We start from the raw sequence: 144,179 nt of genomic DNA on the forward strand, positions 1-144,179 counted from the left end.
TTTCAACACAGATAGGCTACTCCACTGACTGACACACACTGCTAATATGCCCAAAAGGTTTTACTTGGCTAGGTGCAGTAAAAAAATTGTATTACTTACACAGGTGGTGTAGCTTGCAACACAGATAGGCTACTCCACTGACTAGCACACACTGCTAATATGCCCAAAAGGTTTTACTTGGCTAGGTACAGTAAAAAATTTGTATTACATAAACAGGTGGTGTAGCTTGCAACACAGATAAGCTACTCCACTGACTGACACACACTGCTAATATGCCCAAAAGGTTTTACTTGGCTAGGTGCAGTAAAAAAATTGTATTACATACACAGGTGGTGTAGCTTGCAACACAGAGAGGCTACTCCACTGACGAACACACACTGCTAATATGCCCAAAAGGTTTTACTTGGCTAGGTGCAGTAAAAAAATTGTATTACATACACAGGTGTTGTAGCTTGCAACACAGATAGGCTACTCCACTGACTAACACACACTGCTAATATGCCCAAAACGTTTTACTTGGCTAGCTGCAGTAAAAAATTTGTATTGCATACACAGGTGTTGTAGCTTGCAAGACAGATAGGCTACTCCACTGACTAACACACACTGCTAATATGCCCAAAAGGTTTTACTTGGCTAGGTGCAGTAAAAAATGTGTATTACATACACAGGTGGTGTAGCTGGCAACACAGATAGGCTACTCCACTGACTGACACACACTGCTAATATGCCCAAAAGGTTTTAATTGGCCAGGTGCAGTAAAAAATTGTATTACATACACAGGTGGTGTAGCTTGCAACACAGATAGGCTACTCCACTGACTAGCACACACTGCTAATATGCCCAAAAGGTTTTACTTGGCTAGGTGCAGTAAAAAATGTGTATTACATACACAGGTGGTGTAGCTTGCAACACAGATAGGCTACTCCACTGACTGACACACACTGCTAATATGCCCAAAAGGTTTTACTTGGCTAGGTGCAGTAAAAAAATTGTATTACATACACAGGTGGTATAGCTTGCAACACAGAAAGGCTACTCCACTGACTGACACACACTGCTAATATGCCCAAAAGGTTTTACTTGGCTAGGTGCAGTAAAAAAATTGTATTAAAGACATAGGTGGTGTAGCTTGCAACACAGATAGGCTACACCACTGACTGACACACACTGCTAATATGCCCAAAAGGTTTTACTTGGCTAGGTGCAGTAAAAAATTTGTATTACATACACAGGTGGTGTAGCTTGCAACACAGATAGGCTACTCCACTGACTGACACACACTGCTAATATGCCCAAAAGGTTTTACTTGGCAAGGTGCAGTAAAAAAAATTGTTTTACATACACAGGTGGTGTAGCTTTCAACACAGATAGGCTACTCCACTGACTGACACACACTGCTAATATGCCCAAAAGGTTTTACTTGGCTAGGTGCAGTAAAAAATTTGTATTACATACACAGGTGGTGTAGCTTGCAACACAGATAGGCGACTGCACTAACACACACTGCTAATAAGCCCAAAAGGTTTTACTTGGCTAGGTGCAGTAAAAAATTTGTATTACATAAACAGGTGGTGTAGCTTGCAACACAGATAGGCTACTCCACTGATTAACACACACTGCTAATATGCCCAAAAGGTTTTACTTGGCTAGGTGCCGTAAAAAAATTGTATTACATACACAGGTGTTGTAGCTTGCAACACAGATAGGCTACTCCACTGACTAACACACACTGCTAATATGCCCAAAACGTTTTACTTGGCTAGGTGCAGTAAAAAATTTGTATTGCATACACAGTTGTTGTAGCTTGCAAGACAGATAGGCTACTCCACTGACTGACACACACTGCTAATATGCCCAAAATGTTTTACTTGGCTAGGTGCAGTAAAAAATTTGTATTACATACACATGTGGTGTAGCTTGCAACACAGATAGGCTACTCCACTGACTAACACACACTGCTAATATGCCCAAAAGGTTTTACTTGGCTAGGTGCAGTAAAAAATGTGTATTACATACACAGGTGGTGTAGCTGGCAACACAGATAGGCTACTCCACTGACTGACACACACTGCTAATATGCCCAAAAGGTTTTAATTGGCTAGGTGCAGTAAAAAAATTGTATTACATACACAGGTGGTGTAGCTTGCAACACAGATAGGCTACTCCACTGACTAACACACACTGCTAATATGCCCAAAAGGTTTTACTTGGCTAGGTGCAGTAAAAAAATTGTATTACATACACAGGTGGTGTAGCTTGCAACACTGATAGGCTACTCCACTGACTAGCACACACTGCTAATATGCCCAAAAGGTTTTACTTGGCTAGGTGCAGTAAAAAATTTGTATTACATACACAGGTGCTGTAGCTTGCAACACAGAGATGCTACTCCACAGACTGACACACACTGCTAATATGCCCAAAAGGTTTTACTTGGCTAGGTGCAGTAAAAAAATTGTATTACATACATAGGTGGTGTAGCTTGCAACACAGATAGGCTACTCCACTGACTGACACACACTGCTAATATGCCCAAAAGGTTTTACTTGGCTAGGTGCAGTAAAAAATCTGTATTACATACACAGGTGGTGTAGCTTGCAACACAGATAGGCTACTCCACTGACTGACACACACTGCTAATATGCCCAAAAGGTTTTACTTGGCAAGGTGCAGTAAAAAAAATTGTATTACATACACAGGTTGTGTAGCTTTCAACACAGATAGGCAACTCCACTGACTCACACACTGCTAATATGCCCAAAAGGTTTTACTTGGCTAGGTGCAGTAAAAAATTTGTATTACATACACAGGTGGTACAGCTTGCAACACAGAAAGGCTACTCCACTGACTAACACACACTGCTCATATGCCCAAAAGGTTTTACTTGGCTAGGTGCAGTAAAAACATTGTATTAAAGATATAGGTGGTGTAGCTTGCAACACAGATAGGCTACTCCACTGACTGACACACACTGCTAATATGCCCAAAATGTTTTACTTGGCTAGGTGCAGTAAAAAATTTGTATTACATAAACAGGTGGTGTAGCTTGCAACACAGATAGGCTACTCCACTGACTAACACACACTGCTAATATGCCCAAAAGGTTTTACTTGGCTAGGTGAGGTAAAAAATGTGTATTACATACACAGGTGGTGTAGCTGGCAACACAGATAGGCTACTCCACTGACTGACACACACTGCTAATATGCCCAAAAGGTTTTAATTGGCTAGGTGCAGTAAAAAAATTGTATTACATACACAGGTGGTATAGCTTGCAACACAGATAGGCTACTCCACTGACTAACACACACTGCTAATATGCCCAAAAGGTTTTACTTGGCTAGGTGCAGTAAAAAAATTGTATTACATACACAGGTGGTGTAGCTTGCAACACAGATAGGCTACTCCACTGACTAGCACACACTGCTAATATGCCCAAAAGGTTTTACTTGTCTAGGTGCAGTAAAAAATTTGTATTACATACACAGGTGGTGTAGCTTGCAACACAGAGATGCTACTCCACTGACTAACACACACTGCTAATATGCCCAAAAGGTTTTACTTGGCTAGGTGCAGTAAAAAAATTGTATTACATACACAGGTGTTGTAGCTTGCAACACAGATAGGCTACTCCACTGACTAACACACACTGCTAATATGCCCAAAACGTTTTACTTGGCTAGGTGCAGTAAAAAATTTGTATTGCATACACAGGTGGTGTAGCTTGCAAGACAGATAGGCTACTCCACTGACTGACACACACTGCTAATATGCCCAAAATGTTTTACTTGGCTAGGTGCAGTAAAAAATTTGTATTGCATACACAGGTGTTGTAGCTTGCAAGACAGATAGGCTACTCCACTGACTAACACACACTGCTAATATGCCCAAAAGGTTTTACTTGGCTAGGTGCAGTAAAAAATGTGTATTACATACACAGGTGGTGTAGCTGGCAACACAGATAGGCTACTCCACTGACTGACACACACTGCTAATATGCCCAAAAGGTTTTAATTGGCCAGGTGCAGTAAGAAATTGTATTACATACACAGGTGGTGTAGCTTGCAACACAGATAGGCTACTCCACTGACTAGCACACACTGCTAATATGCCCAAAAGGTTTTACTTGGCTAGGTGCAGTAAAAAATGTGTATTACATACACAGGTGGTGTAGCTTGCAACACAGATAGGCTACTCCACTGACTGACACACACTGCTAATATGCCCAAAAGGTTTTACTTGGCTAGGTGCAGTAAAAAAATTGTATTACATACATAGGTGGTGCAGCTTGCAACACAGATAGGCTACTCCACTGACTGACACACACTGCTAATATGCTCAAAAGGTTTTACTTGGCTAGGTGCAGTAAAAAATCTGTATTACATACACAGGTGGTGTAGTTTGCAACACAGATAGGCTACTCCACTGACTGACACACACTGCTAATATGCCCAAAAGGTTTTACTTGGCAAGGTGCAGTAAAAAAAATTGCATTACATACACAGGTTGTGTAGCTTTCAACACAGATAGGCAACTCCACTGACTCACACACTGCTAATATGCCCAAAAGGTTTTACTTGTCTAGGTGCAGTAAAAAATTTGTATTACATACACAGGTGGTATAGCTTGCAACACAGAAAGGCTACTCCACTGACTGACACACACTGCTAATATGCCCAAAAGGTTTTACTTGGCTAGGTGCAGTAAAAAAATTGTATTAAAGACATAGGTGGTGTAGCTTGCAACACAGATAGGCTACTCCACTGACTGACACACTCTGCTAATATGCCCAAAAGGTTTTACTTGGCTAGGTGCAGTAAAAAATTTGTATTACATACACAGGTGGTGTAGCTTGCAACACAGATAGGCTACTCCACTGACTGACACACACTGCTAATATGCCCAAAAGGTTTTACTTGGCAAGGTGCAGTAAAAAAAATTGTTTTACATACACAGGTGGTGTAGCTTTCAACACAGATAGGCTACTCCACTGACTGACACACACTGCTAATATGCCCAAAAGGTTTTACTTGGCTAGGTGCAGTAAAAAATTTGTATTACATACACAGGTGGTGTAGCTTGCAACACAGATAGGCGACTGCACTAACACACACTGCTAATAAGCCCAAAAGGTTTTACTTGGCTAGGTGCAGTAAAAAATTTGTTTTACATAAACAGGTGGTGTAGCTTGCAACACAGATAGGCTACTCCACTGACTAACACACACTGCTAATATGCCCAAAAGGTTTTACTTGGCTAGGTGCCGTAAAAAAATTGTATTACATACACAGGTGTTGTAGCTTGCAACACAGATAGGCTACTCCACTGACTAACACACACTGCTAATATGCCCAAAACGTTTTACTTGGCTAGGTGCAGTAAAAAATTTGTATTGCATACACAGTTGTTGTAGCTTGCAAGACAGATAGGCTACTCCACTGACTGACACACACTGCTAATATGCCCAAAATGTTTTACTTGGCTAGGTGCAGTAAAAAATTTGTATTACATACACATGTGGTGTAGCTTGCAACACAGATAGGCTACTCCACTGACTAACACACACTGCTAATATGCCCAAAAGGTTTTACTTGGCTAGGTGCAGTAAAAAATGTGTATTACATACACAGGTGGTGTAGCTGGCAACACAGATAGGCTACTCCACTGACTGACACACACTGCTAATATGCCCAAAAGGTTTTAATTGGCTAGGTGCAGTAAAAAAATTGTATTACATACACAGGTGGTGTAGCTTGCAACACAGATAGGCTACTCCACTGACTAACACACACTGCTAATATGCCCAAAAGGTTTTACTTGGCTAGGTGCAGTAAAAAAATTGTATTACATACACAGGTGGTGTAGCTTGCAACACTGATAGGCTACTCCACTGACTAGCACACACTGCTAATATGCCCAAAAGGTTTTACTTGGCTAGGTGCAGTAAAAAATTTGTATTACATACACAGGTGCTGTAGCTTGCAACACAGAGATGCTACTCCACAGACTGACACACACTGCTAATATGCCCAAAAGGTTTTACTTGGCTAGGTGCAGTAAAAAAATTGTATTACATACATAGGTGGTGTAGCTTGCAACACAGATAGGCTACTCCACTGACTGACACACACTGCTAATATGCCCAAAAGGTTTTACTTGGCTAGGTGCAGTAAAAAATGTGTATTACATACACAGGTGGTGTAGCTGGCAACACAGATAGGCTACTCCACTGACTGACAAACACTGCTAATATGCCCAAAAGGTTTTAATTGGCTAGGTGCAGTAAAAAAATTGTATTACATACAAAGGTGGTGTAGCTTGCAACACAGATAGGCTACTCCACTGACTAACACACACTGCTAATATGCCCAAAAGGTTTTACTTGGCTAGGTGCAGTAAAAAAATTGTATTACATACACAGGTGGTGTAGCTTGCAACACAGATAGGCTACTCCACTGACTAGCACACACTGCTAATATGCCCAAAAGGTTTTACTTAGCTAGGTGCAGTTAAAAATGTGTATTACATACACAGGTGGTGTAACTTGGAACACAGATAGGCTACTCCACTGACTGACACACACTGCTAATATGCCCAAAATGTTTTACTTGGCTAGGTGCAGTAAAAAATTTGTATTACATACACAGGTGGTGTAGCTTGCAACACAGATAGGCTACTCCACTGACTAACACACACTGCTAATATGCCCAAAAGGTTTTACTTGGCTAGGTGCAGAAAAAATTTGTATTACATACACAGGAGGTGTAGCGTGCAACACAGATAGGCTACTCCACTGACTGACACACACTGCTAATATGCCCAAAAGGTTTTAATTGGCTAGGTGCAGTAAAAAATTTGTACTACATACATAGGTGGTGTAGCTTGCAACACAGATAGGCTACTCCACTGACTAACACACACTGCTAATATGCCCAAAAGGTTTTACTTGGCTAGGTGCAGTAAAAAATGTGTATTACATACACAGGTGGTGTAGCTTGGAACACAGATAGGCTACTCTACTGACTGACACACACTGCTAATATGCCCAAAATGTTTTACTTGGCTAGGTGCAGTAAAAAATTTGTATTACATACACAGGTGGTGTAGCTTTCAACACAGATAGGCTACTCCACTGACTGACACACACTGCTAATATGCCCAAAAGGTTTTACTTGGCTAGGTGCAGTAAAAAAATTGTATTACTTACACAGGTGGTGTAGCTTGCAACACAGATAGGCTACTCCACTGACTAGCACACACTGCTAATATGCCCAAAAGGTTTTACTTGGCTAGGTACAGTAAAAAATTTGTATTACATAAACAGGTGGTGTAGCTTGCAACACAGATAAGCTACTCCACTGACTGACACACACTGCTAATATGCCCAAAAGGTTTTACTTGGCTAGGTGCAGTAAAAAAATTGTATTACATACACAGGTGGTGTAGCTTGCAACACAGAGAGGCTACTCCACTGACGAACACACACTGCTAATATGCCCAAAAGGTTTTACTTGGCTAGGTGCAGTAAAAAAATTGTATTACATACACAGGTGTTGTAGCTTGCAACACAGATAGGCTACTCCACTGACTAACACACACTGCTAATATGCCCAAAACGTTTTACTTGGCTAGCTGCAGTAAAAAATTTGTATTGCATACACAGGTGTTGTAGCTTGCAAGACAGATAGGCTACTCCACTGACTAACACACACTGCTAATATGCCCAAAAGGTTTTACTTGGCTAGGTGCAGTAAAAAATGTGTATTACATACACAGGTGGTGTAGCTGGCAACACAAATAGGCTACTCCACTGACTGACACACACTGCTAATATGCCCAAAAGGTTTTAATTGGCCAGGTGCAGTAAAAAATTGTATTACATACACAGGTGGTGTAGCTTGCAACACAGATAGGCTACTCCACTGACTAGCACACACTGCTAATATGCCCAAAAGGTTTTACTTGGCTAGGTGCAGTAAAAAATGTGTATTACATACACAGGTGGTGTAGCTTGCAACACAGATAGGCTACTCCACTGACTGACACACACTGCTAATATGCCCAAAAGGTTTTACTTGGCTAGGTGCAGTAAAAAAATTGTATTACATACACAGGTGGTATAGCTTGCAACACAGAAAGGCTACTCCACTGACTGACACACACTGCTAATATGCCCAAAAGGTTTTACTTGGCTAGGTGCAGTAAAAAAATTGTATTAAAGACATAGGTGGTGTAGCTTGCAACACAGATAGGCTACACCACTGACTGACACACACTGCTAATATGCCCAAAAGGTTTTACTTGGCTAGGTGCAGTAAAAAATTTGTATTACATACACAGGTGGTGTAGCTTGCAACACAGATAGGCTACTCCACTGACTGACACACACTGCTAATATGCCCAAAAGGTTTTACTTGGCAAGGTGCAGTAAAAAAAATTGTTTTACATACACAGGTGGTGTAGCTTTCAACACAGATAGGCTACTCCACTGACTGACACACACTGCTAATATGCCCAAAAGGTTTTACTTGGCTAGGTGCAGTAAAAAATTTGTATTACATACACAGGTGGTGTAGCTTGCAACACAGATAGGCGACTGCACTAACACACACTGCTAATAAGCCCAAAAGGTTTTACTTGGCTAGGTGCAGTAAAAAATTTGTATTACATAAACAGGTGGTGTAGCTTGCAACACAGATAGGCTACTCCACTGACTAACACACACTGCTAATATGCCCAAAAGGTTTTACTTGGCTAGGTGCCGTAAAAAAATTGTATTACATACACAGGTGTTGTAGCTTGCAACACAGATAGGCTACTCCACTGACTAACACACACTGCTAATATGCCCAAAACGTTTTACTTGGCTAGGTGCAGTAAAAAATTTGTATTGCATACACAGTTGTTGTAGCTTGCAAGACAGATAGGCTACTCCACTGACTGACACACACTGCTAATATGCCCAAAATGTTTTACTTGGCTAGGTGCAGTAAAAAATTTGTATTACATACACATGTGGTGTAGCTTGCAACACAGATAGGCTACTCCACTGACTAACACACACTGCTAATATGCCCAAAAGGTTTTACTTGGCTAGGTGCAGTAAAAAATGTGTATTACATACACAGGTGGTGTAGCTGGCAACACAGATAGGCTACTCCACTGACTGACACACACTGCTAATATGCCCAAAAGGTTTTAATTGGCTAGGTGCAGTAAAAAATTGTATTACATACACAGGTGGTGTAGCTTGCAACACAGATAGGCTACTCCACTGACTAACACACACTGCTAATATGCCCAAAAGGTTTTACTTGGCTAGGTGCAGTAAAAAAATTGTATTACATACACAGGTGGTGTAGCTTGCAACACTGATAGGCTACTCCACTGACTAGCACACACTGCTAATATGCCCAAAAGGTTTTACTTGGCTAGGTGCAGTAAAAAATTTGTATTACATACACAGGTGCTGTAGCTTGCAACACAGAGATGCTACTCCACAGACTGACACACACTGCTAATATGCCCAAAAGGTTTTACTTGGCTAGGTGCAGTAAAAAAATTGTATTACATACATAGGTGGTGTAGCTTGCAACACAGATAGGCTACTCCACTGACTGACACACACTGCTAATATGCCCAAAAGGTTTTACTTGGCTAGGTGCAGTAAAAAATCTGTATTACATACACAGGTGGTGTAGCTTGCAACACAGATAGGCTACTCCACTGACTGACACACACTGCTAATATGCCCAAAAGGTTTTACTTGGCAAGGTGCAGTAAAAAAAATTGTATTACATACACAGGTTGTGTAGCTTTCAACACAGATAGGCAACTCCACTGACTCACACACTGCTAATATGCCCAAAAGGTTTTACTTGGCTAGGTGCAGTAAAAAATTTGTATTACATACACAGGTGGTACAGCTTGCAACACAGAAAGGCTACTCCACTGACTAACACACACTGCTCATATGCCCAAAAGGTTTTACTTGGCTAGGTGCAGTAAAAACATTGTATTAAAGATATAGGTGGTGTAGCTTGCAACACAGATAGGCTACTCCACTGACTGACACACACTGCTAATATGCCCAAAATGTTTTACTTGGCTAGGTGCAGTAAAAAATTTGTATTACATAAACAGGTGGTGTAGCTTGCAACACAGATAGGCTACTCCACTGACTAACACACACTGCTAATATGCCCAAAAGGTTTTACTTGGCTAGGTGAGGTAAAAAATGTGTATTACATACACAGGTGGTGTAGCTGGCAACACAGATAGGCTACTCCACTGACTGACACACACTGCTAATATGCCCAAAAGGTTTTAATTGGCTAGGTGCAGTAAAAAAATTGTATTACATACACAGGTGGTATAGCTTGCAACACAGATAGGCTACTCCACTGACTAACACACACTGCTAATATGCCCAAAAGGTTTTACTTGGCTAGGTGCAGTAAAAAAATTGTATTACATACACAGGTGGTGTAGCTTGCAACACAGATAGGCTACTCCACTGACTAGCACACACTGCTAATATGCCCAAAAGGTTTTACTTGTCTAGGTGCAGTAAAAAATTTGTATTACATACACAGGTGGTGTAGCTTGCAACACAGAGATGCTACTCCACTGACTAACACACACTGCTAATATGCCCAAAAGGTTTTACTTGGCTAGGTGCAGTAAAAAAATTGTATTACATACACAGGTGTTGTAGCTTGCAACACAGATAGGCTACTCCACTGACTAACACACACTGCTAATATGCCCAAAACGTTTTACTTGGCTAGGTGCAGTAAAAAATTTGTATTGCATACACAGGTGGTGTAGCTTGCAAGACAGATAGGCTACTCCACTGACTGACACACACTGCTAATATGCCCAAAATGTTTTACTTGGCTAGGTGCAGTAAAAAATTTGTATTACATACACAGGTGGTGTAGCTTGCAACACAGATAGGCTACTCCACTGACTAACACACACTGCTAATATGCCCAAAAGGTTTTACTTGGCTAGGTGCAGTAAAAAATGTGTATTACATACACAGGTGGTGTAGCTGGCAACACAGATAGGCTACTCCACTGACTGACACACACTGCTAATATGCCCAAAAGGTTTTAATTGGCTAGGTGCAGTAAAAAAATTGTATTACATACAAAGGTGGTGTAGCTTGCAACACAGATAGGCTACTCCACTGACTAACACACACTGCTAATATGCCCAAAAGGTTTTACTTGGCTAGGTGCAGTAAAAAAATTGTATTACATACACAGGTGGTGTAGCTTGCAACACAGATAGGCTACTCCACTGACTAGCACACACTGCTAATATGCCCAAAAGGTTTTACTTAGCTAGGTGCAGTTAAAAATGTGTATTACATACACAGGTGGTGTAACTTGGAACACAGATAGGCTACTCCACTGACTGACACACACTGCTAATATGCCCAAAATGTTTTACTTGGCTAGGTGCAGTAAAAAATTTGTATTACATACACAGGTGGTGTAGCTTGCAACACAGATAGGCTACTCCACTGACTAACACACACTGCTAATATGCCCAAAAGGTTTTACTTGGCTAGGTGCAGAAAAAATTTGTATTACATACACAGGTGGTGTAGCGTGCAACACAGATAGGCTACTCCACTGACTGACACACACTGCTAATATGCCCAAAAGGTTTTAATTGGCTAGGTGCAGTAAAAAATTTGTACTGCATACATAGGTGGTGTAGCTTGCAACACAGATAGGCTACTCCACTGACTAACACACACTGCTAATATGCCCAAAAGGTTTTACTTGGCTAGGTGCAGTAAAAAATGTGTATTACATACACAGGTGGTGTAGCTTGGAACACAGATAGGCTACTCTACTGACTGACACACACTGCTAATATGCCCAAAATGTTTTACTTGGCTAGGTGCAGTAAAAAATTTGTATTACATACACAGGTGGTGTAGCTTTCAACACAGATAGGCTACTCCACTGACTGACACACACTGCTAATATGCCCAAAAGGTTTTACTTGGCTAGGTGCAGTAAAAAAATTGTATTACTTACACAGGTGGTGTAGCTTGCAACACAGATAGGCTACTCCACTGACTAGCACACACTGCTAATATGCCCAAAAGGTTTTACTTGGCTAGGTACAGTAAAAAATTTGTATTACATAAACAGGTGGTGTAGCTTGCAACACAGATAGGCTACTCCACTGACTGACACACACTGCTAATATGCCCAAAAGGTTTTACTTGGCTAGGTGCAGTAAAAAAATTGTATTACATACACAGGTGGTGTAGCTTGCAACACAGAGAGGCTACTCCACTGACGAACACACACTGCTAATATGCCCAAAAGGTTTTACTTGGCTAGGTGCAGTAAAAAAATTGTATTACATACACAGGTGTTGTAGCTTGCAACACAGATAGGCTACTCCACTGACTAACACACACTGCTAATATGCCCAAAACGTTTTACTTGGCTAGCTGCAGTAAAAAATTTGTATTGCATACACAGGTGTTGTAGCTTGCAAGACAGATAGGCTACTCCACTGACTAACACACACTGCTAATATGCCCAAAAGGTTTTAATTGGCCAGGTGCAGTAAAAAATTGTATTACATACACAGGTGGTGTAGCTTGCAACACAGATAGGCTACTCCACTGACTAGCACACACTGCTAATATGCCCAAAAGGTTTTACTTGGCTAGGTGCAGTAAAAAATGTGTATTTCATACACAGGTGGTGTAGCTTGCAACACAGATAGGCTACTCCACTGACTGACACACACTGCTAATATGCCCAAAAGGTTTTACTTGGCTAGGTGCAGTAAAAAAATTGTATTACATACATAGGTGGTGTAGCTTGCAACACAGATAGGCTACTCCACTGACTGACACACACTGCTAATATGCTCAAAAGGTTTTACTTGGCTAGGTGCAGTAAAAAATCTGTATTACATTCACAGGTGGTGTAGTTTGCAACACAGATAGGCTACTCCACTGACTGACACACACTGCTAATATGCCCAAAAGGTTTTACTTGGCAAGGTGCAGTAAAAAAAATTGTATTACATACACAGGTTGTGTAGCTTTCAACACAGATAGGCAACTCCACTGACTCACACACTGCTAATATGCCCAAAAGGTTTTACTTGTCTAGGTGCAGTAAAAAATTTGTATTACATACACAGGTGGTATAGCTTGCAACACAGAAAGGCTACTCCACTGACTGACACACACTGCTAATATGCCCAAAAGGTTTTACTTGGCTAGGTGCAGTAAAAAAATTGTATTAAAGACATAGGTGGTGTAGCTTGCAATACAGATAGGCTACTCCACTGACTGACACACACTGCTAATATGCCCAAAAGGTTTTACTTGGCTAGGTGCAGTAAAAAATTTGTATTACATACACAGGTGGTGTAGCTTGCAACACAGATAGGCTACTCCACTGACTGACACACACTGCTAATATGCCCAAAAGGATTTACTTGGCAAGGTGCAGTAAAAAAAATTGTTTTACATACACAGGTGGTGTAGCTTTCAACACAGATAGGCTACTCCACTGACTGACACACACTGCTAATATGCCCAAAAGGTTTTACTTGGCTAGGTGCAGTAAAAAATTTGTATTACATACACAGGTGGTGTAGCTTGCAACACAGATAGGCGACTGCACTAACACACACTGCTAATATGCCCAAAAGGTTTTACTTGGCTAGGTGCAGTAAAAAATTTGTATTACATAAACAGGTGGTGTAGCTTGCAACACAGATAGGCTACTCCACTGACTAACACACACTGCTAATATGCCCAAAAGGTTTTACTTGGCTAGGTGCCGTAAAAAAATTGTATTACATACACAGGTGTTGTAGCTTGCAACACAGATAGGCTACTCCACTGACTAACACACACTGCTAATATGCCCAAAACGTTTTACTTGGCTAGGTGCAGTAAAAAATTTGTATTGCATACACAGTTGTTGTAGCTTGCAAGACAGATAGGCTACTCCACTGACTGACACACACTGCTAATATGCCCAAAATGTTTTACTTGGCTAGGTGCAGTAAAAAATTTGTATTACATACACATGTGCTGTAGCTTGCAACACAGATAGGCTACTCCACTGACTAACACACACTGCTAATATGCCCAAAAGGTTTTACTTGGCTAGGTGCAGTAAAAAATGTGTATTACATACACAGGTGGTGTAGCTGGCAACACAGATAGGCTACTCCACTGACTGACACACACTGCTAATATGCCCAAAAGGTTTTAATTGGCTAGGTGCAGTAAAAAAATTGTATTACATACACAGGTGGTGTAGCTTGCAACACAGATAGGCTACTCCACTGACTAACACACACTGCTAATATGCCCAAAAGGTTTTACTTGGCTAGGTGCAGTAAAAAAATTGTATTACATACACAGGTGGTGTAGCTTGCAACACTGATAGGCTACTCCACTGACTAGCACACACTGCTAATATGCCCAAAAGGTTTTACTTGGCTAGGTGCAGTAAAAAATTTGTATTACATACACAGGTGCTGTAGCTTGCAACACAGAGATGCTACTCCACAGACTGACACACACTGCTAATATGCCCAAAAGGTTTTACTTGGCTAGGTGCAGTAAAAAAATTGTATTACATACATAGGTGGTGTAGCTTGCAACACAGATAGGCTACTCCACTGACTGACACACACTGCTAATATGCCCAAAAGGTTTTACTTGGCTAGGTGCAGTAAAAAATCTGTATTACATACACAGGTGGTGTAGCTTGCAACACAGATAGGCTACTCCACTGACTGACACACACTGCTAATATGCCCAAAAGGTTTTACTTGGCAAGGTGCAGTAAAAAAAATTGTATTACATACACAGGTTGTGTAGCTTTCAACACAGATAGGCAACTCCACTGACTCACACACTGCTAATATGCCCAAAAGGTTTTACTTGGCTAGGTGCAGTAAAAAATTTGTATTACATACACAGGTGGTACAGCTTGCAACACAGAAAGGCTACTCCACTGACTAACACACACTGCTCATATGCTCAAAAGGTTTTACTTGGCTAGGTGCAGTAAAAACATGGTATTAAAGATATAGGTGGTGTAGCTTGCAACACAGATAGGCTACTCCACTGACTGACACACACTGCTAATATGCCCAAAATGTTTTACTTGGCTAGGTGCAGTAAAAAATTTGTATTGCATAAACAGATGGTGTAGCTTGCAACACAGATAGGCTACTCCACTGACTAACACACACTGCTAATATGCCCAAAAGGTTTTACTTGGCTAGGTGCAGTAAAAAATGTGTATTACATACACAGGTGGTGTAGCTGGCAACACAGATAGGCTACTCCACTGACTGACACACACTGCTAATATGCCCAAAAGGTTTTAATTGGCTAGGTGCAGTAAAAAAATTGTATTATATACAAAGGTGGTGTAGCTTGCAACACAGATAGGCTACTCCACTGACTAACACACACTGCTAATATGCCCAAAAGGTTTTACTTGGCTAGGTGCAGTAAAAAAATTGTATTACATACACAGGTGGTGTAGCTTGCAACACAGATAGGCTACTCCACTGACTAGCACACACTGCTAATATGCCCAAAAGGTTTTACTTAGCTAGGTGCAGTTAAAAATGTGTATTACATACACAGGTGGTGTAACTTGGAACACAGATAGGCTACTCCACTGACTGACACACACTGCTAATATGCCCAAAATGTTTTACTTGGCTAGGTGCAGTAAAAAATTTGTATTACATACACAGGTGGTGTAGCTTGCAACACAGATAGGCTACTCCACTGACTAACACACACTGCTAATATGCCCAAAAGGTTTTACTTGGCTAGGTGCAGAAAAAATTTGTATTACATACACAGGTGGTGTAGCGTGCAACACAGAGATGCTACTCCACAGACTGACACACACTGCTAATATGCCCAAAAGGTTTTACTTGGCTAGGTGCAGTAAAAAATGTGTATTACATACACAGGTGGTGTAGCTTGGAACACAGATAGGCTACTCTACTGACTGACACACACTGCTAATATGCCCAAAATGTTTTACTTGGCTAGGTGCAGTAAAAAATTTGTATTACATACACAGGTGGTGTAGCTTTCAACACAGATAGGCTACTCCACTGACTGACACACACTGCTAATATGCCCAAAAGGTTTTACTTGGCTAAGTGCAGTAAAAAAATTGTATTACTTACACAGGTGGTGTAGCTTGCAACACAGATAGGCTACTCCACTGACTAGCACACACTGCTAATATGCCCAAAAGGTTTTACTTGGCTAGGTACAGTAAAAAATTTGTATTACATAAACAGGTGGTGTAGCTTGCAACACAGATAGGCTACTCCACTGACTGACACACACTGCTAATATGCCCAAAAGGTTTTACTTGGCTAGGTGCAGTAAAAAAATTGTATTACATACACAGGTGGTGTAGCTTGCAACACAGAGAGGCTACTCCACTGACGAACACACACTGCTAATATGCCCAAAAGGTTTTACTTGGCTAGGTGCAGTAAAAAAATTGTATTACATACACAGGTGTTGTAGCTTGCAACACAGATAGGCTACTCCACTGACTAACACACACTGCTAATATGCCCAAAACGTTTTACTTGGCTAGCTGCAGTAAAAAATTTGTATTGCATACACAGGTGTTGTAGCTTGCAAGACAGATAGGCTACTCCACTGACTAACACACACTGCTAATATGCCCAAAAGGTTTTACTTGGCTAGGTGCAGTAAAAAATGTGTATTACATATACAGGTGGTGTAGCTGGCAACACAGATAGGCTACTCCACTGACTGACACACACTGCTAATATGCCCAAAAGGTTTTAATTGGCCAGGTGCAGTAAAAAATTGTATTACATACACAGGTGGTGTAGCTGGCAACACAGATAGGCTACTCCACTGACTGACACACACTGCTAATATGCCCAAAAGGTTTTACTTGGCTAGGTGCAGTAAAAACTTTGTATTACATACACAGGTGGTGTAGCTTGCAACACAGATAGGCGACTGCACTAACACACACTGCTAATATGCCCAAAAGGTTTTACTTGGCTAGGTGCAGTAAAAAATTTGTATTACATAAACAGGTGGTGTAGCTTGCAACACAGATAGGCTACTCCACTGACTAACACACACTGCTAATATGCCCAAAAGGTTTTACTTGGCTAGGTGCAGTAAAAAAATTGTATTACATACACAGGTGTTGTAGCTTGCAACACAGATAGGCTACTCCACTGACTAACACACACTGCTAATATGCCCAAAACGTTTTACTTGGCTAGGTGCAGTAAAAAATTTGTATTGCATACACAGGTGTTGTAGCTTGCAACACAGATAGGCTACTCCACTGACTGACACACACTGCTAATATGCCCAAAATGTTTTACTTGGCTAGGTGCAGTAAAAAATTTGTATTATATACACATGTGGTGTAGCTTGCAACACAGATAGGCTACTCCACTGACTAACACACACTGCTAATATGCCCAAAAGGTTTTACTTGGCTAGGTGCAGTAAAAAATGTGTATTACATACACAGGTGGTGTAGCTGGCAACACAGATAGGCTACTCCACTGACTGACACACACTGCTAATATGCCCAAAAGGTTTTAATTGGCTAGGTGCAGTAAAAAAATTGTATTACATACACAGGTGGTGTAGCTTGCAACACAGATAGGCTACTCCACTGACTAACACACACTGCTAATATGCCCAAAAGGTTTTACTTGGCTAGGTGCAGTAAAAAAATTGTATTACATACACAGGTGGTGTAGCTTGCAACACTGATAGGCTACTCCACTGACTAGCACACACTGCTAATATGCCCAAAAGGTTTTACTTGGCTAGGTGCAGTAAAAAATTTGTATTACATACACAGGTGCTGTAGCTTGCAACACAGAGATGCTACTCCACAGACTGACACACACTGCTAATATGCCCAAAAGGTTTTACTTGGCTATGTGCAGTAAAAAAATTGTATTACATACATAGGTGGTGTAGCTTGCAACACAGATAGGCTACTCCACTGACTGACACACACTGCTAATATGCCCAAAAGGTTTTACTTGGCAAGGTGCAGTAAAAAAAATTGTATTACATACACAGGTTGTGTAGCTTTCAACACAGATAGGCAACTCCACTGACTCACACACTGCTAATATGCCCAAAAGGTTTTACTTGGCTAGGTGCAGTAAAAAATTTGTATTACATACACAGGTGGTACAGCTTGCAACACAGAAAGGCTACTCCACTGACTGACACACACTGCTAATATGCCCAAAAGGTTTTACTTGGCTAGGTGCAGTAAAAAAATTGTATTAAAGATATAGGTGGTGTAGCTTGCAACACAGATAGGCTACTCCACTGACTGACACATACTGCTAATATGCCCAAAATGTTTTACTTGGCTAGGTGCAGTAAAAAATTTGTATTACATAAACAGGTGGTGTAGCTTGCAACACAGATAGGCTACTCCACTGACTAACACACACTGCTAATATGCCCAAAAGGTTTTACTTGGCTAGGTGCAGTAAAAAAATTGTATTACATACACAGGTGGTGTAGCTTGCAACACAGATAGGCTACTCCACTGACTAGCACACACTGCTAATATGCCCAAAAGGTTTTACTTAGCTAGGTGCAGTTAAAAATGTGTATTACATACACAGGTGGTGTAACTTGGAACACAGATAGGCTACTCCACTGACTGACACACACTGCTAATATGCCCAAAATGTTTTACTTGGCTAGGTGCAGTAAAAAATTTGTATTACATACACAGGTGGTGTAGCTTGCAACACAGATAGGCTACTCCACTGACTAACACACACTGCTAATATGCCCAAAAGGTTTTACTTGGCTAGGTGCAGAAAAAATTTGTATTACATACACAGGTGGTGTAGCGTGCAACACAGAGATGCTACTCCACAGACTGACACACACTGCTAATATGCCCAAAAGGTTTTACTTGGCTAGGTGCAGTAAAAAATGTGTATTACATACACAGGTGGTGTAGCTTGGAACACAGATAGGCTACTCTACTGACTGACACACACTGCTAATATGCCCAAAATGTTTTACTTGGCTAGGTGCAGTAAAAAATTTGTATTACATACACAGGTGGTATAGCTTTCAACACAGATAGGCTACTCCACTGACTGACACACACTGCTAATATGCCCAAAAGGTTTTACTTGGCTAAGTGCAGTAAAAAAATTGCATTACTTACACAGGTGGTGTAGCTTGCAACACAGATAGGCTACTCCACTGACTAGCACACACTGCTAATATGCCCAAAAGGTTTTACTTGGCTAGGTACAGTAAAAAATTTGTATTACATAAACAGGTGGTGTAGCTTGCAACACAGATAGGCTACTCCACTGACTGACACACACTGCTAATATGCCCAAAAGGTTTTACTTGGCTAGGTGCAGTAAAAAAATTGTATTACATACACAGGTGGTGTAGCTTGCAACACAGAGAGGCTACTCCACTGACGAACACACACTGCTAATATGCCCAAAAGGTTTTACTTGGCTAGGTGCAGTAAAAAAATTGTATTACATACACAGGTGTTGTAGCTTGCAACACAGATAAGCTACTCCACTGACTAACACACACTGCTAATATGCCCAAAACGTTTAACTTGGCTAGCTGCAGTAAAAAATTTGTATTGCATACACAGGTGTTGTAGCTTGCAAGACAGATAGGCTACTCCACTGACTAACACACACTGCTAATATGCCCAAAAGGTTTTACTTGGCTAGGTGCAGTAAAAAATGTGTATTACATACACAGGTGGTGTAGCTGGCAACACAGATAGGCTACTCCACTGACTGACACACACTGCTAATATGCCCAAAAGGTTTTAATTGGCCAGGTGCAGTAAAAAATTGTATTACATACACAGGTGGTGTAGCTTGCAACACAGATAGGCTACTCCACTGACTAGCACACACTGCTAATATGCCCAAAAGGTTTTACTTGGCTAGGTGCAGTAAAAAATGTGTTTTACATACACAGGTGGTGTAGCTTGCAACACAGATAGGCTACTCCACTGACTGACACACACTGCTAATATGCCCAAAAGGTTTTACTTGGCTAGGTGCAGTAAAAAAATTGTATTACATACATAGGTGGTGTAGCTTGCAACACAGATAGGCTACTCCACTGACTGACACACACTGCTAATATGCTCAAAAGGTTTTACTTGGCTAGGTGCAGTAAAAAATCTGTATTACGTACACAGGTGGTGTAGTTTGCAACACAGATAGGCTACTCCACTGACTGACACACACTGCTAATATGCCCAAAAGGTTTTACTTGGCAAGGTGCAGTAAAAAAAATTGTATTACATACACAGGTTGTGTAGCTTTCAACACAGATAGGCAACTCCACTGACTCACACACTGCTAATATGCCCAAAAGGTTTTACTTGTCTAGGTGCAGTAAAAAATTTGTATTACATACACAGGTGGTGTAACTTGGAACACAGATAGGCTACTCCACTGACTGACACACACTGCTAATATGCCCAAAATGTTTTACTTGGCTAGGTGCAGTAAAAAATTTGTATTACATACACAGGTGGTGTAGCTTGCAACACAGATAGGCTACTCCACTGACTAACACACACTGCTAATATGCCCAAAAGGTTTTACTTGGCTAGGTGCAGAAAAAATTTGTATTACATACACAGGTGGTGTAGCGTGCAACACAGAGATGCTACTCCACAGACTGACACACACTGCTAATATGCCCAAAAGGTTTTACTTGGCTAGGTGCAGTAAAAAATGTGTATTACATACACAGGTGGTGTAGCTTGGAACACAGATAGGCTACTCTACTGACTGACACACACTGCTAATATGCCCAAAATGTTTTACTTGGCTAGGTGCAGTAAAAAATTTGTATTACATACACAGGTGGTGTAGCTTTCAACACAGATAGGCTACTCCACTGACTGACACACACTGCTAATATGCCCAAAAGGTTTTACTTGGCTAAGTGCAGTAAAAAAATTGTATTACTTACACATGTGGTGTAGCTTGCAACACAGATAGGCTACTCCACTGACTAGCACACACTGCTAATATGCCCAAAAGGTTTTACTTGGCTAGGTACAGTAAAAAATTTGTATTACATAAACAGGTGGTGTAGCTTGCACCACAGATAGGCTACTCCACTGACTGACACACACTGCTAATATGCCCAAAAGGTTTTACTTGGCTAGGTGCAGTAAAAAAATTGTATTACATACACAGGTGGTGTAGCTTGCAACACAGAGAGGCTACTCCACTGACGAACACACACTGCTAATATGCCCAAAAGGTTTTACTTGGCTAGGTGCAGTAAAAAAATTGTATTACATACACAGGTGTTGTAGCTTGCAACACAGATAGGCTACTCCACTGACTAACACACACTGCTAATATGCCCAAAACGTTTTACTTGGCTAGCTGCAGTAAAAAATTTGTATTGCATACACAGGTGTTGTAGCTTGCAAGACAGATAGGCTACTCCACTGACTAACACACACTGCTAATATGCCCAAAAGGTTTTACTTGGCTAGGTGCAGTAAAAAATGTGTATTACATACACAGGTGGTGTAGCTGGCAACACAGATAGGCTACTCCACTGACTGACACACACTGCTAATATGCCCAAAAGGTTTTAATTGGCCAGGTGCAGTAAAAAATTGTATTACATACACAGGTGGTGTAGCTGGCAACACAGATAGGCTACTCCACTGACTGACACACACTGCTAATATGCCCAAAAGGTTTTACTTGGCTAGGTGCAGTAAAAAATTTGTATTACATACACAGGTGGTGTAGCTTGCAACACAGATAGGCGACTGCACTAACACACACTGCTAATATGCCCAAAAGGTTTTACTTGGCTAGGTGCAGTAAAAAATTTGTATTACATAAACAGGTGGTGTAGCTTGCAACACAGATAGGCTACTCCACTGACTAACACACACTGCTAATATGCCCAAAAGGTTTTACTTGGCTAGGTGCAGTAAAAAAATTGTATTACATACACAGGTGTTGTAGCTTGCAACACAGATAGGCTACTCCACTGACTAACACACACTGCTAATATGCCCAAAACGTTTTACTTGGCTAGGTGCAGTAAAAAATTTGTATTGCATACACAGGTGTTGTAGCTTGCAACACAGATAGGCTACTCCACTGACTGACACACACTGCTAATATGCCCAAAATGTTTTACTTGGCTAGGTGCAGTAAAAAATTTGTATTATATACACATGTGGTGTAGCTTGCAACACAGATAGGCTACTCCACTGACTAACACACACTGCTAATATGCCCAAAAGGTTTTACTTCGCTAGGTGCAGTAAAAAATGTGTATTACATACACAGGTGGTGTAGCTGGCAACACAGATAGGCTACTCCACTGACTGACACACACTGCTAATATGCCCAAAAGGTTTTAATTGGCTAGGTGCAGTAAAAAAATTGTATTACATACACAGGTGGTGTAGCTTGCAACACAGATAGGCTACTCCACTGACTAACGCACACTGCTAATATGCCCAAAAGGTTTTACTTGGCAAGGTGCAGTAAAAAAAATTGTATTACATACACAGGTTGTGTAGCTTTCAACACAGATAGGCAACTCCACTGACTCACACACTGCTAATATGCCCAAAAGGTTTTACTTGGCTAGGTGCAGTAAAAAATTTGTATTACATACACAGGTGGTACAGCTTGCAACACAGAAAGGCTACTCCACTGACTGACACACACTGCTAATATGCCCAAAAGGTTTTACTTGGCTAGGTGCAGTAAAAAAATTGTATTAAAGATATAGGTGGTGTAGCTTGCAACACAGATAGGCTACTCCACTGACTGACACATACTGCTAATATGCCCAAAATGTTTTACTTGGCTAGGTGCAGTAAAAAATTTGTATTACATAAACAGGTGGTGTAGCTTGCAACACAGATAGGCTACTCCACTGACTAACACACACTGCTAATATGCCCAAAAGGTTTTACTTGGCTAGGTGCAGTAAAAAAATTGTATTACATACACAGGTGGTGTAGCTTGCAACACAGATAGGCTACTCCACTGACTAGCACACACTGCTAATATGCCCAAAAGGTTTTACTTAGCTAGGTGCAGTTAAAAATGTGTATTACATACACAGGTGGTGTAACTTGGAACACAGATAGGCTACTCCACTGACTGACACACACTGCTAATATGCCCAAAATGTTTTACTTGGCTAGGTGCAGTAAAAAATTTGTATTACATACACAGGTGGTGTAGCTTGCAACACAGATAGGCTACTCCACTGACTAACACACACTGCTAATATGCCCAAAAGGTTTTACTTGGCTAGGTGCAGAAAAAATTTGTATTACATACACAGGTGGTGTAGCGTGCAACACAGAGATGCTACTCCACAGACTGACACACACTGCTAATATGCCCAAAAGGTTTTACTTGGCTAGGTGCAGTAAAAAATGTGTATTACATACACAGGTGGTGTAGCTTGGAACACAGATAGGCTACTCTACTGACTGACACACACTGCTAATATGCCCAAAATGTTTTACTTGGCTAGGTGCAGTAAAAAATTTGTATTACATACACAGGTGGTGTAGCTTTCAACACAGATAGGCTACTCCACTGACTGACACACACTGCTAATATGCCCAAAAGGTTTTACTTGGCTAAGTGCAGTAAAAAAATTGTATTACTTACACAGGTGGTGTAGCTTGCAACACAGATAGGCTACTCCACTGACTAGCACACACTGCTAATATGCCCAAAAGGTTTTACTTGGCTAGGTACAGTAAAAAATTTGTATTACATAAACAGGTGGTGTAGCTTGCAACACAGATAGGCTACTCCACTGACTGACACACACTGCTAATATGCCCAAAAGGTTTTACTTGGCTAGGTGCAGTAAAAAAATTGTATTACATACACAGGTGGTGTAGCTTGCAACACAGAGAGGCTACTCCACTGACGAACACACACTGCTAATATGCCCAAAAGGTTTTACTTGGCTAGGTGCAGTAAAAAAATTGTATTACATACACAGGTGTTGTAGCTTGCAACACAGATAAGCTACTCCACTGACTAACACACACTGCTAATATGCCCAAAACGTTTTACTTGGCTAGCTGCAGTAAAAAATTTGTATTGCATACACAGGTGTTGTAGCTTGCAAGACAGATAGGCTACTCCACTGACTAACACACACTGCTAATATGCCCAAAAGGTTTTACTTGGCTAGGTGCAGTAAAAAATGTGTATTACATACACAGGTGGTGTAGCTGGCAACACAGATAGGCTACTCCACTGACTGACACACACTGCTAATATGCCCAAAAGGTTTTAATTGGCCAGGTGCAGTAAAAAATTGTATTACATACACAGGTGGTGTAGCTTGCAACACAGATAGGCTACTCCACTGACTAGCACACACTGCTAATATGCCCAAAAGGTTTTACTTGGCTAGGTGCAGTAAAAAATGTGTATTACATACACAGGTGGTGTAGCTTGCAACACAGATAGGCTACTCCACTGACTGACACACACTGCTAATATGCCCAAAAGGTTTTACTTGGCTAGGTGCAGTAAAAAAATTGTATTACATACATAGGTGGTGTAGCTTGCAACACAGATAGGCTACTCCACTGACTGACACACACTGCTAATATGCTCAAAAGGTTTTACTTGGCTAGGTGCAGTAAAAAATCTGTATTACATACACAGGTGGTGTAGTTTGCAACACAGATAGGCTACTCCACTGACTGACACACACTGCTAATATGCCCAAAAGGTTTTACTTGGCAAGGTGCAGTAAAAAAAATTGTATTACATACACAGGTTGTGTAGCTTTCAACACAGATAGGCAACTCCACTGACTCACACACTGCTAATATGCCCAAAAGGTTTTACTTGTCTAGGTGCAGTAAAAAATTTGTATTACATACACAGGTGGTATAGCTTGCAACACAGAAAGGCTACTCCACTGACTGACACACACTGCTAATATGCCCAAAAGGTTTTACTTGGCTAGGTGCAGTAAAAAATTTGTATTACATACACAGGTGGTGTAGCTTGCAACACAGATAGGCTACTCCACTGACTGACACACACTGCTAATATGCCCAAAAGGTTTTACTTGGCAAGGTGCAGTAAAAAAAATTGTTTTATATACACAGGTGGTGTAGCTTTCAACACAGATATGCTACTCCACTGACTGACACACACTGCTAATATGCCCAAAAGGTTTTACTTGGCTAGGTGCAGTAAAAAATTTGTATTACATACACAGGTGGTGTAGCTTGCAACACAGATAGGCGACTGCACTAACACACACTGCTAATATGCCCAAAAGGTTTTACTTGGCTAGGTGCAGTAAAAAATTTGTATTACATAAACAGGTGGTGTAGCTTGCAACACAGATAGGCTACTCCACTGACTAACACACACTGCTAATATGCCCAAAAGGTTTTACTTGGCTAGGTGCAGTAAAAAAATTGTATTACATACACAGGTGTTGTAGCTTGCAACACAGATAGGCTACTCCACTGACTAACACACACTGCTAATATGCCCAAAACGTTTTACTTGGCTAGGTGCAGTAAAAAATTTGTATTGCATACACAGGTGTTGTAGCTTGCAACACAGATAGGCTACTCCACTGACTGACACACACTGCTAATATGCCCAAAATGTTTTACTTGGCTAGGTGCAGTAAAAAATTTGTATTATATACACATGTGGTGTAGCTTGCAACACAGATAGGCTACTCCACTGACTAACACACACTGCTAATATGCCCAAAAGGTTTTACTTGGCTAGGTGCAGTAAAAAATGTGTATTACATACACAGGTGGTGTAGCTGGCAACACAGATAGGCTACTCCACTGACTGACACACACTGCTAATATGCCCAAAAGGTTTTAATTGGCTAGGTGCAGTAAAAAAATTGTATTACATACACAGGTGGTGTAGCTTGCAACACTGATAGGCTACTCCACTGACTAGCACACACTGCTAATATGCCCAAAAGGTTTTACTTGGCTAGGTGCAGTAAAAAATTTGTATTACATACACAGGTGCTGTAGCTTGCAACACAGAGATGCTACTCCACAGACTGACACACACTGCTAATATGCCCAAAAGGTTTTACTTGGCTATGTGCAGTAAAAAAATTGTATTACATACATAGGTGGTGTAGCTTGCAACACAGATAGGCTACTCCACTGACTGACACACACTGCTAATATGCCCAAAAGGTTTTACTTGGCTAGGTGCAGTAAAAAATCTGTATTACATACACAGGTGGTGTAGCTTGCAACACAGATAGGCTACTCCACTGACTGACACACACTGCTAATATGCCCAAAAGGTTTTACTTGGCAAGGTGCAGTAAAAAAAATTGTATTACATACACAGGTTGTGTAGCTTTCAACACAGATAGGCAACTCCACTGACTCACACACTGCTAATATGCCCAAAAGGTTTTACTTGGCTAGGTGCAGTAAAAAATTTGTATTACATACACAGGTGGTACAGCTTGCAACACAGAAAGGCTACTCCACTGACTGACACACACTGCTAATATGCCCAAAAGGTTTTACTTGGCTAGGTGCAGTAAAAAAATTGTATTAAAGATATAGGTGGTGTAGCTTGCAACACAGATAGGCTACTCCACTGACTGACACATACTGCTAATATGCCCAAAATGTTTTACTTGGCTAGGTGCAGTAAAAAATTTGTATTACATAAACAGGTGGTGTAGCTTGCAACACAGATAGGCTACTCCACTGACTAACACACACTGCTAATATGCCCAAAAGGTTTTACTTGGCTAGGTGCAGTAAAAAAATTGTATTACATACACAGGTGGTGTAGCTTGCAACACAGATAGGCTACTCCACTGACTAGCACACACTGCTAATATGCCCAAAAGGTTTTACTTAGCTAGGTGCAGTTAAAAATGTGTATTACATACACAGGTGGTGTAACTTGGAACACAGATAGGCTACTCCACTGACTGACACACACTGCTAATATGCCCAAAATGTTTTACTTGGCTAGGTGCAGTAAAAAATTTGTATTACATACACAGGTGGTGTAGCTTGCAACACAGATAGGCTACTCCACTGACTAACACACACTGCTAATATGCCCAAAAGGTTTTACTTGGCTAGGTGCAGAAAAAATTTGTATTACATACACAGGTGGTGTAGCGTGCAACACAGAGATGCTACTCCACAGACTGACACACACTGCTAATATGCCCAAAAGGTTTTACTTGGCTAGGTGCAGTAAAAAATGTGTATTACATACACAGGTGGTGTAGCTTGGAACACAGATAGGCTACTCTACTGACTGACACACACTGCTAATATGCCCAAAATGTTTTACTTGGCTAGGTGCAGTAAAAAATTTGTATTACATACACAGGTGGTGTAGCTTTCAACACAGATAGGCTACTCCACTGACTGACACACACTGCTAATATGCCCAAAAGGTTTTACTTGGCTAAGTGCAGTAAAAAAATTGTATTACTTACACAGGTGGTGTAGCTTGCAACACAGATAGGCTACTCCACTGACTAGCACACACTGCTAATATGCCCAAAAGGTTTTACTTGGCTAGGTACAGTAAAAAATTTGTATTACATAAACAGGTGGTGTAGCTTGCAACACAGATATGCTACTCCACTGACTGACACACACTGCTAATATGCCCAAAAGGTTTTACTTGGCTAGGTGCAGTAAAAAAATTGTATTACATACACAGGTGGTGTAGCTTGCAACACAGAGAGGCTACTCCACTGACGAACACACACTGCTAATATGCCCAAAAGGTTTTACTTGGCTAGGTTCAGTAAAAAAATTGTATTACATACACAGGTGTTGTAGCTTGCAACACAGATAAGCTACTCCACTGACTAACACACACTGCTAATATGCCCAAAACGTTTTACTTGGCTAGCTGCAGTAAAAAATTTGTATTGCATACACAGGTGTTGTAGCTTGCAAGACAGATAGGCTACTCCACTGACTAACACACACTGCTAATATGCCCAAAAGGTTTTACTTGGCTAGGTGCAGTAAAAAATGTGTATTACATACACAGGTGGTGTAGCTGGCAACACAGATAGGCTACTCCACTGACTGACACACACTGCTAATATGCCCAAAAGGTTTTAATTGGCCAGGTGCAGTAAAAAATTGTATTACATACACAGGTGGTGTAGCTTGCAACACAGATAGGCTACTCCACTGACTAGCACACACTGCTAATATGCCCAAAAGGTTTTACTTGGCTAGGTGCAGTAAAAAATGTGTATTACATACACAGGTGGTGGAGCTTGCAACACAGATAGGCTACTCCACTGACTGACACACACTGCTAATATGCCCAAAAGGTTTTACTTGGCTAGGTGCAGTAAAAAAATTGTATTACATACATAGGTGGTGTAGCTTGCAACACAGATAGGCTACTCCACTGACTGACACACACTGCTAATATGCTCAAAAGGTTTTACTTGGCTAGGTGCAGTAAAAAATTTGTATTACATACACAGGTGGTGTAGCTTGCAACACAGATAGGCTACTCCACTGACTGACACACACTGCTAATATGCCCAAAAGGTTTTACTTGGCAAGGTGCAGTAAAAAAAATTGTTTTATATACACAGGTGGTGTAGCTTTCAACACAGATATGCTACTCCACTGACTGACACACACTGCTAATATGCCCAAAAGGTTTTACTTGGCTAGGTGCAGTAAAAAATTTGTATTACATACACAGGTGGTGTAGCTTGCAACACAGATAGGCTACTGCACTAACACACACTGCTAATATGCCCAAAAGGTTTTACTTGGCTAGGTGCAGTAAAAAATTTGTATTACATAAACAGGTGGTGTAGCTTGCAACACAGATAGGCTACTCCACTGACTAACACACACTGCTAATATGCCCAAAAGGTTTTACTTGGCTAGGTGCAGTAAAAAAATTGTATTACATACACAGGTGTTGTAGCTTGCAAGACAGATAGGCTACTCCACTGACTGACACACACTGCTAATATGCCCAAAATGTTTTACTTGGCTAGGTGCAGTAAAAAATTTGTATTACATACACAGGTGGTGTAGCTTGCAACACAGATAGGCTACTCCACTGACTAACACACACTGCTAATATGCCCAAAAGGTTTTACTTGGCTAGGTGCAGTAAAAAATGTGTATTACATACACAGGTGGTGTAGCTGGCAACACAGATAGGCTACTCCACTGACTGACACACACTGCTAATATGCCCAAAAGGTTTTAATTGGCTAGGTGCAGTAAAAAAATTGTATTACATACACAGGTGGTGTAGCTTGCAACACAGATAGGCTACTCCACTGACTAACACACACTGCTAATATGCCCAAAAGGTTTTACTTGGCTAGGTGCAGTAAAAAAATTGTATTACATACACAGGTGGTGTAGCTTGCAACACAGATAGGCTACTCCACTGACTAGTACACACTGCTAATATGCCCAAAAGGTTTTACTTGGCTAGGTGCAGTAAAAAATTTGTATTACATACACAGGTGGTGTAGCTTGCAACACAGAGATGCTACTCCACAGACTGACACACACTGCTAATATGCCCAAAAGGTTTTACTTGGCTAGGTGCAGTAAAAAAATTGTATTACATACATAGGTTGTGTAGCTTGCAACACAGATAGGCTACTCCACTGACTGACACACACTGCTAATATGCCCAAAAGGTTTTACTTGGCTAGGTGCAGTAAAAAATCTGTATTACATACACAGGTGGTGTAGCTTGCAACACAGTTAGGCTACTCCACTGACTGACACACACTGCTAATATGCCCAAAAGGTTTTACTTGGCAAGGTGCAGTAAAAAAAATTGTATTACATACACAGGTTGTGTAGCTTTCAACACAGATAGGCAACTCCACTGACTCACACACTGCTAATATGCCCAAAAGGTTTTACTTGGCTAGGTGCAGTAAAAAATTTGTATTACATACACAGGTGGTACAGCTTGCAACACAGAAAGGCTACTCCACTGACTGACACACACTGCTAATATGCCCAAAAGGTTTTACTTGGCTAGGTGCAGTAAAAAAATTGTATTAAAGATATAGGTGGTGTAGCTTGTAACACAGATAGGCTACTCCACTGACTGACACACACTGCTAATATGCCCAAAAGGTTTTACTTGGCTAGGTGCAGTAAAAAAATTGTATTACATACACAGGTGTTGTAGCTTGCAACACAGATAGGCTACTCCACTGACTAACACACACTGCTAATATGCCCAAAACGTTTTACTTGGCTAGGTGCAGTAAAAAATTTGTATTGCATACACAGGTGTTGTAGCTTGCAAGACAGATAGGCTACTCCACTGACTGACACACACTGCTAATATGCCCAAAATGTTTTACTTGGCTAGGTGCAGTAAAAAATTTGTATTACATACACAGGTGGTGTAGCTTGCAACACAGGTAGGCTACTCCACTGACTAACACACACTGCTAATATGCCCAAAAGGTTTTACTTGGCTAGGTGCAGTAAAAAATGTGTATTACATACACAGGTGGTGTAGCTGGCAACACAGATAGGCTACTCCACTGACTGACACACACTGCTAATATGCCCAAAAGGTTTTAATTGGCTAGGTGCAGTAAAAAAATTGTATTACATACACAGGTGGTGTAGCTTGCAACACAGATAGGCTACTCCACTGACTAACACACACTGCTAATATGCCCAAAAGGTTTTACTTGGCTAGGTGCAGTAAAAAAATTGTATTACATACACAGGTGGTGTAGCTTGCAACACAGATAGGCTACTCCACTGACTAGCACACACTGCTAATATGCCCAAAAGGTTTTACTTGGCTAGGTGCAGTAAAAAATATGTATTACATACACAGGTGGTGTAGCTTGCAACACAGAGATGCTACTCCACAGACTGACACACACTGCTAATATGCGTAAAAGGTTTTACTTGGCTAGGTGCAGTAAAAAAATTGTATTACATACATAGGTGGTGTAGCTTGCAACACAGATAGGCTACTCCACTGACTGACACACACTGCTAATATGCCCAAAAGGTTTTACTTGGCTAGGTGCAGTAAAAAATCTGTATTACATACACAGGTGGTGTAGCTTGCAACACAGATAGGCTACTCCACTGACTGACACACACTGCTAATATGCCCAAAAGGTTTTACTTGGCAAGGTGCAGTAAAAAAAATTGTATTACATACACAGGTTGTGTAGCTTTCAACACAGATAGGCAACTCCACTGACTCACACACTGCTAATATGCCCAAAAGGTTTTACTTGGCTAGGTGCAGTAAAAAATTTGTATTACATACACAGGTGGTACAGCTTGCAACACAGAAAGGCTACTCCACTGACTGACACACACTGCTAATATGCCCAAAAGGTTTTACTTGGCTAGGTGCAGTAAAAAAATTGTATTACATACACAGGTGGTGTAGCTTGCAACACTGATAGGCTACTCCACTGACTAGCACACACTGCTAATATGCCCAAAAGGTTTTACTTGGCTAGGTGCAGTAAAAAATTTGTATTACATACACAGGTGCTGTAGCTTGCAACACAGAGATGCTACTCCACAGACTGACACACACTGCTAATATGCCCAAAAGGTTTTACTTGGCTATGTGCAGTAAAAAAATTGTATTACATACATAGGTGGTGTAGCTTGCAACACAGATAGGCTACTCCACTGACTGACACACACTGCTAATATGCCCAAAAGGTTTTACTTGGCTAGGTGCAGTAAAAAATCTGTATTACATACACAGGTGGTGTAGCTTGCAACACAGATAGGCTACTCCACTGACTGACACACACTGCTAATATGCCCAAAAGGTTTTACTTGGCAAGGTGCAGTAAAAAAAATTGTATTACATACACAGGTTGTGTAGCTTTCAACACAGATAGGCAACTCCACTGACTCACACACTGCTAATATGCCCAAAAGGTTTTACTTGGCTAGGTGCAGTAAAAAATTTGTATTACATACACAGGTGGTACAGCTTGCAACACAGAAAGGCTACTCCACTGACTGACACACACTGCTAATATGCCCAAAAGGTTTTACTTGGCTAGGTGCAGTAAAAAAATTGTATTAAAGATATAGGTGGTGTAGCTTGCAACACAGATAGGCTACTCCACTGACTGACACATACTGCTAATATGCCCAAAATGTTTTACTTGGCTAGGTGCAGTAAAAAATTTGTATTACATAAACAGGTGGTGTAGCTTGCAACACAGATAGGCTACTCCACTGACTAACACACACTGCTAATATGCCCAAAAGGTTTTACTTGGCTAGGTGCAGTAAAAAAATTGTATTACATACACAGGTGGTGTAGCTTGCAACACAGATAGGCTACTCCACTGACTAGCACACACTGCTAATATGCCCAAAAGGTTTTACTTAGCTAGGTGCAGTTAAAAATGTGTATTACATACACAGGTGGTGTAACTTGGAACACAGATAGGCTACTCCACTGACTGACACACACTGCTAATATGCCCAAAATGTTTTACTTGGCTAGGTGCAGTAAAAAATTTGTATTACATACACAGGTGGTGTAGCTTGCAACACAGATAGGCTACTCCACTGACTAACACACACTGCTAATATGCCCAAAAGGTTTTACTTGGCTAGGTGCAGAAAAAATTTGTATTACATACACAGGTGGTGTAGCGTGCAACACAGAGATGCTACTCCACAGACTGACACACACTGCTAATATGCCCAAAAGGTTTTACTTGGCTAGGTGCAGTAAAAAATGTGTATTACATACACAGGTGGTGTAGCTTGGAACACAGATAGGCTACTCTACTGACTGACACACACTGCTAATATGCCCAAAATGTTTTACTTGGCTAGGTGCAGTAAAAAATTTGTATTACATACACAGGTGGTGTAGCTTTCAACACAGATAGGCTACTCCACTGACTGACACACACTGCTAATATGCCCAAAAGGTTTTACTTGGCTAAGTGCAGTAAAAAAATTGTATTACTTACACAGGTGGTGTAGCTTGCAACACAGATAGGCTACTCCACTGACTAGCACACACTGCTAATATGCCCAAAAGGTTTTACTTGGCTAGGTACAGTAAAAAATTTGTATTACATAAACAGGTGGTGTAGCTTGCAACACAGATAGGCTACTCCACTGACTGACACACACTGCTAATATGCCCAAAAGGTTTTACTTGGCTAGGTGCAGTAAAAAAATTGTATTACATACACAGGTGGTGTAGCTTGCAACACAGAGAGGCTACTCCACTGACGAACACACACTGCTAATATGCCCAAAAGGTTTTACTTGGCTAGGTGCAGTAAAAAAATTGTATTACATACACAGGTGTTGTAGCTTGCAACACAGATAAGCTACTCCACTGACTAACACACACTGCTAATATGCCCAAAACGTTTTACTTGGCTAGCTGCAGTAAAAAATTTGTATTGCATACACAGGTGTTGTAGCTTGCAAGACAGATAGGCTACTCCACTGACTAACACACACTGCTAATATGCCCAAAAGGTTTTACTTGGCTAGGTGCAGTAAAAAATGTGTATTACATACACAGGTGGTGTAGCTGGCAACACAGATAGGCTACTCCACTGACTGACACACACTGCTAATATGCCCAAAAGGTTTTAATTGGCCAGGTGCAGTAAAAAATTGTATTACATACACAGGTGGTGTAGCTTGCAACACAGATAGGCTACTCCACTGACTAGCACACACTGCTAATATGCCCAAAAGGTTTTACTTGGCTAGGTGCAGTAAAAAATGTGTATTACATACACAGGTGGTGTAGCTTGCAACACAGATAGGCTACTCCACTGACTGACACACACTGCTAATATGCCCAAAAGGTTTTACTTGGCTAGGTGCAGTAAAAAAATTGTATTACATACATAGGTGGTGTAGCTTGCAACACAGATAGGCTACTCCACTGACTGACACACACTGCTAATATGCTCAAAAGGTTTTACTTGGCTAGGTGCAGTAAAAAATCTGTATTACATACACAGGTGGTGTAGTTTGCAACACAGATAGGCTACTCCACTGACTGACACACACTGCTAATATGCCCAAAAGGTTTTACTTGGCAAGGTGCAGTAAAAAAAATTGTATTACATACACAGGTTGTGTAGCTTTCAACACAGATAGGCAACTCCACTGACTCACACACTGCTAATATGCCCAAAAGGTTTTACTTGTCTAGGTGCAGTAAAAAATTTGTATTACATACACAGGTGGTATAGCTTGCAACACAGAAAGGCTACTCCACTGACTGACACACACTGCTAATATGCCCAAAAGGTTTTACTTGGCTAGGTGCAGTAAAAAATTTGTATTACATACACAGGTGGTGTAGCTTGCAACACAGATAGGCTACTCCACTGACTGACACACACTGCTAATATGCCCAAAAGGTTTTACTTGGCAAGGTGCAGCAAAAAAAATTGTTTTATATACACAGGTGGTGTAGCTTTCAACACAGATATGCTACTCCACTGACTGACACACACTGCTAATATGCCCAAAAGGTTTTACTTGGCTAGGTGCAGTAAAAAATTTGTATTACATACACAGGTGGTGTAGCTTGCAACACAGATAGGCTACTGCACTAACACACACTGCTAATATGCCCAAAAGGTTTTACTTGGCTAGGTGCAGTAAAAAATTTGTATTACATAAACAGGTGGTGTAGCTTGCAACACAGATAGGCTACTCCACTGACTAACACACACTGCTAATATGCCCAAAAGGTTTTACTTGGCTAGGTGCAGTAAAAAAATTGTATTACATACACAGGTGTTGTAGCTTGCAAGACAGATAGGCTACTCCACTGACTGACACACACTGCTAATATGCCCAAAATGTTTTACTTGGCTAGGTGCAGTAAAAAATTTGTATTACATACACAGGTGGTGTAGCTTGCAACACAGATAGGCTACTCCACTGACTAACACACACTGCTAATATGCCCAAAAGGTTTTACTTGGCTAGGTGCAGTAAAAAATGTGTATTACATACACAGGTGGTGTAGCTGGCAACACAGATAGGCTACTCCACTGACTGACACACACTGCTAATATGCCCAAAAGGTTTTAATTGGCTAGGTGCAGTAAAAAAATTGTATTACATACACAGGTGGTGTAGCTTGCAACACAGATAGGCTACTCCACTGACTAACACACACTGCTAATATGCCCAAAAGGTTTTACTTGGCTAGGTGCAGTAAAAAAATTGTATTACATACACAGGTGGTGTAGCTTGCAACACAGATAGGCTACTCCACTGACTAGTACACACTGCTAATATGCCCAAAAGGTTTTACTTGGCTAGGTGCAGTAAAAAATTTGTATTACATACACAGGTGGTGTAGCTTGCAACACAGAGATGCTACTCCACAGACTGACACACACTGCTAATATGCCCAAAAGGTTTTACTTGGCTAGGTGCAGTAAAAAAATTGTATTACATACATAGGTTGTGTAGCTTGCAACACAGATAGGCTACTCCACTGACTGACACACACTGCTAATATGCCCAAAAGGTTTTACTTGGCTAGGTGCAGTAAAAAATCTGTATTACATACACAGGTGGTGTAGCTTGCAACACAGTTAGGCTACTCCACTGACTGACACACACTGCTAATATGCCCAAAAGGTTTTACTTGGCAAGGTGCAGTAAAAAAAATTGTATTACATACACAGGTTGTGTAGCTTTCAACACAGATAGGCAACTCCACTGACTCACACACTGCTAATATGCCCAAAAGGTTTTACTTGGCTAGGTGCAGTAAAAAATTTGTATTACATACACAGGTGGTACAGCTTGCAACACAGAAAGGCTACTCCACTGACTGACACACACTGCTAATATGCCCAAAAGGTTTTACTTGGCTAGGTGCAGTAAAAAATGTGTATTACATACACAGGTGGTGTAGCTTGCAACACAGATAGGCTACTCCACTGACTGACACACACTGCTAATATGCCCAAAAGGTTTTACTTGGCTAGGTGCAGTAAAAAAATTGTATTACATACATAGGTGGTGTAGCTTGCAACACAGATAGGCTACTCCACTGACTGACACACACTGCTAATATGCTCAAAAGGTTTTACTTGGCTAGGTGCAGTAAAAAATCTGTATTACATACACAGGTGGTGTAGTTTGCAACACAGATAGGCTACTCCACTGACTGACACACACTGCTAATATGCCCAAAAGGTTTTACTTGGCAAGGTGCAGTAAAAAAAATTGTATTACATACACAGGTTGTGTAGCTTTCAACACAGATAGGCAACTCCACTGACTCACACACTGCTAATATGCCCAAAAGGTTTTACTTGTCTAGGTGCAGTAAAAAATTTGTATTACATACACAGGTGGTATAGCTTGCAACACAGAAAGGCTACTCCACTGACTGACACACACTGCTAATATGCCCAAAAGGTTTTACTTGGCTAGGTGCAGTAAAAAATTTGTATTACATACACAGGTGGTGTAGCTTGCAACACAGATAGGCTACTCCACTGACTGACACACACTGCTAATATGCCCAAAAGGTTTTACTTGGCAAGGTGCAGCAAAAAAAATTGTTTTATATACACAGGTGGTGTAGCTTTCAACACAGATATGCTACTCCACTGACTGACACACACTGCTAATATGCCCAAAAGGTTTTACTTGGCTAGGTGCAGTAAAAAATTTGTATTACATACACAGGTGGTGTAGCTTGCAACACAGATAGGCTACTGCACTAACACACACTGCTAATATGCCCAAAAGGTTTTACTTGGCTAGGTGCAGTAAAAAATTTGTATTACATAAACAGGTGGTGTAGCTTGCAACACAGATAGGCTACTCCACTGACTAACACACACTGCTAATATGCCCAAAACGTTTTACTTGGCTAGCTGCAGTAAAAAATTTGTATTGCATACACAGGTGTTGTAGCTTGCAAGACAGATAGGCTACTCCACTGACTAACACACACTGCTAATATGCCCAAAAGGTTTTACTTGGCTAGGTGCAGTAAAAAATGTGTATTACATACACAGGTGGTGTAGCTGGCAACACAGATAGGCTACTCCACTGACTGACACACACTGCTAATATGCCCAAAAGGTTTTAATTGGCCAGGTGCAGTAAAAAATTGTATTACATACACAGGTGGTGTAGCTTGCAACACAGATAGGCTACTCCACTGACTAGCACACACTGCTAATATGCCCAAAAGGTTTTACTTGGCTAGGTGCAGTAAAAAATGTGTATTACATACACAGGTGGTGTAGCTTGCAACACAGATAGGCTACTCCACTGACTGACACACACTGCTAATATGCCCAAAAGGTTTTACTTGGCTAGGTGCAGTAAAAAAATTGTATTACATACATAGGTGGTGTAGCTTGCAACACAGATAGGCTACTCCACTGACTGACACACACTGCTAATATGCTCAAAAGGTTTTACTTGGCTAGGTGCAGTAAAAAATCTGTATTACATACACAGGTGGTGTAGTTTGCAACACAGATAGGCTACCCCACTGACTGACACACACTGCTAATATGCCCAAAAGGTTTTACTTGGCAAGGTGCAGTAAAAAAAATTGTATTACATACACAGGTTGTGTAGCTTTCAACACAGATAGGCAACTCCACTGACTCACACACTGCTAATATGCCCAAAAGGTTTTACTTGTCTAGGTGCAGTAAAAAATTTGTATTACATACACAGGTGGTATAGCTTGCAACACAGAAAGGCTACTCCACTGACTGACACACACTGCTAATATGCCCAAAAGGTTTTACTTGGCTAGGTGCAGTAAAAAATTTGTATTACATACACAGGTGGTGTAGCTTGCAACACAGATAGGCTACTCCACTGACTGACACACACTGCTAATATGCCCAAAAGGTTTTACTTGGCAAGGTGCAGCAAAAAAAATTGTTTTATATACACAGGTGGTGTAGCTTTCAACACAGATATGCTACTCCACTGACTGACACACACTGCTAATATGCCCAAAAGGTTTTACTTGGCTAGGTGCAGTAAAAAATTTGTATTACATACACAGGTGGTGTAGCTTGCAACACAGATAGGCTACTGCACTAACACACACTGCTAATATGCCCAAAAGGTTTTACTTGGCTAGGTGCAGTAAAAAATTTGTATTACATAAACAGGTGGTGTAGCTTGCAACACAGATAGGCTACTCCACTGACTAACACACACTGCTAATATGCCCAAAAGGTTTTACTTGGCTAGGTGCAGTAAAAAAATTGTATTACATACACAGGTGTTGTAGCTTGCAAGACAGATAGGCTACTCCACTGACTGACACACACTGCTAATATGCCCAAAATGTTTTACTTGGCTAGGTGCAGTAAAAAATTTGTATTACATACACAGGTGGTGTAGCTTGCAACACAGATAGGCTACTCCACTGATTAACACACACTGCTAATATGCCCAAAAGGTTTTACTTGGCTAGGTGCAGTAAAAAATGTGTATTACATACACAGGTGGTGTAGCTGGCAACACAGATAGGCTACTCCACTGACTGACACACACTGCTAATATGCCCAAAAGGTTTTAATTGGCTAGGTGCAGTAAAAAAATTGTATTACATACACAGGTGGTGTAGCTTGCAACACAGATAGGCTACTCCACTGACTAACACACACTGCTAATATGCCCAAAAGGTTTTACTTGGCTAGGTGCAGTAAAAAAATTGTATTACATACACAGGTGGTGTAGCTTGCAACACAGATAGGCTACTCCACTGACTAGTACACACTGCTAATATGCCCAAAAGGTTTTACTTGGCTAGGTGCAGTAAAAAATTTGTATTACATACACAGGTGGTGTAGCTTGCAACACAGAGATGCTACTCCACAGACTGACACACACTGCTAATATGCCCAAAAGGTTTTACTTGGCTAGGTGCAGTAAAAAAATTGTATTACATACATAGGTTGTGTAGCTTGCAACACAGATAGGCTACTCCACTGACTGACACACACTGCTAATATGCCCAAAAGGTTTTACTTGGCAAGGTGCAGTAAAAAAAATTGTATTACATACACAGGTTGTGTAGCTTTCAACACAGATAGGCAACTCCACTGACTCACACACTGCTAATATGCCCAAAAGGTTTTACTTGGCTAGGTACAGTAAAAAATTTGTATTACATACACAGGTGGTACAGCTTGCAACACAGAAAGGCTACTCCACTGACTGACACACACTGCTAATATGCCCAAAAGGTTTTACTTGGCTAGGTGCAGTAAAAAATGTGTATTACATACACAGGTGGTGTAGCTTGCAACACAGATAGGCTACTCCACTGACTGACACACACTGCTAATATGCCCAAAAGGTTTTACTTGGCTAGGTGCAGTAAAAAAATTGTATTACATACATAGGTGGTGTAGCTTGCAACACAGATAGGCTACTCCACTGACTGACACACACTGCTAATATGCTCAAAAGGTTTTACTTGGCTAGGTGCAGTAAAAAATCTGTATTACATACACAGGTGGTGTAGTTTGCAACACAGATAGGCTACTCCACTGACTGACACACACTGCTAATATGCCCAAAAGGTTTTACTTGGCAAGGTGCAGTAAAAAAAATTGTATTACATACACAGGTTGTGTAGCTTTCAACACAGATAGGCAACTCCACTGACTCACACACTGCTAATATGCCCAAAAGGTTTTACTTGTCTAGGTGCAGTAAAAAATTTGTATTACATACACAGGTGGTATAGCTTGCAACACAGAAAGGCTACTCCACTGACTGACACACACTGCTAATATGCCCAAAAGGTTTTACTTGGCTAGGTGCAGTAAAAAATTTGTATTACATACACAGGTGGTGTAGCTTGCAACACAGATAGGCTACTCCACTGACTGACACACACTGCTAATATGCCCAAAAGGTTTTACTTGGCAAGGTGCAGCAAAAAAAATTGTTTTATATACACAGGTGGTGTAGCTTTCAACACAGATATGCTACTCCACTGACTGACACACACTGCTAATATGCCCAAAAGGTTTTACTTGGCTAGGTGCAGTAAAAAATTTGTATTACATACACAGGTGGTGTAGCTTGCAACACAGATAGGCTACTGCACTAACACACACTGCTAATATGCCCAAAAGGTTTTACTTGGCTAGGTGCAGTAAAAAATTTGTATTACATAAACAGGTGGTGTAGCTTGCAACACAGATAGGCTACTCCACTGACTAACACACACTGCTAATATGCCCAAAAGGTTTTACTTGGCTAGGTGCAGTAAAAAAATTGTATTACATACACAGGTGTTGTAGCTTGCAAGACAGATAGGCTACTCCACTGACTGACACACACTGCTAATATGCCCAAAATGTTTTACTTGGCTAGGTGCAGTAAAAAATTTGTATTACATACACAGGTGGTGTAGCTTGCAACACAGATAGGCTACTCCACTGACTAACACACACTGCTAATATGCCCAAAAGGTTTTACTTGGCTAGGTGCAGTAAAAAATGTGTATTACATACACAGGTGGTGTAGCTGGCAACACAGATAGGCTACTCCACTGACTGACACACACTGCTAATATGCCCAAAAGGTTTTAATTGGCTAGGTGCAGTAAAAAAATTGTATTACATACACAGGTGGTGTAGCTTGCAACACAGATAGGCTACTCCACTGACTAACACACACTGCTAATATGCCCAAAAGGTTTTACTTGGCTAGGTGCAGTAAAAAAATTGTATTACATACACAGGTGGTGTAGCTTGCAACACAGATAGGCTACTCCACTGACTAGTACACACTGCTAATATGCCCAAAAGGTTTTACTTGGCTAGGTGCAGTAAAAAATTTGTATTACATACACAGGTGGTGTAGCTTGCAACACAGAGATGCTACTCCACAGACTGACACACACTGCTAATATGCCCAAAAGGTTTTACTTGGCTAGGTGCAGTAAAAAAATTGTATTACATACATAGGTTGTGTAGCTTGCAACACAGATAGGCTACTCCACTGACTGACACACACTGCTAATATGCCCAAAAGGTTTTACTTGGCAAGGTGCAGTAAAAAAAATTGTATTACATACACAGGTTGTGTAGCTTTCAACACAGATAGGCAACTCCACTGACTCACACACTGCTAATATGCCCAAAAGGTTTTACTTGGCTAGGTGCAGTAAAAAATTTGTATTACATACACAGGTGGTACAGCTTGCAACACAGAAAGGCTACTCCACTGACTGACACACACTGCTAATATGCCCAAAAGGTTTTACTTGGCTAGGTGCAGTAAAAAATGTGTATTACATACACAGGTGGTGTAGCTTGCAACACAGATAGGCTACTCCACTGACTGACACACACTGCTAATATGCCCAAAAGGTTTTACTTGGCTAGGTGCAGTAAAAAAATTGTATTACATACATAGGTGGTGTAGCTTGCAACACAGATAGGCTACTCCACTGACTGACACACACTGCTAATATGCTCAAAAGGTTTTACTTGGCTAGGTGCAGTAAAAAATCTGTATTACATACACAGGTGGTGTAGTTTGCAACACAGATAGGCTACTCCACTGACTGACACACACTGCTAATATGCCCAAAAGGTTTTACTTGGCAAGGTGCAGTAAAAAAAATTGTATTACATACACAGGTTGTGTAGCTTTCAACACAGATAGGCAACTCCACTGACTCACACACTGCTAATATGCCCAAAAGGTTTTACTTGTCTAGGTGCAGTAAAAAATTTGTATTACATACACAGGTGGTATAGCTTGCAACACAGAAAGGCTACTCCACTGACTGACACACACTGCTAATATGCCCAAAAGGTTTTACTTGGCTAGGTGCAGTAAAAAATTTGTATTACATACACAGGTGGTGTAGCTTGCAACACAGATAGGCTACTCCACTGACTGACACACACTGCTAATATGCCCAAAAGGTTTTACTTGGCAAGGTGCAGCAAAAAAAATTGTTTTATATACACAGGTGGTGTAGCTTTCAACACAGATATGCTACTCCACTGACTGACACACACTGCTAATATGCCCAAAAGGTTTTACTTGGCTAGGTGCAGTAAAAAATTTGTATTACATACACAGGTGGTGTAGCTTGCAACACAGATAGGCTACTGCACTAACACACACTGCTAATATGCCCAAAAGGTTTTACTTGGCTAGGTGCAGTAAAAAATTTGTATTACATAAACAGGTGGTGTAGCTTGCAACACAGATAGGCTACTCCACTGACTAACACACACTGCTAATATGCCCAAAAGGTTTTACTTGGCTAGGTGCAGTAAAAAAATTGTATTACATACACAGGTGTTGTAGCTTGCAAGACAGATAGGCTACTCCACTGACTGACACACACTGCTAATATGCCCAAAATGTTTTACTTGGCTAGGTGCAGTAAAAAATTTGTATTACATACACAGGTGGTGTAGCTTGCAACACAGATAGGCTACTCCACTGACTAACACACACTGCTAATATGCCCAAAAGGTTTTACTTGGCTAGGTGCAGTAAAAAATGTGTATTACATACACAGGTGGTGTAGCTGGCAACACAGATAGGCTACTCCACTGACTGACACACACTGCTAATATGCCCAAAAGGTTTTAATTGGCTAGGTGCAGTAAAAAAATTGTATTACATACACAGGTGGTGTAGCTTGCAACACAGATAGGCTACTCCACTGACTAACACACACTGCTAATATGCCCAAAAGGTTTTACTTGGCTAGGTGCAGTAAAAAAATTGTATTACATACACAGGTGGTGTAGCTTGCAACACAGATAGGCTACTCCACTGACTAGTACACACTGCTAATATGCCCAAAAGGTTTTACTTGGCTAGGTGCAGTAAAAAATTTGTATTACATACACAGGTGGTGTAGCTTGCAACACAGAGATGCTACTCCACAGACTGACACACACTGCTAATATGCCCAAAAGGTTTTACTTGGCTAGGTGCAGTAAAAAAATTGTATTACATACATAGGTTGTGTAGCTTGCAACACAGATAGGCTACTCCACTGACTGACACACACTGCTAATATGCCCAAAAGGTTTTACTTGGCTAGGTGCAGTAAAAAATCTGTATTACATACACAGGTGGTGTAGCTTGCAACACAGTTAGGCTACTCCACTGACTGACACACACTGCTAATATGCCCAAAAGGTTTTACTTGGCAAGGTGCAGTAAAAAAAATTGTATTACATACACAGGTTGTGTATGTTAGAACCTTGCTGTTAGGTTTTTTTTCCTTTGCTGGTCACATGACCTTGTTGGCCTATTTAATCCTGCTCCGCCCTTCTGGCCTTGCTGGACTTTATTGTATATCTACTTTCTGGCTAGCCTGTGCTCTGTATCTTACTCTGATTAGTTTGCTTGGTCTACGGACCTCTATGTTCTATCTATTTTGTTTGTTCGTCTGTCTGCTACTATTTCTGTTAGGAGGTGTCCCATATTCCTCCCAGTCCTTAGTACCTGTAGGGATTTCCTCCCCACATCTATAGGTCTTCGTACAGACTAGATTAGGACTTTAGCAGGTCTGATCGCAGGATCAGGTTCCCTGTTACATCGTAGGGATTCAGCTGAGTCTTATAGTAGGGACAGATCTCCTCTCTTTCCTTAGCTTTGGTAGCAGAACATAACAGTAAGTCCAGCCTGCAAATTCTCTAAGGAAAGATTTTTTTTTTTTTTTTTTTGTTCCATCATGGTGTCGGTTCAGGATTTGGCTAAACACCTGCAGGGACTCTCTCTGGAAGTGGCCGAGCTCCGTCAGCACGTGAGTAACTGTCCTGGAGCATATTTCTTGGAGCCTAAGGTATGTTTGCCGGATTTATTTTTTGGTGAACATCGAGAATTTTTTTCATTTAAAAATGCTTGCTTATTGTATTTTCGTTTGAGACCCAAGTCCTCTGGGGATGAATCCCAGCGCGTAGGGTTCATAATGTCACTTTTGCGCAAAGAGCCTCAGGAGTGGGCCTTTTCTTTGCAACCTAGTGATACATGCTTCAGATCAGTGGATAGTTTTTTTTCTGCTTTAGGACTATTATATGATGATCCTGACCGTGTCGCATCAGCTGAGACTGAGTTGAGACGTTTAAAACAAGGATCAAGTAACGTAGAAAAATATTGTACACATTTTCGTCGTTGGTCCACTCAAACAGGGTGGAACGATTCTGCTCTGAAAAGTCTATTTCTTGCTGGGCTCAGTGAAAGGGTTAAAGACCTGCTAATTGCTTATCCTACACCTGAGGATTTGCAACAGGCTATGCAATTAGCTATACGGGTGGATAGGAGACTGCGTGCTAGGGTTAATGAGAGCAAATCCTCTGCTATGTCAGTTTCTAGTTATGATAATGTGTGTACTAACAGTGGTGAACCGATGGAGATTGGATCGGTGGCACCTCGCTCTCAAGAAAAAGATCGTCGTTTTTCAGAAGGCTTGTGTTTCTATTGCGGGAAATCTGGTCATTTGATTAAAGGCTGTGAGCTCCGTATAAAGAAAGAAAAAAAAATGGTCAGTCACGCCCGTATTGCCTGTTTAAATTCCAAGGGTATATTTTTAGCTGCTTCCACGATTGCTCAGGAAAAATTAATGGAATTTCGGGTGTTTGTTGATTGCGGGTCTACATTGAATGTAATTGATGGGGGATTCGTGGAAAAACTCAATTTAAAACCTGAACCTTTATCATCCCCCATTGCTGTGGTTTCTGTGGATGGCTCCCCTTTGAAGAATATTACTCTCAAGGTCAGTGAATTTCCTCTCACTATTAATGGTGTTCACCATGAGAAATTGGATTTGGTAGTGTTGAATAACTTGCCTTCTCCAGTAATATTGGGTTTGCCCTGGTTAAAATTTCACAATCCTGTACTGGATTGGTCTACCAGTGAAATTAAATCCTGGAGCCATAAATGTTATGACAAGTGTTGTAATGGGCGTATTGCAGCTTTGGATAGGGGAGAATTGCCTGTTCCTATTCAGGATTTTTGGAGAGTTTTTTCTGAGAAGGAATCGCAGGTTTTGCCTCCCCATAGAGACTATGATTGTTCAATTGAATTTGTCCCTGGAGCGACTCTTCCTAAAAGTCGTTTATTTAACCTTACTATTCCTGAGAGGAAGGCTTTGGAGGAATACATACAGACAAGTTTGGCCGCCGGTCACATTAGGCCCTCTAAGTCTCCTGTGGCGGTTGGATTTTTTTTTGTAAAAAAAAAGGACGGTGGTTTACGTCCTTGTCTGGATTTCCGTGAGATTAACAAAATTACGGTACGCAATCCTTACCCACTGCCATTGATTCCTGATCTGTTTAACCAGTTATTGGGGGCCAAGTGGTTCTCTAAAATTGACCTTAAGGGGGCATACAATCTGTTGCGCATGAAGGAGGGTGATGAATGGAAGACTGCTTTTAACACTCCTGTGGGTCATTTTGAGAATCTGGTTATGCCTTTTGGTCTTACTAATGCTCCTGCATTTTTTCAGAATCTGATTAATGACATCCTTAGACCTTTGATTGGTAAAAATGTGGTTGTGTATTTGGATGACATTTTGATTTATTCGCCAGATCTGGAGTCTCATTGGCGGAGCGTGCGTGAGGTATTACAGTTATTAATGGACAATTCGCTTTTTGCTAAGCTGGAGAAATGTGAGTTCGCTGTACAGAGAATTAGTTTTTTGGGCTACATTATCTCCAGCAAAGGTTTTGAGATGGATCCGGTTAAGGTTCAGGCTGTGCAGGAATGGCCTAGGCCTATTGGTTTGAAATCGATACAGAGGTTTTTGGGTTTCGCCAATTACTATAGAAAATTCATAAAAAATTTTTCTAGTATTGTCAAACCTCTGACTGATCTCACCAGGAAAGGTGCTGATGCGGTTCAGTGGTCTTCTGAGGCCATTGAAGCTTTTGTGTATCTCAAGGAGAGGTTCACCTCTGCTCCCATCCTTATGCAGCCTGATGTTACTAGGCCGTTTTTGGTTGAGGTTGATGCTTCCTCTGTGGGGGTTGGCGCAGTATTGTCTCAGGATAACGGGGATGGATTACATCCTTGTGCCTTTTTTTCCAAAAAATTTTCGGAGACTGAATTGAATTACGATATTGGTAATCGGGAATTATTGGCTATTAAACTCGCATTTGAACACTGGCGCCACTTCTTGGAAGGTGCGGAATTTCCCGTTCAGGTTCTTACGGATCATAAAAATCTGATATATCTTGATGCTGCCAAGCGCCTGAATGCCCCATCTAACACTCCTCATGGGAGGTTGTTTGTGCCTGGGACCTTTAGGAGAGATTTGTTTGTTGAGTGTCACGAATCTCGGTTGGCAGGTCATCCCGGAATCTCTGAGACCAAGAGACTGGTGGGTCGCAGTTTTTGGTGGCCTGGATGGCAGAAGGAAGTCATTAAGTGGGTGCGCCAATGTACTATATGTGCTAGATCCAAGTCCTCACATACTCCTGCTGCGGGGTTGCTTTGTCCTTTGGAGGTCCCCAGTGCTCCTTGGACACATTTGGCTATGGACTTTATAACTGACCTTCCCCCCTCTGAGGGTTTTACTGTCATCTGGGTGGTCGTGGACCGTTTTAGCAAGATGTGTCACTTGGTTCCCTTCGTCAAACTGCCCTGCGCTAAAACTCTCGCTAAGGCCTTTGTCAAGGAAATTGTCAGACTTCATGGCGTTCCTACGGACATTGTTTCTGATAGGGGTCCTCAGTTCGTGGCTCGTTTTTGGCGTGCCTTTTGTGACAGGTTGGGAATTCATTTGTCGTTTTCGTCCGGATACCATCCTGAATCTAATGGCCAAACAGAAAGGAAAAACCAGGATGTTGAGCAGTTCTTGCGTTGTTTTGTGGCAGACAATCAAGAGGGATGGTCTGAGTTTCTGCCACTTGCCGAATTTGCTCTGAACAATCATACATCTTCTTCTGCTGGTTGTTCGCCTTTTTTTTGTTGTTCTGGGAGACATCCGTCGTTTGGGTCGTTCTCCAAGTTGGGATCTGCCGTGCCTGAGGAGGAGAATTTTTCCGGTGATTTGGAAAGAGTTTGGACGGATGTGCGTGGTAATCTTCAGGAGGCCAACAGAAAATCTAAAGACTACTTTGATAGGAAACGACAGGAGGTTTTGTTCGCTGTTGGTGACATGGTTTGGTTGTCCTCTAGGAATCTGCGGTTGAGGATTCCTTCTAAGAAATTGGGTCCCAAGTTTGTAGGGCCCTTTAAGGTGCTTCAGGTTGTCAACCAATCTGCTGTTAGGTTGGAGGTTCCTACCTCCTGGAGAATTAATCCGGTCTTTCATGTCTCTCTGTTAAAAAAAGCTGTCGTGTCGGATGGTGACGCCTCTGCCTCTGTTCCTCCGGTGGTGGAGGACGGGGAATATGAAATTTCTCGCATCCTTGACTCTAGACGGTATAGAGGTAGTTTGCAGTATCTTGTGGCCTGGAAAGGTTTCGGACCCGAGGATAACTCTTGGGTGAGGTCAGATGATGTTTCCGCGTCCAGACTTATCAGAGCGTTTCACAGGAGATTTCCTGATAAGCCTGGTCCTAGGGGATCCGGAGGATCCTCTTAGAAGGGGGGGTACTGTTAGAACCTTGCTGTTAGGTTTTTTTTCCTTTGCTGGTCACATGACCTTGTTGGCCTATTTAATCCTGCTCCGCCCTTCTGGCCTTGCTGGACTTTATTGTATATCTACTTTCTGGCTAGCCTGTGCTCTGTATCTTACTCTGATTAGTTTGCTTGGTCTACGGACCTCTATGTTCTATCTATTTTGTTTGTTCGTCTGTCTGCTACTATTTCTGTTAGGAGGTGTCCCATATTCCTCCCAGTCCTTAGTACCTGTAGGGATTTCCTCCCCACATCTATAGGTCTTCGTACAGACTAGATTAGGACTTTAGCAGGTCTGATCGCAGGATCAGGTTCCCTGTTACATCGTAGGGATTCAGCTGAGTCTTATAGTAGGGACAGATCTCCTCTCTTTCCTTAGCTTTGGTAGCAGAACATAACAGTGTAGCTTTCAACACAGATAGGCAACTCCACTGACTCACACACTGCTAATATGCCCAAAAGGTTTTACTTGGCTAGGTGCAGTAAAAAATTTGTATTACATACACAGGTGGTACAGCTTGCAACACAGAAAGGCTACTCCACTGACTGACACACACTGCTAATATGCCCAAAAGGTTTTACTTGGCTAGGTGCAGTAAAAAAATTGTATTAAAGATATAGGTGGTGTAGCTTGCAACACAGATAGGCTACTCCACTGACTGACACACACTGCTAATATGCCCAAAAGGTTTTACTTGGCTAGGTGCAGTAAAAAAATTGTATTACATACACAGGTGTTGTAGCTTGCAACACAGATAGGCTACTCCACTGACTAACACACACTGCTAATATGCCCAAAACGTTTTACTTGGCTAGGTGCAGTAAAAAATTTGTATTGCATACACAGGTGTTGTAGCTTGCAAGACAGATAGGCTACTCCACTGACTGACACACACTGCTAATATGCCCAAAATGTTTTACTTGGCTAGGTGCAGTAAAAAAATTGTATTACATACACAGGTGGTGTAGCTTGCAACACAGATAGGCTACTCCACTGACTAGCACACACTGCTAATATGCCCAAAAGGTTTTACTTGGCTAGGTGCAGTAAAAAATATGTATTACATACACAGGTGGTGTAGCTTGCAACACAGAGATGCTACTCCACAGACTGACACACACTGCTAATATGCCCAAAAGGTTTTACTTGGCTAGGTGCAGTAAAAAAATTGTATTACATACATAGGTGGTGTAGCTTGCAACACAGATAGGCTACTCCACTGACTGACACACACTGCTAATATGCCCAAAAGGTTTTACTTGGCTAGGTGCAGTAAAAAATTTGTGTTACATACACAGGTGGTGTAGCGTGCAACACAGATAGGCTACTCCACTGACTGACACACACTGCTAATATGCCCAAAAGGTTTTACTTGGCTAGGTGCAGTAAAAAATTTGTATTACATACACAGGTGGTGTAGCTTGCAACACAGATAGGCTACTCCACTGACTGACACACACTGCTAATATGCCCAAAAGGTTTTACTTGGCTAGGTGCAGTAAAAAAATTGTATTACATACATAGGTGGTGTAGCTTGCAACACAGATAGGCTACTCCACTGACTGACACACACTGCTAATATTCCCAAAAGGTTTTACTTGGCTAGGTGCAGTAAAAAATCTGTATTACATACACAGGTGGTGTAGTTTGCAACACAGATAGGCTACTCCACTGACTGACACACACTGCTAATATGCCCAAAAGGTTTTACTTGGCAAGGTGCCGTAAAAAAAATTGTATTACATACACAGGTTGTGTAGCTTTCAACACAGATAGGCAACTCCACTGACTCACACACTGCTAATATGCCCAAAAGGTTGTACTTGGCTAGGTGCAGTAAAAAATTTGTATTACATACACAGGTGGTATAGCTTGCAACACAGAAAGGCTACTCCACTGACTGACACACACTGCTAATATGCCCAAAAGGTTTTACTTGGCTAGGTGCAGTAAAAAAATTGTATTAAAGACATAGGTGGTGTAGCTTGCAACACAGATAGGCTACTCCACTGACTGACACACACTGCTAATATGCCCAAAAGGTTTTACTTGGCTAGGTGCAGTAAAAAAATTGTATTACATACACAGGTGGTGTAGCTTGCAACACAGATAGGCTACTCCACTGACTGACACACACTGCTAATATGCCCAAAAGGTTTTACTTGGCAAGGTGCAGTAAAAAAAATTGTTTTACATACACAGGTGGTGTAGCTTTCAACACAGATAGGCTACTCCACTGACTGACACACACTGCTAATATGCCCAAAAGAATTTACTTGGCTAGGTGCAGTAAAAAATTTGTATTACTTACACAGGTGGTGTAGCTTGCAACACAGATAGGCTACTGCACTAACACACACTGCTAATATGCCCAAAAGGTTTTACTTGGCTAGGTGCAGTAAAAAATTTGTATTACATAAACAGGTGGTGTAGCTTGCAACACAGATAGGCTACTCCACTGACTGACAAACACTGCTAATATGCCCAAAAGGTTTTACTTGGCTAGGTGCAGTAAAAAATTTGTATTACATACACAGGTGTTGTAGCTTGCAACACAGAGAGGCTACTCCACTGACTAACACACACTGCTAATATGCCCAAAAGGTTTGACTTGGCTAGGTGCAGTAAAAAAATTGTATTACATACACAGGTGTTGTAGCTTGCAACACAGATAGGCTACTCAACTGACTAACACACACTGCTAATATGCCCAAAAGGTTTTACTTGGCGAGGTGCAGTAAAAAATGTGTATTACATACACAGGTGGTGTAGCTGGCAGCACACACAGGCTACTCCACTGACAGACACACACTGCTAATATGCCCAAAAGGTTTTAATTGGCTAGGTGCAGTAAAAAAATTGTATTACATACACAGGTGGTGTAGCTTGCAACACAGATAGGCTACTCCACTGACTAACACACACTGCTAATATGCCCAAAAGGTTTTACTTGGCTAGGTGCAGTAAAAAAATTGTATTACATACACAGGTGGTGTAGCTTGCAACACAGATAGGCTACTCCACTGACTAGCACACACTGCTAATATGCCCAAAAGTTTTTACTTGGATAGGTGCAGTAAAAAATTTGTATTACATACACAGGTGGTGTAGCTTGCAACACAGAGATGCTACTCCACTGACTAACACACACTGCTAATATGCCCAAAAGGTTTTACTTGGCTACGTGAAGTAAAAAATGTGTATTACATACACAGGTGGTGTAGCTGGCAACACAGATAGGCTACTCCACTGACTAACACACACTGCTAATATGCCCAAAAGGTTTTACTTGGCTAGGTGCAGTAAAAAATTTGTATTGCATACACAGGTGGTGTAGCTTGCAAGACAGATAGGCTACTCCACTGACTGACACACACTGCTAATATGCCCAAAATGTTTTACTTGGCTAGGTGCAGTAAAAAATTTGTATTACATACACAGGTGGTGTAGCTTGCAACACAGATAGGCTACTCCACTGACTAACACACACTGCTAATATGCCCAAAAGGATTTACTTGGCTAGGTGAAGTAAAAAATGTGTATTACATACACAGGTGGTGTAGCTGGCAACACAGATAGGCTACTCCACTGACTGACACACACTGCTAATATGCCCAAACGGTTTTAATTGGCTAGGTGCAGTAAAAAAATTGTATTACATACAAAGGTGGTGTAGCTTGCAACACAGATAGGCTACTCCACTGACTAACACACACTGCTAATATGCCCAAAACGTTTTACTTGGCTAGGTGCAGTAAAAAATTTGTATTGCATACACAGGTGTTGTAGCTTGCAGGACAGATAGGCTACTCCACTGACTGACACACACTGCTAATATGCCCAAAATGTTTTACTTGGCTAGGTGCAGTAAAAAATTTGTATTACATACACAGGTGGTGTAGCTTGCAACACATGTAGGCTACTCCACTGACTAACACACACTGCTAATATGCCCAAAAGGTTTTACTTGGCTAGGTGCAGTAAAAAATGTGTATTACATACACAGGTGGTGTAGCTGGCAACACAGATAGGCTACTCCACTGACTGACACACACTGCTAATATGCCCAAAAGGTTTTAATTGGCTAGGTGCAGTAAAAAAATTGTATTACATACACAGGTGGTGTAGCTTGCAACACAGATAGGCTACTCCACTGACTAACACACACTGCTAATATGCCCAAAAGGTTTTACTTGGCTATGTGCAGTAAAAAAATTGTATTACATACACAGGTGGTGTAGCTTGCAACACAGATAGGCTACTCCACTGACTAGCACACACTGCTAATATGCCCAAAAGGTTTTACTTGGCTAGGTGCAGTAAAAAATTTGTATTACATACACAGGTGGTGTAGCTTGCAACACAGAGATGCTACTCCACTGACTGACACACACTGCTAATATGCCCAAAAGGTTTTACTTGGCAAGGTGCAGTAAAAAAAATTGTATTACATACACAGGTTGTGTAGCTTTGAACACAGATAGGCAACTCCACTGACTCACACACTGCTAATATGCCCAAAAGGTTTTACTTGGCTAGGTGCAGTAAAAAATTTGTATTACATACACAGGTGGTACAGCTTGCAACACAGAAAGGCTACTCCACTGACTGACACACACTGCTAATATGCCCAAAAGGTTTTACTTGGCTAGGTGCAGTAAAAAAATTGTATTAAAGAAATAGGTGGTGTAGCTTGCAACACAGATAGGCTACTCCACTGACTGACACACACTGCTAATATGCACAAAAGGTTTTACTTGGCTAGGTGCGGTAAAAAATTTGTATTACATACACAGGTGGTGTAGCTTGCAACACAGATAGGCTACTCCACTGACTGACACACACTGCTAATATGCCCAAAAGGTTTTACTTGGCAAGGTGCAGTAAAAAAAATTGTTTTACATACACAGGTGGTGTAGCTTTCAACACAGATAGGCTACTCCACTGACTGACACACACTGCTAATATGCCCAAAAGGTTTTACTTGGCTAGGTGCAGTAAAAAAATTGTATCACTTACACAGGTGGTGTAGCTTGCAACACAGATAGGCTACTGCACTGACTAACACACACTGCTAATATGCCCAAAAGGTTTTACTTGGCTAGGTGCAGTAAAAAATTTGTATTACATAAACAGGTGGTGTAGCTTGCAACACAGATAGGCTACTCCACTGACTGACACACACTGCTAATATGCCCAAAAGGTTTTACTTGGCTAGGTGCAGTAAAAAAATTGTATTACATACACAGGTGGTGTAGCTTGCAACACAGAGAGGCTACTCCACTGACGAACACACACTGCTAATATGCCCAAAAGGTTTTACTTGGCTAGGTGCAGTAAAAAAATTGTATTACATACACAGGTGTTGTAGCTTGCAACACAGTTAGGCTACTCCACTGTCTAACACACACTGCTAATATGCCCAAAACGTTTTACTTGGCTAGGTGCAGTAACAAATTTGTATTGCATACACAGGTGTTGTAGCTTGCAAGACAGATAGGCTACTCCACTGACTAACACACACTGCTAATATGCCCAAAAGGTTTTACTTGGCTAGGTGCAGTAAAAAATGTGTATTACATACACAGGTGGTGTAGCTGGCAACACAGATAGGCTACTCCACTGACTGACACACACTGCTAATATGCCCAATAGGTTTTAATTGGCCAGGTGCAGTAAAAAATTGTATTACATACACAGGTGGTGTAGCTTGCAACACAGATAGGCTACTCCACTGACTAACACACACTGCTAATATGCCCAAAAGGTTTTACTTGGCTAGGTGCAGTAAAAAAATTGTATTACATACACAGGTGGAGTAGCTTGCAACACAGATAGGCTACTCCACTGACTAGCACACACTGCTAATATGCCCAAAAGGTTTTACTTGGCTAGGTGCAGTAAAAAATGTGTATTACATACACAGGTGGTGTAGCTTGGAACACAGATAGGCTACTCTACTGACTGACACACACTGCTAATATGCCCAAAATGTTTTACTTGGCTAGGTGCAGTAAAAAAATTGTATTACATACACAGGTGGTGTAGCTTGCAACACAGATAGGCTACTCCACTGACTGACACACACTGCTAATATGCCCAAAAGGTTTTACTTGGCAAGGTGCAGTAAAAAAAATTGTTTTACATACACAGGTGGTGTAGCTTTCAACACAGATAGGCTACTCCACTGACTGACACACACTGCTAATATGCCCAAAAGGTTTTACTTGGCTAGGTGCAGTAAAAAATTTGTATTACTTACACAGGTGGTGTAGCTTGCAACACAGATAGGCTACTGCACTAACACACACTGCTAATATGCCCAAAAGGTTTTACTTGGCTAGGTGCAGTAAAAAATTTGTATTACATAAACAGGTGGTGTAGCTTGCAACACAGATAGGCTACTCCACTGACTGACAAACACTGCTAATATGCCCAAAAGGTTTTACTTGGCTAGGTGCAGTAAAAAATTTGTATTACATACACAGGTGTTGTAGCTTGCAACACAGAGAGGCTACTCCACTGACTAACACACACTGCTAATATGCCCAAAAGGTTTGACTTGGCTAGGTGCAGTAAAAAAATTGTATTACATACACAGGTGTTGTAGCTTGCAACACAGATAGGCTACTCCACTGACTAACACACACTGCTAATATGCCCAAAAGGTTTTACTTGGCGAGGTGCAGTAAAAAATGTGTATTACATACACAGGTGGTGTAGCTGGCAGCACACACAGGCTACTCCACTGACAGACACACACTGCTAATATGCCCAAAAGGTTTTAATTGGCTAGGTGCAGTAAAAAAATTGTATTACATACACAGGTGGTGTAGCTTGCAACACAGATAGGCTACTCCACTGACTAACACACACTGCTAATATGCCCAAAAGGTTTTACTTGGCTAGGTGCAGTAAAAAAATTGTATTACATACACAGGTGGTGTAGCTTGCAACACAGATAGGCTACTCCACTGACTAGCACACACTGCTAATATGCCCAAAAGGTTTTACTTGGATAGGTGCAGTAAAAAATTTGTATTACATACACAGGTGGTGTAGCTTGCAACACAGAGATGCTACTCCACTGACTAACACACACTGCTAATATGCCCAAAAGGTTTTACTTGGCTAGGTGAAGTAAAAAATGTGTATTACATACACAGGTGGTGTAGCTGGCAACACAGATAGGCTACTCCACTGACTAACACACACTGCTAATATGCCCAAAATGTTTTACTTGGCTAGGTGCAGTAAAAAATTTGTATTGCATACACAGGTGGTGTAGCTTGCAAGACAGATAGGCTACTCCACTGACTGACACACACTGCTAATATGCCCAAAATGTTTTACTTGGCTAGGTGCAGTAAAAAATTTGTATTACATACACAGGTGGTGTAGCTTGCAACACAGATAGGCTACTCCACTGACTAACACACACTGCTAATATGCCCAAAAGGATTTACTTGGCTAGGTGCAGTAAAAAATTTGTATTGCATACACAGGTGTTGTAGCTTGCAGGACAGATAGGCTACTCCACTGACTGACACACACTGCTAATATGCCCAAAATGTTTTACTTGGCTAGGTGCAGTAAAAAATTTGTATTACATACACAGGTGGTGTAGCTTGCAACACATGTAGGCTACTCCACTGACTAACACACACTGCTAATATGCCCAAAAGGTTTTACTTGGCTAGGTGCAGTAAAAAATGTGTATTACATACACAGGTGGTGTAGCTGGCAACACAGATAGGCTACTCCACTGACTGACACACACTGCTAATATGCCCAAAAGGTTTTAATTGGCTAGGTGCAGTAAAAAAATTGTATTACATACACAGGTGGTGTAGCTTGCAACACAGATAGGCTACTCCACTGACTAACACACACTGCTAATATGCCCAAAAGGTTTTACTTGGCTAGGTGCAGTAAAAAAATTGTATTACATACACAGGTGGTGTAGCTTGCAACACAGATAGGCTACTCCACTGACTAGCACACACTGCTAATATGCCCAAAAGGTTTTACTTGGCTAGGTGCAGTAAAAAATTTGTATTACATACACAGGTGGTGTAGCTTGCAACACAGAGATGCTACTCCACAGACTGACACACACTGCTAATATGCCCAAAAGGTTTTACTTGGCTAGGTGCAGTAAAAAAATTGTATTACATACATAGGTGGTGTAGCTTGCAACACAGATAGGCTACTCCACTGACTGACACACACTGCTAATATGCCCAAAAGGTTTTACTTGGCTAGGTGCAGTAAAAAATCTGTATTACATACACAGGTGGTGTAGCTTGCAACACAGATAGGCTACTCCACTGACTGACACACACTGCTAATATGCCCAAAAGGTTTTACTTGGCAAGGTGCAGTAAAAAAAATTGTATTACATACACAGGTTGTGTAGCTTTCAACACAGATAGGCAACTCCACTGACTCACACACTGCTAATATGCCCAAAAGGTTTTACTTGGCTAGGTGCAGTAAAAAATTTGTATTACATACACAGGTGGTACAGCTTGCAACACAGAAAGGCTACTCCACTGACTGACACACACTGCTAATATGCCCAAAAGGTTTTACTTGGCTAGGTGCAGTAAAAAAATTGTATTAAAGAAATAGGTGGTGTAGCTTGCAACACAGATAGGCTACTCCACTGACTGACACACACTGCTAATATGCACAAAAGGTTTTACTTGGCTAGGTGCAGTAAAAAATTTGTATTACATACACAGGTGGTGTAGCTTGCAACACAGATAGGCTACTCCACTGACTGACACACACTGCTAATATGCCCAAAAGGTTTTACTTGGCAAGGTGCAGTAAAAAAAATTGTTTTACATACACAGGTGGTGTAGCTTTCAACACAGATAGGCTACTCCACTGACTGACACACACTGCTAATATGCCCAAAAGGTTTTACTTGGCTAGGTGCAGTAAAAAAATTGTATCACTTACACAGGTGGTGTAGCTTGCAACACAGATAGGCTACTGCACTGACTAACACACACTGCTAATATGCCCAAAAGGTTTTACTTGGCTAGGTGCAGTAAAAAATTTGTATTACATAAACAGGTGGTGTAGCTTGCAACACAGATAGGCTACTCCACTGACTGACACACACTGCTAATATGCCCAAAAGGTTTTACTTGGCTAGGTGCAGTAAAAAAATTGTATTACATACACAGGTGGTGTAGCTTGCAACACAGAGAGGCTACTCCACTGACGAACACACACTGCTAATATGCCCAAAAGGTTTTACTTGGCTAGGTGCAGTAAAAAAATTGTATTACATACACAGGTGTTGTAGCTTGCAACACAGTTAGGCTACTCCACTGTCTAACACACACTGCTAATATGCCCAAAACGTTTTACTTGGCTAGGTGCAGTAACAAATTTGTATTGCATACACAGGTGTTGTAGCTTGCAAGACAGATAGGCTACTCCACTGACTAACACACACTGCTAATATGCCCAAAAGGTTTTACTTGGCTAGGTGCAGTAAAAAATGTGTATTACATACACAGGTGGTGTAGCTGGCAACACAGATAGGCTACTCCACTGACTGACACACACTGCTAATATGCCCAATAGGTTTTAATTGGCCAGGTGCAGTAAAAAATTGTATTACATACACAGGTGGTGTAGCTTGCAACACAGATAGGCTACTCCACTGACTAACACACACTGCTAATATGCCCAAAAGGTTTTACTTGGCTAGGTGCAGTAAAAAAATTGTATTACATACACAGGTGGAGTAGCTTGCAACACAGATAGGCTACTCCACTGACTAGCACACACTGCTAATATGCCCAAAAGGTTTTACTTGGCTAGGTGCAGTAAAAAATGTGTATTACATACACAGGTGGTGTAGCTTGGAACACAGATAGGCTACTCTACTGACTGACACACACTGCTAATATGCCCAAAATGTTTTACTTGGCTAGGTGCAGTAAAAAATTTGTATTACATACACAGGTGGTGTAGCTTGCAACACAGATAGGCTACTCCACTGACTGACACACACTGCTAATATGCCCAAAAGGTTTTACTTGGCTAGGTGCAGTAAAAAATTTGTATTACATACACAGGTGGTGTAGTGTGCAACACAGATAGGCTACTCCACTGACTGACACACACTGCTAATATGCCCAAAAGGTTTTACTTGGCTAGGTGCAGTAAAAAATTTGTATTACATACACAGGTGGTGTAGCTTGCAACACAGATAGGCTACTCCACTGACTGACACACACTGCTAATATGCCCAAAAGGTTTTACTTGGCTAGGTGCAGTAAAAAAATTGTATTACATACATAGGTGGTGTAGCTTGCAACACAGATAGGCTACTCCACTGACTGACACACACTGCTAATATGCCCAAAAGGTTTTACTTGGCTAGGTGCAGTAAAAAATCTGTATTACATACACAGGTGGTGTAGTTTGCAACACAGATAGGCTACTCCACTGACTGACACACACTGCTAATATGCCCAAAAGGTTTTACTTGGCAAGGTGCCGTAAAAAAAATTGTATTACATACACAGGTTGTGTAGCTTTCAACACAGATAGGCAACTCCACTGACTCACACACTGCTAATATGCCCAAAAGGTTGTACTTGGCTAGCTGCAGTAAAAAATTTGTATTACATACACAGGTGGTGTAGCGTGAAACACAGATAGGCTACTCCACTGACTGACACACACTGCTAATATGCCCAAAAGGTTTTACTTGGCTAGGTGCAGTAAAAAATTTGTATTACATACACAGGTGGTGTAGCTTGCAACACAGATAGGCTACTCCACTGACTAACACACACTGCTAATATGCCCAAAAGGTTTTACTTGGCTAGGTGAAGTAAAAAATGTGTATTACATACACAGGTGGTGTAGCTGGCAACACAGATAGGCTACTCCACTGACTGACACACACTGCTAATATGCCCAAAATGTTTTACTTGGCTAGGTGCAGTAAAAAATTTGTATTACATACACAGGTGGTGTAGCTTGCAACACAGATAGGCTACTCCACTGACTAACACACACTGCTAATATGCCCAAAAGGATTTACTTGGCTAGGTGCAGTAAAAAATTTGTATTGCATACACAGGTGTTGTAGCTTGCAGGACAGATAGGCTACTCCACTGACTGACACACACTGCTAATATGCCCAAAATGTTTTACTTGGCTAGGTGCAGTAAAAAATTTGTATTACATACACAGGTGGTGTAGCTTGCAACACATGTAGGCTACTCCACTGACTAACACACACTGCTAATATGCCCAAAAGGTTTTACTTGGCTAGGTGCAGTAAAAAATGTGTATTACATACACAGGTGGTGTAGCTGGCAACACAGATAGGCTACTCCACTGACTGACACACACTGCTAATATGCCCAAAAGGTTTTAATTGGCTAGGTGCAGTAAAAAAATTGTATTACATACACAGGTGGTGTAGCTTGCAACACAGATAGGCTACTCCACTGACTAACACACACTGCTAATATGCCCAAAAGGTTTTACTTGGCAAGGTGCAGTAAAAAAAATTGTTTTACATACACAGGTGGTGTAGCTTTCAACACAGATAGGCTACTCCACTGACTGACACACACTGCTAATATGCCCAAAAGGTTTTACTTGGCTAGGTGCAGTAAAAAATTTGTATTACTTACACAGGTGGTGTAGCTTGCAACACAGATAGGCTACTGCACTAACACACACTGCTAATATGCCCAAAAGGTTTTACTTGGCTAGGTGCAGTAAAAAATTTGTATTACATAAACAGGTGGTGTAGCTTGCAACACAGATAGGCTACTCCACTGACTGACAAACACTGCTAATATGCCCAAAAGGTTTTACTTGGCTAGGTGCAGTAAAAAATTTGTATTACATACACAGGTGTTGTAGCTTGCAACACAGAGAGGCTACTCCACTGACTAACACACACTGCTAATATGCCCAAAAGGTTTGACTTGGCTAGGTGCAGTAAAAAAATTGTATTACATACACAGGTGTTGTAGCTTGCAACACAGATAGGCTACTCCACTGACTAACACACACTGCTAATATGCCCAAAAGGTTTTACTTGGCGAGGTGCAGTAAAAAATGTGTATTACATACACAGGTGGTGTAGCTGGCAGCACACACAGGCTACTCCACTGACAGACACACACTGCTAATATGCCCAAAAGGTTTTAATTGGCTAGGTGCAGTAAAAAAATTGTATTACATACACAGGTGGTGTAGCTTGCAACACAGATAGGCTACTCCACTGACTAACACACACTGCTAATATGCCCAAAAGGTTTTACTTGGCTAGGTGCAGTAAAAAAATTGTATTACATACACAGGTGGTGTAGCTTGCAACACAGATAGGCTACTCCACTGACTAGCACACACTGCTAATATGCCCAAAAGGTTTTACTTGGATAGGTGCAGTAAAAAATTTGTATTACATACACAGGTGGTGTAGCTTGCAACACAGAGATGCTACTCCACTGACTAACACACACTGCTAATATGCCCAAAAGGTTTTACTTGGCTAGGTGAAGTAAAAAATGTGTATTACATACACAGGTGGTGTAGCTGGCAACACAGATAGGCTACTCCACTGACTAACACACACTGCTAATATGCCCAAAATGTTTTACTTGGCTAGGTGCAGTAAAAAATTTGTATTGCATACACAGGTGGTGTAGCTTGCAAGACAGATAGGCTACTCCACTGACTGACACACACTGCTAATATGCCCAAAATGTTTTACTTGGCTAGGTGCAGTAAAAAATTTGTATTACATACACAGGTGGTGTAGCTTGCAACACAGATAGGCTACTCCACTGACTAACACACACTGCTAATATGCCCAAAAGGATTTACTTGGCTAGGTGCAGTAAAAAATTTGTATTGCATACACAGGTGTTGTAGCTTGCAGGACAGATAGGCTACTCCACTGACTGACACACACTGCTAATATGCCCAAAATGTTTTACTTGGCTAGGTGCAGTAAAAAATTTGTATTACATACACAGGTGGTGTAGCTTGCAACACATGTAGGCTACTCCACTGACTAACACACACTGCTAATATGCCCAAAAGGTTTTACTTGGCTAGGTGCAGTAAAAAATGTGTATTACATACACAGGTGGTGTAGCTGGCAACACAGATAGGCTACTCCACTGACTGACACACACTGCTAATATGCCCAAAAGGTTTTAATTGGCTAGGTGCAGTAAAAAAATTGTATTACATACACAGGTGGTGTAGCTTGCAACACAGATAGGCTACTCCACTGACTAACACACACTGCTAATATGCCCAAAAGGTTTTACTTGGCTAGGTGCAGTAAAAAAATTGTATTACATACACAGGTGGTGTAGCTTGCAACACAGATAGGCTACTCCACTGACTAGCACACACTGCTAATATGCCCAAAAGGTTTTACTTGGCTAGGTGCAGTAAAAAATTTGTATTACATACACAGGTGGTGTAGCTTGCAACACAGAGATGCTACTCCACAGACTGACACACACTGCTAATATGCCCAAAAGGTTTTACTTGGCTAGGTGCAGTAAAAAAATTGTATTACATACATAGGTGGTGTAGCTTGCAACACAGATAGGCTACTCCACTGACTGACACACACTGCTAATATGCCCAAAAGGTTTTACTTGGCTAGGTGCAGTAAAAAATCTGTATTACATACACAGGTGGTGTAGCTTGCAACACAGATAGGCTACTCCACTGACTGACACACACTGCTAATATGCCCAAAAGGTTTTACTTGGCAAGGTGCAGTAAAAAAAATTGTATTACATACACAGGTTGTGTAGCTTTCAACACAGATAGGCAACTCCACTGACTCACACACTGCTAATATGCCCAAAAGGTTTTACTTGGCTAGGTGCAGTAAAAAATTTGTATTACATACACAGGTGGTACAGCTTGCAACACAGAAAGGCTACTCCACTGACTGACACACACTGCTAATATGCCCAAAAGGTTTTACTTGGCTAGGTGCAGTAAAAAAATTGTATTAAAGAAATAGGTGGTGTAGCTTGCAACACAGATAGGCTACTCCACTGACTGACACACACTGCTAATATGCACAAAAGGTTTTACTTGGCTAGGTGCAGTAAAAAATTTGTATTACATACACAGGTGGTGTAGCTTGCAACACAGATAGGCTACTCCACTGACTGACACACACTGCTAATATGCCCAAAAGGTTTTACTTGGCAAGGTGCAGTAAAAAAAATTGTTTTACATACACAGGTGGTGTAGCTTTCAACACAGATAGGCTACTCCACTGACTGACACACACTGCTAATATGCCCAAAAGGTTTTACTTGGCTAGGTGCAGTAAAAAAATTGTATCACTTACACAGGTGGTGTAGCTTGCAACACAGATAGGCTACTGCACTGACTAACACACACTGCTAATATGCCCAAAAGGTTTTACTTGGCTAGGTGCAGTAAAAAATTTGTATTACATAAACAGGTGGTGTAGCTTGCAACACAGATAGGCTACTCCACTGACTGACACACACTGCTAATATGCCCAAAAGGTTTTACTTGGCTAGGTGCAGTAAAAAAATTGTATTACATACACAGGTGGTGTAGCTTGCAACACAGAGAGGCTACTCCACTGACGAACACACACTGCTAATATGCCCAATAGGTTTTAATTGGCCAGGTGCAGTAAAAAATTGTATTACATACACAGGTGGTGTAGCTTGCAACACAGATAGGCTACTCCACTGACTAACACACACTGCTAATATGCCCAAAAGGTTTTACTTGGCTAGGTGCAGTAAAAAAATTGTATTACATACACAGGTGGAGTAGCTTGCAACACAGATAGGCTACTCCACTGACTAGCACACACTGCTAATATGCCCAAAAGGTTTTACTTGGCTAGGTGCAGTAAAAAATGTGTATTACATACACAGGTGGTGTAGCTTGGAACACAGATAGGCTACTCTACTGACTGACACACACTGCTAATATGCCCAAAATGTTTTACTTGGCTAGGTGCAGTAAAAAATTTGTATTACATACACAGGTGGTGTAGCTTGCAACACAGATAGGCTACTCCACTGACTGACACACACTGCTAATATGCCCAAAAGGTTTTACTTGGCTAGGTGCAGTAAAAAATTTGTATTACATACACAGGTGGTGTAGTGTGCAACACAGATAGGCTACTCCACTGACTGACACACACTGCTAATATGCCCAAAAGGTTTTACTTGGCTAGGTGCAGTAAAAAATTTGTATTACATACACAGGTGGTGTAGCTTGCAACACAGATAGGCTACTCCACTGACTGACACACACTGCTAATATGCCCAAAAGGTTTTACTTGGCTAGGTGCAGTAAAAAAATTGTATTACATACATAGGTGGTGTAGCTTGCAACACAGATAGGCTACTCCACTGACTGACACACACTGCTAATATGCCCAAAAGGTTTTACTTGGCTAGGTGCAGTAAAAAATCTGTATTACATACACAGGTGGTGTAGTTTGCAACACAGATAGGCTACTCCACTGACTGACACACACTGCTAATATGCCCAAAAGGTTTTACTTGGCAAGGTGCCGTAAAAAAAATTGTATTACATACACAGGTTGTGTAGCTTTCAACACAGATAGGCAACTCCACTGACTCACACACTGCTAATATGCCCAAAAGGTTGTACTTGGCTAGCTGCAGTAAAAAATTTGTATTACATACACAGGTGGTGTAGCGTGAAACACAGATAGGCTACTCCACTGACTGACACACACTGCTAATATGCCCAAAAGGTTTTACTTGGCTAGGTGCAGTAAAAAATTTGTATTACATACACAGGTGGTGTAGCTTGCAACACAGATAGGCTACTCCACTGACTAACACACACTGCTAATATGCCCAAAAGGTTTTACTTGGCTAGGTGAAGTAAAAAATGTGTATTACATACACAGGTGGTGTAGCTGGCAACACAGATAGGCTACTCCACTGACTGACACACACTGCTAATATGCCCAAAAGGTTTTAATTGGCTAGGTGCAGTAAAAAAATTGTATTACATACAAAGGTGGTGTAGCTTGCAACACAGATAGGCTACTCCACTGACTAACACACACTGCTAATATGCCCAAAAGGTTTTACTTGGCTAGGTGCAGTAAAAAAATTGTATTACATACACAGGTGGAGTAGCTTGCAGCACAGATAGGCTACTCCACTGACTAGCACACACTGCTAATATGCCCAAAAGGTTTTACTTGGCTAGGTGCAGTAAAAAATGTGTATTACATACACAGGTGGTGTAGCTTGGAACACAGATAGGCTACTCTACTGACTGACACACACTGCTAATATGCCCAAAATGTTTTACTTGGCTAGGTGCAGTAAAAAATTTGTATTACATACACAGGTGGTGTAGCTTGCAACACAGATAGGCTACTCCACTGACTGACACACACTGCTAATATGCCCAAAAGGTTTTACTTGGCTAGGTGCAGTAAAAAATTTGTATTACATACACAGGTGGTGTAGTGTGCAACACAGATAGGCTACTCCACTGACTGACACACACTGCTAATATGCCCAAAAGGTTTTACTTGGCTAGGTGCAGTAAAAAATTTGTATTACATACACAGGTGGTGTAGCTTGCAACACAGATAGGCTACTCCACTGACTGACACACACTGCTAATATGCCCAAAAGGTTTTACTTGGCTAGGTGCAGTAAAAAAATTGTATTACATACATAGGTGGTGTAGCTTGCAACACAGATAGGCTACTCCACTGACTGACACACACTGCTAATATGCCCAAAAGGTTTTACTTGGCTAGGTGCAGTAAAAAATCTGTATTACATACACAGGTGGTGTAGTTTGCAACACAGATAGGCTACTCCACTGACTGACACACACTGCTAATATGCCCAAAAGGTTTTACTTGGCAAGGTGCCGTAAAAAAAATTGTATTACATACACAGGTTGTGTAGCTTTCAACACAGATAGGCAACTCCACTGACTCACACACTGCTAATATGCCCAAAAGGTTGTACTTGGCTAGCTGCAGTAAAAAATTTGTATTACATACACAGGTGGTGTAGCGTGAAACACAGATAGGCTACTCCACTGACTGACACACACTGCTAATATGCCCAAAAGGTTTTACTTGGCTAGGTGCAGTAAAAAATTTGTATTACATACACAGGTGGTGTAGCTTGCAACACAGATAGGCTACTCCACTGACTAACACACACTGCTAATATGCCCAAAAGGTTTTACTTGGCTAGGTGAAGTAAAAAATGTGTATTACATACACAGGTGGTGTAGCTGGCAACACAGATAGGCTACTCCACTGACTGACACACACTGCTAATATGCCCAAAAGGTTTTAATTGGCTAGGTGCAGTAAAAAAATTGTATTACATACAAAGGTGGTGTAGCTTGCAACACAGATAGGCTACTCCACTGACTAACACACACTGCTAATATGCCCAAAAGGTTTTACTTGGCTAGGTGCAGTAAAAAAATTGTATTACATACACAGGTGGTGTAGCTTGCAACACAGATAGGCTACTCCACTGACTAGCACACACTGCTAATATGCCCAAAAGGTTTTACTTTGCTAGGTGCAGTAAAAAATTTGTATTACATACACAGTTGGTGTAGCGTGCAACACAGATAGGCTACTCCACTGACTGACACACACTGCTAATATGCCGAAAAGGTTTTACTTGGCTAGGTGCAGTAAAAAATTTGTATTACATACACAGGTGGTGTAGCTTGCAACACAGATAGGCTACTCCACTCACTGACACACACTGCTATTATGCCCAAAAGGTATTACTTGGCTAGGTGCAGTAAAAAATCTGTATTACATACACAGGTGGTGTAGCTTGCAACACAGATAGGCTACTCCACTGACTGACACACACTGCTAATATGCCCAAAAGGTTTCACTTGGCAAGGTGCAGTAAAAAAAATTGTATTACATACACAGGTGGTGTAGCTTTCAACACAGATAGGCAACTCCACTGACTCACACACTGCTAATATGCCCAAAAGGTTTTACTTGGCTAGGTGCAGTAAAAAATTTGTATTACATACACAGGTGGTATAGCGTGCAACACAGAAAGGCTACTCCACTGACTGACACACACTGCTAATATGCCGAAAAGGTTTTACTTGGCTAGGTGCAGTAAAAAAATTGTATTAAAGACATAGGTGGTGTAGCTTGCAAGACAGATAGGCTACTCCACTGACTGACACACACTGCTAATATGCCCAAAAGGTTTTACTTGGCTAGGTGCTGTAAAAAATTTGTATTACATACACAGGTGGTGTAACTTGCAACACAGATAGGCTACTCCACTGACTAGCACACACTGCTAATATGCCCAAAAGGTTTTACTTTGCTAGGTGCAGTAAAAAATGTGTATTACATACACAGGTGGTGTAGCTTGGAACACAGATAGGCTACTCAACTGACTGACACACACTGCTAATATGCCCAAAATGTTTTACTTGGCTAGGTGCAGTAAAAAATTTGTATTACATACACAAGTGGTGTAGCTTGCAACACAGATAGGCTACTCCACTGACTAACACACACTGCTAATATGCCCAAAAGGTTTTAATTGGCTAGCTGCAGTAAAAAATTTGTATTACATACACAGGTGGTGTAGCGTGAAACACAGATAGGCTACTCCACTGACTGACACACACTGCTAATATGCCCAAAAGGTTTTACTTGGCTAGGTGCAGTAAAAAATTTGTATTACATACACAGGTGGTGTAGCTTGCAACACAGATAGGCTACTCCACTGACTGACACACACTGCTAATATGCCCAAAAGGTATTACTTGGCTAGGTGCAGTAAAAAATCTGTATTACATACACAGGTGGTGTAGCTTGCAACACAGATAGGCTACTCCACTGACTGACACACACTGCTAATATGCCCAAAAGGTTTTACTTGGCAAGGTGCAGTAAAAAAAATTGTATTACATACACAGGTGGTGTAGCTTTCAACACAGATAGGCAACTCTACTGACTCACACACTGCTAATATGCCCAAAAGGTTTTACTTGGCTACGTGCAGTAAAAAATTTGTATTACATACACAGGTGGTATAGCGTGCAACACAGAAAGGCTACTCCACTGACTGACACACACTGCTAATATGCCCAAAAGGTTTTACTTGGCTAGGTGCAGTAAAAAAAATGTATTAAAGACGTAGGTGGTGTAGCTTGCAACACAGATAGGCTACTCCACTGACTGACACACACTGCTAATATGCCCAAAAGGTTTTACTTGGCAAGGTGCAGTAAAAAAAATTGTATTACATACACAGGTGGTGTAGCTTTCAACACAGATAGGCTACTCCACTGACTGACACACACTGCTAATATGCCCAAAAGGTTTTACTTGGCAAGGTGCAGTAAAAAAAATTGTATTACATACACAGGTGGTGTAGCTTTCAACACAGATAGGCTACTCCACTGACTGACACACACTGCTAATATGCCCAAAAGGTTTTACTTGGCTAGGTGCAGTAAAAAATTTGTATTACTTACACAGGTGGTGTAGCTTGCAACACAGATAGGCTACTGCACTGACTAACACACACTGCTAATATGCCCAAAAGGTTTTACTTGGCTAGGTGCAGTAAAAAAATTGTATTACATAAACAGGTGGTGTAGCTTGCAACACAGATAGGCTACTCCACTGACTGACACACACTGCTAATATGCCCAAAAGGTTTTACTTGGCTAGGTGCAGTAAAAAATTTGTATTACATACACAGGTGGTGTAGCTTGCAACACAGAGAGGCTACTCCACTGACTAACACACACTGCTAATATGCCCAAAAGGTATTACTTGGCTAGGTGCAGTAAAAAATTTGTATTACATACACAGGTGGTATAGCGTGCAACACAGAAAGGCTACTCCACTGACTGACACACACTGCTAATATGCCCAAAAGGTTTTACTTGGCTAGGTGCAGTAAAAAAATTGTATTAAAGACATAGGTGGTGTAGCTTGCAAGACAGATAGGCTACTCCACTGACTGACACACACTGCTAATATGCCCAAAAGGTTTTACTTGGCTAGGTGCTGTAAAAAATTTGTATTACATACACAGGTGGTGTAACTTGCAACACAGATAGGCTACTCCACTGACTAGCACACACTGCTAATATGCCCAAAAGGATTTACTTTGCTAGGTGCAGTAAAAAATGTGTATTACATACACAGGTGGTGTAGCTTGGAACACAGATAGGCTACTCAACTGACTGACACACACTGCTAATATGCCCAAAATGTTTTACTTGGCTAGGTGCAGTAAAAAATTTATATTACATACACAAGTGGTGTAGCTTGCAACACAGATAGGCTACTCCACTGACTAACACACACTGCTAATATGCCCAAAAGGTTTTAATTGGCTAGGTGCAGTAAAAAATTTGTATTACATACACAGGTGGTGTAGCTTGCAACACAGATAGGCTACTCCACTGACTGACACACACTGCTAATATGCCCAAAAGGTTTTACTTGGCTAGGTGCAGTAAAAAATTTGTATTACATACACAGGTGGTGTAGCTTGCAACAAAGATAGGCTACTCCACTGACTGACACACACTGCTAATATGCCCAAAAGGTATTACTTGGCTAGGTGCAGTAAAAAATCTGTATTACATACACAGGTGGTGTAGCTTGCAACGCAGATAGGCTACTCCACTGACTGACACACACTGCTAATATGCCCAAAAGGTTTTACTTGGCAAGGTGCAGTAAAAAAAATTGTATTACATACACAGGTGGTGTAGCTTTCAACACAGATAGGCAACTCTACTGACTCACACACTGCTAATATGCCCAAAAGGTTTTACTTGGCTAGGTGCAGTAAAAAATTTGTATTACATACACAGGTGGTATAGCGTGCAACACAGAAAGGCTACTCCACTGACTGACACACACTGCTAATATGCCCAAAAGGTTTTACTTGGCTAGGTGCAGTAAAAAAAATGTATTAAAGACATAGGTGGTGTAGCTTGCAACACAGGTAGGCTACTCCACTGACTGACACACACTGCTAATATGCCCAAAAGGTTTTACTTGGCTAGGTGCAGTAAAAAATTTGTATTACATACACAGGTGGTGTAGCTTGCAACACAGATAGGCTACTCCACTCACTGACACACACTGCTATTATGCCCAAAAGGTATTACTTGGCTAGGTGCAGTAAAAAATCTGTATTACATACACAGGTGGTGTAGCTTGCAACACAGATAGGCTACTCCACTGACTGACACACACTGCTAATATGCCCAAAAGGTTTCACTTGGCAAGGTGCAGTAAAAAAAATTGTATTACATACACAGGTGGTGTAGCTTTCAACACAGATAGGCAACTCCACTGACTCACACACTGCTAATATGCCCAAAAGGTTTTACTTGGCTAGGTGCAGTAAAAAATTTGTATTACATACACAGGTGGTATAGCGTGCAACACAGAAAGGCTACTCCACTGACTGACACACACTGCTAATATGCCGAAAAGGTTTTACTTGGCTAGGTGCAGTAAAAAAATTGTATTAAAGACATAGGTGGTGTAGCTTGCAAGACAGATAGGCTACTCCACTGACTGACACACACTGCTAATATGCCCAAAAGGTTTTACTTGGCTAGGTGCTGTAAAAAATTTGTATTACATACACAGGTGGTGTAACTTGCAACACAGATAGGCTACTCCACTGACTAGCACACACTGCTAATATGCCCAAAAGGTTTTACTTTGCTAGGTGCAGTAAAAAATGTGTATTACATACACAGGTGGTGTAGCTTGGAACACAGATAGGCTACTCAACTGACTGACACACACTGCTAATATGCCCAAAATGTTTTACTTGGCTAGGTGCAGTAAAAAATTTGTATTACATACACAAGTGGTGTAGCTTGCAACACAGATAGGCTACTCCACTGACTAACACACACTGCTAATATGCCCAAAAGGTTTTAATTGGCTAGCTGCAGTAAAAAATTTGTATTACATACACAGGTGGTGTAGCGTGAAACACAGATAGGCTACTCCACTGACTGACACACACTGCTAATATGCCCAAAAGGTTTTACTTGGCTAGGTGCAGTAAAAAATTTGTATTACATACACAGGTGGTGTAGCTTGCAACACAGATAGGCTACTCCACTGACTGACACACACTGCTAATATGCCCAAAAGGTATTACTTGGCTAGGTGCAGTAAAAAATCTGTATTACATACACAGGTGGTGTAGCTTGCAACACAGATAGGCTACTCCACTGACTGACACACACTGCTAATATGCCCAAAAGGTTTTACTTGGCAAGGTGCAGTAAAAAAAATTGTATTACATACACAGGTGGTGTAGCTTTCAACACAGATAGGCAACTCTACTGACTCACACACTGCTAATATGCCCAAAAGGTTTTACTTGGCTACGTGCAGTAAAAAATTTGTATTACATACACAGGTGGTATAGCGTGCAACACAGAAAGGCTACTCCACTGACTGACACACACTGCTAATATGCCCAAAAGGTTTTACTTGGCTAGGTGCAGTAAAAAAAATGTATTAAAGACGTAGGTGGTGTAGCTTGCAACACAGATAGGCTACTCCACTGACTGACACACACTGCTAATATGCCCAAAAGGTTTTACTTGGCAAGGTGCAGTAAAAAAAATTGTATTACATACACAGGTGGTGTAGCTTTCAACACAGATAGGCTACTCCACTGACTGACACACACTGCTAATATGCCCAAAAGGTTTTACTTGGCAAGGTGCAGTAAAAAAAATTGTATTACATACACAGGTGGTGTAGCTTTCAACACAGATAGGCTACTCCACTGACTGACACACACTGCTAATATGCCCAAAAGGTTTTACTTGGCTAGGTGCAGTAAAAAATTTGTATTACTTACACAGGTGGTGTAGCTTGCAACACAGATAGGCTACTGCACTGACTAACACACACTGCTAATATGCCCAAAAGGTTTTACTTGGCTAGGTGCAGTAAAAAAATTGTATTACATAAACAGGTGGTGTAGCTTGCAACACAGATAGGCTACTCCACTGACTGACACACACTGCTAATATGCCCAAAAGGTTTAACTTGGCAAGGTGCAGTAAAAAATTTGTATTACATACACAGGTGGTGTAGCTTGCAACACAGAGAGGCTACTCCACTGACTAACACACACTGCTAATATGCCCAAAAGGTATTACTTGGCTAGGTGCAGTAAAAAATTTGTATTACATACACAGGTGGTATAGCGTGCAACACAGAAAGGCTACTCCACTGACTGACACACACTGCTAATATGCCCAAAAGGTTTTACTTGGCTAGGTGCTGTAAAAAATTTGTATTACATACACAGGTGGTGTAACTTGCAACACAGATAGGCTACTCCACTGACTAGCACACACTGCTAATATGCCCAAAAGGTTTTACTTTGCTAGGTGCAGTAAAAAATGTGTATTACATACACAGGTGGTGTAGCTTGGAACACAGATAGGCTACTCAACTGACTGACACACACTGCTAATATGCCCAAAATGTTTTACTTGGCTAGGTGCAGTAAAAAATTTATATTACATACACAAGTGGTGTAGCTTGCAACACAGATAGGCTACTCCACTGACTAACACACACTGCTAATATGCCCAAAAGGTTTTAATTGGCTAGGTGCAGTAAAAAATTTGTATTACATACACAGGTGGTATAGCGTGCAACACAGAAAGGCTACTCCACTGACTGACACACACTGCTAATATGCCGAAAAGGTTTTACTTGGCTAGGTGCAGTAAAAAAATTGTATTAAAGACATAGGTGGTGTAGCTTGCAAGACAGATAGGCTACTCCACTGACTGACACACACTGCTAATATGCCCAAAAGGTTTTACTTGGCTAGGTGCTGTAAAAAATTTGTATTACATACACAGGTGGTGTAACTTGCAACACAGATAGGCTACTCCACTGACTAGCACACACTGCTAATATGCCCAAAAGGTTTTACTTTGCTAGGTGCAGTAAAAAATGTGTATTACATACACAGGTGGTGTAGCTTGGAACACAGATAGGCTACTCAACTGACTGACACACACTGCTAATATGCCCAAAATGTTTTACTTGGCTAGGTGCAGTAAAAAATTTGTATTACATACACAAGTGGTGTAGCTTGCAACACAGATAGGCTACTCCACTGACTAACACACACTGCTAATATGCCCAAAAGGTTTTAATTGGCTAGCTGCAGTAAAAAATTTGTATTACATACACAGGTGGTGTAGCGTGAAACACAGATAGGCTACTCCACTGACTGACACACACTGCTAATATGCCCAAAAGGTTTTACTTGGCTAGGTGCAGTAAAAAATTTGTATTACATACACAGGTGGTGTAGCTTGCAACACAGATAGGCTACTCCACTGACTAACACACACTGCTAATATGCCCAAAAGGTTTTACTTGGCTAGGTGAAGTAAAAAATGTGTATTACATACACAGGTGGTGTAGCTGGCAACACAGATAGGCTACTCCACTGACTAACACACACTGCTAATATGCCCAAAAGGTTTTAATTGGCTAGGTGCAGTAAAAAAATTGTATTACATACAAAGGTGGTGTAGCTTGCAACACAGATAGGCTACTCCACTGACTGACACACACTGCTAATATGCCCAAAAGGTTTAACTTGGCAAGGTGCAGTAAAAAATTTGTATTACATACACAGGTGGTGTAGCTTGCAACACAGAGAGGCTACTCCACTGACTAACACACACTGCTAATATGCCCAAAAGGTATTACTTGGCTAGGTGCAGTAAAAAATTTGTATTACATACACAGGTGGTATAGCGTGCAACACAGAAAGGCTACTCCACTGACTGACACACACTGCTAATATGCCCAAAAGGTTTTACTTGGCTAGGTGCAGTAAAAAAATTGTATTAAAGACATAGGTGGTGTAGCTTGCAAGACAGATAGGCTACTCCACTGACTGACACACACTGCTAATATGCCCAAAAGGTTTTACTTGGCTAGGTGCTGTAAAAAATTTGTATTACATACACAGGTGGTGTAACTTGCAACACAGATAGGCTACTCCACTGACTAGCACACACTGCTAATATGCCCAAAAGGTTTTACTTTGCTAGGTGCAGTAAAAAATGTGTATTACATACACAGGTGGTGTAGCTTGGAACACAGATAGGCTACTCAACTGACTGACACACACTGCTAATATGCCCAAAATGTTTTACTTGGCTAGGTGCAGTAAAAAATTTATATTACATACACAAGTGGTGTAGCTTGCAACACAGATAGGCTACTCCACTGACTAACACACACTGCTAATATGCCCAAAAGGTTTTAATTGGCTAGGTGCAGTAAAAAATTTGTATTACATACACAGGTGGTGTAGCTTGCAACACAGATAGGCTACTCCACTGACTGACACACACTGCTAATATGCCCAAAAGGTTTTACTTGGCTAGGTGCAGTAAAAAATTTGTATTACATACACAGGTGGTGTAGCTTGCAACAAAGATAGGCTACTCCACTGACTGACACACACTGCTAATATGCCCAAAAGGTATTACTTGGCTAGGTGCAGTAAAAAATCTGTATTACATACACAGGTGGTGTAGCTTGCAACACAGATAGGCTACTCCACTGACTGACACACACTGCTAATATGCCCAAAAGGTTTTACTTGGCAAGGTGCAGTAAAAAAAATTGTATTACATACACAGGTGGTGTAGCTTTGAACACAGATAGGCAACTCTACTGACTCACACACTGCTAATATGCCCAAAAGGTTTTACTTGGCTAGGTGCAGTAAAAAATTTGTATTACATACACAGGTGGTATAGCGTGCAACACAGAAAGGCTACTCCACTGACTGACACACACTGCTAATATGCCCAAAAGGTTTTACTTGGCTAGGTGCAGTAAAAAAAATGTATTAAAGACATAGGTGGTGTAGCTTGCAACACAGGTAGGCTACTCCACTGACTGACACACACTGCTAATATGCCCAAAAGGTTTTACTTGGCTAGGTGCAGTAAAAAATTTGTATTACATACACAGGTGGTGTAACTTGCAACACAGATAGGCTACTCCACTGACTGACACACACTGCTAATATGCCCAAAAGGTTTTACTTGGCAAGGTGCAGTAAAAAAAATTGTATTACATACACAGGTGGTGTAGCTTTCAACACAGATAGGCTACTCCACTGACTGACACACACTGCTAATATGCCCAAAAGGTTTTACTTGGCTAGGTGCAGTAAAAAATTTGTATTACTTACACAGGTGGTGTAGCTTGCAACACAGATAGGCTACTGCACTGACTAACACACACTGCTAATATGCCCAAAAGGTTTTACTTGGCTAGGTGCAGTAAAAAAAATGTATTACATAAACAGGTGGTGTAGCTTGCAACACAGATAGGCTACTCCACTGACTGACACACACTGCTAATATGCCCAAAAGGTTTTACTTGGCAAGGTGCAGTAAAAAATTTGTATTACATACACAGGTGGTGTAGCTTGCAACACAGAGAGGCTACTCCACTGACTAACACACACTGCTAATATGCCCAAAAGGTATTAGTTGGCTAGGTGCAGTAAAAAATCTGTATTACATACACAGGTGGTGTAGCTTGCAACACAGATAGGCTACTCCACTGACTGACACACACTGCTAATATGCCCAAAAGGTTTTACTTGGCAAGGTGCAGTAAAAAAAATTGTATTACATACACAGGTGGTGTAGCTTTCAACACAGATAGGCAACTCCACTGACTCACACACTGCTAATATGCCCAAAAGGTTTTACTTGGCTAGGTGCAGTAAAAAATTTTTATTACATACACAGGTGGTATAGCGTGCAACACAGAAAGGCTACTCCACTGACTGACACACACTGCTAATATGCCCAAAAGGTTTTACTTGGCTAGGTGCAGTAAAAAAAATGTATTAAAGACATAGGTGGTGTAGCTTGCAACACAGGTAGGCTACTCCACTGACTGACACACACTGCTTATATGCCCAAAAGGTTTTACTTGGCTAGGTGCAGTAAAAATTTGTATTACATACACAGGTGGTGTAACTTGCAACACAGATAGGCTACTCCACTGACTGACACACACTGCTAATATGCGCAAAAGGTTTTACTTGGCAAGGTGCAGTAAAAAAAATTGTATTACATACACAGGTGGTGTAGCTTTCAACACAGATAGGCTACTCCACTGACTGACACACACTGCTAATATGCCCAAAAGGTTTTACTTGGCTAGGTGCAATAAAAAATTTGTATTACTTACACAGGTGGTGTAGCTTGCAACACAGATAGGCTACTGCAATGACTAACACACACTGCTAATATGCCCAAAAGGTTTTACTTGGCTAGGTGCAGTAAAAAATTTGTATTACATAAACAGGTGGTGTAGCTTGCAACACAGATAGGCTACTCCACTGACCGACACACACTGCTAATATGCCCAAAAGGTTTTACTTGGCTAGGTGCAGTAAAAAATTTGTATTACATACACAGGTGGTGTAGCTTGCAACACAGAGAGGCTACTCCACTGACTAACACACACTGCTAATATGCCCAAAAGGTTTTACTTGGCTAGGTGCAGTAAAAAAATTGTATTACATACACAGGTGTTGTAGCTTGCAACACAGATAGGCTACTCCACTGACTAACACACACTGCTAATATGCCCAAAACGTTTTACTTGGCTAGGTGCAGTAAAAAAATTGTATTGCATACACAGGTGGTGTAGCTTGCAAGACAGATAGGCTACTCCACTGACTGACACACACTGCTAATATGCCCAAAATGTTTTACTTGGCAAGGTGCAGTAAAAAATTTGTATTACATACACAGGTGGTGTAGCTTGCAACACAGATAGGCTACTCCACTGACTAACACACACTGCTAATATGCCCAAAAGGTTTTACTTGGCTAGGTGTAGTAAAAAATTGTATTACATACACAGGTGGTGTAGCTTGCAACACAGATAGGCTACTCCACTGACTAGCACACACTGCTAATATGCCCAAAAGGTTTTACTTTGCTAGGTGCAGTAAAAAATTTGTATTACATACACAGTTGGTGTAGCGTGCAACACAGATAGGCTACTCCACTGACTGACACACACTGCTAATATGCCCAAAAGGTTTCACTTGGCAAGGTGCAGTAAAAAAAATTGTATTACATACACAGGTGGTGTAGCTTTCAACACAGATAGGCAACTCCACTGACTCACACACTGCTAATATGCCCAAAAGGTTTTACTTGGCTAGGTGCAGTAAAAAATTTGTATTACATACACAGGTGGTATAGCGTGCAACACAGAAAGGCTACTCCACTGACTGACACACACTGCTAATATGCCCAAAAGGTTTTACTTGGCTAGGTGCAGTAAAAAATTGTATTAAAGACATAGGTGGTGTAGCTTGCAACACAGGTCTGCTACTCCACTGACTGACACACACTGCTAATATGCCCAAAAGGTTTTACTTGGCTAGGTGCTGTAAAAAATTTGTATTACATACACAGGTGGTGTAACTTGCAACACAGATAGGCTACTCCACTGACTAGCACACACTGCTAATATGCCCAAAAGGTTTTACTTTGCTAGGTGCAGTAAAAAATGTGTATTACATACACAGGTGGTGTAGCTTGGAACACAGATAGGCTACTCAACTGACTGACACACACTGCTAATATGCCCAAAATGTTTTACTTGGCTAGGTGCAGTAAAAAATTTGTATTACATACACAAGTGGTGTAGCTTGCAACACAGATAGGCTACTCCACTGACTAACACACACTGCTAATATGCCCAAAAGGTTTTAATTGGCTAGGTGCAGTAAAAAATTTGTATTACATACACAGGTGGTGTATCGTGCAACACAGATAGGCTACTCCACTGACTGACACACACTGCTAATATGCCCAAAAGGTTTTACTTGGCTAGGTGCAGTAAAAAATTTGTATTACATACACAGGTGGTGTAGCTTGCAACACAGATAGGCTACTCCACTGACTGACACACACTGCTAATATGCCCAAAAGGTATTACTTGGCTAGGTGCAGTAAAAAATCTGTATTACATACACAGGTGGTGTAGCTTGCAACACAGATAGGCTACTCCACTGACTGACACACACTGCTAATATGCCCAAAAGGTTTTACTTGGCAAGGTGCAGTAAAAAAAATTGTATTACATACACAGGTGGTGTAGCTTTCAACACAGATAGGCAACTCCACTGACTCACACACTGCTAATATGCCCAAAAGGTTTTACTTTGCTAGGTGCAGTAAAAAATTTGTATTACATACACAGGTGGTATAGCGTGCAGCACAGAAAGGCTACTCCACTGACTGACACACACTGCTAATATGCCCAAAAGGTTTTACTTGGCTAGGTGCAGTAAAAAAAAATATATTAAAGACATAGGTGGTGTAGCTTGCAACACAGGTAGGCTACTCCACTGACTGACACACACTGCTAATATGCCCAAAAGGTTTTACTTGGCTAGGTGCAGTAAAAAATTTGTATTACATACACAGGTGGTGTAACTTGCAACACAGATAGGCTACTCCACTGACTGACACACACTGCTAATATGCCCAAAAGGTTTTACTTGGCAAGGTGCAGTAAAAAAAATTGTATTACATACACAGGTGGTGTAGCTTTCAACACAGATAGGCTACTCCACTGACTGACACACACTGCTAATATGCCCAAAAGGTTTTACTTGGCTAGGTGCAGTAAAAAATTTGTATTACTTACACAGGTGGTGTAGCTTGCAACACAGATAGGCTACTGCACTGACTAACACACACTGCTAATATGCCCAAAAGGTTTAACTTGGCTAGGTGCAGTAAAAAATTTGTATTACATACACAGGTGGTGTAGCTTGCAACACAGAGTGGCTACTCCACTGACTAACACACACTGCTAATATGCCCAAAAGGTATTACTTGGCTAGGTGCAGTAAAAAATGTGTATTACATACACAGGTGGTGTAGCTGGCAACACAGATAGGCTACTCCACTGACTGACACACACTGCTAATATGCCCAAAAGGTTTTAATTGGCTAGGTGCAGTAAAAAAATTGTATTACATACACAGGTGGTGTAGCTTGCAACACAGATAGGCTACTCCACTGACTAACACACACTGCTAATATGCCCAAAAGGTTTTACTTGGCTAGGTGCAGTAAAAAAATTGTATTACATACACAGGTGGTGTAGCTTGCAACACAGATAGGCTACTCCACTGACTAGCACACACTGCTAATATGCCCAAAAGGTTTTACTTGGCTAGGTGCAGTAAAAAATGTGTATAACATACACAGGTGGTGTAGCTTGGAACACAGATAGGTTACTCCACTGACTGACACACACTGCTAATATGCCCAAAATGTTTTACTTGGCTAGGTGTAGTAAAAAATTTGTATTACATACACAGGTGGTGTAGCTTGCAACACAGATAGGCTACTCCACTGACTAACACACACTGCTAATATGCCCAAAAGGTTTTACTTGGCTAGGTGCGATAAAAAATTTGTATTACATACACAGGTGGTGTAGCGTGCAACAAAGATAGGCTACTCCACTGACAGACACACACTGCTAATATGCCCAAAAGGTTTTACTTGGCTAGGTGCAGTAAAAAATTTGTATTACATACACAGGTGATGTAGCTTGCAACACAGATAGGCTACTCCACTGACTGACACACACTGCTAATATGCCCAAAAGGTTTTACTTGGCTAGGTGCAGTAAAAAAATTGTATTACATACATAGCTGGTGTAGCTTGCAACACAGATAGGCTACTCCACTGACTGGCACACACTGCTAATATGCCCAAAAGGTATTACTTGGCTAGGTGCAGTAAAAAATCTGTATTACATACACAGGTGGTGTAGCTTGCAACACAGATAGGCTACTCCATTGACTGACACACACTGCTAATATGCCCAAAAGGTTTTACTTGGCAAGGTGCAGTAAAAAAAAATGTATTACATACACAGGTGGTGTAGCTTTCAACACAGATAGGCTACTCCACTGACTGACACACACTGCTAATATGCCCAAAAGGTTTTACTTGGCTAGGTGCAGTAAAAAATGTGTATTACATACACAGGTGGTGTAGCTTTCAACACAGATAGGCTACTCCACTGACTGACACACACTGCTAATATGCCCAAAAGGTTTTACTTGGCTAGGTGCAGTAAAAAATTTGTATTACTTACACAGGTGGTGTAGCTTGCAACACAGATAGGCTACTGCACTGACTAACACACACTGCTAATATTCCCAAAAGGTTTTACTTGGCTAGGTGCAGTAAAAAATTTGTATTACATAAACAGGTGGTGTAGCTTGCAACACAGATAGGCTACTCCACTGACTGACACACACTGCTAATATGCCCAAAAGGTTTTACTTGGCTAGGTGCAGTAAAAAAATTTGTATTACATACACAGGTGGTGTAGCTTGCAACACAGAGAGGCTACTCCACTGACTAACACACACTGCTAATATGCCCAAAAGGTTTTACTTGGCTAGGTGCAGTAAAAAAATTGTATTACATACACAGGTGGTGTAGCTTCCAACACAGATAGGCTACTCCACTGACTAACACACACTGCTAATATGCCCAAAACGTTTTACTTGGCTAGGTGCAGTAAAAAATTTGTATTGCATACACAGGTGGTGTAGCTTGCAAGACAGATAGGCTACTCCACTGACTGACACACACTGCTAATATGCCCAAAATGTTTTACTTGGCTAGGTGCAGTAAAAAATTTGTATTACATACACAGGTGGTGTAGCTTGCAACACAGATAGGCTACTCCACTGACTAACACACACTGCTAATATGCCCAAAAGGTTTTACTTGGCTAGGTGCAGTAAAAAATGTGTATTACATACACAGGTGGTGTAGCTGGCAACACAGATAGGCTACTCCACTGACTGACACACACTGCTAATATGCCCAAAAGGTTTTAATTGGCTAGGTGCAGTAAAAAAATTGTATTACATACACAGGTGGTGTAGCTTGCAACACAGATAGGCTACTCCACTGACTAACACACACTGCTAATATGCCCAAAACGTTTTACTTGGCTAGGTGCAGTAAAAAATTTGTATTGCATATACAGGTGGTGTAGCTTGCAAGACAGATAGGCTACTCCACTGACTGACACACACTGCTAATATGCCCAAAATGTTTTACTTGGCTAGGTGCAGTAAAAAATTTGTATTACATACACAGGTGGTGTAGCTTGCAACACAGATAGGCTACTCCACTGACTAACACACACTGCTAATATGCCCAAAAGGTTTTACTTCCCTAGGTGCAGTAAAAAATGTGTATTACATACACAGGTGGTGTAGGTGGCAACACAGATATGCTACTCCACTGACTGACACACACTGCTAATATGCCCAAAAGGTTTTAATTGGCTAGGTGCAGTAAAAAAATTGTATTACATACACAGGTGGTGTAGCTTGCAACACAGATAGGCTACTCCACTGACTAACACACACTGCTAATATGCCCAAAAGGTTTTACTTGGCTATGTGCAGTAAAAAAATTGTATTACATACACAGGTGGTGTAGCTTGCAACACAGATAGGCTACTCCACTGACTAGCACACACTGCTAATATGTCCAAAAGGTTTTACTTGGCTAGGTGCAGTAAAAAATGTGTATTACATACACAGGTGGTGTAGCTTGGAACACAGATAGGCTAATCCAATGACTGACACACACTGCTAATATGCCCAAAATGTTTTACTTGGCTAGGTGCAGTAAAAAATTTGTATTACATACACAGGTGGTGTAGCTTGCAACACAGATAGGCGACTCCACTGACTAACACACACTGCTAATATGCCCAAAAGGTTTTACTTGGCTAGGTGCAGTAAAAAATTTGTATTACATACACAGGTGGTGTAGCGTGCAACACAGATAGGCTACTCCACTGACAGACACACACTGCTAATATGCCCAAAAGGTTTTACTTGGCTAGGTGCAGTAAAAAATTTGTATTACATACACAGGTGGTGTAGCTTGCAACTCAGATAGGCTACTCCACTAACTGACACACACTGCTAATATGCCCAAAAGGTTTTACTTGGCTAGGTGCAGTAAAAAAATTGTATTACATACATAGCTGGTGTAGCTTGCAACACAGATAGGCTACTCCACTGACTGGCACACACTGCTAATATGCCCAAAAGGTATTACTTGGCTAGGTGCAGTAAAAAATCTGTATTACATACACAGGTGGTGTAGCTTGCAACACAGATAGGCTACTCCATTGACTGACACACACTGCTAATATGCCCAAAAGGTTTTACTTGGCAAGGTGCAGTAAAAAAAATGTATTACATACACAGGTGGTGTAGCTTTCAACACAGATAGGCTACTCCACTGACTGACACACACTGCTAATATGCCCAAAAGGTTTTACTTGGCTAGGTGCAGTAAAAAATGTGTATTACATACACAGGTGGTGTAGCTTTCAACACAGATAGGCTACTCCACTGAATGACACACACTGCTAATATGCCCAAAAGGTTTTACTTGGCTAGGTGCAGTAAAAAATTTGTATTACTTACACAGGTGGTGTAGCTTGCAACACAGATAGGCTACTGCACTGACTAACACACACTGCTAATATGCCCAAAAGGTTTTAGTTGGCAAGGTGCAGTAAAAAATTTGTATTACATAAACAGGTGGTGTAGCTTGCAACACAGATAGGCTACTCCACTGACTGACACACACTGCTAATATGCCCAAAAGGTTTTACTTGGCTAGGTGCAGTAAAAAAATTTGTATTACATACACAGGTGGTGTAGCTTGCAACACAGAGAGGCTACTCCACTGACTAACACACACTGCTAATATGCCCAAAAGGTTTTACTTGGCTAGGTGCAGTAAAAAAATTGTATTACATACACAGGTGGTGTAGCTTCCAACACAGATAGGCTACTCCACTGACTAACACACACTGCTAATATGCCCAAAACGTTTTACTTGGCTAGGTGCAGTAAAAAATTTGTATTGCATACACAGGTGGTGTAGCTTGCAAGACAGATAGGCTACTCCACTGACTGACACACACTGCTAATATGCCCAAAATGTTTTACTTGGCTAGGTGCAGTAAAAAATTTGTATTACATACACAGGTGGTGTAGCTTGCAACACAGATAGGCTACTCCACTGACTAACACACACTGCTAATATGCCCAAAAGGTTTTACTTGGCTAGGTGCAGTAAAAAATGTGTATTACATACACAGGTGGTGTAGCTGGCAACACAGATAGGCTACTCCACTGACTGACACACACTGCTAATATGCCCAAAAGGTTTTAATTGGCTAGGTGCAGTAAAAAAATTGTATTACATACACAGGTGGTGTAGCTTGCAACACAGATAGGCTACTCCACTGACTAACACACACTGCTAATATGCCCAAAAGGTTTTACTTGGCTAGGTGCAGTAAAAAATGTGTATTACATACACAGGTGGTGTAGGTGGCAACACAGATAGGCTACTCCACTGACTGACACACACTGCTAATATGCCCAAAAGGTTTTAATTGGCTAGGTGCAGTAAAAAAATTGTATTACATACACAGGTGGTGTAGCTTGCAACACAGATAGGCTACTCCACTGACTAACACACACTGCTAATATGCCCAAAAGGTTTTACTTGGCTATGTGCAGTAAAAAAATTGTATTACATACACAGGTGGTGTAGCTTGCAACACAGATAGGCTACTCCACTGACTAGCACACACTGCTAATATGTCCAAAAGGTTTTACTTGGCTAGGTGCAGTAAAAAATGTGTATTACATACACAGGTGGTGTAGCTTGGAACACAGATAGGCTAATCCAATGACTGACACACACTGCTAATATGCCCAAAATGTTTTACTTGGCTAGGTGCAGTAAAAAATTTGTATTACATACACAGGTGGTGTAGCTTGCAACACAGATAGGCTACTCCACTGACTAACACACACTGCTAATATGCCCAAAAGGTTTTACTTGGCTAGGTGCAGTAAAAAATTTGTATTACATACACAGGTGGTGTAGCATGCAACACAGATAGGCTACTCCACTGACAGACACACACTGCTAATATGCCCAAAAGGTTTTACTTGGCTAGGTGCAGTAAAAAATTTGTATTACATACACAGGTGGTGTAGCTTGCAACTCAGATAGGCTACTCCACTGACTGACACACACTGCTAATATGCCCAAAAGGTTTTACTTGGCTAGGTGCAGTAAAAAAATTGTATTACATACATAGCTGGTGTAGCTTGCAACACAGATAGGCTACTCCACTGACTGGCACACACTGCTAATATGCCCAAAAGGTATTACTTGGCTAGGTGCAGTAAAAAATCTGTATTACATACACAGGTGGTGTAGCTTGCAACACAGATAGGCTACTCCATTGACTGACACACACTGCTAATATGCCCAAAAGGTTTTACTTGGCAAGGTGCAGTAAAAAAAAATGTATTACATACACAGGTGGTGTAGCTTTCAACACAGATAGGCTACTCCACTGACTGACACACACTGCTAATATGCCCAAAAGGTTTTACTTGGCTAGGTGCAGTAAAAAATGTGTATTACATACACAGGTGGTGTAGCTTTCAACACAGATAGGCTACTCCACTGAATGACACACACTGCTAATATGCCCAAAAGGTTTTACTTGGCTAGGTGCAGTAAAAAATTTGTATTACTTACACAGGTGGTGTAGCTTGCAACACAGATAGGCTACTGCACTGACTAACACACACTGCTAATATGCCCAAAAGGTTTTACTTGGCAAGGTGCAGTAAAAAATTTGTATTACATAAACAGGTGGTGTAGCTTGCAACACAGATAGGCTACTCCACTGACTGACACACACTGCTAATATGCCCAAAAGGTTTTACTTGGCTAGGTGCAGTAAAAAAATTTGTATTACATACACAGGTGGTGTAGCTTGCAACACAGAGAGGCTACTCCACTGACTAACACACACTGCTAATATGCCCAAAAGGTTTTACTTGGCTAGGTGCAGTAAAAAATTTGTATTACATAAACAGGTGGTGTAGCTTGCAACACAGATAGGCTACTCCACTGACTGACACACACTGCTAATATGCCCAAAAGGTTTTACTTGGCTAGGTGCAGTAAAAAAATTTGTATTACATACACAGGTGGTGTAGCTTGCAACACAGAGAGGCTACTCCACTGACTAACACACACTGCTAATATGCCCAAAAGGTTTTACTTGGCTAGGTGCAGTAAAAAAATTGTATTACATACACAGGTGGTGTAGCTTCCAACACAGATAGGCTACTCCACTGACTAACACACACTGCTAATATGCCCAAAACGTTTTACTTGGCTAGGTGCAGTAAAAAATTTGTATTGCATACACAGGTGGTGTAGCTTGCAAGACAGATAGGCTACTCCACTGACTGACACACACTGCTAATATGCCCAAAATGTTTTACTTGGCTAGGTGCAGTAAAAAATTTGTATTACATACACAGGTGGTGTAGCTTGCAACACAGATAGGCTACTCCACTGACTAACACACACTGCTAATATGCCCAAAAGGTTTTACTTGGCTAGGTGCAGTAAAAAATGTGTATTACATACACAGGTGGTGTAGCTGGCAACACAGATAGGCTACTCCACTGACTGACACACACTGCTAATATGCCCAAAAGGTTTTAATTGGCTAGGTGCAGTAAAAAAATTGTATTACATACACAGGTGGTGTAGCTTGCAACACAGATAGGCTACTCCACTGACTAACACACACTGCTAATATGCCCAAAACGTTTTACTTGGCTAGGTGCAGTAAAAAATTTGTATTGCATATACAGGTGGTGTAGCTTGCAAGACAGATAGGCTACTCCACTGACTGACACACACTGCTAATATGCCCAAAATGTTTTACTTGGCTAGGTGCAGTAAAAAATTTGTATTACATACACAGGTGGTGTAGCTTGCAACACAGATAGGCTACTCCACTGACTAACACACACTGCTAATATGCCCAAAAGGTTTTACTTGGCTATGTGCAGTAAAAAAATTGTATTACATACACAGGTGGTGTAGCTTGCAACACAGATAGGCTACTCCACTGACTAGCACACACTGCTAATATGTCCAAAAGGTTTTACTTGGCTAGGTGCAGTAAAAAATGTGTATTACATACACAGGTGGTGTAGCTTGCAACACAGATAGGCTATTCCAATGACTGACACACACTGCTAATATGCCCAAAATGTTTTACTTGGCTAGGTGCAGTAAAAAATTTGTATTACATACACAGGTGGTGTAGCTTGCAACACAGATAGGCTACTCCACTGACTAACACACACTGCTAATATGCCCAAAATATTTTACTTGGCTAGGTGCAGTAAAAAATTTGTATTACATACACAGGTGGTGTAGCGTGCAACACAGATAGGCTACTCCACTGACAGACACACACTGCTAATATGCCCAAAAGGTTTTACTTGGCTAGGTGCAGTAAAAAATTTGTATTACATACACAGGTGGTGTAGCTTGCAACTCAGATAGGCTACTCCACTGACTGACACACACTGCTAATATGCCCAAAAGGTTTTACTTGGCTAGGTGCAGTAAAAAAATTGTATTACATACATAGCTGGTGTAGCTTGCAACACAGATAGGCTACTCCACTGACTGGCACACACTGCTAATATGCCCAAAAGATATTACTTGGCTAGGTGCAGTAAAAAATCTGTATTACATACACAGGTGGTGTAGCTTGCAACACAGATAGGCTACTCCATTGACTGACACACACTGCTAATATGCCCAAAAGGTTTTACTTGGCAAGGTGCAGTAAAAAAAAATGTATTACATACACAGGTGGTGTAGCTTTCAACACAGATAGGCTACTCCACTGACTGACACACACTGCTAATATGCTCAAAAGGTTTTACTTGGCTAGGTGCAGTAAAAAATGTGTATTACATACACAGGTGGTGTAGCTTTCAACACAGATATGCTACTCCACTGAATGACACACACTGCTAATATGCCCAAAAGGTTTTACTTGGCTAGGTGCAGTAAAAAATTTGTATTACTTACACAGGTGGTGTAGCTTGCAACACAGATAGGCTACTGCACTGACTAACACACACTGCTAATATGCCCAAAAGGTTTTACTTGGCAAGGTGCAGTAAAAAATTTGTATTACATAAACAGGTGGTGTAGCTTGCAACACAGATAGGCTACTCCACTGACTGACACACACTGCTAATATGCCCAAAAGGTTTTACTTGGCTAGGTGCAGTAAAAAAATTTGTATTACATACACAGGTGGTGTAGCTTGCATCACAGAGAGGCTACTCCACTGACTAACACACACTGCTAATATGCCCAAAAGGTTTTACTTGGCTAGGTGCAGTAAAAAAATTGTATTACATACACAGGTGGTGTAGCTTCCAACACAGATAGGCTACTCCACTGACTAACACACACTGCTAATATGCCCAAAACGTTTTACTTGGCTAGGTGCAGTAAAAAATTTGTATTGCATACACAGGTGGTGTAGCTTGCAAGACAGATAGGCTACTCCACTGACTGACACACACTGCTAATATGCCCAAAATGTTTTACTTGGCTAGGTGCAGTAAAAAATTTGTATTACATACACAGGTGGTGTAGCTTGCAACACAGATAGGCTACTCCACTGACTAACACACACTGCTAATATGCCCAAAAGGTTTTACTTGGCTAGGTGCAGTAAAAAATGTGTATTACATACACAGGTGGTGTAGCTGGCAACACAGATAGGCTACTCCACTGACTGACACACACTGCTAATATGCCCAAAAGGTTTTAATTGGCTAGGTGCAGTAAAAAAATTGTATTACATACACAGGTGGTGTAGCTTGCAACACAGATAGGCTACTCCACTGACTAACACACACTGCTAATATGCCCAAAACGTTTTACTTGGCTAGGTGCAGTAAAAAATTTGTATTGCATACACAGGTGGTGTAGCTTGCAAGACAGATAGGCTACTCCACTGACTGACACACACTGCTAATATGCCCAAAATGTTTTACTTGGCTAGGTGCAGTAAAAAATTTGTATTACATACACAGGTGGTGTAGCTTGCAACACAGATAGGCTACTCCACTGACTAACACACACTGCTAATATGTCCAAAAGGTTTTACTTGGCTAGGTGCAGTAAAAAATGTGTATTACATACACAGGTGGTGTAGGTGGCAACACAGATAGGCTACTCCACTGACTGACACACACTGCTAATATGCCCAAAAGGTTTTAATTGGCTAGGTGCAGTAAAAAAATTGTATTACATACACAGGTGGTGTAGCTTGCAACACAGATAGGCTACTCCACTGACTAACACACACTGCTAATATGCCCAAAAGGTTTTACTTGGCTATGTGCAGTAAAAAAATTGTATTACATACACAGGTGGTGTAGCTTGCAACACAGATAGGCTACTCCACTGACTAGCACACACTGCTAATATGTCCAAAAGGTTTTACTTGGCTAGGTGCAGTAAAAAATGTGTATTACATACACAGGTGGTGTAGCTTGGAACACAGATAGGCTAATCCAATGACTGACACACACTGCTAATATGCCCAAAATGTTTTACTTGGCTAGGTGCAGTAAAAAATTTGTATTACATACACAGGTGGTGTAGCTTGCAACACAGATAGGCTACTCCACTGACTAACACACACTGCTAATATGCCCAAAAGGTTTTACTTGGCTAGGTGCAGTAAAAAATTTGTATTACATACACAGGTGGTATAGCATGCAACACAGATAGGCTACTCCACTGACAGACACACACTGCTAATATGCCCAAAAGGTTTTACTTGGCTAGGTGCAGTAAAAAATTTGTATTACATACACAGGTGGTGTAGCTTGCAACTCAGATAGGCTACTCCACTGACTGACACACACTGCTAATATGCCCAAAAGGTTTTACTTGGCTAGGTGCAGTAAAAAAATTGTATTACATACATAGCTGGTGTAGCTTGCAACACAGATAGGCTACTCCACTGACTGGCACACACTGCTAATATGCCCAAAAGGTATTACTTGGCTAGGTGCAGTAAAAAATCTGTATTACATACACAGGTGGTGTAGCTTGCAACACAGATAGGCTACTCCATTGACTGACACACACTGCTAATATGCCCAAAAGGTTTTACTTGGCAAGGTGCAGTAAAAAAAAATGTATTACATACACAGGTGGTGTAGCTTTCAACACAGATAGGCTACTCCACTGACTGACACACACTGCTAATATGCCCAAAAGGTTTTACTTGGCTAGGTGCAGTAAAAAATGTGTATTACATACACAGGTGGTGTAGCTTTCAACACAGATAGGCTACTCCACTGAATGACACACACTGCTAATATGCCCAAAAGGTTTTACTTGGCTAGGTGCAGTAAAAAATTTGTATTACTTACACAGGTGGTGTAGCTTGCAACACAGATAGGCTACTGCACTGACTAACACACACTGCTAATATGCCCAAAAGGTTTTACTTGGCAAGGTGCAGTAAAAAATTTGTATTACATAAACAGGTGGTGTAGCTTGCAACACAGATAGGCTACTCCACTGACTGACACACACTGCTAATATGCCCAAAAGGTTTTACTTGGCTAGGTGCAGTAAAAAAATTTGTATTACATACACAGGTGGTGTAGCTTGCAACACAGAGAGGCTACTCCACTGACTAACACACACTGCTAATATGCCCAAAAGGTTTTACTTTGCTAGGTGCAGTAAAAAATTTGTATTACATAAACAGGTGGTGTAGCTTGCAACACAGATAGGCTACTCCACTGACTGACACACACTGCTAATATGCCCAAAAGGTTTTACTTGGCTAGCTGCAGTAAAAAAATTTGTATTACATACACAGGTGGTGTAGCTTGCAACACAGAGAGGCTACTCCACTGACTAACACACACTGCTAATATGCCGAAAAGGTTTTACTTGGCTAGGTGCAGTAAAAAAATTGTATTACATACACAGGTGGTGTAGCTTCCAACACAGATAGGCTACTCCACTGACTAACACACACTGCTAATATGCCCAAAACGTTTTACTTGGCTAGGTGCAGTAAAAAATTTGTATTGCATACACAGGTGGTGTAGCTTGCAAGACAGATAGGCTACTCCACTGACTGACACACACTGCTAATATGCCCAAAATGTTTTACTTGGCTAGGTGCAGTAAAAAATTTGTATTACATACACAGGTGGTGTAGCTTGCAACACAGATAGGCTACTCCACTGACTAACACACACTGCTAATATGCCCAAAAGGTTTTACTTGGCTAGGTGCAGTAAAAAATGTGTATTACATACACAGGTGGTGTAGCTGGCAACACAGATAGGCTACTCCACTGACTGACACACACTGCTAATATGCCCAAAAGGTTTTAATTGGCTAGGTGGAGTAAAAAAATTGTATTACATACACAGGTGGTGTAGCTTGCAACACAGATAGGCTACTCCACTGACTAACACACACTGCTAATATGCCCAAAACGTTTTACTTGGCTAGGTGCAGTAAAAAATTTGTATTGCATACACAGGTGGTGTAGCTTGCAAGACAGATAGGCTACTCCACTGACTGACACACACTGCTAATATGCCCAAAATGTTTTACTTGGCTAGGTGCAGTAAAAAATTTGTATTACATACACAGGTGGTGTAGCTTGCAACACAGATAGGCTACTCCACTGACTAACACACACTGCTAATATGCCCAAAAGGTTTTACTTGGCTAGGTGCAGTAAAAAATGTGTACTACATACACAGGTGGTGTAGGTGGCAACACAGATAGGCTACTCCACTGACTGACACACACTGCTAATATGCCCAAAAGGTTTTAATTGGCTAGGTGCAGTAAAAAAATTGTATTACATACACAGGTGGTGTAGCTTGCAACACAGATAGGCTACTCCACTGACTAGCACACACTGCTAATATGTCCAAAAGGTTTTACTTGGCTAGGTGCAGTAAAAAATGTGTATTACATACACAGGTGGTGTAGCTTGGAACACAGATAGGCTAATCCACTGACTGACACACACTGCTAATATGCCCAAAAGGTTTTAATTGGCTAGGTGCAGTAAAAAAATTGTATTACATACACAGGTGGTGTAGCTTGCAACACAGATAGGCTACTCCACTGACTAACACACACTGCTAATATGCCCAAAAGGTTTTACTTGGCTAGGTGCAGTAAAAAATGTGTATTACATACACAGGTGGTGTAGGTGGCAACACAGATAGGCTACTCCACTGACTGACACACACTGCTAATATGCCCAAAAGGTTTTAATTGGCTAGGTGCAGTAAAAAAATTGTATTACATACACAGGTGGTGTAGCTTGCAACACAGATAGGCTACTCCACTGACTAACACACACTGCTAATATGCCCAAAAGGTTTTACTTGGCTATGTGCAGTAAAAAAATTGTATTACATACACAGGTGGTGTAGCTTGCAACACAGATAGGCTACTCCACTGACTAGCACACACTGCTAATATGTCCAAAAGGTTTTACTTGGCTAGGTGCAGTAAAAAATGTGTATTACATACACAGGTGGTGTAGCTTGGAACACAGATAGGCTAATCCAATGACTGACACACACTGCTAATATGCCCAAAATGTTTTACTTGGCTAGGTGCAGTAAAAAATTTGTATTACATACACAGGTGGTGTAGCTTGCAACACAGATAGGCTACTCCACTGACTAACACACACTGCTAATATGCCCAAAAGGTTTTACTTGGCTAGGTGCAGTAAAAAATTTGTATTACATACACAGGTGGTGTAGCATGCAACACAGATAGGCTACTCCACTGACAGACACACACTGCTAATATGCCCAAAAGGTTTTACTTGGCTAGGTGCAGTAAAAAATTTGTATTACATACACAGGTGGTGTAGCTTGCAACTCAGATAGGCTACTCCACTGACTGACACACACTGCTAATATGCCCAAAAGGTTTTACTTGGCTAGGTGCAGTAAAAAAATTGTATTACATACATAGCTGGTGTAGCTTGCAACACAGATAGGCTACTCCACTGACTGGCACACACTGCTAATATGCCCAAAAGGTATTACTTGGCTAGGTGCAGTAAAAAATCTGTATTACATACACAGGTGGTGTAGCTTGCAACACAGATAGGCTACTCCATTGACTGACACACACTGCTAATATGCCCAAAAGGTTTTACTTGGCAAGGTGCAGTAAAAAAAAATGTATTACATACACAGGTGGTGTAGCTTTCAACACAGATAGGCTACTCCACTGACTGACACACACTGCTAATATGCCCAAAAGGTTTTACTTGGCTAGGTGCAGTAAAAAATGTGTATTACATACACAGGTGGTGTAGCTTTCAACACAGATAGGCTACTCCACTGAATGACACACACTGCTAATATGCCCAAAAGGTTTTACTTGGCTAGGTGCAGTAAAAAATTTGTATTACTTACACAGGTGGTGTAGCTTGCAACACAGATAGGCTACTGCACTGACTAACACACACTGCTAATATGCCCAAAAGGTTTTACTTGGCAAGGTGCAGTAAAAAATTTGTATTACATAAACAGGTGGTGTAGCTTGCAACACAGATAGGCTACTCCACTGACTGACACACACTGCTAATATGCCCAAAAGGTTTTACTTGGCTAGGTGCAGTAAAAAAATTTGTATTACATACACAGGTGGTGTAGCTTGCAACACAGAGAGGCTACTCCACTGACTAACACACACTGCTAATATGCCCAAAAGGTTTTACTTGGCTAGGTGCAGTAAAAAATTTGTATTACATAAACAGGTGGTGTAGCTTGCAACACAGATAGGCTACTCCACTGACTGACACACACTGCTAATATGCCCAAAAGGTTTTACTTGGCTAGGTGCAGTAAAAAAATTTGTATTACATACACAGGTGGTGTAGCTTGCAACACAGAGAGGCTACTCCACTGACTAACACACACTGCTAATATGCCCAAAAGGTTTTACTTGGCTAGGTGCAGTAAAAAAATTGTATTACATACACAGGTGGTGTAGCTTCCAACACAGATAGGCTACTCCACTGACTAACACACACTGCTAATATGCCCAAAACGTTTTACTTGGCTAGGTGCAGTAAAAAATTTGTATTGCATACACAGGTGGTGTAGCTTGCAAGACAGATAGGCTACTCCACTGACTGACACACACTGCTAATATGCCCAAAATGTTTTACTTGGCTAGGTGCAGTAAAAAATTTGTATTACATACACAGGTGGTGTAGCTTGCAACACAGATAGGCTACTCCACTGACTAACACACACTGCTAATATGCCCAAAAGGTTTTACTTGGCTAGGTGCAGTAAAAAATGTGTATTACATACACAGGTGGTGTAGCTGGCAACACAGATAGGCTACTCCACTGACTGACACACACTGCTAATATGCCCAAAAGGTTTTAATTGGCTAGGTGCAGTAAAAAAATTGTATTACATACACAGGTGGTGTAGCTTGCAACACAGATAGGCTACTCCACTGACTAACACACACTGCTAATATGCCCAAAACGTTTTACTTGGCTAGGTGCAGTAAAAAATTTGTATTGCATATACAGGTGGTGTAGCTTGCAAGACAGATAGGCTACTCCACTGACTGACACACACTGCTAATATGCCCAAAATGTTTTACTTGGCTAGGTGCAGTAAAAAATTTGTATTACATACACAGGTGGTGTAGCTTGCAACACAGATAGGCTACTCCACTGACTAACACACACTGCTAATATGCCCAAAAGGTTTTACTTGGCTATGTGCAGTAAAAAAATTGTATTACATACACAGGTGGTGTAGCTTGCAACACAGATAGGCTACTCCACTGACTAGCACACACTGCTAATATGTCCAAAAGGTTTTACTTGGCTAGGTGCAGTAAAAAATGTGTATTACATACACAGGTGGTGTAGCTTGCAACACAGATAGGCTATTCCAATGACTGACACACACTGCTAATATGCCCAAAATGTTTTACTTGGCTAGGTGCAGTAAAAAATTTGTATTACATACACAGGTGGTGTAGCTTGCAACACAGATAGGCTACTCCACTGACTAACACACACTGCTAATATGCCCAAAATATTTTACTTGGCTAGGTGCAGTAAAAAATTTGTATTACATACACAGGTGGTGTAGCGTGCAACACAGATAGGCTACTCCACTGACAGACACACACTGCTAATATGCCCAAAAGGTTTTACTTGGCTAGGTGCAGTAAAAAATTTGTATTACATACACAGGTGGTGTAGCTTGCAACTCAGATAGGCTACTCCACTGACTGACACACACTGCTAATATGCCCAAAAGGTTTTACTTGGCTAGGTGCAGTAAAAAAATTGTATTACATACATAGCTGGTGTAGCTTGCAACACAGATAGGCTACTCCACTGACTGGCACACACTGCTAATATGCCCAAAAGATATTACTTGGCTAGTTGCAGTAAAAAATCTGTATTACATACACAGGTGGTGTAGCTTGCAACACAGATAGGCTACTCCATTGACTGACACACACTGCTAATATGCCCAAAAGGTTTTACTTGGCAAGGTGCAGTAAAAAAAAATGTATTACATACACAGGTGGTGTAGCTTTCAACACAGATAGGCTACTCCACTGACTGACACACACTGCTAATATGCTCAAAAGGTTTTACTTGGCTAGGTGCAGTAAAAAATGTGTATTACATACACAGGTGGTGTAGCTTTCAACACAGATATGCTACTCCACTGAATGACACACACTGCTAATATGCCCAAAAGGTTTTACTTGGCTAGGTGCAGTAAAAAATTTGTATTACTTACACAGGTGGTGTAGCTTGCAACACAGATAGGCTACTGCACTGACTAACACACACTGCTAATATTCCCAAAAGGTTTTACTTGGCAAGGTGCAGTAAAAAATTTGTATTACATAAACAGGTGGTGTAGCTTGCAACACAGATAGGCTACTCCACTGACTGACACACACTGCTAATATGCCCAAAAGGTTTTACTTGGCTAGGTGCAGTAAAAAAATTTGTATTACATACACAGGTGGTGTAGCTTGCATCACAGAGAGGCTACTCCACTGACTAACACACACTGCTAATATGCCCAAAAGGTTTTACTTGGCTAGGTGCAGTAAAAAAATTGTATTACATACACAGGTGGTGTAGCTTCCAACACAGATAGGCTACTCCACTGACTAACACACACTGCTAATATGCCCAAAACGTTTTACTTGGCTAGGTGCAGTAAAAAATTTGTATTGCATACACAGGTGGTGTAGCTTGCAAGACAGATAGGCTACTCCACTGACTGACACACACTGCTAATATGCCCAAAATGTTTTACTTGGCTAGGTGCAGTAAAAAATTTGTATTACATACACAGGTGGTGTAGCTTGCAACACAGATAGGCTACTCCACTGACTAACACACACTGCTAATATGCCCAAAAGGTTTTACTTGGCTAGGTGCAGTAAAAAATGTGTATTACATACACAGGTGGTGTAGCTGGCAACACAGATAGGCTACTCCACTGACTGACACACACTGCTAATATGCCCAAAAGGTTTTAATTGGCTAGGTGCAGTAAAAAAATTGTATTACATACACAGGTGGTGTAGCTTGCAACACAGATAGGCTACTCCACTGACTAACACACACTGCTAATATGCCCAAAACGTTTTACTTGGCTAGGTGCAGTAAAAAATTTGTATTGCATACACAGGTGGTGTAGCTTGCAAGACAGATAGGCTACTCCACTGACTGACACACACTGCTAATATGCCCAAAATGTTTTACTTGGCTAGGTGCAGTAAAAAATTTGTATTACATACACAGGTGGTGTAGCTTGCAACACAGATAGGCTACTCCACTGACTAACACACACTGCTAATATGTCCAAAAGGTTTTACTTGGCTAGGTGCAGTAAAAAATGTGTATTACATACACAGGTGGTGTAGGTGGCAACACAGATAGGCTACTCCACTGACTGACACACACTGCTAATATGCCCAAAAGGTTTTAATTGGCTAGGTGCAGTAAAAAAATTGTATTACATACACAGGTGGTGTAGCTTGCAACACAGATAGGCTACTCCACTGACTAACACACACTGCTAATATGCCCAAAAGGTTTTACTTGGCTATGTGCAGTAAAAAAATTGTATTACATACACAGGTGGTGTAGCTTGCAACACAGATAGGCTACTCCACTGACTAGCACACACTGCTAATATGTCCAAAAGGTTTTACTTGGCTAGGTGCAGTAAAAAATGTGTATTACATACACAGGTGGTGTAGCTTGGAACACAGATAGGCTAATCCAATGACTGACACACACTGCTAATATGCCCAAAATGTTTTACTTGGCTAGGTGCAGTAAAAAATTTGTATTACATACACAGGTGGTGTAGCTTGCAACACAGATAGGCTACTCCACTGACTAACACACACTGCTAATATGCCCAAAAGGTTTTACTTGGCTAGGTGCAGTAAAAAATTTGTATTACATACACAGGTGGTATAGCATGCAACACAGATAGGCTACTCCACTGACAGACACACACTGCTAATATGCCCAAAAGGTTTTACTTGGCTAGGTGCAGTAAAAAATTTGTATTACATACACAGGTGGTGTAGCTTGCAACTCAGATAGGCTACTCCACTGACTGACACACACTGCTAATATGCCCAAAAGGTTTTACTTGGCTAGGTGCAGTAAAAAAATTGTATTACATACATAGCTGGTGTAGCTTGCAACACAGATAGGCTACTCCACTGACTGGCACACACTGCTAATATGCCCAAAAGGTATTACTTGGCTAGGTGCAGTAAAAAATCTGTATTACATACACAGGTGGTGTAGCTTGCAACACAGATAGGCTACTCCATTGACTGACACACACTGCTGATATGCCCAAAAGGTTTTACTTGGCAAGGTGCAGTAAAAAAAAATGTATTACATACACAGGTGGTGTAGCTTTCAACACAGATAGGCTACTCCACTGACTGACACACACTGCTAATATGCCCAAAAGGTTTTACTTGGCTAGGTGCAGTAAAAAATGTGTATTACATACACAGGTGGTGTAGCTTTCAACACAGATAGGCTACTCCACTGAATGACACACACTGCTAATATGCCCAAAAGGTTTTACTTGGCTAGGTGCAGTAAAAAATTTGTATTACTTACACAGGTGGTGTAGCTTGCAACACAGATAGGCTACTGCACTGACTAACACACACTGCTAATATGCCCAAAAGGTTTTACTTGGCAAGGTGCAGTAAAAAATTTGTATTACATAAACAGGTGGTGTAGCTTGCAACACAGATAGGCTACTCCACTGACTGACACACACTGCTAATATGCCCAAAAGGTTTTACTTGGCTAGGTGCAGTAAAAAAATTTGTATTACATACACAGGTGGTGTAGCTTGCAACACAGAGAGGCTACTCCACTGACTAACACACACTGCTAATATGCCCAAAAGGTTTTACTTTGCTAGGTGCAGTAAAAAATTTGTATTACATAAACAGGTGGTGTAGCTTGCAACACAGATAGGCTACTCCACTGACTGACACACACTGCTAATATGCCCAAAAGGTTTTACTTGGCTAGCTGCAGTAAAAAAATTTGTATTACATACACAGGTGGTGTAGCTTGCAACACAGAGAGGCTACTCCACTGACTAACACACACTGCTAATATGCCGAAAAGGTTTTACTTGGCTAGGTGCAGTAAAAAAATTGTATTACATACACAGGTGGTGTAGCTTCCAACACAGATAGGCTACTCCACTGACTAACACACACTGCTAATATGCCCAAAACGTTTTACTTGGCTAGGTGCAGTAAAAAATTTGTATTGCATACACAGGTGGTGTAGCTTGCAAGACAGATAGGCTACTCCACTGACTGACACACACTGCTAATATGCCCAAAATGTTTTACTTGGCTAGGTGCAGTAAAAAATTTGTATTACATACACAGGTGGTGTAGCTTGCAACACAGATAGGCTACTCCACTGACTAACACACACTGCTAATATGCCCAAAAGGTTTTACTTGGCTAGGTGCAGTAAAAAATGTGTATTACATACACAGGTGGTGTAGCTGGCAACACAGATAGGCTACTCCACTGACTGACACACACTGCTAATATGCCCAAAAGGTTTTAATTGGCTAGGTGCAGTAAAAAAATTGTATTACATACACAGGTGGTGTAGCTTGCAACACAGATAGGCTACTCCACTGACTAACACACACTGCTAATATGCCCAAAACGTTTTACTTGGCTAGGTGCAGTAAAAAATTTGTATTGCATACACAGGTGGTGTAGCTTGCAAGACAGATAGGCTACTCCACTGACTGACACACACTGCTAATATGCCCAAAATGTTTTACTTGGCTAGGTGCAGTAAAAAATTTGTATTACATACACAGGTGGTGTAGCTTGCAACACAGATAGGCTACTCCACTGACTAACACACACTGCTAATATGCCCAAAAGGTTTTACTTGGCTAGGTGCAGTAAAAAATGTGTATTACATACACAGGTGGTGTAGGTGGCAACACAGATAGGCTACTCCACTGACTGACACACACTGCTAATATGCCCAAAAGGTTTTAATTGGCTAGGTGCAGTAAAAAAATTGTATTACATACACAGGTGGTGTAGCTTGCAACACAGATAGGCTACTCCACTGACTAGCACACACTGCTAATATGTCCAAAAGGTTTTACTTGGCTAGGTGCAGTAAAAAATGTGTATTACATACACAGGTGGTGTAGCTTGGAACACAGATAGGCTAATCCACTGACTGACACACACTGCTAATATGCCCAAAATGTTTTACTTGGCTAGGTGCAGTAAAAAATTTGTATTACATACACAGGTGGTGTAGCTTGCAACACAGATAGGCTACTCCACTGACTAACACACACTGCTAATATGCCCAAAAGGTTTTACTTGGCTAGGTGCAGTAAAAAATTTGTATTACATACACAGGTGGTGTAGCGTGCAACACAGATAGGCTACTCCACTGACAGACACACACTGCTAATATGCCCAAAAGGTTTTACTTGGCTAGGTGCAGTAAAAAATTTGTATTACATACACAGGTGGTGTAGCTTGCAACTCAGATAGGCTACTCCACTGACTGACACACACTGCTAATATGCCCAAAAGGTTTTACTTGGCTAGGTGCACTAAAAAAATTGTATTACATACATAGCTGGTGTAGCTTGCAACACAGATAGGCTACTCCACTGACTGGCACACACTGCTAATATGCCCAAAAGGTATTACTTGGCTAGGTGCAGTAAAAAATCTGTATTACATACACAGGTGGTGTAGCTTGCAACACAGATAGGCTACTCCATTGACTGACACACACTGCTAATATGCCCAAAAGGTTTTACTTGGCAAGGTGCAGTAAAAAAAAATGTATTACATACACAGGTGGTGTAGCTTTCAACACAGATAGGCTACTCCACTAACTGACACACACTGCTAATATGCCCAAAAGGTTTTACTTGGCTAGGTGCAGTAAAAAATGTGTATTACATACACAGGTGGTGTAGCTTGCAACACAGAGAGGCTACTCCACTGACTAACACACACTGCTAATATGCCCAAAAGGTTTTACTTGGCTAGGTGCAGTAAAAAATTTGTATTACATAAACAGGTGGTGTAGCTTGCAACACAGATAGGCTACTCCACTGACTGACACACACTGCTAATATGCCCAAAAGGTTTTACTTGGCTAGGTGCAGTAAAAAAATTTGTATTACATACACAGGTGGTGTAGCTTGCAACACAGAGAGGCTACTCCACTGACTAACACACACTGCTAATATGCCCAAAAGGTTTTACTTGGCTAGGTGCATTAAAAAATTTGTATTACATACACAGGTGGTGTAGCTTCCAACACAGATAGGCTACTCCACTGACTAACACACACTGCTAATATGCCCAAAACGTTTTACTTGGCTAGGTGCAGTAAAAAATTTGTATTGCATACACAGGTGGTGTAGCTTGCAAGACAGATAGGCTACTCCACTGACTGACACACACTGCTAATATGCCCAAAATGTTTTACTTGGCTAGGTGCAGTAAAAAATTTGTATTACATACACAGGTGGTGTAGCTTGCAACACAGATAGGCTACTCCACTGACTAACACACACTGCTAATATGCCCAAAAGGTTTTACTTGGCTAGGTGCAGTAAAAAATGTGTATTACATACACAGGTGGTGTAGCTGGCAACACAGATAGGCTACTCCACTGACTGACACACACTGCTAATATGCCCAAAAGGTTTTAATTGGCTAGGTGCAGTAAAAAAATTGTATTACATACACAGGTGGTGTAGCTTGCAACACAGATAGGCTACTCCACTGACTAGCACACACTGCTAATATGTCCAAAAGGTTTTACTTGGCTAGGTGCAGTAAAAAATGTGTATTACATAAACAGGTGGTGTAGCTTGGAACACAGATAGGCTAATCCACTGACTGACACACACTGCTAATATGCCCAAAATGTTTTACTTGGCTAGGTGCAGTAAAAAATTTGTATTACATAAACAGGTGGTGTAGCTTGCAACACAGATAGGCTACTCCACTGAGCGACACACACTGCTAATATGCCCAAAAGGTTATACTTGGCTAGGTGCAGTAAAAAATTTGTATTACATACACAGGTGGTGTAGCTTGCAACACAGAGAGGCTACTCCACTGACTAACACACACTGCTAATATGCCCAAAAGGTTTTACTTGGCTAGGTGCAGTAAAAAAATTGTATTACATACACAGGTGTTGTAGCTTGCAACACAGATAGGCTACTCCACTGACTGACACACACTGCTAATATGCCCAAAATGTTTTACTTGGCTAGGTGCAGTAAAAAATTTGTATTACATACACAGGTGGTGTAGCTTGGAACACAGATAGGCTAATCCACTGACTGACACACACTGCTAATATGCCCAAAATGTTTTACTTGGCTAGGTGCAGTAAAAAATTTGTATTACATACACAGGTGGTGTAGCTTGCAACACAGATAGGCTACTCCACTGACTAACACACACTGCTAATATGCCCAAAAGGTTTTACTTGGCTAGGTACAGTAAAAAATTTGTATTACATACACAGGTGGTGTAGCGTGCAACACAGATAGGCTACTCCACTGACAGACACACACTGCTAATATGCCCAAAAGGTTTTACTTGGCTAGGTGCAGTAAAAAATTTGTATTACATACACAGGTGGTGTAGCTTGCAACTCAGATAGGCTACTCCACTGACTGACACACACTGCTAATATGCCCAAAAGGTTTTACTTGGCTAGGTGCAGTAAAAAAATTGTATTACATACATAGCTGGTGTAGCTTGCAACACAGATAGGCTACTCCACTGACTGGCACACACTGCTAATATGCCCAAAAGGTATTACTTGGCTAGGTGCAGTAAAAAATCTGTATTACATACACAGGTGGTGTAGCTTGCAACACAGATAGGCTACTCCATTGATTGACACACACTGCTAATATGCCCAAAAGGTTTTACTTGGCAAGGTGCAGTAAAAAAAAATGTTTTACATACACAGGTGGTGTAGCTTTCAACACAGATAGGCTACTCCACTGACTGACACACACTGCTAATATGCCCAAAAGGTTTTACTTGGCTAGGTGCAGTAAAAAATGTGTATTACATACACAGGTGGTGTAGCTTTCAACACAGATAGGCTACTCCACTGAATGACACACACTGCTAATATGCCCAAAAGGTTTTACTTGGCTAGGTGCAGTAAAAAATTTGTATTACTTACACAGGTGGTGTAGCTTGCAACACAGATAGGCTACTGCACTGACTAACACACACTGCTAATATGCCCAAAAGGTTTTACTTGGCAAGGTGCAGTAAAAAATTTGTATTACATAAACAGGTGGTGTAGCTTGCAACACAGATAGGCTACTCCACTGACTGACACACACTGCTAATATGCCCAAAAGGTTTTACTTGGCTAGGTGCAGTAAAAAAATTTGTATTACATACACAGGTGGTGTAGCTTGCAACACAGAGAGGCTACTCCACTGACTAACACACACTGCTAATATGCCCAAAAGGTTTTACTTGGCTAGGTGCAGTAAAAAAATTGTATTACATACACAGGTGGTGTAGCTTCCAACACAGATAGGCTACTCCACTGACTAACACACACTGCTAATATGCCCAAAACGTTTTACTTGGCTAGGTGCAGTAAAAAATTTGTATTGCATACACAGGTGGTGTAGCTTGCAAGACAGATAGGCTACTCCACTGACTGACACACACTGCTAATATGCCCAAAAGGTTTTACTTGGCTAGGTGCAGTAAAAAATTTGTATTACTTACACAGGTGGTGTAGCTTGCAACACAGATAGGCTACTGCACTGACTAACATAGACTGCTAATATGCCCAAAAGGTTTTACTTGGCTAGGTGCAGTAAAAAATTTGTATTACATAAACAGGTGGTGTAGCTTGCAACACAGATAGGCTACTCCACTGACCGACACACACTGCTAATATGCCCAAAAGGTTTTACTTGGCTAGGTGCAGTAAAAAATTTGTATTACATACACAGGTGGTGTAGCTTGCAACACAGAGAGGCTACTCCACTGACTAACACACACTGCTAATATGCCCAAAAGGTTTTACTTGGCTAGGTGCAGTAAAAAAATTGTATTACATACACAGGTGTTGTAGCTTGCAACACAGATAGGCTACTCCACTGACTGACACACACTGCTAATATGCCCAAAATGTTTTACTTGGCTAGGTGCAGTAAAAAATGTGTATTACATACACAGGTGGTGTAGCTTGGAACACAGATAGGCTAATCCACTGACTGACACACACTGCTAATATGCCCAAAATGTTTTACTTGGCTAGGTGCAGTAAAAAATTTGTATTACATACACAGGTGGTGTAGCTTGCAACACAGATAGGCTACTCCACTGACTAACACACACTGCTAATATGCCCAAAAGGTTTTACTTGGCTAGGTGCAGTAAAAAATTTGTATTACATACACAGGTGGTGTAGCGTGCAACACAGATATTCTACTCCACTGACAGACACACACTGCTAATATGCCCAAAATGTTTTACTTGGCTAGGTGCAGTAAAAAATTTGTATTACATACACAGGTGGTGTAGCTTGCAACACAGATAGGCTACTCCACTGACTGACACACACTGCTAATATGCCCAAAAGGTTTTACTTGGCTAGGTGCAGTAAAAAAATTGTATTACATACATAGCTGGTGTAGCTTGCAACACAGATAGGCTACTCCACTGACTGGCACACACTGCTAATATGCCCAAAAGGTATTACTTGGCTAGGTGCAGTAAAAAATCTGTATTACATACACAGGTGGTGTAGCTTGCAACACAGATAGGCTACTCCATTGACTGACACACACTGCTAATATGCCCAAAAGGTTTTACTTGGCAAGGTGCAGTAAAAAATAATGTATTACATACACAGGTGGTGTAGCTTTCAACACAGATAGGCTACTCCACTGACTGACACACACTGCTAATATGCCCAAAAGGTTTTACTTGGCTAGGTGCAGTAAAAAATGTGTATTACATACACAGGTGGTGTAGCTTTCAACACAGATAGGCTACTCCACTGAATGACACACACTGCTAATATGCCCAAAAGGTTTTACTTGGCTAGGTGCAGTAAAAAATTTGTATTACTTACACAGGTGGTGTAGCTTGCAACACAGATAGGCTACTGCACTGACTAACACACACTGCTAATATGCCCAAAAGGTTTTACTTGGCTAGGTGCAGTAAAAAATTTGTATTACATAAACAGGTGGTGTAGCTTGCAACACAGATAGGCTACTCCACTGACTGACACACACTGCTAATATGCCCAAAAGGTTTTACTTGGCTAGGTGCAGTAAAAAAATTTGTATTACATACACAGGTGGTGTAGCTTGCAACACAGAGAGGCTACTCCACTGACTAACACACACTGCTAATATGCCCAAAAGGTTTTACTTGGCTAGGTGCAGTAAAAAAATTGTATCACATACACAGGTGGTGTAGCTTCCAACACAGATCGGCTACTCCACTGACTAACACACACTGCTAATATGCCCAAAACGTTTTACTTGGCTAGGTGCAGTAAAAAATTTGTATTGCATACACAGGTGGTGTAGCTTGCAAGACAGATAGGCTACTCAATTGACTGACACACACTGCTAATATGCCCAAAAGGTTTTACTTGGCTAGGTGCAGTAAAAAATTTGTATTACATACACAGGTGGTGTAGCTTGCAACACAGATAGGCTACTCCACTGACTAACACACACTGCTAATATGCCCAAAAGGTTTTACTTGGCTAGGTGCAGTAAAAAAAATGTATTAAAGACATAGGTGGTGTAGCTTGCAACACAGGTAGGCTACTCCACTGACTGACACACACTGCTAATATGCCCAAAAGGTTTTACTTGGCTAGGTGCAGTAAAAAATTTGTATTACATACACAGGTGGTGTAACTTGCAACACAGATAGGCTACTCCACTGAATGACACACACTGCTAATATGCGCAAAAGGTTTTACTTGGCAAGGTGCAGTAAAAAAAATTGTATTACATACACAGGTGGTGTAGCTTTCAACACAGATAGGCTACTCCACTGACTGACACACACTGCTAATATGCCCAAAAGGTTTTACTTGGCTAGGTGCAGTAAAAAATTAGTATTACTTACACAGGTGGTGTAGCTTGCAACACAGATAGGCTACTGCACTGACTAACATAGACTGCTAATATGCCCAAAAGGTTTTACTTGGCTAGGTGCAGTAAAAAATTTGTATTACATAAACAGGTGGTGTAGCTTGCAACACAGATAGGCTACTCCACTGACCGACACACACTGCTAATATGCCCAAAAGGTTTTACTTGGCTAGGTGCAGTAAAAAATTTGTATTACATACACAGGTGGTGTAGCTTGCAACACAGAGAGGCTACTCCACTGACTAACACACACTGCTAATATGCCCAAAAGGTTTTACTTGGCTAGGTGCAGTAAAAAAATTGTATTACATACACAGGTGTTGTAGCTTGCAACACAGATAGGCTACTCCACTGACTAACACACACTGCTAATATGCCCAAAACGTTTTACTTGGCTAGGTGCAGTAAAAAATTTGTATTGCATACACAGGTGGTGTAGCTTGCAAGACAGATAGGCTACTCCACTGACTGACACACACTGCTAATATGCCCAAAATGTTTTACTTGGCTAGGTGCAGTAAAAAATTTGTATTACATACACAGGTGGTGTAGCTTGCAACACAGATAGGCTACTCCACTGACTGACACACACTGCTAATATGCCCAAAAGGTTTTACTTGGCTAGGTGCAGTAAAAAAATTGTATTACATACATAGCTGGTGTAGCTTGCAACACAGATAGGCTACTCCACTGACTGGCACACACTGCTAATATGCCCAAAAGGTATTACTTGGCTAGGTGCAGTAAAAAATCTGTATTACATACACAGGTGGTGTAGCTTGCAACACAGATAGGCTACTCCATTGACTGACACACACTGCTAATATGCCCAAAAGGTTTTATTTGGCAAGGTGCAGTATAAAAAAATGTATTACATACACAGGTGGTGTAGCTTTCAACACAGATAGGCTACTCCACTGACTGACACACACTGCTAATATGCCCAAAATGTTTTACTTGGCTAGGTGCAGTAAAAAATGTGTATTACATACACAGGTGGTGTAGCTTTCAACACAGATAGGCTACTCCACTGAATGACACACACTGCTAATATGCCCAAAAGGTTTTACTTGGCTAGGTGCAGTAAAAAATTTGTATTACATAAACAGGTGGTGTAGCTTGCAACACAGATAGGCTACTCCACTGACTGACACACACTGCTAATATGCCCAAAAGGTTTTACTTGGCTAGGTGCAGTAAAAAAATTTGTATTACATACACAGGTGGTGTAGCTTGCAACACAGAGAGGCTACTCCACTGACTAACACACACTGCTAATATGCCCAAAAGGTTTTACTTGGCTAGGTGCAGTAAAAAAATTGTATCACATACACAGGTGGTGTAGCTTCCAACACAGATCGGCTACTCCACTGACTAACACACACTGCTAATATGCCCAAAACGTTTTACTTGGCTAGGTGCAGTAAAAAATTTGTATTGCATACACAGGTGGTGTAGCTTGCAAGACAGATAGGCTACTCCACTGACTGACACACACTGCTAATATGCCCAAAATGTTTTACTTGGCTAGGTGCAGTAAAAAATTTGTATTACATACACAGGTGGTGTAGCTTGCAACACAGATAGGCTACTCCACTGACTAACACACACTGCTAATATGCCCAAAAGTTTTTACTTGGCTAGGTGCAGTAAAAAAAATGTATTAAAGACATAGGTGGTGTAGCTTGCAACACAGGTAGGCTACTCCACTGACTGACACACACTGCTAATATGCCCAAAAGGTTTTACTTGGCTAGGTGCAGTAAAAAATTTGTATTACATACACAGGTGGTGTAACTTGCAACACAGATAGGCTACTCCACTGAATGACACACACTGCTAATATGCGCAAAAGGTTTTACTTGGCAAGGTGCAGTAAAAAAAATTGTATTACATACACAGGTGGTGTAGCTTTCAACACAGATAGGCTACTCCACTGACTGACACACACTGCTAATATGCCCAAAAGGTTTTACTTGGCTAGGTGCAGTAAAAAATTAGTATTACTTACACAGGTGGTGTAGCTTGCAACACAGATAGGCTACTGCACTGACTAACATAGACTGCTAATATGCCCAAAAGGTTTTACTTGGCTAGGTGCAGTAAAAAATTTGTATTACATAAACAGGTGGTGTAGCTTGCAACACAGATAGGCTACTCCACTGACCGACACACACTGCTAATATGCCCAAAAGGTTTTACTTGGCTAGGTGCAGTAAAAAATTTGTATTACATACACAGGTGGTGTAGCTTGCAACACAGAGAGGCTACTCCACTGACTAACACACACTGCTAATATGCCCAAAAGGTTTTACTTGGCTAGGTGCAGTAAAAAAATTGTATTACATACACAGGTGTTGTAGCTTGCAACACAGATAGGCTACTCCACTGACTAACACACACTGCTAATATGCCCAAAACGTTTTACTTGGCTAGGTGCAGTAAAAAATTTGTATTGCATACACAGGTGGTGTAGCTTGCAAGACAGATAGGCTACTCCACTGACTGACACACACTGCTAATATGCCCAAAATGTTTTACTTGGCTAGGTGCAGTAAAAAATTTGTATTACATACACAGGTGGTGTAGCTTGCAACACAGATAGGCTACTCCACTGACTAACACACACTGCTAATATGCCCAAAAGGTATTACTTGGCTAGGTGCAGTAAAAAATGTGTATTACATACACAGGTGGTGTAGCTGGCAACACAGATAGGCTACTCCACTGACTGACACACACTGCTAATATGCCCAAAAGGTTTTAATTGGCTAGGTGCAGTAAAAAAATTGTATTACATACACAGGTGGTGTAGCTTGCAACACAGATAGGCTACTTCACTGACTAGCACACACTGCTAATATGCCCAAAAGGTTTTACTTGGCTAGGTGCAGTAAAAATTGTGTATAACATACACAGGTGGTGTAGCTTGGAACACAGATAGGTTACTCCACTGACTGACACACACTGCTAATATGCCCAAAATGTTTTACTTGGCTAGGTGTAGTAAAAAATTTGTATTACATACACAGGTGGTGTAGCTTGCAACACAGATAGGCTACTCCACTGACTGACACACACTGCTAATATGCCCAAAAGGTTTTACTTGGCTAGGTGCAGTAAAAAAATTGTATTACATACATAGCTGGTGTAGCTTGCAACACAGATAGGCTACTCCACTGAGTGGCACACACTGCTAATATGCCCAAAAGGTTTTACTTGGCTAGGTGCAGTAAAAAAATTGTATTACATACATAGCTGGTGTAGCTTGCACCACAGATAGGCTACTCCACTGACTGGCACACACTGCTAATATGCCCAAAAGGTATTACTTGGCTAGGTGCCGTAAAAAATCTGTATTACATACACAGGTGGTGTAGCTTGCAACACAGATAGGCTACTCCATTGACTGACACACACTGCTAATATGCCCAAAAGGTTTTACTTGGCAAGGTGCAGTAAAAAAAAATGTATTACATACACAGGTGGTGTAGCTTTCAACACAGATAGGCTACTCCACTGACTGACACACACTGATAATATGCCCAAAAGGTTTTACTTGGCTAGGTGCAGTAAAAAATGTGTATTACATGCACAGGTGGTGTAGCTTTCAACACAGATAGGCTACTCCACTGAATGACACACACTGCTAATATGCCCAAAAGGTTTTACTTGGCTAGGTGCAGTAAAAATTTGTATTACTTACACAGGTGGTATAGCTTGCAACACAGATAGGCTACTGCACTGACTAACACACACTGCTAATATGCCCAAAAGGTTTTACTTGGCTAGGTGCAGTAAAAAATTTGTATTACATAAACAGGTGGTGTAGCTTGCAACACAGATAGGCTACTCCACTGACTGACACACACTGCTAATATGCCCAAAAGGTTTTACTTGGCTAGGTGCAGTAAAAAAATTTGTATTACATACACAGGTGGTGTAGCTTGCAACACAGAGAGGCTACTCCACTGACTAACACACACTGCTAATATGCCCAAAAGGTTTTACTTGGCTAGGTGCAGTAAAAAAAATGTATTACATACACAGGTGGTGTAGCTCCAACACAGATAGGCTACTCCACTGACTAACACACACTGCTAATTTGCCCAAAACGTTTTACTTGGCTAGGTGCAGTAAAAAATTTGTATTGCATACACAGGTGGTGTAGCTTGCAAGACAGATAGGCTACTCCACTGACTGACACACACTGCTAATATGCCCAAAATGTTTTACTTGGCTAGGTGCAGTAAAAAATTTGTATTACATACACAGGTGGTGTAGCTTGCAACACAGATAGGCTACTCCACTGACTAACACACACTGCTAATATGCCCAAAAGGTTTAACTTGGCTAGGTGCAGTAAAAAAAATGTATTAAAGACATAGGTGGTGTAGCTTGCAACACAGGTAGGCTACTCCACTGACTGACACACACTGCTAATATGCCCAAAAGGTTTTACTTGGCTAGGTGCAGTAAAAAATTTGTATTACATACACAGGTGGTGTAACTTGCAACACAGATAGGCTACTCCACTGACTGACACACACTGCTAATATGCGCAAAAGGTTTTACTTGGCAAGGTGCAGTAAAAAAAATTGTATTACATACACAGGTGGTGTAGCTTTCAACACAGATAGGCTACTCCACTGACTGACACACACTGCTAATATGCCCAAAAGGTTTTACTTGGCTAGGTGCAGTAAAAAATTTGTATTACTTACACAGGTGGTGTAGCTTGCAATACAGATAGGCTACTGCACTGACTAACATAGACTGCTAATATGCCCAAAAGGTTTTACTTGGCTAGGTGCAGTAAAAAATTTGTATTACATAAACAGGTGGTGTAGCTTGCAACACAGATAGGCTACTCCACTGACCGACACACACTGCTAATATGCCCAAAAGGTTTTACTTGGCTAGGTGCAGTAAAAATTTGTATTACTTACACAGGTGGTATAGCTTGCAACACAGATAGGCTACTGCACTGACTAACACACACTGCTAATATGCCCAAAAGGTTTTACTTGGCTAGGTGCAGTAAAAAATTTGTATTACATAAACAGGTGGTGTAGCTTGCAACACAGATAGGCTACTCCACTGACTGACACACACTGCTAATATGCCCAAAAGGTTTTACTTGGCTAGGTGCAGTAAAAAAATTTGTATTACATACACAGGTGGTGTAGCTTGCAACACAGAGAGGCTACTCCACTGACTAACACACACTGCTAATATGCCCAAAAGGTTTTACTTGGCTAGGTGCAGTAAAAAAAATGTATTACATACACAGGTGGTGTAGCTCCAACACAGATAGGCTACTCCACTGACTAACACACACTGCTAATTTGCCCAAAACGTTTTACTTGGCTAGGTGCAGTAAAAAATTTGTATTGCATACACAGGTGGTGTAGCTTGCAAGACAGATAGGCTACTCCACTGACTGACACACACTGCTAATATGCCCAAAATGTTTTACTTGGCTAGGTGCAGTAAAAAATTTGTATTACATACACAGGTGGTGTAGCTTGCAACACAGATAGGCTACTCCACTGACTAACACACACTGCTAATATGCCCAAAAGGTTTAACTTGGCTAGGTGCAGTAAAAAAAATGTATTAAAGACATAGGTGGTGTAGCTTGCAACACAGGTAGGCTACTCCACTGACTGACACACACTGCTAATATGCCCAAAAGGTTTTACTTGGCTAGGTGCAGTAAAAAATTTGTATTACATACACAGGTGGTGTAACTTGCAACACAGATAGGCTACTCCACTGACTGACACACACTGCTAATATGCGCAAAAGGTTTTACTTGGCAAGGTGCAGTAAAAAAAATTGTATTACATACACAGGTGGTGTAGCTTTCAACACAGATAGGCTACTCCACTGACTGACACACACTGCTAATATGCCCAAAAGGTTTTACTTGGCTAGGTGCAGTAAAAAATTTGTATTACTTACACAGGTGGTGTAGCTTGCAATACAGATAGGCTACTGCACTGACTAACATAGACTGCTAATATGCCCAAAAGGTTTTACTTGGCTAGGTGCAGTAAAAAATTTGTATTACATAAACAGGTGGTGTAGCTTGCAACACAGATAGGCTACTCCACTGACCGACACACACTGCTAATATGCCCAAAAGGTTTTTCTTGGCTAGGTGCAGTAAAAAATTTGTATTACATACACAGGTGGTGTAGCTTGCAACACAGAGAGGCTACTCCACTGACTAACACACACTGCTAATATGCCCAAAAGGTTTTACTTGGCTAGGTGCAGTAAAAAAATTGTATTACATACACAGGTGTTGTAGCTTGCAACACAGATAGGCTACTCCACTGACTAACACACACTGCTAATATGCCCAAAACGTTTTACTTGGCTAGGTGCAGTAAAAAATTTCTATTGCATACACAGGTGGTGGAGCTTGCAAGACAGATAGGCTACTCCACTGACTGACACACACTGCTAATATGCCCAAAATGTTTTACTTGGCTGGGTGCAGTAAAAAATTTGTATTACATACACAGGTGGTGTAGCTTGCAACACAGATAGGCTACTCCACTGACTAACACACACTGCTAATATGCCCAAAAGGTATTACTTGGCTAGGTGCAGAAAAAAATGTGTATTACATACACAGGTGGTGTAGCTGGCAACACAGATAGGCTACTCCACTGACTGACACACACTGCTAATATGCCCAAAAGGTTTTACTTGGCTAGGTGCAGTAAAAAAATTGTATTACATACATAGCTGGTGTAGCTTGCAACACAGATAGGCTACTCCACTGACTGGCACACACTGCTAATATGCCCAAAAGGTATTACTTGGCTAGGTGCAGTGAAAAATCTGTATTACATACACAGGTGGTGTAGCTTGCAACACAGATAGGCTACTCCATTGACTGACACACACTGCTAATATGCCCAAAAGGTTTTACTTGGCAAGGTGCAGTAAAAAAAAATGTATTACATACACAGGTGGTGTAGCTTTCAACACAGATAGGCTACTCCACTGACTGACACACACTGCTAATATGCCCAAAAGGTTTTACTTGGCTAGGTGCAGTAAAAAATGTGTATTACATACACAGGTGGTGTAGCTTTCAACACAGATAGGCTACTCCACTGACTGACACACACTGCTAATATGCCCAAAAGGTTTTACTTGGCTAGGTGCAGTAAAAAATTTGTATTACTTACACAGGTGGTGTAGCTTGCAACACAGATAGGCTACTGCACTGACTAACACACACTGCTAATATGCCCAAAAGGTTTTACTTGGCTAGGTGCAGTAAAAAATTTGTATTACATAAACAGGTGGTGTAGCTTGCAACACAGATAGGCTACTCCACTGACTGACACACACTGCTAATATGCCCAAAAGGTTTTACTTGGCTAGGTGCAGTAAAAAAATTTGTATTACATACACATGTGGTGTAGCTTGCAACACAGAGAGGCTACTCCACTGACTAACACACACTGCTAATATGCCCAAAAGGTTTTACTTGGCTAGGTGCAGTAAAAAAATTGTATTACATACACAGGTGGTGTAGCTTCCAACACAGATAGGCTACTCCACTGACTAACACACACTGCTAATATGCCCAAAACGTTTTACTTGGCTAGGTGCAGTAAAAAATTTGTATTGCATACACAGGTGGTGTAGCTTGCAAGACAGATAGGCTACTCCACTGACTGACACACACTGCTAATATGCCCAAAATGTTTTACTTGGCTAGGTGCAGTAAAAAATTTGTATTACATACACAGGTGGTGTAGCTTGCAACACAGATAGGCTACTCCACTGACTAACACACACTGCTAATATGCCCAAAAGGTTTTACTTGGCTAGGTGCAGTAAAAAATGTGTATTACATACACAGGTGGTGTAGCTGGCAACACAGATAGGCTACTGCACTGACTGACACACACTGCTAATATGCCCAAAAGGTTTTAATTGGCTAGGTGCAGTAAAAAAATTGTATTACATACACAGGTGGTGTAGCTTGCAACACAGATAGGCTACTCCACTGACTAACACACACTGCTAATATGCCCAAAACGTTTTACTTGGCTAGGTGCAGTAAAAAATTTGTATTGCATACACAGGTGGTGTAGCTTGCAAGACAGATAGGCTACTCCACTGACTGACACACACTGCTAATATGCCCAAAATGTTTTACTTGGCTAGGTGCAGTAAAAAATTTGTATTACATACACAGGTGGTGTAGCTTGCAACACAGATAGGCTACTCCACTGACTAACACACACTGCTAATATGCCCAAAAGGTTTTACTTGGCTAGGTGCAGTAAAAAATGTGTATTACATACACAGGTGGTGTAGGTGGCAACACAGATAGGCTACTCCACTGACTGACACACACTGCTAATATGCCCAAAAGGTTTTAATTGGCTAGGTGCAGTACAAAATTTGTATTACATACACAGGTGGTGTAGCTTGCAACACAGATAGGCTACTCCACTGACTAACACACACTGCTAATATGCCCAAAAGGTTTTACTTGGCTATGTGCAGTAAAAAAATTGTATTACATACACAGGTGGTGTAGCTTGCAACACAGATAGGCTACTCCACTGACTAGCACACACTGCTAATATGTCCAAAAGGTTTTACTTGGCTAGGTGCAGTAAAACATGTGTATTACATACACAGGTGGTGTAGCTTGGAACACAGATAGGCTAATCCACTGACTGACACACACTGCTAATATGCCCAAAATGTTTTACTTGGCTAGGTGCAGTAAAAAATTTGTATTACATACACAGGTGGTGTAGCTTGCAACACAGATAGGCTACTCCACTGACTAACACACACTGCTAATATGCCCAAAAGGTTTTACTTGGCTATGTGCAGTAAAAAATTTGTATTACATACACAGGTGGTGTAGCGTCCAACACAGATAGGCTACTCCACTGACAGACACACACTGCTAATATGCCCAAAAGGTTTTACTTGGCTAGGTGCAGTAAAAAATTTGTATTACATACACAGGTGGTGTAGCTTGCAACACAGATAGGCTACTCCACTGACTGACACACACTGCTAATATGCCCAAAAGGTTTTACTTGGCTAGGTGCAGTAAAAAAATTGTATTACATACATAGCTGGTGTAGCTTGCAACACAGATAGGCTACTCCACTGACTGGCACACACTGCTAATATGCCCAAAAGGTATTACTTGGCTAGGTGCAGTAAAAAATCTGTATTACATACACAGGTGGTGTAGCTTGCAACACAGATAGGCTACTCCATTGACTGACACACACTGCTAATATGCCCAAAAGGTTTTACTTGGCAAGGTGCAGTAAAAAAAAATGTATTACATACACAGGTGGTGTAGCTTTCAACACAGATAGGCTACTCCACTGACTGACACACACTGCTAATATGCCCAAAAGGTTTTACTTGGCTAGGTGCAGTAAAAAATGTGTATTACATACACAGGTGGTGTAGCTTTCAACACAGATAGGCTACTCCACTGAATGACACACACTGCTAATATGCCCAAAAGGTTTTACTTGGCTAGGTGCAGTAAAAAATTTGTATTACTTACACAGGTGGTGTAGCTTGCAACACAGATAGGCTACTGCACTGACTAACACACACTGCTAATATGCCCAAAAGGTTTTACTTGGCTAGGTGCAGTAAAAAATTTGTATTACATAAACAGGTGGTGTAGCTTGCAACACAGATAGGCTACTCCACTGACTGACACACACTGCTAATATGCCCAAAAGGTTTTATTTGGCTAGGTGCAGTAAAAAAATTTGTATTACATACACAGGTGGTGTAGCTTGCAACACAGAGAGGCTACTCCACTGACTAACACACACTGCTAATATGCCTAAAAGGTTTTACTTGGCTAGGTGCAGTAAAAAAATTGTATTACATACACAGGTGGTGTAGCTTCCAACACAGATAGGCTACTCCACTGACTAACACACACTGCTAATATGCCCAAAACGTTTTACTTGGCTAGGTGCAGTAAAAAATTTGTATTGCATACACAGGTGGTGTAGCTTGCAAGACAGATAGGCTACTCCACTGACTGACACACACTGCTAATATGCCCAAAATGTTTTACTTGGCTAGGTGCAGTAAAAAATTTGTATTACATACACAGGTGGTGTAGCTTGCAACACAGATAGGCTACTCCACTGACTAACACACACTGCTAATATGCCCAAAAGGTTTTACTTGGCTAGGTGCAGTAAAAAATGTGTATTACATACACAGGTGGTGTAGCTGGCAACACAGATAGGCTACTCCACTGACTGACACACACTGCTAATATGCCCAAAAGGTTTTAATTGGCTAGGTGCAGTAAAAAAATTGTATTACATACACAGGTGGTGTAGCTTGCAACACAAATAGGCTACTCCACTGACTAACACACACTGCTAATATGCCCAAAAGGTTTTACTTGGCTATGTGCAGTAAAAAAATTGTATTACATACACAGGTGGTGTAGCTTGCAACACAGATAGGCTACTCCACTGAATAGCACACACTGCTAATATGTCCAAAAGGTTTTACTTGGCTAGGTGCAGTAAAAAATGTGTATTACATACACAGGTGGTGTAGCTTGGAACACAGATAGGCTAATCCACTGACTGACACACACTGCTAATATGCCCAAAATGTTTTACTTGGCTAGGTGCAGTAAAAAATTTGTATTACATACACAGGTAGTGTAGCTTGCAACACAGATAGGCTACTCCACTGACTAACACACACTGCTAATATGCCCAAAAGGTTTTACTTGGCTAGGTGCAGTAAAAAATTTGTATTACATACACAGGTGGTATAGCGTGCAACACAGATAGGCTACTCCACTGACTGACACACACTGCTAATATGCCCAAAAGGTTTTACTTGGCTAGGTGCAGTAAAAAATTTGTATTACATACACAGGTGGTGTAGCTTGCAACACAGATAGGCTACTCCACTGACTGACACACACTGCTAATATGCCCAAAAGGTTTTACTTGGCTAGGTGCAGTAAAAAAATTGTATTACATACATAAGTGGTGTAGCTTGCAACACAGATAGGCTCCTCCACTGATTGACACACACTGCTAATATGCCCAAAAGGTTTTACTTGGCTAGTTGCAGTAAAAAATGTGTATTACATACACAGGTGGTGTAGCTTGCAACACAGATAGGCTACTCCACTGACTGAAACACACTGCTAATATGCCCAAAAGGTTTTACTTGGCAAGGTGCAGTAAAAAAAATTGTATTACATACACAGGTGTTGTAGCTTTCAACACAGATAGGCTACTCCACTGACTGACACACACTGCTAATATGCCCAAAATGTTGTACTTGGCTAGGTGCAGTAAAAAATTTGTATTACATACACAGGTGGTGTAGCTTGCAACACAGATAGGCTACTCCACTGACTAACACACACTGCTAATATGCCCAAAAGGTTTTCCTTGGCTAGGTGCAGTAAAAAATGTGTATTACATACACAGGTGGTGTAGCTGGCAACACAGATAGGCTACTCCACTGACTGACACACACTGCTAATATGCCCAAAAGGTTTTAATTGGCTAGGTGCAGTAAAAAAATTGTATTACATACACAGGTGGTGTAGCTTGCAACACAGTTAGGCTACTCCACTGACTAACACACACTGCTAATATGCCCAAAAAGTTTTACTTGGCTAGGTGCAGTAAAAAAATTGTATTACATACACAGGTGGTGTAGCTTGCCACACAGATAGGCTACTCCACTGACTAACACACACTGCTAATATGCCTAAAAGGTTTTACTTGGCTAGGTGCAGTAAAAAAATTGTATTACATACACAGGTGGTGTAGCTTCCAACACAGATAGGCTACTCCACTGACTAACACACACTGCTAATATGCCCAAAACGTTTTACTTGGCTAGGTGCAGTAAAAAATTTGTATTGCATACACAGGTGGTGTAGCTTGCAAGACAGATAGGCTACTCCACTGACTGACACACACTGCTAATATGCCCAAAATGTTTTACTTGGCTAGGTGCAGTAAAAAATTTGTATTACATACACAGGTGGTGTAGCTTGCAACACAGATAGGCTACTCCACTGACTAACACACACTGCTAATATGCCCAAAAGGTTTTACTTGGCTAGGTGCAGTAAAAAATGTGTATTACATACACAGGTGGTGTAGCTGGCAACACAGATAGGCTACTCCACTGACTGACACACACTGCTAATATGCCCAAAAGGTTTTAATTGGCTAGGTGCAGTAAAAAAATTGTATTACATACACAGGTGGTGTAGCTTGCAACACAGATAGGCTACTCCACTGACTAACACACACTGCTAATATGCCCAAAACGTTTTACTTGGCTAGGTGCAGTAAAAAATTTGTATTGCATACACAGGTGGTGTAGCTTGCAAGACAGATAGGCTACTCCACTGACTGACACACACTGCTAATATGCCCAAAATGTTTTACTTGGCTAGGTGCAGTAAAAAATTTGTATTACATACACAGGTGGTGTAGGTGGCAACACAGATAGGCTACTCCACTGACTGACACACACTGCCAATATGCCCAAAAGGTTTTAATTGGCTAGGTGCAGTAAAAAAATTGTATTACATACACAGGTGGTGTAGCTTGCAACACAAATAGGCTACTCCACTGACTAACACACACTGCTAATATGCCCAAAAGGTTTTACTTGGCTATGTGCAGTAAAAAAATTGTATTACATACACAGGTGGTGTAGCTTGCAACACAGATAGGCTACTCCACTGAATAGCACACACTGCTAATATGTCCAAAAGGTTTTACTTGGCTAGGTGCAGTAAAAAATGTGTATTACATACACAGGTGGTGTAGCTTGGAACACAGATAGGCTAATCCACTGACTGACACACACTGCTAATATGCCCAAAATGTTTTACTTGGCTAGGTGCAGTAAAAAATTTGTATTACATACACAGGTGGTGTAGCTTGCAACACAGATAGGCTACTCCACTGACTGACACACACTGCTAATATGCCCAAAAGGTTTTACTTGGCTAGGTGCAGTAAAAAAATTGTATTACATACATAAGTGGTGTAGCTTGCAACACAGATAGGCTCCTCCACTGATTGACACACACTGCTAATATGCCCAAAAGGTTTTACTTGGCTAGGTGCAGTAAAAAATGTGTATTACATACACAGGTGGTGTAGCTTGCAACACAGATAGGCTACTCCACTGACTGACACACACTGCTAATATGCCCAAAAGGTTTTACTTGGCAAGGTGCAGTAAAAAAAATTGTATTACATACACAGGTGTTGTAGCTTTCAACACAGATAGGCTACTCCATTGACTGACACACACTGCTAATATGCCCAAAATGTTTTACTTGGCTAGGTGCAGTAAAAAATTTGTATTACATACACAGGTGGTGTAGCTTGCAACACAGATAGGCTACTCCACTGACTAACACACACTGCTAATATGCCCAAAAGGTTTTACTTGGCTAGGTGCAGTAAAAAATGTGTATTACATACACAGGTGGTGTAGCTGGCAACACAGATAGGCTACTCCACTGACTGACACACACTGCTAATATGCCCAAAAGGTTTTAATTGGCTAGGTGCAGTAAAAAAATTGTATTACATACACAGGTGGTGTAGCTTGCAACACAGTTAGGCTACCCCACTGACTAACACACACTGCTAATATGCCCAAAAGGTTTTACTTGGCTAGGTGCAGTAAAAAAATTGTATTACATACACAGGTGGTGTAGCTTGCCACACAGATAGGCTACTCCACTGATTAGCACACACTGCTAATATGCCCAAAAGGTTTTACTTGGCTAGGTGCAGTAAAAAATGTGTATTACATACACAGGTGGTGTAGCTTGCAACACAGTTAGGCTACTCCACTGACTAACACACACTGCTAATATGCCCAAAAGGTTTTACTTGGCTAGGTGCAGTAAAAAAATTGTATTACATACACAGGTGGTGTAGCTTGCCACACAGATAGGCTACTCCACTGACTAACACACACTGCTAATATGCCTAAAAGGTTTTACTTGGCTAGGTGCAGTAAAAAAATTGTATTACATACACAGGTGGTGTAGCTTCCAACACAGATAGGCTACTCCACTGACTAACACACACTGCTAATATGCCCAAAACGTTTTACTTGGCTAGGTGCAGTAAAAAATTTGTATTGCATACACAGGTGGTGTAGCTTGCAAGACAGATAGGCTACTCCACTGACTGACACACACTGCTAATATGCCCAAAATGTTTTACTTGGCTAGGTGCAGTAAAAAATTTGTATTACATACACAGGTGGTGTAGCTTGCAACACAGATAGGCTACTCCACTGACTAACACACACTGCTAATATGCCCAAAAGGTTTTACTTGGCTAGGTGCAGTAAAAAATGTGTATTACATACACAGGTGGTGTAGCTGGCAACACAGATAGGCTACTCCACTGACTGACACACACTGCTAATATGCCCAAAAGGTTTTAATTGGCTAGGTGCAGTAAAAAAATTGTATTACATACACAGGTGGTGTAGCTTGCAACACAGATAGGCTACTCCACTGACTAACACACACTGCTAATATGCCCAAAACGTTTTACTTGGCTAGGTGCAGTAAAAAATTTGTATTGCATACACAGGTGGTGTAGCTTGCAAGACAGATAGGCTACTCCACTGACTGACACACACTGCTAATATGCCCAAAATGTTTTACTTGGCTAGGTGCAGTAAAAAATTTGTATTACATACACAGGTGGTGTAGCTTGCAACACAGATAGGCTACTCCACTGACTAACACACACTGCTAATATGCCCAAAAGGTTTTACTTGGCTAGATGCAGTAAAAAATGTGTATTACATACACAGGTGGTGTAGGTGGCAACACAGATAGGCTACTCCACTGACTGACACACACTGCCAATATGCCCAAAAGGTTTTAATTGGCTAGGTGCAGTAAAAAAATTGTATTACATACACAGGTGGTGTAGCTTGCAACACAAATAGGCTACTCCACTGACTAACACACACTGCTAATATGCCCAAAAGGTTTTACTTGGCTATGTGCAGTAAAAAAATTGTATTACATACACAGGTGGTGTAGCTTGCAACACAGATAGGCTACTCCACTGAATAGCACACACTGCTAATATGTCCAAAAGGTTTTACTTGGCTAGGTGCAGTAAAAAATGTGTATTACATACACAGGTGGTGTAGCTTGGAACACAGATAGGCTAATCCACTGACTGACACACACTGCTAATATGCCCAAAATGTTTTACTTGGCTAGGTGCAGTAAAAAATTTGTATTACATACACAGGTGGTGTAGCTTGCAACACAGATAGGCTACTCCACTGACTGACACACACTGCTAATATGCCCAAAAGGTTTTACTTGGCTAGGTGCAGTAAAAAAATTGTATTACATACATAAGTGGTGTAGCTTGCAACACAGATAGGCTCCTCCACTGATTGACACACACTGCTAATATGCCCAAAAGGTTTTACTTGGCTAGGTGCAGTAAAAAATGTGTATTACATACACAGGTGGTGTAGCTTGCAACACAGATAGGCTACTCCACTGACTGACACACACTGCTAATATGCCCAAAAGGTTTTACTTGGCAAGGTGCAGTAAAAAAAATTGTATTACATACACAGGTGTTGTAGCTTTCAACACAGATAGGCTACTCCACTGACTGACACACACTGCTAATATGCCCAAAATGTTTTACTTGGCTAGGTGCAGTAAAAAATTTGTATTACATACACAGGTGGTGTAGCTTGCAACACAGATAGGCTACTCCACTGACTAACACACACTGCTAATAGGCCCAAAAGGTTTTACTTGGCTAGGTGCAGTAAAAAATGTGTATTACATACACAGGTGGTGTAGCTGGCAACACAGATAGGCTACTCCACTGACTGACACACACTGCTAATATGCCCAAAAGGTTTTAATTGGCTAGGTGCAGTAAAAAAATTGTATTACATACACAGGTGGTGTAGCTTGCAACACAGTTAGGCTACTCCACTGACTAACACACACTGCTAATATGCCCAAAAGGTTTTACTTGGCTAGGTGCAGTAAAAAAATTGTATTACATACACAGGTGGTGTAGCTTGCCACACAGATAGGCTACTCCACTGACTAGCACACACTGCTAATATGCCCAAAAGGTTTTACTTGGCTAGGTGCAGTAAAAAATGTGTATTACATACACAGGTGGTGTAGCTTGCAACACAGATAGGCTACTCCACTGACTGACACACACTGCTAATATGCCCAAAAGGTTTTACTTGGCTAGGTGCAGTAAAAAATGTGTATTACATACACAGGTGGTGTAGCTTTCAACACAGATAGGCTACTCCACTGAATGACACACACTGCTAATATGCCCAAAAGGTTTTACTTGGCTAGGTGCAGTAAAAAATTTGTATTACTTACACAGGTGGTGTAGCTTGCAACACAGATAGGCTACTGCACTGACTAACACACACTGCTAATATGCCCAAAAGGTTTTACTTGGCTAGGTGCAGTAAAAAATTTGTATTACATAAACAGGTGGTGTAGCTTGCAACACAGATAGGCTACTCCACTGACTGACACACACTGCTAATATGCCCAAAAGGTTTTACTTGGCTAGGTGCAGTAAAAAAATTTGTATTACATACACAGGTGGTGTAGCTTGCAACACAGAGAGGCTACTCCACTGACTAACACACACTGCTAATATGCCCAAAAGGTTTTACTTGGCTAGGTGCAGTAAAAAAATTGTATTACATACACAGGTGGTGTAGCTTCCAACACAGATAGGCTACTCCACTGACTAACACACACTGCTAATATGCCCAAAACGTTTTACTTGGCTAGGTGCAGTAAAAAATTTGTATTGCATACACAGGTGGTGTAGCTTGCAAGACAGATAGGCTACTCCACTGACTGACACACACTGCTAATATGCCCAAAATGTTTTACTTGGCTAGGTGCAGTAAAAAATTTGTATTACATACACAGGTGGTGTAGCTTGCAACACAGATAGGCTACTCCACTGACTAACACACACTGCTAATATGCCCAAAAGGTTTTACTTGGCTAGGTGCAGTAAAAAATGTGTATTACATACACAGGTGGTGTAGCTGGCAACACAGATAGTCTACTCCACTGACTGACACACACTGCTAATATGCCCAAAAGGTTTTAATTGGCTAGGTGCAGTAAAAAAATTGTATTACATACACAGGTGGTGTAGCTTGCAACACAGATAGGCTACTCCACTGACTAACACACACTGCTAATATGCCCAAAACGTTTTACTTGGCTAGGTGCAGTAAAAAATTTGTATTGCATACACAGGTGGTGTAGCTTGCAAGACAGATAGGCTACTCCACTGACTGACACACACTGCTAATATGCCCAAAATGTTTTACTTGGCTAGGTGCAGTAAAAAAATTGTATTACATACACAGGTGGTGTAGCTTGCAACACAGATAGGCTACTCCACTGACTAACACACACTGCTAATATGCCCAAAAGGTTTTACTTGGCTAGGTGCAGTAAAAAATGTGTATTACATACACAGGTGGTGTAGCTTGGAACACAGATAGGCTAATCCACTGACTGACACACACTGCTAATATGCCCAAAATGTTTTACTTGGCTAGGTGCAGTAAAAAATTTGTATTACATACACAGGTAGTGTAGCTTGCAACACAGATAGGCTACTCCACTGACTAACACACACTGCTAATATGCCCAAAAGGTTTTACTTGGCTAGGTGCAGTAAAAAATTTGTATTACATACACAGGTGGTATAGCGTGCAACACAGATAGGCTACTCCACTGACTGACACACACTGCTAATATGCCCAAAAGGTTTTACTTGGCTAGGTGCAGTAAAAAATTTGTATTACATACACAGGTGGTGTAGCTTGCAACACAGATAGGCTACTCCACTGACTGACACACACTGCTAATATGCCCAAAAGGTTTTACTTGGCTAGGTGCAGTAAAAAAATTGTATTACATACATAAGTGGTGTAGCTTGCAACACAGATAGGCTCCTCCACTGATTGACACACACTGCTAATATGCCCAAAAGGTTTTACTTGGCTAGTTGCAGTAAAAAATGTGTATTACATACACAGGTGGTGTAGCTTGCAACACAGATAGGCTACTCCACTGACTGAAACACACTGCTAATATGCCCAAAAGGTTTTACTTGGCAAGGTGCAGTAAAAAAAAATGTATTACATACACAGGTGTTGTAGCTTTCAACACAGATAGGCTACTCCACTGACTGACACACACTGCTAATATGCCCAAAATGTTGTACTTGGCTAGGTGCAGTAAAAAATTTGTATTACATACACAGGTGGTGTAGCTTGCAACACAGATAGGCTACTCCACTGACTAAGACACACTGCTAATATGCCCAAAAGGTTTTACTTGGCTAGGTGCAGTAAAAAATGTGTATTACATACACAGGTGGTGTAGCTGGCAACACAGATAGTCTACTCCACTGACTGACACACACTGCTAATATGCCCAAAAGGTTTTAATTGGCTAGGTGCAGTAAAAAAATTGTATTACATACACAGGTGGTGTAGCTTGCAACACAGATAGGCTACTCCACTGACTAACACACACTGCTAATATGCCCAAAACGTTTTACTTGGCTAGGTGCAGTAAAAAATTTGTATTGCATACACAGGTGGTGTAGCTTGCAAGACAGATAGGCTACTCCACTGACTGACACACACTGCTAATATGCCCAAAATGTTTTACTTGGCTAGGTGCAGTAAAAAAATTGTATTACATACACAGGTGGTGTAGCTTGCAACACAGATAGGCTACTCCACTGACTAACACACACTGCTAATATGCCCAAAAGGTTTTACTTGGCTAGGTGCAGTAAAAAATGTGTATTACATACACAGGTGGTGTAGCTTGGAACACAGATAGGCTAATCCACTGACTGACACACACTGCTAATATGCCCAAAATGTTTTACTTGGCTAGGTGCAGTAAAAAATTTGTATTACATACACAGGTAGTGTAGCTTGCAACACAGATAGGCTACTCCACTGACTAACACACACTGCTAATATGCCCAAAAGGTTTTACTTGGCTAGGTGCAGTAAAAAATTTGTATTACATACACAGGTGGTATAGCGTGCAACACAGATAGGCTACTCCACTGACTGACACACACTGCTAATATGCCCAAAAGGTTTTACTTGGCTAGGTGCAGTAAAAAATTTGTATTACATACACAGGTGGTGTAGCTTGCAACACAGATAGGCTACTCCACTGACTGACACACACTGCTAATATGCCCAAAAGGTTTTACTTGGCTAGGTGCAGTAAAAAAATTGTATTACATACATAAGTGGTGTAGCTTGCAACACAGATAGGCTCCTCCACTGATTGACACACACTGCTAATATGCCCAAAAGGTTTTACTTGGCTAGTTGCAGTAAAAAATGTGTATTACATACACAGGTGGTGTAGCTTGCAACACAGATAGGCTACTCCACTGACTGAAACACACTGCTAATATGCCCAAAAGGTTTTACTTGGCAAGGTGCAGTAAAAAAAAATGTATTACATACACAGGTGTTGTAGCTTTCAACACAGATAGGCTACTCCACTGACTGACACACACTGCTAATATGCCCAAAATGTTGTACTTGGCTAGGTGCAGTAAAAAATTTGTATTACATACACAGGTGGTGTAGCTTGCAACACAGATAGGCTACTCCACTGACTAAGACACACTGCTAATATGCCCAAAAGGTTTTACTTGGCTAGGTGCAGTAAAAAATGTGTATTACATACACAGGTGGTGTAGCTGGCAACACAGATAGGCTACTCCACTGACTGACACACACTGCTAATATGCCCAAAAGGTTTTAATTGGCTAGGTGCAGTAAAAAAATTGTATTACATACACAGGTGGTGTAGCTTGCAACACAGTTAGGCTACTCCACTGACTAACACACACTGCTAATATGCCCAAAAGGTTTTACTTGGCTAGGTGCAGTAAAAAAATTGTATTACATACACAGGTGGTGTAGCTTGCCACACAGATAGGCTACTCCACTGACTAACACACACTGCTAATATGCCTAAAAGGTTTTACTTGGCTAGGTGCAGTAAAAAAATTGTATTACATACACAGGTGGTGTAGCTTCCAACACAGATAGGCTACTCCACTGACTAACACACACTGCTAATATGCCCAAAACGTTTTACTTGGCTAGGTGCAGTAAAAAATTTGTATTGCATACACAGGTGGTGTAGCTTGCAAGACAGATAGGCTACTCCACTGACTGACACACACTGCTAATATGCCCAAAATGTTTTACTTGGCTAGGTGCAGTAAAAAATTTGTATTACATACACAGGTGGTGTAGCTTGCAGCACAGATAGGCTACTCCACTGACTAACACACACTGCTAATATGCCCAAAAGGTTTTACTTGGCTAGGTGCAGTAAAAAATGTGTATTACATACACAGGTGGTGTAGCTGGCAACACAGATAGGCTACTCCACTGACTGACACACACTGCTAATATGCCCAAAAGGTTTTAATTGGCTAGGTGCAGTAAAAAAATTGTATTACATACACAGGTGGTGTAGCTTGCAACACAGATAGGCTACTCCACTGACTAACACACACTGCTAATATGCCCAAAACGTTTTACTTGGCTAGGTGCAGTAAAAAATTTGTATTGCATACACAGGTGGTGTAGCTTGCAAGACAAATAGGCTACTCCACTGACTGACACACACTGCTAATATGCCCAAAATGTTTTACTTGGCTAGGTGCAGTAAAAAATTTGTATTACATACACAGGTGGTGTAGCTTGCAACACAGATAGGCTACTCCACTGACTAACACACACTGCTAATATGCCCAAAAGGTTTTACTTGGCTAGATGCAGTAAAAAATGTGTATTACATACACAGGTGGTGTAGGTGGCAACACAGATAGGCTACTCCACTGACTGACACACACTGCCAATATGCCCAAAAGGTTTTAATTGGCTAGGTGCAGTAAAAAAATTGTATTACATACACAGGTGGTGTAGCTTGCAACACAAATAGGCTACTCCACTGACTAACACACACTGCTAATATGCCCAAAAGGTTTTACTTGGCTATGTGCAGTAAAAAAATTGTATTACATACACAGGTGGTGTAGCTTGCAACACAGATAGGCTACTCCACTGAATAGCACACACTGCTAATATGTCCAAAAGGTTTTACTTGGCTAGGTGCAGTAAAAAATGTGTATTACATACACAGGTGGTGTAGCTTGGAACACAGATAGGCTAATCCACTGACTGACACACACTGCTAATATGCCCAAAATGTTTTACTTGGCTAGGTGCAGTAAAAAATTTGTATTACATACACAGGTGGTGTAGCTTGCAACACAGATAGGCTACTCCACTGACTGACACACACTGCTAATATGCCCAAAAGGTTTTACTTGGCTAGGTGCAGTAAAAAAATTGTATTACATACATAAGTGGTGTAGCTTGCAACACAGATAGGCTCCTCCACTGATTGACACACACTGCTAATATGCCCAAAAGGTTTTACTTGGCTAGTTGCAGTAAAAAATGTGTATTACATACACAGGTGGTGTAGCTTGCAACACAGATAGGCTACTCCACTGACTGAAACACACTGCTAATATGCCCAAAAGGTTTTACTTGGCAAGGTGCAGTAAAAAAAAATGTATTACATACACAGGTGTTGTAGCTTTCAACATAGATAGGCTACTCCACTGACTGACACACACTGCTAATATGCCCAAAATGTTGTACTTGGCTAGGTGCAGTACAAAATTTGTATTACATACACAGGTGGTGTAGTTTGCAACACAGATAGGCTACTCCACTGACTAAGACACACTGCTAATATGCCCAAAAGGTTTTACTTGGCTAGGTGCAGTAAAAAATGTGTATTACATACACAGGTGGTGTAGCTGGCAACACAGATAGGCTACTCCACTGACTGACACACACTGCTAATATGCCCAAAAGGTTTTAATTGGCTAGGTGCAGTAAAAAAATTGTATTACATACACAGGTGGTGTAGCTTGCAACACAGTTAGGCTACTCCACTGACTAACACACACTGCTAATATGCCCAAAAGGTTTTACTTGGCTAGGTGCAGTAAAAAAATTGTATTACATACACAGGTGGTGTAGCTTGCCACACAGATAGGCTACTCCACTGACTAACACACACTGCTAATATGCCTAAAAGGTTTTACTTGGCTAGGTGCAGTAAAAAAATTGTATTACATACACAGGTGGTGTAGCTTCCAACACAGATAGGCTACTCCACTGACTAACACACACTGCTAATATGCCCAAAACGTTTTACTTGGCTAGGTGCAGTAAAAAATTTGTATTGCATACACAGGTGGTGTAGCTTGCAAGACAGATAGGCTACTCCACTGACTGACACACACTGCTAATATGCCCAAAATGTTTTACTTGGCTAGGTGCAGTAAAAAATTTGTATTACATACACAGGTGGTGTAGCTTGCAGCACAGATAGGCTACTCCACTGACTAACACACACTGCTAATATGCCCAAAAGGTTTTACTTGGCTAGGTGCAGTAAAAAATGTGTATTACATACACAGGTGGTGTAGCTGGCAACACAGATAGGCTACTCCACTGACTGACACACACTGCTAATATGCCCAAAAGGTTTTAATTGGCTAGGTGCAGTAAAAAAATTGTATTACATACACAGGTGGTGTAGCTTGCAACACAGATAGGCTACTCCACTGACTAACACACACTGCTAATATGCCCAAAACGTTTTACTTGGCTAGGTGCAGTAAAAAATTTGTATTGCATACACAGGTGGTGTAGCTTGCAAGACAAATAGGCTACTCCACTGACTGACACACACTGCTAATATGCCCAAAATGTTTTACTTGGCTAGGTGCAGTAAAAAATTTGTATTACATACACAGGTGGTGTAGCTTGCAACACAGATAGGCTACTCCACTGACTAACACACACTGCTAATATGCCCAAAAGGTTTTACTTGGCTAGATGCAGTAAAAAATGTGTATTACATACACAGGTGGTGTAGGTGGCAACACAGATAGGCTACTCCACTGACTGACACACACTGCCAATATGCCCAAAAGGTTTTAATTGGCTAGGTGCAGTAAAAAAATTGTATTACATACACAGGTGGTGTAGCTTGCAACACAAATAGGCTACTCCACTGACTAACACACACTGCTAATATGCCCAAAAGGTTTTACTTGGCTATGTGCAGTAAAAAAATTGTATTACATACACAGGTGGTGTAGCTTGCAACACAGATAGGCTACTCCACTGAATAGCACACACTGCTAATATGTCCAAAAGGTTTTACTTGGCTAGGTGCAGTAAAAAATGTGTATTACATACACAGGTGGTGTAGCTTGGAACACAGATAGGCTAATCCACTGACTGACACACACTGCTAATATGCCCAAAATGTTTTACTTGGCTAGGTGCAGTAAAAAATTTGTATTACATACACAGGTGGTGTAGCTTGCAACACAGATAGGCTACTCCACTGACTGACACACACTGCTAATATGCCCAAAAGGTTTTACTTGGCTAGGTGCAGTAAAAAAATTGTATTACATACATAAGTGGTGTAGCTTGCAACACAGATAGGCTCCTCTACTGATTGACACACACTGCTAATATGCCCAAAAGGTTTTACTTGGCTAGGTGCAGTAAAAAATGTGTATTACATACACAGGTGGTGTAGCTTGCAACACAGATAGGCTACTCCACTGACTGACACACACTGCTAATATGCCCAAAAGGTTTTACTTGGCAAGGTGCAGTAAAAAAAATTGTATTACATACACAGGTGTTGTAGCTTTCAACACAGATAGGCTACTCCACTGACTGACACACACTGCTAATATGCCCAAAATGTTTTACTTGGCTAGGTGCAGTAAAAAATTTGTATTACATACACAGGTGGTGTAGCTTGCAACACAGATAGGCTACTCCACTGACTAACACACACTGCTAATATGCCCAAAAGGTTTTACTTGGCTAGGTGCAGTAAAATATGTGTATTACATACACAGGTGGTGTAGCTGGCAACACAGATAGGCTACTCCACTGACTGACACACACTGCTAATATGCCCAAAAGGTTTTAATTGGCTAGGTGCAGTAAAAAAATTGTATTACATACACAGGTGGTGTAGCTTGCAACACAGTTAGGCTACTCCACTGACTAACACACACTGCTAATATGCCCAAAAGGTTTTACTTGGCTAGGTGCAGTAAAAAAATTGTATTACATACACAGGTGGTGTAGCTTGCCACACAGATAGGCTACTCCACTGACTAGCACACACTGCTAATATGCCCAAAAGGTTTTACTTGGCTAGGTGCAGTAAAAAATGTGTATTACATACACAGGTGGTGTAGCTTGCAACACAGATAGGCTACTCCACTGACTGACACACACTGCTAATATGCCCAAAAGGTTTTACTTGGCTAGGTGCAGTAAAAAATGTGTATTACATACACAGGTGGTGTAGCTTTCAACACAGATAGGCTACTCCACTGAATGACACACACTGCTAATATGCCCAAAAGGTTTTACTTGGCTAGGTGCAGTAAAAAATTTGTATTACTTACACAGGTGGTGTAGCTTGCAACACAGATAGGCTACTGCACTGACTAACACACACTGCTAATATGCCCAAAAGGTTTTACTTGGCTAGGTGCAGTAAAAAATTTGTATTACATAAACAGGTGGTGTAGCTTGCAACACAGATAGGCTACTCCACTGACTGACACACACTGCTAATATGCCCAAAAGGTTTTACTTGGCTAGGTGCAGTAAAAAAATTTGTATTACATACACAGGTGGTGTAGCTTGCAACACAGAGAGGCTACTCCACTGACTAACACACACTGCTAATATGCCCAAAAGGTTTTACTTGGCTAGGTGCAGTAAAAAAATTGCATTACATACACAGGTGATGTAGCTTCCAACACAGATAGGCTACTCCACTGACTAACACACACTGCTAATATGCCCAAAACGTTTTACTTGGCTAGGTGCAGTAAAAAATTTGTATTGCATACACAGGTGGTGTAGCTTGCAAGACAGATAGGCTACTCCACTGACTGACACACACTGCTAATATGCCCAAAATGTTTTACTTGGCTAGGTGCAGTAAAAAATTTGTATTACATACACAGGTGGTGTAGCTTGCAACACAGATAGGCTACTCCACTGACTAACACACACTGCTAATATGCCCAAAAGGTTTTACTTGGCTAGGTGCAGTAAAAAATGTGTATTACATACACAGGTGGTGTAGCTGGCAACACAGATAGTCTACTCCACTGACTGACACACACTGCTAATATGCCCAAAAGGTTTTAATTGGCTAGGTGCAGTAAAAAAATTGTATTACATACACAGGTGGTGTAGCTTGCAACACAGATAGGCTACTCCACTGACTAACACACACTGCTAATATGCCCAAAACGTTTTACTTGGCTAGGTGCAGTAAAAAATTTGTATTGCATACCCAGGTGGTGTAGCTTGCAAGACAGATAGGCTACTCCACTGACTGACACACACTGCTAATATGCCCAAAATGTTTTACTTGGCTAGGTGCAGTAAAAAATTTGTATTACATACACAGGTGGTGTAGCTTGCAACACAGATAGGCTACTCCACTGACTAACACACACTGCTAATATGCCCAAAAGGTTTTACTTGGCTAGGTGCAGTAAAAAATGTGTATTACATACACAGGTGGTGTAGGTGGCAACACAGATAGGCTACTCCACTGACTGACACACACTGCTAATATGCCCAAAAGGTTTTAATTGGCTAGGTGCAGTAAAAAATTTGTATTACATACACAGGTGGTGTAGCTTGCAACACAGATAGGCTACTCCACTGACTAACACACACTGCTAATATGCCCAAAAGGTTTTACTTGGCTATGTGCAGTAAAAAAATTGTATTACATACACAGGTGGTGTAGCTTGCAACACAGATAGGCTACTCCACTGACTAGCACACACTGCTAATATGTCCAAAAGGTTTTACTTGGCTAGGTGCAGTAAAAAATGTGTATTACATACACAGGTGGTGTAGCTTGGAACACAGATAGGCTAATCCACTGACTGACACACACTGCTAATATGCCCAAAATGTTTTACTTGGCTAGGTGCAGTAAAAAATTTGTATTACATACACAGGTGGTGTAGCTTGCAACACAGATAGGCTACTCCACTGACTAACACACACTGCTAATATGCCCAAAAGGTTTTACTTGGCTATGTGCAGTAAAAAATTTGTATTACATACATAGGTGGTGTAGCGTGCAACACAGATAGGCTACTCCACTGACAGACACACACTGCTAATATGCCCAAAAGGTTTTACTTGGCTAGGTGCAGTAAAAAATTTGTATTACATACACAGGTGGTGTAGCTTGCAACACAGATAGGCTACTCCACTGACTGACACACACTGCTAATATGCCCAAAAGGTTTTACTTGGCTAGGTGCAGTAAAAAAATTGTATTACATACATAGCTGGTGTAGCTTGCAACACAGATAGGCTACTCCACTGACTGGCACACACTGCTAATATGCCCAAAAGGTATTACTTGGCTAGGTGCAGTAAAAAATCTGTATTACATACACAGGTGGTGTAGCTTGCAACACAGATAGGCTACTCCATTGACTGACACACACTGCTAATATGCCCAAAAGGTTTTACTTGGCAAGGTGCAGTAAAAAAAAATGTATTACATACACAGGTGGTGTAGCTTTCAACACAGATAGGCTACTCCACTGACTGACACACACTGCTAATATGCCCAAAAGGTTTTACTTGGCTAGGTGCAGTAAAAAATGTGTATTACATACACAGGTGGTGTAGCTTTCAACACAGATAGGCTACTCCACTGAATGACACACACTGCTAATATGCCCAAAAGGTTTTACTTGGCTAGGTGCAGTTAAAAATTTGTATTACTTACACAGGTGGTGTAGCTTGCAACACAGATAGGCTACTGCACTGACTAACACACACTGCTAATATGCCCAAAAGGTTTTACTTGGCTAGGTGCAGTAAAAAAATTGTATTACATAAACAGGTGGTGTAGCTTGCAACACAGATAGGCTACTCCACTGACTGACACACACTGCTAATATGCCCAAAAGGTTTTACTTGGCTAGGTGCAGTAAAAAAATTTGTATTACATACACAGGTGGTGTAGCTTGCAACACAGAGAGGCTACTCCACTGACTAACACACACTGCTAATATGCCTAAAAGGTTTTACTTGGGTAGGTGCAGTAAAAAAATTGTATTACATACACAGGTGGTGTAGCTTCCAACACAGATAGGCTACTCCACTGACTAACACACACTGCTAATATGCCCAAAACGTTTTACTTGGCTAGGTGCAGTAAAAAATTTGTATTGCATACACAGGTGGTGTAGCTTGCAAGACAGATAGGCTACTCCACTGACTGACACACACTGCTAATATGCCCAAAATGTTTTACTTGGCTAGGTGCAGTAAAAAATTTGTATTACATACACAGGTGGTGTAGCTTGCAACACAGATAGGCTACTCCACTGACTAACACACACTGCTAATATGCCCAAAAGGTTTTACTTGGCTAGGTGCAGTAAAAAATGTGTATTACATACACAGGTGGTGTAGCTGGCAAGACAAATAGGCTACTCCACTGACTGACACACACTGCTAATATGCCCAAAAGGTTTTAATTGGCTAGGTGCAGTAAAAAAATTGTATTACATACACAGGTGGTGTAGCTTGCAACACAAATAGGCTACTCCACTGACTGACACACACTGCTAATATGCCCAAAATGTTTTACTTGGCTAGGTGCAGTAAAAAATTTGTATTACATACACAGGTGGTGTAGCTTGCAACACAGATAGGCTACTCCACTGACTGACACACACTGCTAATATGCCCAAAAGGTTTTACTTGGCTAGGTGCAGTAAAAAAATTGTATTACATACATAAGTGGTGTAGCTTGCAACACAGATAGGCTCCTCCACTGATTGACACACACTGCTAATATGCCCAAAAGGTTTTACTTGGCTAGGTGCAGTAAAAAATGTGTATTACATACACAGGTGGTGTAGCTTGCAACACAGATAGGCTACTCCACTGACTGACACACACTGCTAATATGCCCAAAAGGTTTTACTTGGCAAGGTGCAGTAAAAAAAATTGTATTACATACACAGGTGTTGTAGCTTTCAACACAGATAGGCTACTCCATTGACTGACACACACTGCTAATATGCCCAAAATGTTTTACTTGGCTAGGTGCAGTAAAAAATTTGTATTACATACACAGGTGGTGTAGCTTGCAACACAGATAGGCTACTCCACTGACTAACACACACTGCTAATATGCCCAAAAGGTTTTACTTGGCTAGGTGCAGTAAAAAATGTGTATTACATACACAGGTGGTGTAGCTGGCAACACAGATAGGCTACTCCACTGACTGACACACACTGCTAATATGCCCAAAAGGTTTTAATTGGCTAGGTGCAGTAAAAAAATTGTATTACATACACAGGTGGTGTAGCTTGCAACACAGTTAGGCTACCCCACTGACTAACACACACTGCTAATATGCCCAAAAGGTTTTACTTGGCTAGGTGCAGTAAAAAAATTGTATTACATACACAGGTGGTGTAGCTTGCCACACAGATAGGCTACTCCACTGATTAGCACACACTGCTAATATGCCCAAAAGGTTTTACTTGGCTAGGTGCAGTAAAAAATGTGTATTACATACACAGGTGGTGTAGCTTGCAACACAGTTAGGCTACTCCACTGACTAACACACACTGCTAATATGCCCAAAAGGTTTTACTTGGCTAGGTGCAGTAAAAAAATTGTATTACATACACAGGTGGTGTAGCTTGCCACACAGATAGGCTACTCCACTGACTAACACACACTGCTAATATGCCTAAAAGGTTTTACTTGGCTAGGTGCAGTAAAAAAATTGTATTACATACACAGGTGGTGTAGCTTCCAACACAGATAGGCTACTCCACTGACTAACACACACTGCTAATATGCCCAAAACGTTTTACTTGGCTAGGTGCAGTAAAAAATTTGTATTGCATACACAGGTGGTGTAGCTTGCAAGACAGATAGGCTACTCCACTGACTGACACACACTGCTAATATGCCCAAAATGTTTTACTTGGCTAGGTGCAGTAAAAAATTTGTATTACATACACAGGTGGTGTAGCTTGCAACACAGATAGGCTACTCCACTGACTAACACACACTGCTAATATGCCCAAAAGGTTTTACTTGGCTAGGTGCAGTAAAAAATGTGTATTACATACACAGGTGGTGTAGCTGGCAACACAGATAGGCTACTCCACTGACTGACACACACTGCTAATATGCCCAAAAGGTTTTAATTGGCTAGGTGCAGTAAAAAAATTGTATTACATACACAGGTGGTGTAGCTTGCAACACAGATAGGCTACTCCACTGACTAACACACACTGCTAATATGCCCAAAACGTTTTACTTGGCTAGGTGCAGTAAAAAATTTGTATTGCATACACAGGTGGTGTAGCTTGCAAGACAGATAGGCTACTCCACTGACTGACACACACTGCTAATATGCCCAAAATGTTTTACTTGGCTAGGTGCAGTAAAAAATTTGTATTACATACACAGGTGGTGTAGCTTGCAACACAGATAGGCTACTCCACTGACTAACACACACTGCTAATATGCCCAAAAGGTTTTACTTGGCTAGATGCAGTAAAAAATGTGTATTACATACACAGGTGGTGTAGGTGGCAACACAGATAGGCTACTCCACTGACTGACACACACTGCCAATATGCCCAAAAGGTTTTAATTGGCTAGGTGCAGTAAAAAAATTGTATTACATACACAGGTGGTGTAGCTTGCAACACAAATAGGCTACTCCACTGACTAACACACACTGCTAATATGCCCAAAAGGTTTTACTTGGCTATGTGCAGTAAAAAAATTGTATTACATACACAGGTGGTGTAGCTTGCAACACAGATAGGCTACTCCACTGAATAGCACACACTGCTAATATGTCCAAAAGGTTTTACTTGGCTAGGTGCAGTAAAAAATGTGTATTACATACACAGGTGGTGTAGCTTGGAACACAGATAGGCTAATCCACTGACTGACACACACTGCTAATATGCCCAAAATGTTTTACTTGGCTAGGTGCAGTAAAAAATTTGTATTACATACACAGGTGGTGTAGCTTGCAACACAGATAGGCTACTCCACTGACTGACACACACTGCTAATATGCCCAAAAGGTTTTACTTGGCTAGGTGCAGTAAAAAAATTGTATTACATACATAAGTGGTGTAGCTTGCAACACAGATAGGCTCCTCCACTGATTGACACACACTGCTAATATGCCCAAAAGGTTTTACTTGGCTAGGTGCAGTAAAAAATGTGTATTACATACACAGGTGGTGTAGCTTGCAACACAGATAGGCTACTCCACTGACTGACACACACTGCTAATATGCCCAAAAGGTTTTACTTGGCAAGGTGCAGTAAAAAAAATTGTATTACATACACAGGTGTTGTAGCTTTCAACACAGATAGGCTACTCCACTGACTGACACACACTGCTAATATGCCCAAAATGTTTTACTTGGCTAGGTGCAGTAAAAAATTTGTATTACATACACAGGTGGTGTAGCTTGCAACACAGATAGGCTACTCCACTGACTAACACACACTGCTAATATGCCCAAAAGGTTTTACTTGGCTAGGTGCAGTAAAAAATGTGTATTACATACACAGGTGGTGTAGCTGGCAACACAGATAGGCTACTCCACTGACTGACACACACTGCTAATATGCCCAAAAGGTTTTAATTGGCTAGGTGCAGTAAAAAAATTGTATTACATACACAGGTGGTGTAGCTTGCAACACAGTTAGGCTACTCCACTGACTAACACACACTGCTAATATGCCCAAAAGGTTTTACTTGGCTAGGTGCAGTAAAAAAATTGTATTACATACACAGGTGGTGTAGCTTGCCACACAGATAGGCTACTCCACTGACTAGCACACACTGCTAATATGCCCAAAAGGTTTTACTTGGCTAGGTGCAGTAAAAAATGTGTATTACATACACAGGTGGTGTAGCTTGCAACACAGATAGGCTACTCCACTGACTGACACACACTGCTAATATGCCCAAAAGGTTTTACTTGGCTAGGTGCAGTAAAAAATGTGTATTACATACACAGGTGGTGTAGCTTTCAACACAGATAGGCTACTCCACTGAATGACACACACTGCTAATATGCCCAAAAGGTTTTACTTGGCTAGGTGCAGTAAAAAATTTGTATTACTTACACAGGTGGTGTAGCTTGCAACACAGATAGGCTACTGCACTGACTAACACACACTGCTAATATGCCCAAAAGGTTTTACTTGGCTAGGTGCAGTAAAAAATTTGTATTACATAAACAGGTGGTGTAGCTTGCAACACAGATAGGCTACTCCACTGACTGACACACACTGCTAATATGCCCAAAAGGTTTTACTTGGCTAGGTGCAGTAAAAAAATTTGTATTACATACACAGGTGGTGTAGCTTGCAACACAGAGAGGCTACTCCACTGACTAACACACACTGCTAATATGCCCAAAAGGTTTTACTTGGCTAGGTGCAGTAAAAAAATTGTATTACATACACAGGTGGTGTAGCTTCCAACACAGATAGGCTACTCCACTGACTAACACACACTGCTAATATGCCCAAAACGTTTTACTTGGCTAGGTGCAGTAAAAAATTTGTATTGCATACACAGGTGGTGTAGCTTGCAAGACAGATAGGCTACTCCACTGACTGACACACACTGCTAATATGCCCAAAATGTTTTACTTGGCTAGGTGCAGTAAAAAATTTGTATTACATACACAGGTGGTGTAGCTTGCAACACAGATAGGCTACTCCACTGACTAACACACACTGCTAATATGCCCAAAAGGTTTTACTTGGCTAGGTGCAGTAAAAAATGTGTATTACATACACAGGTGGTGTAGCTGGCAACACAGATAGTCTACTCCACTGACTGACACACACTGCTAATATGCCCAAAAGGTTTTAATTGGCTAGGTGCAGTAAAAAAATTGTATTACATACACAGGTGGTGTAGCTTGCAACACAGATAGGCTACTCCACTGACTAACACACACTGCTAATATGCCCAAAACGTTTTACTTGGCTAGGTGCAGTAAAAAATTTGTATTGCATACACAGGTGGTGTAGCTTGCAAGACAGATAGGCTACTCCACTGACTGACACACACTGCTAATATGCCCAAAATGTTTTACTTGGCTAGGTGCAGTAAAAAAATTGTATTACATACACAGGTGGTGTAGCTTGCAACACAGATAGGCTACTCCACTGACTAACACACACTGCTAATATGCCCAAAAGGTTTTACTTGGCTAGGTGCAGTAAAAAATGTGTATTACATACACAGGTGGTGTAGCTTGGAACACAGATAGGCTAATCCACTGACTGACACACACTGCTAATATGCCCAAAATGTTTTACTTGGCTAGGTGCAGTAAAAAATTTGTATTACATACACAGGTAGTGTAGCTTGCAACACAGATAGGCTACTCCACTGACTAACACACACTGCTAATATGCCCAAAAGGTTTTACTTGGCTAGGTGCAGTAAAAAATTTGTATTACATACACAGGTGGTATAGCGTGCAACACAGATAGGCTACTCCACTGACTGACACACACTGCTAATATGCCCAAAAGGTTTTACTTGGCTAGGTGCAGTAAAAAATTTGTATTACATACACAGGTGGTGTAGCTTGCAACACAGATAGGCTACTCCACTGACTGACACACACTGCTAATATGCCCAAAAGGTTTTACTTGGCTAGGTGCAGTAAAAAAATTGTATTACATACATAAGTGGTGTAGCTTGCAACACAGATAGGCTCCTCCACTGATTGACACACACTGCTAATATGCCCAAAAGGTTTTACTTGGCTAGTTGCAGTAAAAAATGTGTATTACATACACAGGTGGTGTAGCTTGCAACACAGATAGGCTACTCCACTGACTGAAACACACTGCTAATATGCCCAAAAGGTTTTACTTGGCAAGGTGCAGTAAAAAAAAATGTATTACATACACAGGTGTTGTAGCTTTCAACACAGATAGGCTACTCCACTGACTGACACACACTGCTAATATGCCCAAAATGTTGTACTTGGCTAGGTGCAGTAAAAAATTTGTATTACATACACAGGTGGTGTAGCTTGCAACACAGATAGGCTACTCCACTGACTAAGACACACTGCTAATATGCCCAAAAGGTTTTACTTGGCTAGGTGCAGTAAAAAATGTGTATTACATACACAGGTGGTGTAGCTGGCAACACAGATAGGCTACTCCACTGACTGACACACACTGCTAATATGCCCAAAAGGTTTTAATTGGCTAGGTGCAGTAAAAAAATTGTATTACATACACAGGTGGTGTAGCTTGCAACACAGTTAGGCTACTCCACTGACTAACACACACTGCTAATATGCCCAAAAGGTTTTACTTGGCTAGGTGCAGTAAAAAAATTGTATTACATACACAGGTGGTGTAGCTTGCCACACAGATAGGCTACTCCACTGACTAACACACACTGCTAATATGCCTAAAAGGTTTTACTTGGCTAGGTGCAGTAAAAAAATTGTATTACATACACAGGTGGTGTAGCTTCCAACACAGATAGGCTACTCCACTGACTAACACACACTGCTAATATGCCCAAAACGTTTTACTTGGCTAGGTGCAGTAAAAAATTTGTATTGCATACACAGGTGGTGTAGCTTGCAAGACAGATAGGCTACTCCACTGACTGACACACACTGCTAATATGCCCAAAATGTTTTACTTGGCTAGGTGCAGTAAAAAATTTGTATTATTTACACAGGTGGTGTAGCTTGCAGCACAGATAGGCTACTCCACTGACTAACACACACTGCTAATATGCCCAAAAGGTTTTACTTGGCTAGGTGCAGTAAAAAATGTGTATTACATACACAGGTGGTGTAGCTGGCAACACAGATAGGCTACTCCACTGACTGACACACACTGCTAATATGCCCAAAAGGTTTTAATTGGCTAGGTGCAGTAAAAAAATTGTATTACATACACAGGTGGTGTAGCTTGCAACACAGATAGGCTACTCCACTGACTAACACACACTGCTAATATGCCCAAAACGTTTTACTTGGCTAGGTGCAGTAAAAAATTTGTATTGCATACACAGGTGGTGTAGCTTGCAAGACAAATAGGCTACTCCACTGACTGACACACACTGCTAATATGCCCAAAATGTTTTACTTGGCTAGGTGCAGTAAAAAATTTGTATTACATACACAGGTGGTGTAGCTTGCAACACAGATAGGCTACTCCACTGACTAACACACACTGCTAATATGCCCAAAAGGTTTTACTTGGCTAGATGCAGTAAAAAATGTGTATTACATACACAGGTGGTGTAGGTGGCAACACAGATAGGCTACTCCACTGACTGACACACACTGCCAATATGCCCAAAAGGTTTTAATTGGCTAGGTGCAGTAAAAAAATTGTATTACATACACAGGTGGTGTAGCTTGCAACACAAATAGGCTACTCCACTGACTAACACACACTGCTAATATGCCCAAAAGGTTTTACTTGGCTATGTGCAGTAAAAAAATTGTATTACATACACAGGTGGTGTAGCTTGCAACACAGATAGGCTACTCCACTGAATAGCACACACTGCTAATATGTCCAAAAGGTTTTACTTGGCTAGGTGCAGTAAAAAATGTGTATTACATACACAGGTGGTGTAGCTTGGAACACAGATAGGCTAATCCACTGACTGACACACACTGCTAATATGCCCAAAATGTTTTACTTGGCTAGGTGCAGTAAAAAATTTGTATTACATACACAGGTGGTGTAGCTTGCAACACAGATAGGCTACTCCACTGACTGACACACACTGCTAATATGCCCAAAAGGTTTTACTTGGCTAGGTGCAGTAAAAAAATTGTATTACATACATAAGTGGTGTAGCTTGCAACACAGATAGGCTCCTCTACTGATTGACACACACTGCTAATATGCCCAAAAGGTTTTACTTGGCTAGGTGCAGTAAAAAATGTGTATTACATACACAGGTGGTGTAGCTTGCAACACAGATAGGCTACTCCACTGACTGACACACACTGCTAATATGCCCAAAAGGTTTTACTTGGCAAGGTGCAGTAAAAAAAATTGTATTACATACACAGGTGTTGTAGCTTTCAACACAGATAGGCTACTCCACTGACTGACACACACTGCTAATATGCCCAAAATGTTTTACTTGGCTAGGTGCAGTAAAAAATTTGTATTACATACACAGGTGGTGTAGCTTGCAACACAGATAGGCTACTCCACTGACTAACACACACTGCTAATATGCCCAAAAGGTTTTACTTGGCTAGGTGCAGTAAAATATGTGTATTACATACACAGGTGGTGTAGCTGGCAACACAGATAGGCTACTCCACTGACTGACACACACTGCTAATATGCCCAAAAGGTTTTAATTGGCTAGGTGCAGTAAAAAAATTGTATTACATACACAGGTGGTGTAGCTTGCAACACAGTTAGGCTACTCCACTGACTAACACACACTGCTAATATGCCCAAAAGGTTTTACTTGGCTAGGTGCAGTAAAAAAATTGTATTACATACACAGGTGGTGTAGCTTGCCACACAGATAGGCTACTCCACTGACTAGCACACACTGCTAATATGCCCAAAAGGTTTTACTTGGCTAGGTGCAGTAAAAAATGTGTATTACATACACAGGTGGTGTAGCTTGCAACACAGATAGGCTACTCCACTGACTGACACACACTGCTAATATGCCCAAAAGGTTTTACTTGGCTAGGTGCAGTAAAAAATGTGTATTACATACACAGGTGGTGTAGCTTTCAACACAGATAGGCTACTCCACTGAATGACACACACTGCTAATATGCCCAAAAGGTTTTACTTGGCTAGGTGCAGTAAAAAATTTGTATTACTTACACAGGTGGTGTAGCTTGCAACACAGATAGGCTACTGCACTGACTAACACACACTGCTAATATGCCCAAAAGGTTTTACTTGGCTAGGTGCAGTAAAAAATTTGTATTACATAAACAGGTGGTGTAGCTTGCAACACAGATAGGCTACTCCACTGACTGACACACACTGCTAATATGCCCAAAAGGTTTTACTTGGCTAGGTGCAGTAAAAAAATTTGTATTACATACACAGGTGGTGTAGCTTGCAACACAGAGAGGCTACTCCACTGACTAACACACACTGCTAATATGCCCAAAAGGTTTTACTTGGCTAGGTGCAGTAAAAAAATTGCATTACATACACAGGTGATGTAGCTTCCAACACAGATAGGCTACTCCACTGACTAACACACACTGCTAATATGCCCAAAACGTTTTACTTGGCTAGGTGCAGTAAAAAATTTGTATTGCATACACAGGTGGTGTAGCTTGCAAGACAGATAGGCTACTCCACTGACTGACACACACTGCTAATATGCCCAAAATGTTTTACTTGGCTAGGTGCAGTAAAAAATTTGTATTACATACACAGGTGGTGTAGCTTGCAACACAGATAGGCTACTCCACTGACTAACACACACTGCTAATATGCCCAAAAGGTTTTACTTGGCTAGGTGCAGTAAAAAATGTGTATTACATACACAGGTGGTGTAGCTGGCAACACAGATAGTCTACTCCACTGACTGACACACACTGCTAATATGCCCAAAAGGTTTTAATTGGCTAGGTGCAGTAAAAAAATTGTATTACATACACAGGTGGTGTAGCTTGCAACACAGATAGGCTACTCCACTGACTAACACACACTGCTAATATGCCCAAAACGTTTTACTTGGCTAGGTGCAGTAAAAAATTTGTATTGCATACCCAGGTGGTGTAGCTTGCAAGACAGATAGGCTACTCCACTGACTGACACACACTGCTAATATGCCCAAAATGTTTTACTTGGCTAGGTGCAGTAAAAAATTTGTATTACATACACAGGTGGTGTAGCTTGCAACACAGATAGGCTACTCCACTGACTAACACACACTGCTAATATGCCCAAAAGGTTTTACTTGGCTAGGTGCAGTAAAAAATGTGTATTACATACACAGGTGGTGTAGGTGGCAACACAGATAGGCTACTCCACTGACTGACACACACTGCTAATATGCCCAAAAGGTTTTAATTGGCTAGGTGCAGTAAAAAATTTGTATTACATACACAGGTGGTGTAGCTTGCAACACAGATAGGCTACTCCACTGACTAACACACACTGCTAATATGCCCAAAAGGTTTTACTTGGCTATGTGCAGTAAAAAAATTGTATTACATACACAGGTGGTGTAGCTTGCAACACAGATAGGCTACTCCACTGACTAGCACACACTGCTAATATGTCCAAAAGGTTTTACTTGGCTAGGTGCAGTAAAAAATGTGTATTACATACACAGGTGGTGTAGCTTGGAACACAGATAGGCTAATCCACTGACTGACACACACTGCTAATATGCCCAAAATGTTTTACTTGGCTAGGTGCAGTAAAAAATTTGTATTACATACACAGGTGGTGTAGCTTGCAACACAGATAGGCTACTCCACTGACTAACACACACTGCTAATATGCCCAAAAGGTTTTACTTGGCTATGTGCAGTAAAAAATTTGTATTACATACACAGGTGGTGTAGCGTGCAACACAGATAGGCTACTCCACTGACAGACACACACTGCTAATATGCCCAAAAGGTTTTACTTGGCTAGGTGCAGTAAAAAATTTGTATTACATACACAGGTGGTGTAGCTTGCAACACAGATAGGCTACTCCACTGACTGACACACACTGCTAATATGCCCAAAAGGTTTTACTTGGCTAGGTGCAGTAAAAAAATTGTATTACATACATAGCTGGTGTAGCTTGCAACACAGATAGGCTACTCCACTGACTGGCACACACTGCTAATATGCCCAAAAGGTATTACTTGGCTAGGTGCAGTAAAAAATCTGTATTACATACACAGGTGGTGTAGCTTGCAACACAGATAGGCTACTCCATTGACTGACACACACTGCTAATATGCCCAAAAGGTTTTACTTGGCAAGGTGCAGTAAAAAAAAATGTATTACATACACAGGTGGTGTAGCTTTCAACACAGATAGGCTACTCCACTGACTGACACACACTGCTAATATGCCCAAAAGGTTTTACTTGGCTAGGTGCAGTAAAAAATGTGTATTACATACACAGGTGGTGTAGCTTTCAACACAGATAGGCTACTCCACTGAATGACACACACTGCTAATATGCCCAAAAGGTTTTACTTGGCTAGGTGCAGTTAAAAATTTGTATTACTTACACAGGTGGTGTAGCTTGCAACACAGATAGGCTACTGCACTGACTAACACACACTGCTAATATGCCCAAAAGGTTTTACTTGGCTAGGTGCAGTAAAAAAATTGTATTACATAAACAGGTGGTGTAGCTTGCAACACAGATAGGCTACTCCACTGACTGACACACACTGCTAATATGCCCAAAAGGTTTTACTTGGCTAGGTGCAGTAAAAAAATTTGTATTACATACACAGGTGGTGTAGCTTGCAACACAGAGAGGCTACTCCACTGACTAACACACACTGCTAATATGCCTAAAAGGTTTTACTTGGGTAGGTGCAGTAAAAAAATTGTATTACATACACAGGTGGTGTAGCTTCCAACACAGATAGGCTACTCCACTGACTAACACACACTGCTAATATGCCCAAAACGTTTTACTTGGCTAGGTGCAGTAAAAAATTTGTATTGCATACACAGGTGGTGTAGCTTGCAAGACAGATAGGCTACTCCACTGACTGACACACACTGCTAATATGCCCAAAATGTTTTACTTGGCTAGGTGCAGTAAAAAATTTGTATTACATACACAGGTGGTGTAGCTTGCAACACAGATAGGCTACTCCACTGACTAACACACACTGCTAATATGCCCAAAAGGTTTTACTTGGCTAGGTGCAGTAAAAAATGTGTATTACATACACAGGTGGTGTAGCTGGCAAGACAAATAGGCTACTCCACTGACTGACACACACTGCTAATATGCCCAAAAGGTTTTAATTGGCTAGGTGCAGTAAAAAAATTGTATTACATACACAGGTGGTGTAGCTTGCAACACAAATAGGCTACTCCACTGACTAACACACACTGCTAATATGCCCAAAAGGTTTTACTTGGCTATGTGCAGTAAAAAAATTGTATTACATACACAGGTGGTGTAGCTTGCAACACAGATAGGCTACTCCACTGAATAGCACACACTGCTAATATGTCCAAAAGGTTTTACTTGGCTAGGTGCAGTAAAAAATGTGTATTACATACACAGGTGGTGTAGCTTGGAACACAGATAGGCTAATCCACTGACTGACACACACTGCTAATATGCCCAAAATGTTTTACTTGGCTAGGTGCAGTAAAAAATTTGTATTACATACACAGGTAGTTTAGCTTGCAACACAGATAGGCTACTCCACTGACTAACACACACTGCTAATATGCCCAAAAGGTTTTACTTGGCTAGGTGCAGTAAAAAATTTGTATTACATACACAGGTGGTATAGCGTGCAACACAGATAGGCTACTCCACTGACTGACACACACTGCTAATATGCCCAAAAGGTTTTACTTGGCTAGGTGCAGTAAAAAATGTGTATTACATACACAGGTGGTGTAGCTTGCAACACAGATAGGCTACTCCACTGACTGACACACACTGCTAATATGCCCAAAAGGTTTTACTTGGCTAGGTGCAGTAAAAAAATTGTATTACATACATAAGTGGTGTAGCTTGCAACACAGATAGGCTCCTCCACTGATTGACACACACTGCTAATATGCCCAAAAGGTTTTACTTGGCTAGTTGCAGTAAAAAATGTGTATTACATACACAGGTGGTGTAGCTTGCAACACAGATAGGCTACTCCACTGACAGACACACACTGCTAATATGCCCAAAAGGTTTTACTTGGCTAGGTGCAGTAAAAAATTTGTATTACATACACAGGTGGTGTAGCTTGCAACAC

The sequence above is a fragment of the Phyllobates terribilis genome, unplaced genomic scaffold, assembly GCF_046119375.1.
Source record: "Phyllobates terribilis strain yellow unplaced genomic scaffold, ASM4611937v1 Scaffold_1__5_contigs__length_1240528914, whole genome shotgun sequence".
NCBI lineage: Eukaryota > Metazoa > Chordata > Amphibia > Anura > Dendrobatidae > Phyllobates > Phyllobates terribilis.